Source organism: Neofelis nebulosa, chromosome 18 (assembly GCF_028018385.1).
Source record: "Neofelis nebulosa isolate mNeoNeb1 chromosome 18, mNeoNeb1.pri, whole genome shotgun sequence".
NCBI lineage: Eukaryota > Metazoa > Chordata > Mammalia > Carnivora > Felidae > Neofelis > Neofelis nebulosa.
In genome coordinates, this window is record NC_080799.1 from 27173786 (window position 1) to 27317964 (window position 144179).

The 144179-nt window shown below is 47.0% G+C and overlaps 1 protein-coding gene and 1 long non-coding RNA gene across 2 annotated transcripts; one reads left to right on the top strand and one right to left on the bottom strand.

Moving 5' to 3' along the window:
- Positions 1-6773: 6773 nt before the first annotated feature.
- HS3ST2 (heparan sulfate-glucosamine 3-sulfotransferase 2) lies at positions 6774-100914 on the bottom strand. The gene is made up of 2 exons (XM_058712109.1): positions 100000-100914; positions 6774-8154 (listed from the first exon to the last, which is right to left on the bottom strand). Exons 1-2 carry the CDS (start codon positions 100488-100490, stop codon positions 7536-7538), a joined length of 1110 nt encoding a protein of 369 aa, XP_058568092.1. The 5' UTR covers positions 100491-100914; the 3' UTR covers positions 6774-7535.
- Positions 100295-112931, top strand: LOC131501702 (uncharacterized). The gene is made up of 3 exons (XR_009256856.1): positions 100295-100394; positions 110167-110352; positions 110934-112931. It is a non-coding gene; the product is annotated as an uncharacterized LOC131501702 (long non-coding RNA).
- Positions 112932-144179: the final 31248 nt, after the last annotated feature.

Below are 144179 nucleotides of genomic sequence, written 5' to 3' on the forward strand. Positions count from 1 at the left end.
GTCACGTGACAAAGGCAAAATCACCTTGAGAAAAACCCTCAATCCAACATTGCCACTTTCCCCTCCCATTGCTGCCGTGGATTTCTGTTCATTTACGCAGTGGGTGCCTGAAGAAGTAGTTGGCTTGCATGTCGGGGCCATGGAGTATAAAAAATATAAGTAATCATTGACATGAGAATTGCGATCAGTGAAGCCAAATGCTTACATTGTGATGGGGAAGTAGGGCTGGAGGGGATAGAAGGTCCTTGGCGCCCGGTTGGGGTCACCGTAATATATGCTCATGGAGCAAAATGGCAGACAAAACTGCTCACGCTGTTTAAATCCCCCCCCCCCCCCGCCCCGCGATAATATAATTGAATTTAGGTGAATTAAATGCTTATAATGACGTGACTCCTTTGCATCATCACATGAAATGTAATCTGACTCGTCACAGAGGTGTTAGAAATATGCTCAGCCTGGTGCCCGGAGCTCAGGGTCCGTCCAGATACTGGGCACTGTGTCCAGTGGGTAACAAGACTCCAGGGCCTCTGACTTATTCTCTCAGGTGTTTCCTGGCTAGAGAGGCAGGGAGACGAGAGATGATCCGCTCGTGTGGCAGGGCCGGCTAGTACTGACTCGTTAGTGCTGACTGTGCAGCCTTTGGAGAGAGGAGGCATCACGTCCATAGCTTGAAGTTGCCCAGGGCGAGTGCATTCACACCAGGGAAATAGCAAAGGAGGCAGATCGGCTGTCCCCTCCCTCTATCCCCTCAGACAGCCGGTTTACTAGCTGGGGATGAGGGCAGGGAGAAGGTGGTGCTGGGGGCGTTTGCCTTGAGAAGTCAAGTGGAGGTGATGGGAAGACAAACGTGGAGGTCTCAGATGTGAGAGATACTAGCAGATGGTTTTAGGAGGTTTTGAAGATGGTTGGAAAATATTGGGACTCTATGAGACAGTTTTTTCAAACAGTTGGAGTTTCACTGTAACAGAGACTGTTATTTGCCTCCCAGTACCCACTCTCCTTCTCCTTTAGCATCGAAATCCTGGGTTGTCCAGGAAGGTTGTCCAGGAGGCTACATTTTCAGGCTTCCCTTTCAGCTAGAGGTGATCAATGAGATATAAATCACTGGTAGGATTTCTAGGCAATCTCCTCAGAGTTGACTTGGTTAGGACTAGTGTTTTCTTCTTCCTTTTAACTGGAACACAGATGCGGTAGCTGGTGCACCAGCATCCATCTTGGGCCATGGAAGATAAAAACCATGGACTAAGGATGATGTGGCAGAGAGGAGGAGCCTAAGTCCTTGATAACAAAATGGAGCTGCTGTGCCTGCCTGTCCAGCTCCAGATTTCTTTCTTATTTTAATTTTTTTTAATGTTTATTTTTGAGACAGAGGGAGACAGAGCACAAGTGGGGGAGGAGCAGAGAGAGAGGGAGACACAGAATCTGAAACAGGCTCCGGGCTCTGAGCTGTCAGCACAGAGCCCAATGCAGGGGTTCAACTCACAAACCGTGAGATCATGACCTGACTCGAAGTCAGGGGCTTAACTGACTGAACCTCCCAGGCGCCCCAAGATTTCTTTCAAAGACCTTTCTGAGAGAATACATCCCTAATTTGTTGAAGCAATGGTTGTCAGTATAAGGAAGTCAGAAATAATTTGTAAATGATACATTGATATTTCCATTTCACATTAGGAAAAAGAAATAAAGTTCTAAGTTGTTTTGGCAGCTGAGGTACAAATGTTCCCTCCCTTCCTTCCTCTCTTCCTTCCTTCCTGATAAAAGCAACAGGTCCTACTTATTTATCAGAAAGCCAAGTGTATCAAGCAAGAGCCAAGTTCATTGTCAAGACGTGAGGAGCCCCACTGGGGCACCTATTTATCCATCTGGTTTGGTTCTTCAGATTTCCAGTGCTGGGCTCTGGGAGCTGACTGGTGGTTTCCCTTATCTGGGAAAGGCCTGGGTCTGCATTTCTGCCCTTAGTATCAAGCAGGCAGATGTGAGATTCACTCTGAATTGGTGGAAAAACAGAGTAGCTTTGGAACCGGGGTGTGGTGGAGATGGGTCCAATCCAGTGACCAGAATTTAGCCCGGTGCTGTTATTCCTTGGCCCCACTTGTCCCCACCTAGAAAAACCATGCGCTGGGGGCATTTCAGACTGGCCTAGAACACTCTTCTCCAAAAGACGAATTCTTCCTCACCCTTTAAGGCTTGGCTCCCTTGTCACTTCCCCTGGGAAAGTCCCTGCTCTTTCTCCCTCGTCAGGCAGTGTCAGATTATTACCCTAGGTAGTGATTTTTTTGCTTATGTGTCTTTCCGCCTCATGAGCCTGAGCACTCCAGGAGGGGGCAGATAGGAAGTCCAACACAACCGTGTATCTCCTGTGCCTGGCTGGTCTGCCTAGAGTGTTCAGGAAATTAGGTGGAGTGAACGAAATCCCACTGACGATTCACTTGTTTGTACTTCATCTAGTAGGTTCTTCACCCCAAATTTGAGGAACGGTCCACATTGTGCCATTCTTGTTCCTGGGGGACGTAACATGATCAGACCTGTGGTATCTAATGAGAAAGTTGAACTTTATCCAAGAGGCCATGAGATTTGCCATAAGCAGGAAGGAGCGGGAAGGAGCTCAAAGGAGCTCATGTCCTTTATGGAGTCTTCGCTGATTCCATTCAGTTCCTGCACTGGCTTCAGTTATTGTATTTGTCTTGCTCTCTTGGGCCTCGCTCGTGCGATCTGCTCCAGGGCAGCTTCCGGATAGCAGCAATCAGGGACGTGGCACCCCTGTTTTCTATAGGGAGAAAACAGCACAGGGAGCAGAAAATAGCTTGCGTGAGGTCCCAGAGTAAGAGACCAGTGAGCTAGACCTAGAACTCAGGCTCTCTCTCTCTCTCTCTCTCTTTTTTAAGTTTATTTATTTATTTATTTATTTATTTAAGTAAGCTCAACACCCAAGATGGGGCTCGAACCCACGACCCCAAGAGCAAGCGTCGCACATTCTTCCCGAATGAGCCAGCCAGGTGCCCCGGGCAGCCCATGCTCTTAACCCCCGTACTCAACATCCTGCATTCACTACACTTTGAAATAGTACTTGCTTCACAGAGTTGAAAAGATATGGCAGGCACAACAGCTGCCACAGCAAAAGCATTCAGTCAATGTTGGCTGTCCCTACTCCTTACTCTCCTTTTGCAAGCACTCAGTTGAACAGTTTCGAGTGTTAACAAGCGGGAACGAGGTTACTGGGAAAGAGACAGGCACACACGTGAGCATGCATCCACAGAGACACGTGCATGCACCTACCAGAGAGACCAAATGTGAAGTGTGGCCATCACAAAGCTCCAGGACACCAGGAGAGATCGGGCAGCTCCTCAGAGACAGGGCAGGCAGCCAGCAGAATTGAAAGCGTCTTGAACGTCTCCGTGCTAGTTCCGGGAGCATGCTCGGCCAGGGAATCCCGGGGAATGGGAGCAACGGTGGTCAGGGCCGCCTTGCATGATCGTGCCATCTGTGTCCCTACACAAGGATATTAGGGGGTGGGGGAGGGTGGGGGCCGATATCCTGTCTGCGCTGCATTTGCTGTACATACTGTGCACCTGAAAGGCTGCGTCCACCCCACCCTATTCTCATGTATCTGCCACGGGGAGTAACTTTTCTAACACCCACAAAGATGCCGTATGAGCTGGTAACGGCAATCAGAGCCCAAGAGACCTAAGTGATCCCAGGCAGAAGACAGAGCCTTAGGGAGAGCATCCACACTTGGGGTTAAGCAGCCGTCAAAAAGGCTGGTGTTGAGGGGACAGAGCCCCAGGAGTCCCTTTACTCAAGTGACTATTAAGTGCCTACTGTATGCTGGGCACCACGCTGAAGAAGGTGGACCTGGACTGTGCTTTCAGGGAGCTTACAGGTCCGTGGAGGAGTCCGACGTCAAACACGGAAACTGATCTGTAATGTGAGATAGTGCTTCATGTCCTAACAGAAGGAAGACAGAATGAGAGAGTGGCAGGGGAGAGGGAGGGTAATTCTGCCCAGAAGAGAGAAGGGGATGTTGGGAAGGAGCCCACCGCGATGTCTGGAAGATCAGCCCTTTAAGAGGAATAAGCTGGTGTTGGAGTTCAGGGTAAGATCCAAGTAACAGATAGTAAATGGTCGGAACCAAAGAAAGGCGACCTAGGGAGGACTGAGTTCTACCCAAAGGGTTGTGAGAAAGCGGTACCGCGACCCTGGCACAACTCCAGGGGGCATCATTCATAATACGAGGAAGCTATGAGTAGGAAGGATGTTGCGACTCAAATGGAGGAGGCCTGTCCTGCCTGTGCCCCGCGTTCGTCCCAGGAGACTGAAGGTTTGAGTAGACAAAAGCCAGGCCAAATAGGACAATGGAACTCTGAGCCGCCACTTCTGTAGCAAAATGATCAGGACTTGGTCCACGACGGCCCGCACTCCTACTTTTCTGTCTGGGCTTCCAACTCAGAACCAACCAGAAGAAAATCAAATATCTCTGCAAACCAATTACATCGGCTGCCCCACTTCTAGTTAGCTAGCCTGCCTCCAGCTTCCCCTTGCTGACAGCCTCGAGTCGGGGCAGACCTGGGGCCTTCCCAAAGGGGGACCCCTTGCTCTGCAAGCTCTGTGTCCGTAGGCTCTATTCTCTTTTGGGAGGGTCTTCTTGGATTGCAAGACTCCCTTCATGCTTGAGTGGGAGGCAGATACGGTGCAAATCGTGAGCACTCGCATGGAATGAGCCTGGTGTTCTAGAATCGCCACATACCCTGGACCGTTAGAAGCGCGCGCACACACACACACACACACACACACACACACACGCCCAGAGGCGGCTTTTTGGTCTTAGACTGTACAAACTTCATGTACTTAAACTACTAATTTGGAACTTGTGCAAGTCTGCCCTGGAGCACCCCGGGCAAAAGGGTACATTTGCACTGGATTAAAAATCAGAGTTTGCCGAGCAGATGCATGTACTCCAGATTTCACTCATTTCAACTGGGATTTTTGAGGTACTTGAGCCTCTTTCATTTGCATACAATGATTGATATGCTAATTACAGTAGACTCTGACCTATTCATTAGTACTTAGAGCATACTTACTCCCAGCGGCCTGGGAATGCTTATGACGGAGAGGAATAAGGCTGCACTGGGGCCCACAGAATTCAGAATTTTTGTCCGCTTTGACCAGACTCCCACCCCCAATAGGGATAAAAAAGCCAGACTTACTCTTTCTTGGGTGTTTCCTTTGTGTCCCCAGCGTAAGTCTTTCCCTTTGGATGCAGCTTTGGCCACCATGTGGTGCAGGATCACAGGACACCAAACCCTCGTGGATGGGGAAGGTATAAGGGCAGTTCATTCATGTCCACCTTCTTCTGGTCACTGGAGGTTCAGGGCCCCAGCTTCTGGGTGGTGGCAGCTCTCAGGACTGGCTCCTTGGTACCACTGGGTCTCAATCATTTGATCTCCTTTAAGATGCTTGGGACAGGAAGATGGGCCGAGACTCAGAACTAAGGTCTTAGGCTTTGTGTCCTCCAGCCTTGTAAATCAGACTCTCATTTCCAGGAAACGTGCACCGGGCCTGACAGAACAAAGGCCAAGTGGCTTCTGGAGGTGCAGCGATCCTTCTCGGCTTACCTGTGAGTTAACTCTGCAGCTATCTGGGAATCGTGTCCCAGAAGTATAGTTGTCTGGAGCATTCCTGCCCATGTCCCCAGGCCTCCAACATCCATCCACCCACTCACACTTTCATCCATCCAACATTTGCTGTGTGCTATATGTTGGCAAGATACAACCTTGACCCTCGAGAAGCCATGGTGCACGGTGGGGCATTTCTACAAATAACCCTAATCTAGTGTGATAAAAGCTGTAATTGAGACGTGTGCAAACTACCAAGTGAACACAGAAGAGTGAGCAGATAACTTGGTTGGGGAAGGCTTCACGGATATCAAGCAGGTGACACTTGAGTGAAGTCTTATGGAAGCTTCCATTAGCTGGAGACATGGGGTAGGGATAGAGGTTAGGGAGAGGAAGTATTCCAGGCAAAGGCTTAAGAGAATTAAGAAAGACTTAAGAGAGTTAAGAAAAGGCACAGAGTTCTGAGAGTTGGAACAGAGTGAGAGGGAAGAGAAGGGGATGATGCAGAAACTGTAGTTGGGGTTGTCTTGGGCCCCATGCTGGAGGATTTGAGCTTTATTCTGAGGTCCCAGTACACACCCAAGCAGGGTTGGGAACTCACATGCCAACAGGGGCCAGGCAGAGCATGTCCATCAGTGAGGTGGGCCACGTGGGGATTGAAGCTTGGGGAGCACAGGCTTCATCCAAAGGCGGCAACCGACTGTTGCCAAGTTCCCGTTAAAAAATAAATGGAAATCCCTATTTTTATATGAACACTCCCAAGTTTCAAATGTTGGAGATTGTTCCAAAATATCATGCTGGCCAAGTAAAAACATCTGACATCCCATCAGTCCCTGGGCTTCTAGCTTGGCACTTCAGATCTAAAGCTTAAGCAGAGAGCTGACAGACTTCTGTTTCAGAAAGAGACTGTCTGCACAGGTCTCCACATGATGTTTCTGCAGCAGCCTCTGCCAGCAAGAACCTCCTCTCCCCATTCCCCACCTTCACGCCCTTGCTTCTTGTCCACGTGGTTTGTGCATCCCTCGCTGCCCTCCTGGAGCGTGCCCGCCCCCCGCCCCTCTCCGGGACCCTCCTCAGCACTGACCCCTCATCTTACTTACACAGGAGGAGCCGAATGAATGAGCTGTGCTCCAGGCCTGGCTTACAGAGAAGAGCCCGGCATTAAGGACACGAGAGAGCCATATTTATTTCACATGGACAAGCATGATTTCTTCGCATGCTGAACATGAAAGCTCGCGTGAGGCAAGTACCCGTAACAGCAGAATTAATGTGCTTTTGTCCATGGGGAGCAGGGTGGGTCACAAAGTGGTTTTTCAAAGACAGTTACCCTTCAAGCAGAGTGGAGACCACAGGCTCTGAAATCTCTGGTTTATTTCATCATCAGGGGGTCTGTCTCCTAGGAGTGGCCAGGGAGTGCTTTGGGCTCTGCAATGTCTCGATGAGCGGCTAAGGTCAGGAGGAAGAGGATGGTCTCCTATCCCACCCCCCAGGGAGGCTAGGGAGAGTGAAGCTCAGAGGGGAGGTACATGCCACTCGGAATTAGCAAGCCCACTCCGGGGTGGACAGCGACAGGGGCAGACTGCTGTGTCTGCAGCAACAGAACCATCACCACTTACAGGATCCATCATAATCAGAAGATCTGCTCTTAAAGCAGTTTCCCAAGGCCTCTCGTGGGCGAAGGGAAATGATTCGGAATGGACTGGCCATGCCAGAAGCAGGTCAGCTATGCCTAGACAGACTGGGGAGAGCTAGTGGCAGGGACCCCCCGGTCTCGTGGCCTTAGCTGGGCTTCCCAGTTCCGGGATGATGGAACCCGAGCTGGGAGAGGGGGCTGGAGCGTGGGTTTGCCGGGGGCCGAGGCTCACAGGCGGGACGGGCAAACCCCACGGAGGAGACGAGGAGGAGCCCTCGCATGTCGGTGGCTCACTCCCACCTGAAGTCCTGTCCAACAGTTTCATAAAATTTAATATTATAAGGTCTATAAAATTCCCGCAGCTGGTCTATCACTTCAGGGTCGATCTGTACATGAGTTCTGCCTTTCGATTTGCCCAGGCACCGAGGCAGGAGGCTCGATTCTGTTTTTCTCAAGCAAGGGAAGCCTTTGGTCTTGTTGAAGTAGAAGTGCTTGTCCGTGATGAACCTCTTGATGCCCAGAAAGTCCTGGACCCGGCCCATCTCGCCGGCCGGGTCGGTGATGAGGCGCTCGCCGCTGACGAAGTGGATCTGAGCCAGGGGGAAGTACCGCAGCCAGCTCTCCAGATGCAGCACGTACATGCCAATGCGGATGGCGTTCCATGACACGTCCACCTGGCCCAGCGTGCGGTTGCGGAACGAGAGGCCCTCGAAGGTGGGGATGTCCGGCTTCTTGGAGAGCGTCTGCGTGTAATCCGAGATGGCGCGGGTCACCGGGTTCCGCACGACCACGATCAGCTTGGTGTCTCGGGACATGTTGAAGATGCGTCGGGGGGCCTCCTGGGTGACGAAGTAGCTGGGCGTCTTCTCCAGAGTGATCTGGCTCTCGAGGGTCCGGGGCATCAGGCTCCTGTGGGGCAGAAGCAGCTCAGGGTCAGATCATTTCCCTACACCCTGCTCCCTAGTGGAGCCCCCCCACGCCCCCCGACCTCGGTGACATTGGAGGTCCGCCTGCATTCACCTGGTAAGGAACCCACTTTAAGAACTAGTCTTTCAGCAGGCTTGACGTTTACAATAGTATACCACGGCCTATAATCGCTATGCTCTATTAGATCTCCAGTGAGGGACCCACTTCAACTCATGCTGGTTATTTAAAAAAATCCTTAACAGGTTTGCTTTCAGAGAGGAAACAACCTAAATGTTCATCAGTATGGGTTAAATAAATGATAGAACAGCCAGTTAATAGAATCAGGTGGATCTGTGTGTACAAATAGGGAATGAGTTTCAAGGTACGGTGTTAAATAGGCAAGATATAGCACATTCACCTCAGGAAGGATACACAAGAAACAATAAAAACGGTTGTTTCTGGGGGGAGTCTTGAGGTGGGGGCAGAGTGAGAAGGTCAGGGATAAGTGTTTGTTTTTTTTTTTAAGTAGGCTTCACCCCAGTGGAAAGCCCAGTATAGGGCTTGAACTCATGACCCGGAGATCAAGATCTAACCTGAGATCAAGAGTTGGACACCTGACTGACTGAGTCCCCAGGTGCCCCAAGAATTACTTTTTGTCTAAAAAGCAATTTTTATTTTTTATATTTGTATTTTATGCTACTTGAAAATTTTAATGTCGTTTATTACATATTCAAAAATATATTTAGTAGGAAGCTACTAAATATTATTCCGGTGAAAGATAGTTCTCCATATATATTAAGAAAACCTTTTTGGGGCAAGTCTTGTATGAATAACAAGTGTTTTAGCAATGCCTTCTGATGTCTTTCTGCTGGAACACATCTGAAATACGTCCTCGGCATAAGCCTGAAATAGCACGGAACTCCAGTCCTGTCGTGCCCTCAGCAGGAAGTCAGGTGATGCAACCTCTTGCTCCCTTACTTTTTAATTTCCTGGTTGTGCTTAAGACTTTAAGGGATGATGGTGGGAAGCTCTGAAGTCTCCTTCCCAGATGTGTCTCCTTCAAGCCTTGCTGGAGGGGAACACCCTTGGCTCCCAGTTTCTACTTCTTTCTGAAGGTCGTGTTTTGCACATTAGACCACCCAAAGAATTTTTTAAAAAATGCAGGTATCTGGGACCCGTCTTAGATGAACTAATGAGAAATTTATGGGGTGGGTACTTTTCAAAAGCTCTTCAGATAGTTCCAGTGTGGAGGCAGAGTTGAGAACCACCACATCTTTTCCCCACCGTGACTCACCAACCCCCAAAGCATTCATCATCTTCACCTTCCTCTGGCGCACACATTCCTAGTTCCTGGTCTTCTTCCCAGGTCCCATCATCATCTCCATCCAATAACCCAACTTCACAGTTCTTTAACCCAAGTCTCCATTTTTCTCCTTCCTTTTGGCAGCTCCTCCTCATGGCCATACCTTGGGTCTTGTCATTGGAATTGACCTAGTTCTGAAACAGTTCTCTCTGAAATTCCACTCTAGTACCATGGGATGGGCCAAATGGTGACCCTCTGAAAGACATGTCCACTCAGAACCTCCGAATGTGACCTTATTTTTGGAAAAAGAGTCTTTGCAGATAGAAGTTAGTTAAGGATCTCGAGATGAGGCCATCCTGAATCCGGTGGGCCCTAATCCAAAGAGCAGTAAGTAGCCTTACAAGAGACAAGCAGGGATGAAGAGACAGAGAAGGTAATGTCAAGATGAAGGCAGAGTGCGGAGTGATGTACGTACAAGCTGAGAAATGCCAGGGATTCTGGCAACCACCACAAGCTAGTCGTTTTAAACCACCCCGTCTGTGGTCATGTGTTATGGCAGCCACAGGAAACTAATACAGGCTATACCCTTATTTCTTCCTACCTTTATTTAACACAGTCTCAAACTCACTACGCCTGATCTTGAAATTCACCTGACTCTCTCCGATTTCACGTTCCTCCATGCCTGCTCTGGGCCCATGAATAACTTGCAATCGCGTCACGGTCACGAGCATCCTCCTCCTCGTCCACTTCCTTGTACTGTGTGTTCTCCCATCGCTAGCAATGTGTCCTTCCAACCTTTCATTCTCTCCCATTCTGTCCTGGGGATGACAAACAGCAGCAAAGGAAACCAGTGACCCTGACAACTGGATCCTTGATATGCTTATGAAGTCTAGCTTCAGTTGAACTCTCAAACACTGCTCATTTTTTATATTTACCTCTCAAGTTCGTCAAAGTGCTCTACCTTCTCACCATGAGCTCCCAACTCGACCCCTGTTCCTCTGCATCAACACACAGCTAGTCTCCACCACTTACACATCAGCTCCTTCAACCTTCCTCTCGTCCGCCTTCAGACTGTTATCTGCACCCATCCTGCGCCCCTCCCGCTGGTCTTGGAGGACAAGGTGGCCTCCCCTGTCCACCTGTGCTCCTAGATCCTTGCCCCTGGTGCTTTCCCCGCAAACCTGCACATTACCCCCTGGAACCTTCAAATTCACCGGGTACCTGACGGGCTGACACAACTGGTATCTCGTTTCCAGGATCAAGGTCCATAACGGACCCTTGTGAGTTGGAAGTTTGAGATTTATCAACAGGGAGTAGGCCATTTGTTTTTAACAATAGGATATCGTCATTAGCAAACAATCACAAGTACACATGACTAGAATTCTTTGGCTGGATTTTCTTAGAAACGTGGCTGTATTATATTATGACCTGACCCACACTGTAAATAGGTGTTGCCCTTAAGGACAAGAGCAGATGACATTATATAGATGTGACTGCATTTATTTGTAAAACTTTTTAAAAATATTTATTTTTGAGAGAGAGAGAGCGTGAGGGAAAGAGGGCAGATAGGGAGACACAGAATCTGAAGCAGGCTCCAGACTCTGAGCTGACAGCACAGAGCCTGATGCGGGGCTTGAACTCACGAACCGTGAGATCATGACCTGAGCCCAAGTCGAACGCTTGACTGAGCCACCCAGGTGCCCCGTGATGGTGCATTTAAAGTTAAGGACATTCCAGGGGCACCTGGGTGGCTCATTCAGTTAAATGTCTGACTTCAGCTTACGGTTTGTGAGTTCAAGCCCCGCATCGGGCTCTGTGCTGTCAGCTCAGAGTCTGGAGCCTGCTTCAGATTCTGTGTCTCCCTCTCTCTCTGACCCTCCCCTGCTCTCTCTCTCTCTCTCTCTCTCAAAAATAAATATTAAGGACTTTCCAAACCCTATGGGGGTTATTGATATAAAGGTTTTCTGCAACACCAAAAAGTTGACCTGACAAGCTACTAAACAGATTTCTTTGCATTACCCTTTAAGACACTAAAGGATACCCGAGAGAGGAAGCGCAGGTACGGCATTTCCCAAGCTTATCTAAGGATACTTTTGCCAGGAACACCAGCGAATGTCTCTCTCTGTTACCAGTTTGGGAAATTCTGCCCAATTCCAGTGATCTCCAGAGAACCACATCATTCCCCCAGCTGTCCCCCAAACAGAAGCTCCACCTTGCCAATTCCTCACTGGCATATCGGCTGCAAAACCGAGTTACAAATACTAAGGAGGCACTCACACCAGACTGTAAACGGGATCGCGCAGCCCTGATCACACCACGAGTCGCACGGCTCCTGTGCACTGCCATTTTCTCCATCCCTTACCTGTTTCTCCTGGGGTCGCTAGCGTCGAGTGCGGGGGGCTTGTGTGAGCATAATGTGCAAGAGACTCTACATGCCTCATTGCTCTTTTCACAGGCAGGTGTTGGGGGGGCATCAGACTTTTCCTAGAGGCTCATTTTTCCTCCTCATGTCATTGTTTAAATTTTGCTTACCTGTTTCCGGCCGCTAAAAACAGCTGAACTTTTCTCTCTCAGCTTCGGCCTCCTTTCTTTACCCTGTGGCTCTGCAAAAGTGACTGGAAGAACTAACACTCACAGTCTGGACTCACTCACCTCCCATCTGTTATTTTAACCTGCTCAGCGGCAATTTTCCTACATCTGGCAACAGCCCCCAGATTTCTCTTGGAGGAACTACCCCTCCTGCTTTGGATTAAAATCTTGGCAGGCCCGGGGGTGGGTGCGTGACTGGAGTTAAGACGAGCAGTGCCAATTGTGTCATGAAGACTAAACACGTATCTTTCGGACTGGAAACCGTTGGGCTGAATCCTCCAACCAGGCACGGGAGCCTGGAAGCCTCCTCACCAGCCTCTGCTTCCAAGTCCCTGTGGCCGTCTTCACCCTCACCCCGTCCAAGACCTGGTTCTTCCGCTTTCTTCCGTGCCCTGTGAGTCCCTACATGTCCTTCGGATAAAGGATTACTAGTTGAAGTCAGTGAGAGTTGGTTTCTGGTGCTGGCGCCCTGAGAATGCAAATCTTATCTTTTACAACTCGGCTTCCTCTCTGTGGAGGCCACGCTCCCCCAAACTCCATGAGGGCAGGGAGCCATTCTGGATATTCCCAAGGGTCTAACTCGCACTCCCCCCACTCCCCGTGACCTCCCAGGTCGACCTCACTCCTCCCTTTAACCACCACTGAGGAGCTGCTGGCTCACGGGTCTGTAACTGCTGATCCAACTTGCCCATGCTCCAGACTGGGACGCCTCTGCAGACTGGACACCTCACCTCAACAACGGAACGCCCCATTTTCCTTCCCAAACTCACTTCTCTCTTTTGCCTGTTCTTGCAGATGATGTCACCGTGAATCCACTCACAAAGCAGAAAACCTTCACAGTCATTCTTGACTCCTTCTCGCATCTGATGTTCTTCGTTCCAGAAAGTTCTCAAGTAGGCCCTGCCTCTCCCAGCCCGCTCACACAGCCTCAGGCTCTTGTCATATATTTCTGCCTGACCTCCAGGCTTCCGCTCTCTCTTCCCTTTCAGTCTGTTCCGCATCTTGTGTCCACCAGGGAAATCTCTCTAAAGCAAATCCAATCTTATCAATGACCAACTCTTCTTTTGAATAAAACCCGTATTCCTTGACTTGGTACTTAAGGCCACTGCCTTGCCTTTCTAGAACTAACCTCTTGCCACATCCTGGCAACCCAATGCTCATGTCATGCTGAATACAAGATCCACTCCCCACAGCACGCCATGTGCTTTTGCAACTTGCTGAGTTTTTTGTTTTTAAGACTCTGGATCATCTTTCTTTGTCTCTCTCACTCTAGTGAACACTGACTCATCTCTCCAAGCCCGAACCAAAAGTCACACCCTCTGTGAACCCTTTCTTGTAATTTCATGACATTTGGTGCATCCAGCTGCCAGCACCCTCATCCCATTGTGCAGAACTTAGCAGATATGCATTCACTTATATCACCACATTGTCAGCAACTTGGGCATGTTTCTCATTTGTTTTTGCCTTCCTAGCACAACACCCAGCCAACCACAGGTGCTCAGTAAATGGGTCAAAGATCCAGTGTCAAAGGCAAGTGCCTATTGAGAGGTCATCTTGAGTCCTCCCAAGTTACCAGTGTTAGTTCAGGAAGCACAGCCTTTTCTGGGCATTCTTGGGCAGAGGACAGTTTCAGTAGACAGTCCTGGGAGGGGGGATCACGGTGCCATTTTCAAGATTTTATCAAGGCCACAGGCACTCAGGCACAGAGACTGAGGGAGGTCCAGGCTCTGCTTCAACCTAACCTCCATATCTAAGAAGGTGAAATGAGATGTAAGAAGGAACACATCTCGTGCCCTTTCTGGTTTGCTACCTACAACCCGTCCTTCGCCCCGGACTCCCACGGTGATGGGTGAGAACCCAGCTGTGGTCAGTCTGCAGTGAGGCTAGGGGCGTGGGGGGTAAAGTCATGCTGCCCACTGGGACCCCCTGCAGGGTTTTTGGAGATATTTAAACGGCCAGACCCCACACCAGACTATTTAAATCAGAAACTCTGGAAGTGGCCCTGGACTCCTGCAATTCGAAAGCCCTCCAGAGGATCCCAGTGGCTCACCAGGGCCAAGAACCACTGTTGCTTCAGCCACTTACCTTGAATACAGTTGTTCATGAGTATCAACGGAGGTGCACATTACAGAAAAAAAGTCCCAGGCCCCTCCCCTGTACATTCTGATTCAGTGGGTTCCCCATGATTCTTACCATCAGAAAAGCTTGGGAAGCGCAGCCTTATTAAAATGGGCTCTCACAAGTAATGTGATTATGCTCATTACTCTCTAATATCTGTTTACTTGTATGTTTAGGCCTCTGCCCATCCCCGCCCCTAACCACTATTCTCTTGTAAGTTCTAAGAGAATTGGGTTGATGTCGGTCTTGTTCCCTACTCTCAGCACCAAGAAGACTGGCAGGTGGTAGGGGGTACAGAAAAACAGAAAGTCAGGGCTTTAATCCAGGAAGAGTGAGGAAGAAGCCATTTGTAAGTGCCACTGGAGACGTGGGCCTCTTCCCCATGCAGGCAAAGTCTGTACTCTTACCTACTTCCTGAGGGAAAATCACAGACTTCCTGAGGACCCTACCAAAGAAAAAGAAAAAAACATCTAAATACTCTCTTGGCAGCTTGAGGCTGGAAAGGGTTTTTTTGTTTTTGTTTTTTTGTTTTTTTTTTTACACCTACCCCGTGGGGCAGAGACCACTCCCTGGGCCCCCACTGTCCACACAAGAGACATCCTACACGTGTCCGCACACGGGAGCCTCAGCAGGGCCTCCCTGGGAACTTGGAGTACAAGCACACCTCTGATTATTACCGAGAGGATTCTCTGGAAGATTTCATTTTCTACTAAATCTATGCACTCCATGTATGTGTTCTGGAAGCCTGGCTGCCTGGGGGACTTGGGTGATTTATTAGCTCCTAACTGGGCAACAGGCTCCTTGAAAATCATTGCAGTCTCCAGGGGGATAATTAAGAGTGGAAGAGGAGGAAAAAGGCTTTATTGCAGGAAACTGGTTCTTAAAACAAAACCTGCCAACCCCCCGTGTGCTGAGCCCAGCGCAGGCACGGCACCTGTGGCCGTTTCTCCTCATCTGGTTGAGAAGAGAAATGACCACTTCCTTCCAGGTCCATGGCCCCGAATCCTCACACTTAGGTGACCCTGGGGCAAAACATGAAGTCCCAGCTTGAACTCCATCAACCATTCTTCACTGCTCACAGGATAAAGGCCTTGGCAGGATTTACGTGGCTCTTCTTAATCTGGCCCATGGCCACCTGGGTGGCCAGCGTGGTCTATTCAAGGCTCTCCCCACAAGACTCTATTTCGTGCTAAGGGACCTTTTACACATCGTATCCTTTGGGCGACGTCCCCTGCAGCCTGTTGGGCGAAACTTCAGCTCTCAACTCATCACCTCCACCAGGGAGCCTTCCAGGCCCCCCTTCTTTTCCCCTTCCTGGAAGACTTAGGCATTTGCTACACTTGTGATTTTGTGGTGTATCCACTACGGATACATGATCTGTGTCTATCAGAGCCCTAGAGTGTAAGGTCATGGAAGGCAGGGATCATGACTGTCACGTCTCTACATCGACAGTGCTTATCCTACACCTGGTATGCACTCATGTATTCAAGCATTATTAGGCACCTACTGTATGCAAGAGATACAAAGATAAGCAAGCCTCTATCCTCTGGGAGTTAACATAGCCTTGTGGAAACGGGTGGGGGGAAGGTCCTCATTTCCCAGTGTGAGGGCTCCCTACCTGAACTTGGCTCCCTACGCGGGCTGTGGGGGAGGGGGCGCAGGGAGGAGGGTTTCTTTTCTCTGGCAAGAGGGCCTAATGCCCGAACCCAGTTTTTCCTATAGGCCATCAAGGTTCCAGGCAGTGGGCTTTCCCAGATAACTCCTGGCAGCAGCTGGCATCTCCTGTAAACAGCAGCCTGCCTGGTGTCCCAGTAGTGCGATTACCCCCCAACTGGCAGGGCTGTTCCCCCATAAGAAGAGAAGTTGATGGAGGTGTGGGGGGAGAGTCCCTTCCCTGGAGCATAAACCCAGTCTAGCCAGGCCCTGGCACATCTCTCAGTGTGACGGTCAGAAAACAGTAACCCCACACCTGCCTCTTCTATTGAGACCCTTGCTGTGCAAGTTTCCCCAGTAAAGCCTATTCTTTCTTCCACACCTCGTGCATTGGGGAATTTGTCCTCGGTCCTGCCATATGACAGACCAGAAAAGGACCCTCCTTATGTGATACACAGAGATGTTCACGGGGCAGTGGGCTACTCTAGGGGCTGGTTGTGACTATGGGATTTGGAGTCAAAGAGCCCTGAGTTCGAGTCCTGTCCCTTGCTACCCACAGAAATGGGGGTACAGCTTATTTCTCCGAGCATATAATGTGCTCCAGGCTCATCCACGCTGTGACAGGCGGCAGGGTTTCTTTCCTTTTATATGGTTGAGGGGAATAAGTCTGACACGGAAAGATAAATACCATATGATTCCCTATGTAGAACTTAGAGAACCAGAGAGTAGAATGGTGGATGCCAGGGGAGGAGGGAGGGTGCAAGGGGGAGACGTTAGTGAAAGGGTACACACTTCCAGTTAGAAGAAGAATTAAGTCCTGGGGATCTAATTACAGCATGGTGACTCCAGCTAACAATACTCTATTGTATACTTGAAATTTGCCAAGAGAGTAGATCTTAAGTCTCAGTGCACAGACACACACATGTGTGCACACGCTGGGCAACCACATGAGGTGATGGATGTGTTAATTAACTTGATTGTGGTAATCATTTCACAATGTACACATGTATGAAATCCTCACATTCTGTATCTTTTTTAAAAAAATAAGGCAACAAGGGGCGCCTGGGTGGCTCAGTAAGTTAAGCCTCTGACTTTGGCTCAGGTCATGATCTCACAGTTCATGAGTTCGAGACCCACAGTGGGCTCTGTGCTGACAGCTCGGAGCTTGGAGTCTGCTTCAGATTCTGTGTCTCCTTCTCTCTCTGCCCCTTCCTCACTCACACTCTTTCTCTCAAAAATAAACATTAAAATACAAAAGAAGGCAACACACATTGGCTGTCCATATGGTCTGCTTATGACTTTTTCCTTCAGATTCACATGTTGAAGCCCTAACCCCAGCCCCCAATGTGATGGTCTCTGGAGTGGGGCCTGTGGGAGGTAAGGAGGTCATGAGAGTGGAGTTCTCACAAATGGGCTTAGTGCTGTTATGAGGAGAGAAAAAAGAAAGAGGATCTCTTCCCACTCCCATAATATGTAAGGATCCAGCAAGAAGGCGGCCGTCTGCAAACCAGAAAGAGAACTCTCACCAGGAACCAAATTGGCTGGCATTCTGATCTTGGACTTCTAGCCTCCATAATGAAGAGAAATAAACAAATGCCTGTTGCTGAAGCCCCCCTACCCCTCCACGGTAGTGTTGTCACAGCAGCCCAAGCTGACAGAGACGCGGTCACTGACGCCCTGGACATAAGCTAGCGCCTGCTGCACAGTGGCCAGGGGGCCCAAGCGGTTCTCGGCTCTACGGGAAAACTGCCTCTCTCCGTCTATACGTGAACTCCAAGAGGCCGCCACCCTCACTATTCCTGCTTGCGGGCAGAGGAAACTGGGGCACCGAGAACCAACGTCATCGCCAAAGCAACAGCAAGTTGCAGAATCTGGATTCAAGTGTGACTCTAACACTAGAAGAAAACGTGAGAACATAAAATTAATCTTGGCACGAGGACAGCCTTTCTAAGCATGAGACAAAAATCATGAAGGAAGAAGCTGAGAAGTTAGACCTCGTGAAAAATGCAAGTCTCCGGGATGGGGGGGAAAACCCACCACAAATAAAATAGAAGGACAAGGACCCCCCCTGGAAAAATATTTGCAGCATGCGAGACAGGGAAACGATGGGATGACTTCATCTATATTGTTTCAAAGTTCTGGCAAATCAATCAGAAAAGGAGAACTAGCGGGTGGAAGAAAGGCCCACAGGTCACAAGAAGAGTTAATAGTAAAAGAGCTTGAATTAAAATAAATACATGAAAAGATACTCTCCATCTCTCGCAATGTTAAATGCAAATTAAAACCATGATGAGGGGTACCTGGGTAGCTCAGTCGGTTGAGCCTCTGACTTTGGCTCAGGTCATGATCTCATAGCTGGTGGGTTCGAGCCCCGCATCGGGCTCCGTGCTGACAGCTCAGACCCTGGAGCCTGCTTCTGATTCTGTGTCTCCCTCTCTCTCTGCCCCTCCCCCCCTCATGCTAGGTCTCTCTCTCTCTCTCTCAAAAATAAACATTAAAAATTTTTCAAGGGGTGCCTGGGTGGCGCAGTCGGTTAAGCGTCCGACTTCAGCCAGGTCACGATCTCGCGGTCCGTGAGTTCGAGCCCCGCGTCAGGCTCTGGGCTGACGGCTCAGAGCCTGGAGCCTGTTTCCGATTCTGTGTCTCCCTCTCTCTCTGCCCCTCCCCCGTTCATGCTCTGTCTCTCTCTGTCCCAAAAATAAATAAAAAAAACGTTGAAAAAAAATTTAAAAAAAAAAAAAAAATTTTTTTCAAAAAACCATGATGAGATATTACTCACTTTTAACACTGGAAAAATATATTTTTTAAAAATGATAACCGTTACTGCTGGCAACGTGTTGAACTAACAAGTACTCTCCAATATCCATAGGAGTGTTGATGGGTGTGGTCTTCAGGAGAGCAAGTAGAGATTGCCTTGCCAAATGCAAAACTCACCGTTTATTTTATTTTTTTAGGCTTATTTGAGAGCGAGCATGCACGCACACGAGCAGGGTAGAGGGAGAGAGAATCCCAAGCAGGTTCCGAGCTGTCAACGCAGAGCCTGATGCAGCACTCGAACCCTGAGCCGAAATCAAGAGTCGGATGATTAACAGACTGAGCCACCCAGGTGCCCTAAAATGCACCCTCCAATCCAGCAATTCCACTTCTGGAAACTTACTTTACAGGCTGGTGAAGGCCTGTGGGCATGGATGTTTGCTGCAGCATCTGGGGCAGAGATGGGGAGACCCGACCAAAGACTCCTGCTCCTCCCCCCAGAGCAGAGCTGTTTCTAGAGGGCAGCTGCCCAGCCAAGGACCACATTTCCCAGCACCCAATGCATCTGCGAGGGGCGCTGTACCTGGTTCCTGCCGCAGACAGTGAGTAGAAACGCAGTGTGCGACCTTTAGCCAGGCTCTGTGCTGTGCTCACAAGGTAGATGCATCCCTCTCACTGTCCCTTCTGTCCACTAGCTGAGTGCGGGCAACTCCTGAGGTCCCAGAAGAGGGATGGGCTGTAGTGCAGAATGGGACCTTACTTCCACCTTTCCCTTTCTGCTGCTCAGTGGGTTTTTCTTTGCCATAACCATGTGTTCTTTGTAGTTAAAAAAAAACCCAAAAACAACTAGCTAATTAAAAATGACGTTAAAAAGTCTCCATTGATACCATTTAGGAAGAAGATGGCCTGGATGGTAGTGGTTTCATGCGGCAGGCGGTGGGGGGGGGGGGGGGGGAGGAAGGAAGCATGTTTGGAGGAGCCGAGGTGTGGGTGGGAAGCAAGGCTGTGGGAGGCCCAGAATGCTCAGCTCCGCTCTCAAGAGGGAGGAAGTGTGGCCTGGGTGTTGGATGAATGGTTTTTGCTGCTGCGCGTATAGCTCGGTAAGTTTCCAGGCAACTGGACCTCAATTTCTCGGGGACCATGTGTGGCCAGCCTGGCCTGACCGTGGGGACACTATCGGGCGCCTTCTGGGGGTAACTCCGGATCCCCACCTTCTTTCTCAGTCTGGGCTTGGCTCCTTCCCTACACTTAAGCCCACCTTCCCTTCTCCTTGGGGGTGGGTCCCTTCAATCAGTGCTTTTCACACTTTGATGTGCATCCTCTGAGCCACCCGGGGGTCTTGCTGGAATGCACGTTCCGATCGGGGAAGGCTAGGGAGGGGGCCTGAGATTCTGCATTGCTGACCGGCTCTGCACTGAGGCTGACCTGCTGGTCCGTGGACCACAGTGTGGGTAGCAAGGTCTTACAGGAGTCGTGGTGACACTGGCACAGAGGGCATCTCAGTGAACCTGTAGTCAGTGGAATCAGCTAATTCTTTTTCTATTGATTTAGTTCTTTAATTTAAAAATTAAAAAAAATATATTTAATTTTGAGAAACAGAGTGAGAGAGCAGTGAAGGGTGGAGAGAGAGGGGGACAGAGGATCTGAAGCAGCTCCACAGGGACAGCACAGAGCCTGATGCAGGGCTCGAACTTACGAAACACAAGATCACCACCTGAGCCGAAGGCAGACGCTTAACCGACCAAGCCACCCAGGCGCCCCTACTTATTTAGTTTTTATTGAGATATAACCGGCATGTAACATTGTATCAGCTTCAAACGTGCAACGTGACTCGCCACAGGTATACGTTGCAAAACGATCGCCGCAATGAGTCCACTTAACATCCATCACTAACACACTGACAAAAATTTTCCCCTGATGAGACCTTCTATGGTCTGATCTCTTAGCCAGCTCTCAGATATACAGTATTAACTGCAGTCACGTGCTGTAGCGTCCCAGTCTTTTTGATTTTTGAAAAGCTAATCATCTATCCCTTCACCACCACCCCCCCCACCGCCACAGTCCTACGTATCTCCTCCTCTCCCCAAAGGTCTTGAAATAAAGCTCCACTTCGTCTCCTCACACTCGCCCCCAACTTGTCCCATCTGCCACCCACCCTGTGACCCCATGAGGCAGTGCTGAGTCCACCCCCAAGAGGCAATCCCAATTTTGTCCTGGTCTTGTCACATTCCTCTGTGGCATTGGAGGCGCCCACTCCCTATTTCGTGAGAAACGTGGTTTTTTTCTTGGCTTCAGGAACACTCTTTTGGTCTCCTCCATACGTATTTCAGTTCTTTTCCCTCGGCTTACCATTTGCCTCCTCGTGTCTCAGTTGATGACTCCACGGACCACCAGGTGCCCAGGGCACCCCCACATCTGATCCAGTCTCCTCTGACACCGGCCCCAGGCGGCTCAGAACCACACAGCTTGCTCATCCAAGGTCACAGCTGCAGGGAGCAGATCTGCCCTTCTCTCGAGCGAGGCGCTAGCTTCCAGTACCCCTTCTGAGCCAGCCCGCTCTCCTGTGACCCCGGCATCCAGGAAGCGGGACAGTACCTGGGGGCTATGCCAAGCGGTGCCAAGGCTACCAGTGATGGTACCGAGTGGTGACTTAGGGGATCCTCACTCCCCTCGGTCTCTCAAAGACAATCTACGTGAAAAGACACGGGGAGGGGAGCACCGCTCGAGGGCGTCTGAAACCGGCACGGCAACTCCGCTACGAGTGCCCCTGACCGCCCGACACAAAGGGGACCTCGGCACAGCCGGCCGTTCTGCCCCACTCCTCTGGCCCGGCCACTCGCCTGCTCTGCACAGCGGCTGCTTCCGACCTTTCCCGCTCCGTGCCAACCACCAAAGCCTGCCCTTTCCTGCCCCTCTCTGCAGACGAGCTTGCACATGCTCCGCAGGGAACTAAAGAAGCCGTTAGGATGGCTTCGCTCTCCTGCTGCCAAACGCATGAGGTTTTCCACAGTGACCAGCCCCAGGTTGAGGCTGGAAGTGGTCTGCCCCAGGGGCTTTCTGCTGCCCCTGTCCCCACCTCCACCTCCCAGTGTCCCCTGCCTGCGGTGTCCATGGAGCCTCCACCCTGCTCCACCTGTGCCCGGATCCATTTTAAGGACCTTTCAGCCCCTACCAGCTCTGAACGCTTCCCAGGCATCTGCAAACTCCCAACCAATGATTGGATGAGTCAGTGAGGTTTGTTTTTGTTTTGTTTTGTTTTAACACCACGCTTTATAATCTACCACTCCAGCGTCCCGGGGCTCCTAAGTTTGGCAGGGAGAGTTGCCAGCCTGCCCCACTTCCTGCGGCGTAACATTGCCCCCTCGTGGGAGGTGAGCCAAAGGCAGCTGTTGGAGTGAACCCCCTGCTGCCTCTCGGCAAGTCCCTGTTGCTCCTCTGGGAGGAATCAGCCCCGGACAGGAGTCCTTTCCATTTTGTCTCCCACACGTGCAAGTGTCTCAGAATACATTAAGCTCCATGGCTGCAGAGGGTGAGCTGGGGCCGGCTTTCTGATCATGAGGGGGGCAAGGAAAGAAAGCAGTGGGCAGAGCGGCTGGCAATCAGCTGCTCAAACATCATCCAGACCCCTGATGTGCCCAACGCCACATGTATGATTACTGAGTCACCAGTACTTCTGCAGGGTCCAAGACCTGCCCAAACCGTACCAACCCGGATTCTTGTCCAGGCTGGGGTGCTCAATGGTTCAGCCCTGCTTTTCAGATCTGGAAAGCACTCAGGATGCCCCACACGAGGCACGGGCAGGCACTCCTAAAGCCCCAATCCTACCTCTTCCTCCCCTCAGCGTCCGCCCAGGACACTTTCCCCTGGTCTTCCCATGGCTCAGTCCTTTTCATTCTCCCGTCTCTGTTCAAATGTCTCCACTCCCTAAACCCCATGGTTTCTTTCCCGCAGAGCTCTAAGCAGAATCTGTAATCATCTTGCTTATCTGTTTGTATATCTAATGCCTTTTTCCCCAGCTGGCCTGCAAACCCCACTGGTAAAGGGTGGTGTCGTCCTTGGTGACTGTGGTATCTTTGGTCCTTGTCACCGTGCCATCCCATCACAGGCAGCCAGAAGAGAAGGACTCATGCTGATCGAATGGAGAACATGGGTAGGAATCAAAGCCCAAATCAAGAAGACCTAAACTCCTTAAGGAAATCTCAAGGATTTCTGTTCTAAAGAGCAGCTGGAGCTCTTGGGAAAAGGTTTCCCAAAGTGTAGTCACTTCTCACCTGTGGTGTGCAAGGGATTCGTGGGCGGAGCTTACATTTTTTTTACAGGTACGTGTTTACTTTAATGTATGTTAGAAAACTGGAGGTAGGACATCACCTTTAGTTTGCAGATTTCACTGCTGAGGATGAGGCTTAAATATGAGCCTTATATGAGGATGAGGCGGAAAATGTGAACTGATCTAAAGACGAATGTTAAGTACGTGACAGTACAGATGGCACATGAACATGAAAAAAAGCTCATCTTTCAATGACTAGAGTTTGGGAACCTCTGGCTCAATGCAATGTTGGCAGGGCCAAAGGGAATCCAAGCCAGGGTAATGTGGAGAGACACTCAGTCGACAAATAATTATGGAGCACCTACTGTTTGCTAGCCACGTGCCATTGTGCTGAGGCACAGCTCTAAGTAAAACAGGTGAAGCATGAAGCCTCTGGTCTGGTGGAAGAGATACGGAGAAATAAATACAGAATTACTACACGGGGTGAAGGAAAAAGAATTGAGTGGCTAGACATCTGAGCAGAAGGTCAAGAGGTGAGCATAGGCTTGGATGAAAAGACACAGGATGGGAGGGAAAGACAACAGGTTAAGAAAAACTGGGTATGGGTGAGGTAAGATTGTCCTGCAGAGAAGCTAAAAATGCTTTAGTAAATGACACTTGGTAGCAGTCAAGAGCAGACCTAATGGGGGCGCCTGGGTGGCTCAGTTGGTTACGTGTCTGACCACAGATTTCGACTCAGGTCATGATCTCACAGGTTCGTGAGTTCCAGCCCCGCATCGGGTTCCTCGTGCTGACAGTGTGGAGCCTGCTTAGGATTCTCTCTCTCTGCCCCTCCTGTGCACACACTCTATCTTTTTCTCTCTCTCAAAATAAATAAACAAACTAAAAAAAGAGGCTGGGGGGAGCAGACCTAGTGACACAGAAAATAAAAATCAGAGCACACTTGAGCTTGATCTTCTCAAGGAAGGGTCCACAGGATTGAACTGATGCGGGAGAAGGCAACATGGAAGACAGAGTTGTCATAAGCAACACCCAGTCTGTGATGTTACTGAAGAGGAAACCTGAAACAAACTGGACAGAGCAACAGGCTGAGACTTCATTAAAGAGACATTTCTGGAGATAAAAGATGGCTATCCGGGCAGATCAAAAGCCCAGTTTAGGGGCGCCTGGGTGGCGCAGTCGGTTAAGCGTCCGACTTCAGCCAGGTCATGATCTCGCGGTCCGTGAGTTCGAGCCCCGCGTCAGGCTCTGGGCTGATGGCTCGGAGCCTGGAGCCTGTTTCCGATTCTGTGTCTCCCTCTCTCTCTGCCCCTCCCCCGTTCATGCTCTGTCTCTCTCTGTCCCAAAAATAAATAAAAAACGTTGAAAAAAAAAAAAAATTTTAAAAAGCCCAGTTTAGTCTTAACGAGATAAAACCCACATCTAGGAAAGCACCCATCCACCCATCATCTATCTGTACAAACACACATCAGGCTAAACATTTTAAGTTACACAAAACTGCAAAAGTTCTTGAAGTATTATAGGTACCCAAAATGGATAAAGCAAACAAAATGGGTTTTTTACAAATTCAAGCCAGACGAGGACTTTGCAGCAGCACTAAATGCTAGCAAAACACAGATTATCATCCAGAGAGTTTTTCAGGGGGGGGAAAAATTGTGACTCTCAGTACTTGGCCAATTTGCTTGTGAAGGCAAAAGAAAAGCATTACAAGATGTGCAACAGCTTGAAAAGCATTCCACCTCGCTCTCCAGAAAGTTCCTTGAAAGGAAAGCAATGACCTAAGTGGTGGCGAGAAAGAATTTGAGACTCGGGAGGTAGGGCATAAAAGGGCAACGACTGGGATCAAACAAGTGCGAATCCCAGATAACCAATAAATTTAGCTCCTGATATCATGGTTTTCCTTTAAAAAACATAAACAATAATTTATACCTCCATAAAGTTAAAAATCAGTAGTCTGACAAATCAAATCTAATATCCCAGATTAAATTAACCAAGAAGTTGGTGACACAGGAAGGAGTGGGGGGAGCAGAATGGAAGGATATGAGGCTTTTCCCCAAAGGGCACTGCCTAGTCACGTGCTGTATGAGAGCAGAGTAAAACGAACAAGTAAAAACAGGACATGGGCCTTCCAAAACATCGGAAAATAAAAAAGCAATGCAAATGCAGCTCACATAACAAAAGAGATGGGAAAGGAAAGCCAGGGGGAAAAAAAACCAGCCCAAACTGTAGAGCAAGATGACAGAAGTGTTCAAGTAGGAACACTTGCGTTACTATTAGAAATCACTGAAAACAGGCTAAACGCCACGATTTTGTGAAATGACAACACTAAAGATTTCTCATTCTAAAATAAAACCTAGTCGTATTCGTGTTTCAAGACCACCCCAGGACACAAAGACAGAAACGTTTTCTATGAAAATGGGAGAGGTTCAGATACATCAGGGAAATGCCAGTCTAAAGAGAGCCAGAGTCATGAAATTAGGACCAGGAAAAGCAGAATCCAAGCCAAAGACGTTAAATGAGACAAAGTGTGTCATTTAATGTCAGTAATGGGCCCAAGTCCTAGTAGGACTGCTGTAGAACACGGTGAAGCAAGCACAGTGTTCATCTCCACTCCCTCTCGGGTCACCACTAAATTGATAACGAATGGATAAAAAATATAAAGTCCACATATTCAGGGAAGGGTGAGGACTGGGTGGCAGACAATGAATAGACATATTTTTGAAAAAAAATTTCTTAACATTCATTCATTTTTTTTTTTTTTTTTTTTTTTAGAGAGGTGGGGGGTGTGCAGAGAGAGAGGGAGACGCAGAATCTGAAGCAGGCTCCAGGCTCTGAGCTGTCAGCACAGAGCCGGGTGTGGGGCTCGAACTCACGAACCGTGAGATCATGACCTGAGCTGAACAAAGTCAGACACTTAACTGACTGAGGCACCCAGGCCCCGAGACATATTTTTGGAAGAAGGGAGGCTGAGCGTGAGGGGTATTGGAAGAGACAGCCAAAATGTAAGGCTGTGACGTGGGGAGGGTGTCACTAATGAGAAGAAAGTGGATTCTTGCCACGGAATTTTCTGGATTTGGAGGCACCAAGAGCCTAGTGGGGTGAGAGGCACAGGCAAACATACAGTCGGTGTTAGAGGCGGTGTTAGAAGCAGCAGCCACATTGCAGACCTCTTCCCCGGCCCTGCAGGCAGGCCACTGCCCTGCTCCTGCTCTCGGAGGGGGGAAGATTATGCTTGGGAACCAGGAGCCAGCAGCCCCAGACGCTGGCACGGTGGAAGGGGGCGGGACGCTGGCCAGAACGTGGGCAGGCAGGCCCATCTACCCCAGGCTGACAAGCGGAAGCTCCCTGACCAGTAGAGATTTCGAGTAGTATCTACCAAAGCATAATTTATTAAAAGAAAAGCTGTCACGTCCCATTGAGATCCATTATCATTACATTTAATACAAAATCATAATTCAGCGCAGAAATAGGTCAGAAGAAAAAATGATCATCTCAACAGATTCCAGAAAGGCGCTTAGTAAATTCAACATCCATTGCTAATCAAGAAAAAGATAATCTTCAGAAACCAGGAAGGCTGCCTCTTTAACATGAAAAAAGGACATCCACTAGCATATTGAAGGATGAAATCATACCAACATTGAGAGCCACGGGGCAGGTATGGCTCTAAGTACCTTCACATGTATTATCTCATTTAAACCTCACCACAGTATCACCAGGTAGGTATTTGTACTAATCTTATTATTCATGTAAAGAAATTTGGCACAGAGAAGTAACCTGCCCAAAGACCCAAGGCACTGACTGGGGAAGCCAGGATATAAACCCAGGCATTTGAATCTAGTGACTCTGTGCTGGTGACCCACAGACTGTGAGTCTCATTAAAGTTGAGCAAGAGAAAGATGCCTGCTAACACAATTAATATTTAATATTGTTCTATAATTTATAGACAGTTCAATTAAAACGTTAATAAATGGAGAGATGGGAAGTCATAACGTTAGAAAGACATCCATTCTTCTCAAATTAATCTATAAATCAAATGTAATAGCAATCTAAATCCCAAGGGGATTTAAAAAATTGGATTTGACATTACAATTACCAAGTTTCTTTTGGATGAATAAATTAAAGATAAGAGCTAATGCATTGTGCTGGAAGGAAAAATCATGGGCAGGAAACTCAATGCCATACAGTATATATTATGAAGCTGTACTAATTAAAACAGTGTGGTTCTGGCTTGTGAATAGGCAAATGGATGAACAGAATCCGAAATCAGAAATAAGAACGCAGTAAAGGTGGCATTTCAAGTCAGCTGGGAAATTACGGTTCATGGGAACACTGTGGGGGCAATCAGCGAATCGTCTGGGAAAAAACAGAATCAGGTTTCTTCATTTACACCTACACCAGGGTGAATTCAGGATCAATGAAGTAATTCAAAGGGAAAAAGAAAACAATGCTGTAAGGGATGAAAATATCAGTAATATGTAGGGGCGCCTGGGTGGCTGAGTCGATTAAGTGTCCGACTCCTGGTTTTGGCTCAGGTCATGATCTCATGGTTCACAAGATCAAGCCCTGCCATCAGGCTCTATGCTGGCAGCAGAGAGCCTGCTTGGGATTCTTTCTCTCCCCCCCTCTCTCTCTGCCCCTCCTCTGCTCATCCTCTCTCTGTCAAAATAAATAAATAAACATTAAAAAAATCAGTAAATATGTGTATATTGAGAACTGGGAAGGCTTTATACCCATAATACTAAAGGAAGAAAGCAAACAGAAAGACTTTAATATGACCACATAAAAATTTTAAAGTTTTGGGAGACAAAAAAAAGTCACCATAAGGGGAAATAAAATGCAAAGGAATAAATGTGTTCTGTATAGAACAGATAAATATTTAATACCTTTAATAAATAGAGTTTTATAAATCAGTAAGGAAAACACCCTACTAGAAAACGGAGCAACAGGCACAATTCCTGAAAGAAGACATAAAATTGGAGAAATATTAAAATTCATCAGGTATCAAAGAAATCCAAATTCAATCCAAAGAAGATAGCATTTTGACCTATCACTAAATTAAGAATTATTTAGTGTTAGCCACAGTGAGCAGAAATATGCATCTTGTACAATGCTAGGATTGCAAATAAGTTTAAATTTTATGGAAGGCACTCTTTAGAATTTATCTGATCAAAATGTTAAGATATTTACAGGCAGATATGTATTTTAAGGATGTGCAACATGGTATCATCTGTTTACAGTGGTAAAATGTAAAACTGGAAACACCCTAAATGTTATGCAATATTACGCTGGTTGAAATGATGGTATACGCGTTTAATGAAATGCTACGCTGTGATTATATATAATGTTTCAGAAAATAAGACATGGGGAAAAGACATGGAGCTGGCTTTAAAGTGGTAGGTAAGACAAAGAAGTTAGAAAATAATACATACACATGATAGCTGTCTCCCTGTGTGTGTGCACGCGTGCATACTGGGATATTAAAAGGAAGGGCACAGTTATTACCCCATGATATTCTGGTATTCTCTACTCCCAACTAAATGTAAAAATACATGACCTGCCGTTTGGGATGACTTTTCCTGAAAGATGTGCAGAACAAGCCTGTTCTTTGATATTCATAGAAAACCCATCCCCACTTTGCTCCCAAAGCATTTACGAAACTTAAATAAGAAAATGCAGTATAGAGCAAGAGTCCAATTCAGCCAAATAACTTATAACAGTAACTTCAAAATGAAAATAAGGAGTAGATGGATGGACTATACTGGATGACACAGAAGAATATCAGGGTGGGCCTCCAGGAAGGGAAACTGAAGGGCTAAGGGCTGGGAGGTAACTCATTTTCCATTACATATCTTTTTTGTATCCTTTGACTTTTTTAATTTAATTTTTTTTTTTTTTTGGCGGGGTGGCGGGGGGTAGAGAGAGAGAGGGAGACATAGAATCCGAAGCAGGCTCCAGGCTCTGAGCTGTCAGCACAGAGCTCGATGTGGGGCTCGAACTCACGAACCATGAGATCATGACCTGAGCTGAAGTCGGACGCTTAACTGACTGAGCCACCCAGTCGCCCCTGACGTTTTTTGTCAAATGCATTTTTTTTCCCAATGAAGAGTGCAGAAGAGGAAAAATACAGGCTTTGGAGCCAGGCATGTCTAAGTCTGAATCTCCGTTTTGCCACTCACTCGTGTACAGCTCTGGGCAAGTCACTAACCTCTCTCTGAGCCTCAGCTTTCCCATTAAAGGGGGAGAAAATAAAACTTGGTCGCAGGATTGTGCAAAGGATTGGAGATGATGCATGGCAATGTGCCAGTGTGTTGGGCTGGTGCATAGTAGGTGCTTGCTAGTTGTAGTTATTAAGGTGAATCTCGTACCTGCCCGAGACTGTAGGGAGAGCCGGAGAAGAATCTAATTATCCATGCTGGAACAAAGCCAGGATACCTGAGTCTTGCAAAACATGCTGTTGAATGTTCAATCAAGATATATAAGTACACACAGCCGTGGAACATACCCAGTGCCTTCCCCCAGGATTTGGGAAGTAAAATGCATTTTACCATGGTACATCTGCTCGTTTTTTAAAATTCCACAACTAATTAACCAGAATCCTCATCAGCAATCTCCTTGTGGATTAACGAAACATGTCAGCAAACCCTGGCCCTTTTCTGTTAAACACAGGCGATTTCTTCTACCCACTAGCGCCGCCAGCAAGATGCCGAATGCCTGGGGATTTGAACAGAAAACAAAATCCAACTTTTACTAAACTCACTGGAAGACATGTCTCGTGCCATAGGTCATTGTGATAGCTCCTTAAAATTAGGAAGGCACAATAACTTAGCAATTAAATCCCCAGACTCTGGAGTCTGATTGAGATGACTTCTAACTGATCACCTCTTAACTGAGAAGTCACTGACGCTGAAGTTACTTGACGCTCTGTAAGCCTCAGTTTTCTCATCTGTGAAATGGGGCCAATTATGGTACTTCCCTCATAGGATTATTCTAATAATTAAAGGTAAAGATGGCTAGGAATTAAATGTATACCATTAATTAAATCAATGGTGCTGGGCAAGGCTTCAAAAACATGTTAAAACAGAAATATGTGCTTTTGCATTAGAAGATCCAGAGGCAGGGTAGTGTCCTCATGAATGCAATGGAGAGAAAGATGTATGACGTATCTACAAAAAGATGTACGTAGCTTTTCGACACAAGATGTATGTAGCTGTGCTCTCTTTAAGGAACTCTGTAAATAAATATCTCCAAGACAAAAAGGAAAGAAAACTGTTTAAAGGTATGATTCCACTATAAGAAAGCCATTTCCTGAAACTAATGTAATACTGTGTGTCACTATACTTCAATAAAAAACAAAAACACAAACATTTCAATGGTTTCAAGGGGGAAAAATAAGGCTATGCTCCTTTAAGAATAAAACCCCAAAGTCTGGCTATTATTGTGATTATCTAATGGGATCGCTCATATATCAACATTTTCAAGGGATGGGATGTCATATAGATGTGATTAATTATTATTTAACTCTACACACTTATTAGAAAAGTAATTTACTGATTAGTCAGGAGGTCAAAGGAGAGATGTCAGAAGCTTTTTTTTCCTTTCTGATTATATAAGACTGTCTCCAGGGAGACATAGGTTTTTCCTTATAATACTAAGAATCTTGAAATGGAAGAAGGTAGGCACTATTTAACTGTTATATCTTCAAACCAAACCTAAAAATAGTCATTGCTCCAAAGGCAGCTCTTAAGTCTGATTTATTTTTACTTACTTTTATTTTATTATTTTTTTAATGTTTATTTATTTTTGAGAGAGACATAGAATATGAGCGAGGGGAGGGTCAGAGAGTGAGGGAGACACAGATTCCGAAGCAGGCTCCAGGCTCCGAGCTGTCAGCACAGAGCCTGATACAGGGCTCGAACTCACAGACTGTGACATCATGACCTGAGCCGAAGTCCGACGCTTAACTGACTTAGCCACCCAGGAGCTCCATGTTTTATTTTTATTTTTAAAGAAATATTTTTGTCAAAAGTCCATCATTACCCAACTGGGAGCCTTTCCCGTACAGTCAGGAATGAGACAAGGATGTCCACTCTCACAAATTCATTTCAACATAGTGCTGAAGTCCTAGCCACAGAAATAAGGCAACAAAAAGAAATAAAAGGTATCCAAATTGGTAAGAAAAAGTAAAATTTTTACTATTTGCAGATGACATGAAACTATATAGAGAAAACCCGAAGGACTCCACCAAAAAACTGCTAGAACTGATAAAGGAATTGAGTGAAGTCGCAGGATACAAAATCTGTCTACAGAAATCTGTTGCATTTCTACACACCAATAATGAAGCAGCAGAAAGAGAAATTCACAATCCCATTTACAACTGCACCAAAAATAATAAGATAGCTAGGGATAAACCTAACCAAAGAGATGAAGACCTGTACTCTGAGACACTCCATGCTCATGAATGGAAGAACAAATACTGTTAAAATGTCTATAGTACTCAAAGCAATCTACATATTTAACACAGTCCCTATCAAAATACCAACGGCATTTTTCACATAACGAGAAATTTCTATGGAACCACAAAAGACCCTGAATAGCCAAAGCAGTCTTGAAAAAGAAAAGCAGAGCTGGAGGCATCACAATTCCACACTTGAAGGAACACCACAAAATTGTAGTAATCGGAGGCATATGGGTGGCTCAGTTGAGCGTATGACTCTTGATTTGGGCTCAGGTCATGGTGCCAGGGTCATGGGATTTGAGCCCCGTGTTGGGCTCCACGCTGAGCATGGAGCCTGTTGGGATTCTCTCTCTCTCCCTCCCCACCCCCCTCACTTGTACTGTCTGTCTGTCTGACTGTCTCTGTCTCTCTCTCTCTCTCAAAACCAAAATTTTAATTTAAAAAAACCTGTAGTAATTAAAACAGTATGGTGCTGGCACAAAAATAGACACATAGATCAACTAGAAAAGCCAGAAATTAACCCACATTTATATGGTCAATTAATCTTTGACAAAGCAGGAAAGACTAATGGAAAAAGACAGTCTCTTCAACAAATGAAGTTGGGAAAACTGGATAACTATATGTGAAAACATGAAACTGGACCACTTTCTTACACCATACACAAAAACAAATTCAAAATGGATGAAAGACCTAAATGTGAGACCTGAAATCCATAAAAACCCTAGGAAAGAGCACAGGCAGTAATTTCTCTGATATTGGCCATCACAAAATTTTTCTAGCTTTGCCTCCTGAGGCAAGGGATTAATAAAAGCAAAAATAAACTATTGGGGCTACATCAAAATAAAATCTGCACAGCAAAGCAAACAATCAACAAAACTAAAAGGCAACCTACAGAATGGGAGAAGATACTTGCAAATGACGTATCTGACAAAGGGTTAGTATCCAAAAAATAAAAAGAACTGATGCAACACCCAAAAGACTATCCAATTAAAAATGGGCACAAGATATGAACAGACATTTCTCCAAAGAAGATGTACAAATGGCCAACAGGCACATGAAAAGACGCTCGCCATCACTCATCAGCAGGGAAATGTAAATCAAACCACACTGAGATATCACCTCACACCTGTCAGAATGCCTACAACCAAAAACACAAGAAACAAGTGTTGGTGAGTATATGGAGAAAGATGTACTCTCATGCCCTGATGGTGGGAATGCAAACTGGTGCAGCCACTCTAAAAAACAGTATGGAGGTTTCTCAAAAAGTTAAAAATAGAACTACCCTATGATCCAGCAATCGCACTACTGGGTTATCTACCCCCAAAATACAAAACCACCAGTTCAAAGGGATATATGGATCCCTATGATTATAGCAGCACTATTTACAATAACCATTTAATGGAAGCAGCCCAAGTGTCCGTCAATAGATGAACAGATAAAGAAGATGTGACGTGTGTATATGTACAATATATATAACATATAATATATAATAATATTAATATATGTATTACATGGAATATTGACCAAAAAGGAATAAAATCTTGCCATTTGCAGCAACATGGTCGGAGCTGGAATATAATGCTATGAGAAATAAGAGAAAGAAACACCATATGGTTTCATTCATATGTGGAACTTAAGAAACAAAAGAAATGAGCCAAGGAAAAAAGAGAAAGACAAATCAAGAAACAGACTCTTAACTATAGAGAACAAAGTGACGGTTATCAGAGGGGGAGGTGGGTGGGCAATGGGTGAAACAGGTGATGTGGCTTAAAGAGTGCACCTTTCATGATGAGCACCGGGTGATGTATGAGGTATTAAATCAGTATGTTATACACTTGAAACTAACACTGTATGTTAACCACACTGGAATTAAAATAACTTAATTTTAAAAAAGTCCACTATTCCCCAGGAAAGGATCATAGGCAATTCCCCAAATCCCAGGTCTTATCCCACCTCCTAGTTATGGCAAAAATAAAAACAAAAACCCGTCAAATGTGTAAAGCAAGACCCCAAGGAAAATGTTTCAGTGTAGTATACACTCAGGCCTGAGTGGCGGTCCAGTGTCCCCCACTTAGAAGTGAAGGCACACGGAGCAAGTCAGGATGGCTGACTCAGTCTCCACACATATGAAATGGAGAAAGTAATGTATTTCTGAGATGGACGGATAATTTTATGTGTCAGTTTGACTGGGGTATGGGAGGCTCAGCTAGCTGGTTAAACATTATTTCTGGAGGTGTCTGTGAGGGTGCTTCTGGAAGAGATTAGCATTTGAATGCAGAGGAAATTCTGAGTAGAGATCCACCCTCACCGACGTGGGCAGGCATCATCCTATCTGGAATAAAAAGGCAAAGGAAGGGTCAGTTGGCTCTCTGTTCACGAGCTGGGATGTCCAGCTTCTCTTGCCTTTGGACACCGGGGCCCCTGGTTCTCAGGCCTTCAGACTCAGACCGAATTTACCACCTGCTTCCCCGGTTCTCCAGTTTGCAGGCAGCAGATTGTGGGACTTCTCAGCCTCCATAACGGTGTGAGCCAATTCCCATAATAAATCTCCTCTTATATATAATCTATATATATCCTATTGGTTGTTTCTCTGGAGAACCCTGACAAATACAATTTCTTACAGGGCTTCTGTGAGGATTAAATAAAATGTATATAAAATGTTAGCGCAGTGCCCTGCATCTGAACAATGTAATAATGCTCCGCTCAGCCTCCCTTTCTACTTGTTATCATTGCCACTATGTTTGATTTTGGTTGTAAATTTATCCAAATTTTTAAGTCAGAAGCTTTCATTGTTCTCTGTGCTTCCTTCTTTGGTTTATTTTCAGAAATGTGTGTGTAATGTGTGTGTGTGTGTGTGTGTGTCCAGGTTTTTTTTGTATTTTTGTATTTGTGTTTTTTTGTATTTGTATTTTGCGGTTGGTTTCATCTTTGTATATTGTTTTTGTATGGTATTTAAGGTTGGCACATCTATGTGTGCCTAGGGCATAAAGGAAGATGGGTTGATCTTGATTTTCATGATGCAATGGTTATAGTTTCATCAATTTCTTCCTTCAGTAGTCATTGAGAAGTTAACTTGTTGGTGCTGTGCGCTGTCCTTGGTACTGAGAGCAAAATTTTTGCCTTAATTACAGGGCTCATAGTCTAGCTAAAGAACAATGAGAAATGCCGAAGGCGAACACACACTGAACGTGTGATGAAGGCAAGTGAGGAGGCGACGTGTGACTCTACTCCAGGGAGTGCAAGGGTGAGAAGACTTCTCATAGAGAAAATGTTGAACTTGAAAAGTTAAGAATTTGCCCAATGGGCAAGGGAAGGGAAAGCATTAGGTGCAAGCATGGGATGTGAGTAAGCATGTGACTTTCTGGGGAAACAGAGCTCAGGGTGGCAAGCGTGAAAGGTGAGTATGATCCAGTGGGGTGGAAAATTCAGGTAGGGGCCAAACAGAGGGGTGCTTTTCATGGCATCCTTTAGAGTCTGACCTTATGTGGTAGTTAATGGGTAGCAATTTTCAGAGTGACGTCATGACTTTACCACAATCAGATCCATACTTGAGAATGGAGCCCCTAAAGTGCCTACGGGGGCCAGACGAGAAGACATACATAAGAAGCCCACTGAGTTGGTTCTTGGTGAACTGGGGAGCCTATGTCCTACCTTAATAAGGCAGCGACTTCTGAGCTCTGGGAATTGCTGCTATGCAGGCTTGAATATGGAAATGTGAGTTTTTACGTGAATATCTCAATATTTAAACGCTGACATCAAATGACCACCATGTAGACCAAGAAATTCATGCGTCTAGTGTGATTACAGCTCAAGACCTCCAAAATGCAACCGTTGATGGCAATGTAGAAGGGGCAGATGTTGGAGGGAAGGAGACAGGTTTGCAAGCTTTTTTAATACAGTAGGAATGACTAAGGTTTTAAGCTACCATGTGGTCGGAGAGGGAGCATTAGCGCTAGTCTTTGGTGACTCTCCGGCTTCTGACTCAAATGGCTAAGGGAGGGAAGTGGTACTCACCAAGTTAGGGAATATGAGAAGATGAGGAGCAAGAGGAGGAGGTCATCAGTTCTGGTTTTGATGACCGAGTTTGGGACACTGAGGAGATAATTTACCGTAGGTGCTGGGAAGTCCAAGCCAAGATGGCAGGAGAGACCTGGAAGGCTGGATCTAGGGGGTTCAGCCTGGAGGATGAGTCTGAGGTGGTGGGTATGGAGGCATTCCTCTGGTAACAGACTATGAGTGGTAAGAGAAGGCTGGTGAACACAAAAGCTTAACTGGCTGGCAAAGGATGGAGACCCAGGCAGAAGACTTTGAAGAGCAGGTTGAGAAAAGGTGAGAATTAGAAACGTGTGATTACTGGTTGCCCCCTAAAACCTAATACCCCCCTTTCCCACAGTACTAAAGCCTTGACTTTCAGCTGGGCATATGCGCACCAAGGGAGAGACTACATTTCACAGCCTCCCTCATACCTGAGTGTGGCCAATGTGTTTAAATCAATCAGATGTGAGCAGATGTGATGTGTGCAACATCCACATGTGCCCACACCCCATCCCTAGGTCCACGCCTCCACCCTGCTTCCTAGTGAGCCACCCTGGACTGTGGAGGTAAGAACAACACTCCAGGGATAGCAGAGCAACAAGATAGAAGAGGTGTGGGCCCTTGGTTGATGTGGAACAGATTCTCATCAAGCTGGCCCTGGACTGTTCCCCACATTATTAAGTAACAGATACATAAACTTCTGTCTTCATCAAGCCAGTATTAATTTGGTGAGGTCTATATCTTAACCAACTCTCTGGTGAAATGAAAGCCAAGGGATAATATAGTTTCCAGAAGGAGCAAATAATCAGTGGTGTCTAATGCTGTAAATAAGCCAAAGAATTTCTTGAAAAGTAGCCCCTGGTGTTTATGAGATCATGAGATCACGGGTGGTCTTAGCAAGAAATGAGTTTAAGAGCATTGGTTAGCTGGCCAGCTTTGAATAAGAAAGAAGACCGGGGGTGCCTGGGTGGCTCAGTAAGTTGAGCTTTGGCTCCGGTCATGATCTCGTGGTTTGTGAGTTCTAGCCCCGTGTCGGGCTCTGTGCTGACAGCTTGGAGTCTGGAGCCTGCTTGGGATTCTATGTCTCCCTCTCTCTGCCCCTCCCCCACCTGCACTCTGTCTCCCTTTCAAAAATAAATAAACATTAAAAAAATTAAAAGCATAAAGACAGGTGCGCCTGGGTGGCTCAGTTGGTTGAGCGTCCGACTTTGGCTCAGGTAATGATCTCACAGTTAGTGGGTTTGAGCCCTGCACAGGGTTCACTGCTGTCAGCACAAAGCCAGCTTTGAATCCTCTGTCCTCTTCTCTCTCTGCCCCTCCCCCACTCATTCTCTCTCTCTCTCTCTCTCTCTCTCTCTCTGTCTCTCTGTCTCTCTCTCAAAAATAAACATTTTTTAAAAAAGAAAGAAGACCAGTGATGGGTTTAGGCATTATCTAGGTTCAATTTCCCCCCAGAAACCATCACTGAGACAAAGATTTGAATGCAAGAAGGGCAATACTGAATGCAAGGGAAGGTGATATTGGGAGGTACCAGAGAACAGGAAAAGGAGGTAAACACCAAAAAGACAACGAAAGGCATGTTATCAAGTCAGTTACCACCGTGGGCAACTGGAGTGTGATCCTGCTGGGAACTCTGAGAGACCGTGTGGAATATACCCCAGAGTTGTCCCGACGGAATAACAAGAAAGCTGGAGTATATATCCACCGAGTCTCCACCGAGTGCTGTCTCCAGGGGCTGAGGACTCACCAGCATTCTGACTGCCCTTCCCAGGCCAAATCACTGACCGTGTCTGCTCTAGGTGCGTGCAAACGGGTGAATGGGTAGGTGGGAGATGGGAGGATTCGAGGGAGCACTTGTGCTGAAGGATACGGCGCAAGCCTTAAAGCAAAAGGAAAGTTCTGAAATGACCGCTGGGGGGTGGGTGTGGGAGGCCACAAGGCGTGCGCCAAACAACGCTCGGAAATGCCAGGGGCTCTGATGAACTCTGACTCAGAATGCAAAAGTGGAATCAATTATCACAGTAGCAGCTTTTGAAAGGTTACGAACCAGCAAAGAAGACTGGGACAAATGTCTCCTTGAGTTCTTGAGTTTGTTTTTAAAAAAATCTATGAAGACAGAAGCCTCTTTCTGGATGGTGTGAACGTACCTGCATCAGGCCCAAGGGTGCCCAGCGTGGGAAGGAGTGGGGGGTGGGGGGGGAAATCCAGTCTCCATCTGGTTCATCATGCTCTCTCTTGTGCAGCTGGGCTCACCAGGAGGGGTGCCTCCAGCCATTTCGCAGGAGGCTGGTAGTAGCCTTGGGCTAAATACAAAGGATCCCATCCACCAAGGTCTGGGCCAAATGTGGACCTCCAAAGTGGGTCATCTAGGGCCCATGTCCAATGGAGTGATGCGAGCACCCCCCTCCCCGACAGCACCCCTCCCCAAGTCGTACTTCCCAAGAAAGGCTTTCTGCCTATTAGTATCAGAGAGAGAAACGAAAAGCTATATTTCAGTTTGTTTATTGCTCTAAAGCATCTGTTACTTTGCTATGTTTTGCAGGGAAACTTGGCATTTCATATTCATAAACAGGCTGCTTTGGGTTTAATTGTGCAGCTAACTTGGGCCATAAAGCGGGATCTGTGGTGGCCTGGAAAGGTTTCTGAGGGAGCAGCAAATGAGCCTCCCAGGCTACCTTGCCTAGAAGATAATCTACGCGTTAACAGCACCCCTGAAAAAGATGCACATTCAGCTCTCAGTCTTGGGGTGCAAGGGAGCCTGAGCCCGACGTGAGCCATGAGAAAGGCCGATTTCTCATGACCTGACCCTTGTAGAGAGCTCAGCTGGGTCAGGGAGAGTCTGCAGATATCTCTGACCTCAGCCTTCTGGCACCTGGGTGACCGGTGTCTGTGTGTCAGACCCTCGTGTTGTACCCAAGACCTCATTTGTTCCTGACAACCACGGTAAGGGAGCTGATGCTTCTCCAGGGAAAGGTCCCCACTTTATCCCCAGCAGAGGAGCACCTCTGGTAAAAATCCAGGACAAAGTGGAATCCACAGGGACATACAGTGAGACCACACCAGCAGGAAGTGAGATGTGAGGGCAAGAGCCCCAAGTTCAAATGCTCTGTTCTTCCTGGGGTTTTCTTGGCTTCTGTCAATTCCCTCTCTGGGGCCTGTGGGTTAGTTGGCCTTTGGGGGATTCCCCTGCATTGGAGGCTTCAGGGAATGAGGCGAGAAGACTTTCCTCTTCCAAGCCACCTCCCGCAAAACGTTAAGTGACAGGGGCAGGAACGGGGTCGGGTGGTGGTGGTATGTTGTGTGAGAGCGAGAAGCAAGATGGTTCAGATCTGAAGATGTATCTGGAAACAAGGAATGACGGTCAAAGTAGATGTCTAGGTGGGACTGGACGCTGCCTAACTTACACGGGGGAGAAAGCTGACAGCAGATACATTTTCTCTGTTTTACAGACGGAAGAACAGAGAACCAAGGTCATCCAGCCTGGAAGTGGCAGAGGTTTGAACCGTCTCTATCAGACCCAGAGCCTGCCCTGGAGGGTAATACTGCAGGGCCTGTCCCTGGGGTCTAGGGAGAAGACCCTGGATATGGATCTCCCTCCGTTATGGAGCCTGTGCCCAGGGTTAGAGATTCCGGCCAAAACTTGTATCCTCTTGAATGAAGCTTCTGCTTTTCCTTCGATGTTGGCAGGAGCCCCAATTTGGAGTCAAATGGATCTGGGTGAAGCTTATGGATCTGAAGCTCAGCTTAACTACTTACTAGTGTGGTCTTAGGCACATGACTTAACTTCTCTGTTCCTCGGGTTTCTAATCTCTTTTTTTTTTTTTTTAATTTTTTTAACGTTTATTTATTTTTGAGACAAAGAGAGACAGAGCATGAATGGGGCAGGGTCAGAGAGAGGGAGACACAGAATCTGAAATAGGCTCCAGGCTCTGAGCTGTCAGCACAGAGCCCGACGTGGGGCTCGAACTCACGGACCGCGAGATCATGACCTGAGCCGAAGTCGGCCGCTTAACCGACCGAGCCACCCAGGCGCCCCTCGGGTTTCTAATCTCTAAAACAGAGCTAAGAATAGTAATACTCCATAGGGTTGTTGCAAGGATTAGATGAGATAATACAACAAGATAAATCAGATCACGTGAAGTCCCTAGAATGGTCCTTGACACAGAATAAGCACTTTGTGTTAGATGTCAGAAGTAATATTTATATGGTGACATTTGGGTCAAGTATGGCTCAGCTTTTCTTTTTCTTTCTTTCTTTTTTATATAATGTATTGTCAAGTTAGCTAACATACAGTATACAGTGTGCTCTTGGTTTCAGGAGTAGATTCCCATGATTCACCACTTCCCTACAATATCCAGTGTTCATCCCAACAAGTGCCCTCCTCATTGCCCATCACCCACTTTCCCCTCCCCCCCACCCCCCCATCAACCCTCAGTTTGTTCTCTGTATTTAAGAATCTCTTATGGTTTGCCTCCCTCTCTGTTTATAACTATTTTTTGCCTTCCCTTCCCCACGGTCTTCTGTTAAGTTTCTCAAATTCCACATAGGAGTGAAAACATATGGTATCTTTCTCTGACTGACTTATTCCACTTAGCATAATGCCCTCCAGTTCCATCCACATTGTTGCAAATGGCAAGATTTCATTCTTTTTCATTGCCAAGTAGCATTTCATTGTATTTCTTGACCCTGTATTTCTCCTTCTTCCTCGGTTTCTGTGACTTGCCTAGAAATGGAGCCCTTACCCCACCTGGGGCAGGACCCACCTATTCTGGTTTTTAGGTGCCAGTCTGGAACCCTCTGGCTTTTCTCTACTGGACCTAGAAAAGTGTGAGGCTGGTCTAGGCCCTCTTGGTGGCTGGCTAGCTGGGTGCCCCAACTTCTCCCATAGGCCGGCCCCAAAGTCCGGATTAAGGGTGATGATGGGTAGTTGTAGAATGCCTAATTTTGGTCTTGGGTTCAAGATGCATTCTTCAGTCTAGCTTAAGCAGAACGCAAATAAAAATTACATTTTCATTTCTATTTGACTCTATTTTTTTTTTTAATTTACTTTCGAACCAGGAAGTGAGGAGGGGTGTGATTAATCACTAACCTCAAATCTCAACAGAAGGGAAGTACAACCATCACCCATTATTTCATCCTCAGCCAAAAACAACAACAGAAACCCGGTGAGGTAGTTATTCCAGCCTCTGCAGTGACTTTCTAAGACAGCTCACTTCCTTTTTTTATCGATAGTGGTCATGCCTTGAACTTCCCACCCACATTGCCCGGCATGGTGGGCCTTCACATAACAAACTTCTATCAAAGAACTCTTGTTCGAGCAAAACTCCTATTCCTTCAACTCTTGCCCATTGGACCAGTTGTTTTGGTGTGTGTGTGTGTGTGTGTGTGTGTGTGTGTGTGTGTCCTCTGGCCTCTCTGTTTACCTGGCTCACCCTTAAGGGTGTGAAACCCTGTGAGCTGCTAGGCTGGTGCTCAGGACAGCACTTTCCTGACACAATGAGGCTGAGAAATGTTCGCTGACCTTCTTTACTGTCATTTCCTTTCATCACAAATGGTCACTGTGTCCGGGAGCTGGCATCTGTTTGCAGTTTACGGTATCCTGCGAGCACTACACGGCGATCCAAATTGGCCCCGAATGCGGCATATGGTTAGCAGGGATGTTGCTATGGTCTGGGAATCTGAACGCAGCTCAGTTCACCTGCCTCGCTGATCCCTGAGACTCTCTGGAAATCCCACATATGCTGGTTTTTTTGAAAGTGAAGTCAGAAATAAAGATGTTCACATGGAATTTCTCAATTATAAAATTTTGGCCAGTGTTCTTAAGCAACCTCAACAGCCACAGAAAAATACAATAAGGACCGAGTCAGACGTGTCCCCTACCTAATGCTGCAGCTTCCTGCCTGCCAGCTTGCAACCTGTGTGCCTGGGCCGCTGGCATTTTCTTCCTGTCTTTTACCAGATGTCTGTTAAGGACCAGTGAAATGCCAATAACTGGAGAAGACGTGGGAAGCAGAGAAGCTAGCAAAGGACCCCACAGTTCTCGCCATTGCAGATCTTGCAAAGAACCAGATTAAGCGAAGAACCCAGGGCGTAAGTCTCTGAGAGGCTATGAAGTGTCTTCTCCAGCTTCCCAAGGTCACTGGAAACCCCCCTGTCCTCATTTTGGTGAGAAGTTAGGATTTTGCCATAGAAGTCACCTACCCCCACGTAAATCTTTGTTCCTACTCCAGTCAAAAATAGCTCTACTTTCGGGGCGCCTGGGTGGCTCAGTCGGTTAAGCATCCGACTTCGGCTCAGGTCATGATCTCGCGGTCTGTGGGTTCGAGCCCCGCGTCGGGCTCTGTGCTGACAGCTCAGAGCCTGGAGCCTGCTTCCGATTCTGTGTCTCCCTCTCTCTCTGACCCTCCCCCATTCATGCTCTGTCTCTCTCGGTCTCAAAAATAAACATTAAAAAAAAATTTAAAAAAAATAGCTCTACTTTATCTCAAGTCATTACCTTTGCTTCTTGCCACTCTCATACGGCTGGACATGCATTCTGGTACATTCTTTAGCACATGGAGGGGGCTGGTGACCGAGGGGAGACGGGGAAACAGAGGAAGGGAGTAGAGATAGTGCAAGAGGCAGGACCCAAGATCAGCCCTTCAAACTTGCAGTGTTCACATGGGTTCCAACGTGCCTCATCCTGACAGCACGGACGTCCGCACTTCCTGCCGAGAGGCAGAGTGACCTCCCAGGTCTCCCTGTTCATCAGTCAGGGACGGAAGGGAACCAGCACTGCGCCAAGCCCCTGTTAATGTCACAGAATGGTCAGGGGCATGCACACTGACCCCTCCCAACAGTCCCACAAGGTACGTGCTATTAATATTGCTATTCTGCAGATCAGCAAAGTGAGTGGAGATGAGGTGAGTTCTCTCCCAAGACCACAGAATTCACAGATGGCAGAGCCGGGATTTGAACTGAGGTCCGTCCCTTGGCTGCAAGGGACAGAGAAGCCACTCACACTAGCGCAAACAGCAACGGAATGTATTGCCACCGTACTCTGATGGCCAGTGATTCATCCGGTCTCAGATCCATCTCAGCCAGGGGCCCAAGTACGTCATCAAGGGTGTCTCCGTCATCGGCTTTGCCATCCCTGGTGTTCCGGCTGCACGTGACAAACCACGCCCCGGTACAACTGGCCAAGATGTGCGATGGCACACACAGCTTGAGATCCCACAGGGAAAGGGACTTATTCCTATCAGAATCCACTCTCTTAGGGAAGTTTTGACTGGCCCGGGGTGAGTCACATGCCATCCCCTGAACAAATTTCAGTGGCCAAGGAATAAGGTTCCCTGACTGGCCGGCCCGGGTCACATGCCCACCTCAGCAGCTGGGGGGCAGCCTTATATGCTCATCGGCCAGGACCGCACAGCACAATGTAGGTTCTCCAAAGGAACGTCCAAGTCTGGTACCAGCCAGAGAAGGAAACGGATGCTGAGCAGGCAAAACCAATGAATCTTGTCTACGCTTCCTGTGTCAAAGCTCTTCCCACATCTTTATTAGGAAGAAAACAAATCAGGATAAGAGACTTAGCAGATCTGAGCCTTCCCTCATTCGCCTGCTTACTCTCTAGTATGTAGGTTGGGAGAAGGTCCTGAACTCGTCCCACGGGCTGGGCTCTATGCTGTCCAGAGCTCTGTGGGGCTGCGGGGGTTCCCCGTTCTCTCTCGCCCTGGCTCACCCCGTCCACTGCTGCCAGTCACGGGCTCCCTCCCGGGCCAGTGGCCCTGAGCCCGGCCCATGGTGCTTGGCCGCAGAAAATCCTCACACTCTGGTGGCAGAAGGGGAGAGTGGCTGCCTCACCCACTCGGGGAGCCCAGGAAAGATTTCAGACTCAAACATGTTTGCAGGGAGAATACAGCAGCCGAGCCGGTACCTCCAGATTAATTTACACTCCAGCGGCCCCCAGAGACGGTGACAGACTGATGGATGGTAATGCCTGCTGGGTGTGCAGCCGCATTAATGTCGCCACAGACTCAGCTCATTACCCCCGGGTTCCGCCCCTTCCTCCGCACACCTTGGACACGGTTACTCTCTCGTAAAATGGGACCGGCTCGCTAGGGCCATGTGCATTCAGTGGCAGACCCCTGGGGTGGGTACCCACTGGCCTACCAACACGGCAGAGGGTGCTTACCCCCCGTGCCTCCGTCCACCATCCATCCCTCCAAGGACATATTCCACAAGCGGAGCTCCATTACCTTTGACCCCGGGGAGCTAAGGGCTGAGAAGACAGGAACGCTCCTGACATCATGGTCCCGGCCTATAGGGCGCTGGGCCTTGAAGGCTCCCAAGGTGGTCTACAAGACGCCGAGACTCGGCAGAATATGCCGGAATCCTGAGAGATCATCCGAGTGGTATGCACTCGGAAAGCAGAGACTGAGTCTGGGGCTGTCTGGACACAGACGCTGGGTTGGTAATGACATAGTACTAATGTTGCATGTGTAGCCAGAGCCCAGACGATCTGCGCAGACAGTCTTGACACTGGCTAGTGAAGGCAGGTGCTCAGCTTGTGGAGACGGAGTACAAAATGGTTGATTTAATTTCTCACTTGCCCCCACCCCCCAGGTTGTTGTAGAGATATACAGATAGGGCTTTGCGCAAATGTCAGGAGACCGTCTGTACCCTTCCCCTTCTGTGAATTCATCTCCAAACACTTGCCCTCTCCCTCCCTCTCTTCATTCCAGCCTCGCAGGTTCTTCCGCAATTGAACACCAGGCACACTCCTACCCCAGGGCCTTTGCATGTGATGTTCTCTGTACATGGGAAGCTCTCCCGTCAGAGCTCCACGCCTCCCCTTCTTCAAGTCTGTACTCAAATACGCCTTCTTGCGGAAGGCACCCCACACCACTCTATTTAGAAGTGCGGCCCCCTCCCCCTGCACTCCTTTTATCGTCATTTCTTGTTTTGTTTTTCTCTGTATCACTTAACACCTTCTAATTACTGTGTAATTGACTTGTTTCTGGTATTTGAGTCCTGTTATGCCACCGCTTAATATCCTTCATCGGTTCCCACAACTCATGGGTCTCCCACAGGGTGGGGTGATCCGGGTGGTCCTGTGCTCAGCATCAATTCACACTGAGTCACAGACCAAAAGGCTGTTTATTCCCTTTCCAACCTCTGCTGCTTAGTCAGGGATGAAGTCTCAGTTTGGTGTCAGCGTCTCTGACACCTATTCTCCTGCACTTTTAGCAAAGGGAGAGCACGTCTCAGGCTCCAAGCCTGCAGCAGGCAACACTGTCCATCAGAATTCAATAATATTTTGTTTTTGTTATATCGACTTTTTTGACAAAAGCTACTAGTTTTCCACTCACCACAGCAATAAAGAGTTTACTACTTGCTGAATAATTCACATACAAAACCCAAATGCCTGACACACAGAGAAAGATCAACAAGGGATGAGGCACCTGGGTGGCTCAGTCGGCTAAGCCTCTGACTCTTGATTTCGGCTCAGGTCATGAGCTCACAGATTGTGGGACTGAGCCCCATATTGGGTTCAGCACCGAGTGTGGGGCTTGCTTGGGATTCTCTCTCTGCCTCTCTCTCCACCCCTCCCCCACTTATGCTCACTCACACGCTCGCTCAAAAATAAAGAAGCATTAAAAAAAAAAAAGAAGAGTCAACAAGGGGTTCCACAAATGACAGAAGTTTAAGACAGCGTCACGTATACAACCAATTCTAAATACTTTCACACAGGTACTTGCTTTGATCCCTCAGATGCTCCCCTTCACAGACCCTTGATCCTGGAAACGCAAGGGTATTTAAGGTTCCCCGGGACTCTGCGGTTTCACACACCCCCACCCAGAAGGGGCGTCCCACCACTGTCCTCCAAGTGAACTCCTGCTCCTGCTTCAGAGCTCAGCCACACCTCCTCCGAGAAGCCGCCCGCTATCCCTCTGTGCACGACAGGGGCTGTCCTTCCCCTCACTCCCCCGCCCGCCCCGTGCACCCTGTTCACACCTACACCACTGCACTGATTAGCACTTCCCTGAGGGCAGAGGCGTCCTGTTCCTCTTCCTGCCTGCCACGCCCAGCACAGTGCCTGGAACACACCAGGCGCTACCTAAACACCATCTCACAGACACTTAGTCGGACAAGCTGACTGCCTGGCACTTTGGGGTTGCAGACAGACGTGGGGTGCAATCCATCCAAGCTGATACTGGCTTGCACCATCCGCCGGGTAAGTCGTGACCATGGGACACCCTCAGATCTTCAGATCCTCTCCCCCATGCAAGTGAGAATCTCTCCTGCTGGCACAAAGGGACAGGCGTCCCCTCTATGCTGTCACCTGGCCAACCACGAGTGTCAGAGGGGACCTCCATCTCCCTGCCCACTTCCGGCCATGGGGAAAGGCTTCAGCTTGACCCACTCCTGGTCCCTCTCCACCCTCCTATCACTCCTCATATTGATTTAACTAGCTGGCAAGTTCGAGAGAAGCAGCCAAGTACACGGTGGTCAGCAACCATCCCTGAGCCCTGCTAGAACCAGCTGCCCCCCAACAAGGGCACCGTCCACCCTTCTAGGCCATCAGTGCCCAAGACGACCAGGTGGATGGGTCTAACTCAGCAGGATGATTAGCAGGCTGTCCTGACCATGTTCTCCAGCCCCCTTCATCAATAACAGGGCCGACATCTTGATCACCTGCTTTCTGACCCTTGACTCCACTGGTTTTGAACTTGGGAAGGGAGGAGAGGAACCCAGTTTATGTACTGCCCTCCTCCCCGCCCCAACCTTCAACAGGTGTGAAGTCTCGGAAGTGTACGGAGGCCAGAGGTCACAAGTGCAGGCAGAGGACCTGGGCCTGAGTTTCCCCCAGGGGAATCGGCAGTCAGCACCCAACTGGGGGTGCTGCTGGAAGACGAAGTGCCCCAGCCAAAGCTCCAGAGTCCTGGACCTTTTCAAGGGAGATGAGCTGTGTGAGAACCGCACCATGGCAAGTGTCTACCCTTTCTGGGCTCACTCACCCCCACTTCCGGCTTTCGTCTTTCCTAGCTGCCCCGCCAACCTCTCATGGCAACTTCAATCGCCCAACCTTGGCGTCCTGGTGTAGGGATCAAGGGCGCCCGAGAGAGAGAGACAGGCTACGGCTTCATCATCCTCTCTGCTTACTGCTGGCTGAGCCAACACAAGTGACTCCGTCTCCCCGTGTCTCAGTTCCGCTTTCTTTTCTTTTCTTTCTTTTTCTTTCCTTCTTTCCTTCTTTTTCTTTCTTTCTTCCTTCCTTCCTTCCCTTCCTTTCTTTCCTTCCTTCTTTCCTTCCTTCCTTTCTCTCGCTCTCTCTTTTTAATGTTTATTTATTTGAGGGCGGAAGAGAGAGAGAGAGGGAGAGAAAATCCCAAGCAGGCTCCACGCTGACTGCACAGAGCCCAACACGGGGCTCGATCCCACGAACCATGAGATCATGATCTGAGCTGAAATCAAGAGTCAGACATTCAACTGACTGAGCCACCCAGGTGCCCCTCAGTTTCCCTTTCTTTAAAATCTCACCACCAATAACATGAACCCCACAGGGGACGTGCTCAGCACAGTGCCTGGCACACTGCAAACACCATCCATGTCGGCTACTGTTGTGACTGTCCCAATAGGGCACGTTTCTGCAGCCCTGGCCTCCCAGCGCCCCATGTTGTGATTTGGTATTGACATCCACACTCCGGGCTACAGTCCCGCATTGCCTCACCCCACCCTAGGGGAGTCACACAGAAGGAAACAGCCCAGGTTGCCTCCCCATAGGGTAAAAGGATAGGCAAGTCCCAGACCGTCCAGATACCTACAAAGTGCTTGGGGAGTAAACCCTGGAGAGTCTCTTCTGAGGACCCCCCTTTGGTGCCTGGTTTAGGGGTATACAGAATGCAAAGATCCAAGGAGAACCCGGAGATCTGTTGCTGGTCAGGCTGGTTCAGCCTCCTGAGCTTGCAGGTACAATGGGTCCCGCTGTTTGTCCTGATTGTCACAGGCTCTGGCCCCGACAGCTGCCGGTGCCAGCTCTCAGCAATGATGTTCACAGTAAATAATGCCTTTTCCCAGACAGCATATGGCCTTGGCAGAGTTTGGCATTCAAGAGGCACAGACTCCCGGCCGGACAGGCTCACCACCTGAGCTATTCTGGCAAAGTCAGGCCACGCCGGGACGCATGGGCTGGGGGGCTTGAACAGGGATCTCTGGGAACTAGGCTTGCGCAGAGGACAGCCTGGTACAGCTGCCCAGAACCTGGAGATGGGGTGCCGGGGAAGAATACTCACCTTCGGGGTTTTCTACTGAATGGAAATGGAGGGAACAGTTTTCCAGCTTGGCTTACAGTTGAAGTGGGGTCAACTGTTTGCACAACTGACTACAGTTACTCCTCTTCCTGTAGTGACCTCTTTTGGGAGAACCTTCTCACAGTGCCCCCAAAAGTCGGCCACATTGACTTCCTCCAGCCAACAGGTCGGTAGCAAGTGTGACACATGCTACCGTCACGTCAAAAGCGCCCGTGCATCGGGGCTCCCGGAACCCCACGGCCACCGTGGGGGCAGGCCCAGGCTGACCTGCTGGAGGATGGCAGGCCGTCTGGGGACGGGGCCCCCACCATCTCAGGTGTCCTGGGCCAAGCCCCACACACTAGCCAGCCCCGGTCAGCCGAGTGATTGGCCACAGCTGCTGAGCCTGGCCTAGACCAGAAGAACCGCCCAGGGGAGCTCAGGCCAAAGCACCAACCTGCATAGTTGCCAAGCTCCATCAACAGCCTTTGCTTTAAGGTTTGAAGTGGCACAACGAAAGCACATGGGTTTTATGTGGTCAGAGACTGCCAGAGGGGAGCCAGACTCAGACCTGTATCTGTTCAGAACATCCCCGATTAGTTCTGTATAAAGTCTGGGACAAAGGGAGCGATCGGGTATTCAAAACTACCTGCACCAGGAACAAAATGCCATGTCCTATTGTTTCCTCGCTTCCAGTCTAAGGTATCTATCTGTTCCCCAAGAAGTTTTAGTTGGCGGTAAGTAGAAGTCAAGGGAAAATGGTCCAAGGAGGTTGACATTAAAACGAAGTAAGACTTAATGGACATTTAAGTGTCTACTATGTGCCAGGCTCTGAACTTGGGGTTTTAAACACTCCATTCTCCATGTCATTTGCATCCACCACCCCATTTGATAACCCACGGCATGGAGGCTTCCACAGGTTCGAAAGCCCAGGCCCGCCTGGGGATGTGGCATTGTTTTCCCTCAGGATGGAGGAGCCAGGGTATGAAATCTCCACTAACTCACAGTTCTGCACTTTTTTTTTTTTTTAGATGTTTTTATTTATTTTTGAGAGACAGAGCACGAGTAGGGGAGGGGCAGAAAGAGAGAGGGAGACACAGAATCAGAAGCAGGCTCCAGGCTCCAAGTTATCAGCACAGAGCCCAAAGCGGGGCTCGAACTCGTGAACAAGATCATGACCTGAGCTGAAGTCAGATGTTTAAGTGACAGGGCCACCCAGGTGCCCCTCTTTTTTTTTTTTTTTTTTTTTTAATATTTATTTATTTTGCGAGAGAGAAAGAGTGTGAGTGCGTGCAGGGGAGGGGCAGAAAGGGAAAGGGAGAGAGAATCCCAAGCAGTTTCCATGCTGTCATCGCAGAGCCTGATGCAGGGCTCAAACCCAGGACCATGAGATCACGAGCTCAGCCGAAATCAAGAGTCAGATGCTTAGCCGAATGAACCACCCGGTGCCCCACAGTTCAGCATTTTCATGACAGCACAGGATTCCCGTTCTGGTGGACACCGGTTCCCCACTACTCATGTACCACGTCCTTTTCTGAGCACTTTCCGTGAATAATAAACATAACCCTTAACTCTAACCCAACAGTCTGGGAACTACTGTGGTCATCACTTTATACGTGAAGAAACTGAGGTGCGGAGGGGTTAAGAAATTTGTGTGTGGTCACAAATGATGACGAGCGGTCAAGCCAGGATTTGACATGGGACCGTCTGCCTTGAGAGCCCAGTTTAACTGGATTGTTCAACAGTAGTGACTCGAAGTCTAGAAGTCATTACATGAATAGCTCCTTCTCATCTGCCTCTTAGAAACCAACGCTAGGGTAATCCCTATCATAATAACACCAGCATTCTTCACAGAGCTAGAACAAACAATCCTCAAATTTGTATGGAACCAGAAAACACTCTGAAGGCGCAAAGCAATCTTGAAAAAGAAAACCAAAGCAGGAGGCATCACAATCCGGACTTCAAGCTGTACTACAAAGCTGTAATCATCAAGACAATATGGTACTGGCACAAGAATAGACACTCAGATCAATGGAACAGAATAGAGAACCCAGAAATGGACCCACAATCAGATGGCCAACTAATCTTTGACAAAGCAGGAAAGAATATCCAATGGAATAAAGACAGTCTCTTCAGCAAGTGGGGCTGGGAAAACTGGACGGCGACATGCAGAAGAATGAACCTGGACCACTTTCTTACACCAGACACAAAAATAAACTCAAAATGGATGAAAGACCTAAATGCAAGACAGGAAGCCATCAAAATCCTAGAAGAGAAAGCAGGCAAAAACCTCTTTGACCTCAGATGCAGCAACTTCTTACTCAACATGTCTCTGGAGGCAAGGGAAACAAAAGCAAAAATGAACTATTGGGACCTCATCAAAATAAAAAGCTTCTGCACAGCGAAGGGAACAATCAGCAAAACCAAAAGGCAACCGGGGGAATGGAGAAGATATTTGCAAACGACATAGCAGATAAAGGGTTAGTATCCAAAATCTATAGAGAACTTACCAAACTCAACACCCAAAAACCAAATAATCCGGTGAAGAAATGGGCAAAAGACACGAATAGACATTTTTCCAAAGAAGACATCCAAATGGCTAACAGACACATGAAAAAATGCTCAATATCGCTCATCATCAGGGAAATTACAAATCAAAACCACAATGAGATACCACCTCACACCAGTCAGAATGGCTCACATTAAGAACTCAGGCAACAACGGATGTTGGTGAGGATGCGGAGAAAGAGGATCTCTTTTGCATTGTTGGTGGGAACGCAAACTGGTGTAGCCACTCTGGAAAACAGTATGGAGGTGCCTCAAAAATTTAAAAATAGAAGTACCCTACGAACCAGCAATGGCACTACTAGGTATTTATCCAAGGGATATAGGTGTGCTGTTTTGAAGGGGCACATGCACCCCCATGTTTATAACAGCATATCAACAGCAGCCAAAGTATGGAAAGAGCCCAAATGTCCATCGATGGATGAATGGATCAAGAAGATGTGGTATATATATACAATGGAGTATTGCTTGGCAATCAAAAAGAAAGAAATGTTGCCATTTGGAACTATGTGAATGGAACTAGAGGGCATTATGCTAAGTGAAATTAGAGAAAGACAAATATCATAGGACTTCACTCCTATGAGGAATTTAAGATACAAAACAGATGAACACAAGGGAGGGGAAGCAAAAAGAATACAAAAACAGGGAGGGGGACAAAACATAAGAGACTCTTAAATACAGAGAACGAACTGAGGGTTGCTAGAAGGACTGTGGGTGGGGGTCTGGGCTAAATGGGTAAGGGGCATTAAGGAATCTACTCCTGAAATCATTGTTGCACTAGATGCTAACTAACCTGGATGTAAATTAAAAAAAAAGAAAAAAAAGAAACCAACACTAGGGCCCCAGGTAGAGAAATGGAATGCCTAAAAAGTCCGTGTTTGGAATTCTGTGAGATGAGATGCAGGAGAATCTTGTGTCTGGGGTCCAGAGGTGCCCCCTCCTCCACTCTCAGTGGAGCAGCCCACCATCCGGTGGTGGTGCCAGAACGGCAAGGAAAGACACCCGCCAGGCCAGACACCAGCAAGGGTCAGTGGGACGGGCTGGCTGGCCTGCTGGCTGCACACCTCACCTAAAGACAAAAGCATTTCTCTCTACCTGCTTGTTAGAAAGCAAAGATGTGGGTCCACCATTGCCCAATTTTCCCATTTTTCAAGAAATTTACTGATACCATGTGCTATTTTTAAGTCAGCACCCAGCGGGGAAAAAAATTTTTTTCCTCAAAATACCATGTGAGCCAAACAAAACTTGTCTGGGCCAAATATTGCCCAAGAGCAGCATTTGCTACATTTGGTATAGAAGATAAAACTCAGGGTAAATGACAATAAAAATCAGAATGAGTTTAAGGGGGAACCTATCTCCTGGAAAATAAGTCTGGAATAATCATCTTTAGGGTCGATATGAGAAGTGAAGGGTGGATTATTAAATAGTCTCTCACTTGGGTTTATCTCCGGGGCTGCCATTTGACATCCTAATACTCAGTTGACAAATCGCAAAGCTGTCCCACTTCTGTGTAGAGAGCAGATTTACAAGCCAAGTTCTGAAATTTTCGTCTCGGAGCGTCTGCTGTGTCGCTGGTTCTTTGGGTACCTACGGTATACAGATCTCATTCCCATCAACAACAAACAGACTGTCTGGGGAAGCACAAGGCACCATCTGTAACCGTTCCACTGGCACCCAGTGAAATGTCTGCGTGCCCGGTCAGTTCCCCACAGGGCTCTTCCAGGCCTGTGTGCACCTCCCAGGCGAGCCTCCCCTGGCCCTGGAAATGAATTCTGGTCCCCGCAAAACATCACAGTCGGGAGCCACACAGGTTTCTAGCCAGTGAAGTGTTTCCAACGGCGGCTGCTCTCAGTGTAGGAGCCTCACGAGCTTTCCCGGAACTCGGCTTCCAAATTCCAGGCCCCTGAGGTGGGCTGGGGGTGGGGAAGGATACTGGACCAGGCTCCTTCATTCATCAAATATTTACTGAGCATCTACATATGCCAGGCCCATGTTCCAGAGACCAGAAGGAGACTGAAAAGAAGAGATGAAAATCCCTGCCTTCGTGGGGATTATGTTGTTTTGGGGAGCTGGACAATAAACAAGTGAATAAAAACCAAATGTCCATCATTTAGAGGATTCCAAATGCTAAGGAGAATAAATAAAGCGGGAACAGGAAGGTTCAAGTTTACAAAGGCCATTCAAGGAAGGCTTTGCTCAGAAGGGGTGTCTGGGCAGAGACTCGAAGGGAGGGAGGGAGCGGGGCATGAGGCTCTCTGAGGAGCGGGCAGTGCAGGCAGAGGTGCAAACACAGGTGCCCGGTCCCCAGTCCCCGAGGTGGAGGTGGGTCATGCTCCGAGTGGAAAGGAAGCCAGTGTTCCCGGCACAGAAGGGGCAAGGCAGAGAGTACTGGGAGAGCAGATCAGAGACAAAGTGGAAGAAGCGGGGGTGCAGGACCTGGGAGGTCATCGAAGGACTTGGATGTTTACTCTGAAGGAAATGAGCAGCAGAGGAGTGACCTGATGTGACTTACGTCTTAGCAGCTCCCACAGGCTGCAGTGCAGGGGGTGGATGGGCTAGAAAGGGGCAGCAGCAAGAATCAGGAGGCTGTTCAGCGTCCTTCACAAAAGAGATGATGGTGGTGTGTCTGAGAAGCAGTCAGATTGTGGGGACATCCTAGTCCCCAAAGCCTCAGTTACTCCACCCACCACAGCCTATGGGGCATTCCTGGTGGGATTTGGGGGTGGGGGGGGGGGAGGCGGGGCATGGATTCCCTGAAATTGTCAGCAAAATGTTGTTTGTGTCTGATACGCATCTGGGAGGGTCAGCATAGGCAGTGCATCCCAGGGACTGTAAACTGTGCTCTACAGTCAAATGGCCTGAGTCCAGATCATCCTCTATAACCCTGGGCAAGCTTTGAAACCTCTAAGCTTGAGGATCCTCACCTGTAAACACAAGGATATGAATAACTGTACCCACCTTGTGAGTTTAACGCGAGAATTTAAGGCTGTGTTTGTAAAACACTTCATAGTAAGTGCTCAATATACATCAGCTATTTTTTTAATCCAATTTTCTGAAGGCATTGGTGACCCAAATAAGGCTGAGATGCCAAGACCTTAGATCTCAGCTGGACCACAGGTGATGTGAAAGGGTTCCTTCTGCTCCCCCGGCTCAAATTAAAAGCAGGCTGAAGATCTGGGGGGTATGGTCCAGGCCTGCTCTATAATGTTAAACCAGGAAACTGAGTCTTGGGTGGGTTTAAGTAGTTTGCAAAAACCTACCCAAGATCACAGAGCTTTTAGAAACTGGCAGAGCTGGCTTCGAACCCACAGCTGTCGAATGCTAAAGCCCCATCGTTCACAAGGCCACACCGCCTCCCGAATGTGGTAGAGGACTCCTCAAAGGTTTGTCCAGCAGGGCTGGCGAGGCGGCCTCTAACAGACGGCAAAGGCAGCACCAGCCCTGCCTTGGAGGGCTAGTTTTCCAGAGACCCCTTCTCTGGCTTCACTGGGCCTCCTTCTGTTCTTCGAACAACATAAATCCCAGCTGCAGCTCTCACTGTGTAATACCTGTCAGGAAAATGCTAATTTCATTGCAGGTCCCACTGCTGCTCAGATGATCACAAACAGGTCCATCAAAAATCCTCAAGGGACAGCATTTCCAAGTGATTCCCCCTGTAGGCTCTACCGGTGGAGCCTCTTAAAACTGCTGCTTCATTAATGGGCCATCTTCATACTTGTTAATGTCTAATTACTGACACTAATGGGCCCATGTATTTTAAAAATGAAATTATGGGTTTTATTCAATTAGGAATTGCTGAATAAATCTGGCAGGGGACACAAAGGACTGGTAGTTAAAGAGACACCCCCAGCTCGGGAGACCCCAGGATGCTGTGGCAGCACAATTAACTCCCAAAAGAAACAAACCAATGCCGGGAATTGTTAAGACGGGGCACGGTTGTGGACGAATTCATCTTTAGATGAACGGCAGTCCTGGGGAGGGCCCAGGCTCAGAAATGGCTCTGAAACTTAACTGCTGCTGACTTTAAAATATTTCCTGACTTTGCATTCTCTGGCTGATTTACATGGAAATAACACACCGGCTAAGTAAAAAGGGAAAACAGGGAAGATCCTGCTAAACCCACCAAGCAGAGATAAACACTATTAACAGTGTGGTGTATATTCCTCCAGACTTTTTATGTTTCTATTTGAGTGATTCTGCGCATATCGAGACTTTTCGGAGAGTAAAGAGAATCGCACTCAATGAATGCGGTGTTCCAAAACTTTTTACAACTTGTTAATACACACTGGATGATATTCCATATTAACAGTTTGCATTCATGTATGTACCTCATTTATGTCAACAGTTGCACCATATTCTGTAATAGTCTCCTACGTTAGATATTTGGCTGTTTGCATTTATTTTTTTAACAATTATTTTTGAGAGAGCGAGAGAGAGCAAGAGAGAGCGAGCGAACACAAGTGGGGGAGGGGCAGAGAGAGAGAAGGAGACACAGAATCCAAAGCAGGCTCCAGCCTCCGAGCTGCCAGCACAGTGCCCGATGCAGGGCTCGAACCCACAAACCACGAGATCATGACCTGGGCCGAAGTCAGATGCTTAACTGACTGAGCCACCCAGGCATCCCTGCATTTTTAAATATTCAAACAAAACTAAAACATGTTCGAGGTGAAAATCTATTCTTCCTTTCCTTGAAACGGTTTTTCTAAAAAGCAGAATTTCTGGGTGTGACTAAGTCTAATCAGGCTTCTCAACAAACCACCACCTTCCCTTCTAGAATAGTTACACCAATTGGTATCCAAAATAGCACTAGAAGAGGAAAGTTTTCACATTTCCCAACTTCACAGGTCAAACAATGCTACCAAAATTTGGCTTTTTTCTCAGGACTACTGAATGGGGCATTTTTCCTTCCTTTGTAAATTGTCCGTTTGTATTTCTGCCTTTGCACACTCTGTGCTCTGTCCTCTATTACCCGGGCTGCCTTCTGCTGTACGTTTATGAATTTTTCTTAGCGTAAAAATGTCTTTACACTTTCACGTAGTCCAATTTCTTAGCTGTCTCCTTTATGTTTTCTGTCTTGGGTGTCGTGCTTTGAAATTTTTTACCATTCGGTGACTATAAAGTGGTTTTATCTTTAAAATCTAAATCTGTGATGACGTTTAGGCGTGCTGATACACGTGAAGGAAGATTTCTTTTCCGAATGGCTAGCCAGTTGTCCCAGCACCGTCTGTTGGATAAATCTTTTCCATTGATCTAAATGTCACCTTATCATATATTAAATTCAAATTTTTATGGATTTTGTCTATTCCACTGATCTTTCATAACCATACTACTCTTTTAATTATTACAAATGTAGATTTTAATATAATAATCTTACTCCCTGTGTTTACCATCTTCTCCAGTGCTCACACGGATCTCCAGATGAACCTTCAAAGTCAAGGTTTTTCAAAAAACAGAAAAAAGAAGTCAAGGTTTTTTCTTTTCATGGAGTTTCCATTTCACTGAATAAAAGGAACTGCAGAAGAATTGACATCCAGGTATGTGCCAGACTACTCACTTACTCAGACCTTCTGTTTACAGTATCTAGTAAAGTTCTATGGTTTTCTTCATACAGATTCATTGTGTGTATTTAAGTGTTTAACATTTTTGTTTCTGTTATAAACAACCTTCCCGCAACACACACACACACCATATTATTGAACTGGCTACTGCGTATGTGCGTGTGTGTTTCCCCGTTTGCCGAACTTTGCTAAGCTCTCTTATTCCTTCTAACAGACTGTCAGTTAGTTCTGTTTGGCTTTGTGCACACACAATACCATCATCTGCTATTTCTTGGAGAAAAAAAATGACTCCTTTTCAGGATTTGTGTCTATTTTCTCTTTTTTCTTTTCTTATTGCATTGGTGATATCTTCTGCAACGACAGTAGGTAAATACACTTATTCTAGTGCCGATCTGGGCTTTCAACGTGACGCAGGGAGTCAATCAGATAAATAAAAAAGAGCATTCTCCAGTCCTAATTCAGTATTTTGTGACCACTGACTTCCAGCGATGCCTAACTTAAAAGCCATCCAAATTCAGCTTTTTTCTTTCTTTTCACCTGCTGTAGTGCCTTGATGCCGTTGGCAGGCATCCTGATGACAAGCTAGTCTTAGTGCTCTTGGAAGAAATACTATGTGGCTATGCCATGGTCCCCTTTTATTCTCTAGATACGTATTTCTTTTTGCTAATTTAGCCGAATACTATTTGCTCCTGCATCAGTCAGGTTTTCTGCGTCTGTATTCAGCATCTGGTATCAGGGCAATCTGGCTACTCGCTAGTAAAATAAACAGGGAAATATGTTTTTCATACATATGTCTGGAACAGCATAACGAATCCAGTTCCCTGAGGATCTGACTGAACTCATACATCAAATATTTTTGGTCTAGCAGCTTTGTGGGGGGGGGGGTCATTATTTGCAAATATGTACACATCAGTATATTTTCAGTTTTTCTATATCTTTTTGAGTCAGTTTTTTCCCCAGAGGACCATCTGCTTAAATGAGGTTTTTCCTAATAAGTGCGATAAGTATGTTTTAAATCTGTTTTGCCTTTCTAACATTGTGCACGTGAGGGTTTTTTCTCCCTTGGTTTACCTATCCAGAGACCTATTCTGCCTTTAAAAAAAAGGAGTACTTGGGGATATCAGCCATAGGGTCCTGAGGGCCATGCTTCTGGAAGAAGTAGTGAGTGGGTGATTTGTATGCCCGCAGTCACTACGAAAGGTGACTTTTCCAGGCTGTCACCTCCCTCTCGGTGAGCAGCCCCTCACCCACAGGACTGCCCCCCTGTGGCCACGTTTGGACTGCAGAGCCTTCCCCTCACTGATCTGGGCTGGACCAGGGGCAGACACGTGGTTCAGGCTACAGCAGCCAAACAATCTCTCCTGGGAACGTGGAACTGAGCATCAGAGATGCCGGCGCACGTCTGTCATTTGCTCAAACAGGTAACTACTGCCTTGGCCCCTGGCTGCAGTGCTTTGTGAGGTGCCGCCATATTTCCTATACTTAGTTCCATGAAATATCCCTATAATTCTCTAATAAATCCCATTTTCTGCTTTACCTTGAATAAGGGCCTTCCCCTTGTGCACTCCTTAGATAAGACCCTCATAGAGCTTAGCAAAGCCTTGCTCTTTTAGGTTTTCTGGCCTTAGCCCAGAAGCCCAAAGCCCTCCACATATGGACCCCCCAATAATGGCACGTGCCCCGGGTTCTGCCTCTCTGCCTGTGCCCTGCCTTGATCTCCCCATGTGACCCCTCATGATGTGCCGCGTACTTCCTCCACGACCCGTGCGTCATTAATGTCTCTATTCCAATTTCTCTTGTGGTCTCTTGTTGAACCTCCTCACCATCTGGCGCCCTGTGCTCCACTTGACAAACGTTAATTTCGCAAAGTCCTAACACGTGGTCACACGAGCTCCATGATTAGGGGCCTTCAGATGAAGCGAGGAACCTGCGAAACTCAACACAGGAAGGAACACTGGAGCCTGGTCACGGGTGCCAGGAGTTATGATGAGTCAAGAGGGTGGTGGCCATTTGCCACTGAACTTCTTGCATGGCCTAGAAAACTATGGGTCGTGCTAAAAAACTAACCACAACCTGAAACAAAAAGGGGAGAGAATTTTCGCCACAAAATGGGAAGATGCATACCCAGTGGGACCCAGGGGTTCAGATGATGCCCTCGGAGCTTGGGCTCTCTCTGCTCTTCTCAGATCTGACTCCCTCATTGTTTTACCCACGTGGCAGGACCAGACATCCTACTGGCCCAACAACCCCAGCGAAGAATGCGGGCATCCTGATGACTCTGTCAGGACTGTCCTGAGGCAGACACTACTGATGGCTTGTGCCGAGAACCAGTCGCCACTCCCGGGGCGGGGAATGGACGTTCTCAGACGTGTGAGACCTGGAGGTGGGTGTGAGGGCAGAGGTGCAAAAAGCTGGGCGGTGGTGCACAGACTGAGATTTCAGTTGGAGGGGTAGGTGGTGGAAATAATCATAGAAGTCTCAACCACATGCCTTCATCTCGAGGGTCACAAGGTTGCTTTTTATTTTATCCCAGGTGGAGTTGTTTCCTGTCAAGTTCAAGTTCACAGGACGAGGCAGACTGGGCCCAGGAATTCTTAGGACACACTGGCACTGGCAGGTATTGATTGTCACTTTTGCCCCATTGCATCTTAAAGGCAGCACGGGACGGCAAAATCGTTATCTGCTTTCTCTGCTTTTAGCGGGTTCATGGGGAAAGTAATAAAGTCTAACTAAATAGGGATACCATAAATTCAAAAGCGAACACTGTCATTTTAGCCATGGCCATTTAAGAAACGTAACTCAAGTTTCCCTTGGCATCTACTATCTTCCAAGCTGTCCTAGGTACCAGAGACACCTGCAGTGAATGGAGCAGTCCTGGGTCCCGCTCTCACAGGCTGCCTTCCGTGTTCCCATAGGACACGTTCCAAAGCTTTCTCTCCAGCCCATCCTCCTTTTCTCTTGGCTGTCAGCCCTGCTCAACTTCTCTGGAAAAGTGAGAGCCACCAACCACGCCTTGCTACCCCCTGAGCCTGGGAACGTCACAGACGTGGAGAAAGCTGGTTCTCCGGCCGGCCTCCTGCGAACAGGCTCTGATCCACAAGGACAGCAGCGGGGGCCGCAGAAGGTGTCTGAGTGTTCCCAGTCTAAATGATCCAGCAGCCCGGGGTGGGTAAGCTCAAGCACTACAGGAACCAGGCAGGTAATGGAAACGGAGAAGATGGGAAAAGTTGAAGACAATCGATGCCAAGGGCCGGGATTGCAGGAGTAACAGGTGGCTGGTTAGTTTGCCTTTAAAACACCGTGGGAGGCCAATCAAACCACTTCAACAGATCCACGGGCTCCAGCCAGCGCCACGGTCTGCCAGCTTGCAACCTGTACGGCTGCTTCTCTTCAAAGAAATGGAGGAGAAGCCTGCCTTGCGAATGAGACACCCACACCAGCTGCCTTTAGATCCTGAAACAAGAATGCCTAATTGGCCCGTGAGTCCATTCATTCATGCATTTATTCTACAAATGCTTACTGAGCACCTAGGGAACGCAGGGTGCTGTGCTAGGCATGAAAAACGATGGTGGTAAAGGAAACCCCGCTGTCACAACGCTCCTGTTGCTGAGGTGGGGGTGGACGAGGATTGGAAATCTAACAGGTAAGTGAAATGTGTTAAAAAGAAAATAAACAGCACAGGAGAGGCTACTCTGGACAGAAAAGGTCTCTCTGATGGGATATACTGGGCTCGGCTGTGAAGACAACCGGGAAGCAGGGCACTCCAGGGAACAAGGGTGGCTGAGGCGGGGAAGCAGTTCAGCGGGTTCAGGAAACACAGGAGGCCAGCAGCGAGAGCGCAGTGGGCAAGTGGGCGCAGGAGGCGAGGCTCAGAGACTGGCGGTGGCCAAGGTCTGAGAGGCCGAGGTAAGAGGTTTGTATCTCATTACTTGGAAGCTCCACTGACTCGAGAAGGAGGCTCCCTCCCCACCTCTGGATTAAAATTTGATTAGCAGTCAGAGGCCTGCTGAGAGTGTCCGCCTCTGAGAGACGACTAAGGCTGGTCCTGGGACTGTGGCTCCTCTGACACCCAGTCACCTCACACCCCCGCCCCCCCCCACAGACACTTGGGGCACAGCCCGGCCCAGGGTGTCTCTGAAACAAGAACCACCTGCCCAGCAGGTACAGATGTCCACGCAGTTTGCACCAGCAGTGGACTGGGCTCGGCTCTGTTCAGCCGCTGCAGGATGCAAGCAGAGACAAGGTAGAGACTGCTGCCCACGGGCCTGGAGCCCCTGATGGACCCCCAGAGTGGGCTGGGGCCCTGGAGGCCAAAACAGTAGCTTCCACATCCAAAGCCCGGGACGAGACTGGCTGTCTCAGCCATTCCCTCCACAAAAATTCACTGAGAACCCTACAATGTGCCAGAAGTGGGTCCACGCAGTAGGGACGGCCCCAGTGAGCAAACAAGTCAATTCCTACCAAGAGGGGGAGAGACGCCCTTCCCCCAAAGCAAACTGTATCTCACAAAGCGGTCACTGCTCTGAAGGAAAGTAAAGCACAAGTGGGATGGGGAATTCCGATGCGTACGGAAGGGTGGTTGCAATTTCAAATAGAGCGGTCAGGGAGAGTCGCACACTGAAGCAGATTTGAGTGAAACAGGGGAGCAAGGCCCGTGGCTATCCTGGGGGAGAGGAGTCCGGCGAAGGGCGATTTTGAGGCTGGGTGTGCCTGACACGCTTGGGGAGGAGCGACGTGCTGGACATCGGCGGTGGGGTGGGGGGTCCGGCGGACCTGGGGGTGCGCAGCATCAGAACTCCGGCTCTGCAGCCCCCTTGTCCCAACTCACTACCTGTCAGGCCCCAGGTACTGCTGGAGATTAAGATTTCAGGTTTACTTCAGCTACAAAGCCGCAGGTTATAGATTGCTGGAAACTTCCGTCAAGACGGGCAGTGGGAATTCTGAAGGCAGACGTGGACACTTCGTCTATGAGGCCTGCTCTGGCTCAAGACTAAGACAGGAGGGTGAGCATGTTGGAGTCCTGATGTAAAAGCCCAGAAAGGAGATCAGCAAAGTCTGGCAGCTGCTACACCAAAAATGAGAATGAGTGGTAGAGTTTTCATTCAATTATATTCGCAACAAATAATTACAGAGCAGGTACTAAATTCAGTCGCCTAGCCCTCTGCAAATGTGTCTCCAGTATCTCTTCCAAAATGATGAGAGGTGGTTTGCTTTGTTTGCAGACAGGAACAAGACCCATGAGTGGTGCCAAACACCTCGTACCTGTCTCTGTTGTGAGGGCCCGGCTCTTTCCAGAGCTTGGTGCCGGGAACATCTGATGGGGAAAAGTGGGAGAGGAGACAGGATCCGAAAACAAGAACAGAGTGGTTTCATCCTACTCCCAACCGGCAAGACTTTGGGCTTTCTGTATTATACTGATGTAGCACTCTGCAATCCATGTGGTGAATTCATGATCATCATCCCACAGAAGGCCAGCGAAGAGAGCCATTTCCCTCCTTTTACAACACAGGAACAGGCTCAGAGGGGTAAAGGGACCTGTCTGAGATCACACAGTACAAAGCAGGGACTTGGACCCAGGCTGACAGGACGTTTCATGCTCTTTCTTGTCGGGTTTCCTTGCTAAATTGACTACCTCCCCAGAATAGCTTGCTCCTCAAATAGAAAAAACCGGTTCTAAAATAGGTCTTCCTAGAATTATATTCATAATAACACAGTAATCTAATTATCCCGTACTTCATGATTCGAGAATGTAAAACACCTTGGTCGTTTCAGCAGCTGAATTTTCTGGTTCAAAGACAAGGGCCGTCCACACCACAAATGTGTTTATGCAGATCTGCCTCCACAGTCCCTGAGCCGCTCAAGGGGGCCAAGCTGGGTGTGGTCCTCTCACCCCTGGTGTCTCGCGCCCGCTCGGCGCCTTGGAGACGTCAGGGAAGGTCTGCAAAACGAATGAATGAGCAGCAACACAAAAGCCATCCTACTTGATGGTCCCTTACAGCTCTCCTTCAGCTCCCCTCCGATGCACCGAGTGGCTTATTAATTATGGATGGAAACGGAGGCTCTGAAACAGGAGCTGATGTGGGTATAATCACACCCTGTGTTTGCATGATCATAAGTAGATTATTAAAAATGGATAAGGCAGCCATAATTGGGCTCCAGCCTACCAGAAATCTTAGAGGAAGCAGACGGAGCATTTGGGCATTTTCTGTGCTTTAATCTAAACCAGCAGAAAAAAACAAATTGATTGGAAGATTGTCTTTCACGTTCCATTACTGATGTGCGGGCTATCATTAGCAAAGGGATCACTGCAAAAGCTTTCCCCAGCATGGAGTCAGAGATGGGGGGATTTTATTTAGAGAGAGTCAAACTTTGTTCTGTTTGTCAGGCTCTTCTGAGAGTTTGGGCATTTGGCCAAAGTTGTAAGTGAATTTTTCCCCAAACACATTTCCCTTTCATTTTGAAATGGGTCCGGAAAGGAAATGATATTAACGCGTTTTCCACTGTTTATGCTTTAAAATCATCTCGAATACTCATCAAGAGGCTTTGCTGGGAATAAGAAGGGGGTGCTTTCTTAAAGAGAAATCATCCAGCATAACGTACGTGCAGAAAGATGCAGGCTATTTTCTCATGTAAAAATTATGACCATGGAAACCCATGGTTAACAAGTAAATACATGTAAATAACCAAGGAAGACCATTTAAGTTTATTTACTTACTTTTGAGAGAGAGAGAGAGAGAGAGAGAGAGAGAGAGAGAGACTGCGCGCGCGCACACCCAGGGGAGGGGCAGAAAGAGAGGGAGAGACAGAATCCCAAGCAGGCTCCATGCCTGATGCAGGCCTTGAACTCATGAACCATGAGATCATGACCTGAGACGAAACCAAGATTCCGATGCTCAACTGACTGAGCCACCCAGGAGCCCCAAGGAAGACCATTTACTGAGTGCTTATACCATATTATGAGGCATATATTACCACCTCCACTTTACAGAAGAGAAAACAAAGGTTTGAGGTCAAGTGACAAAGCCAAAACCGAACCCAGCCCTGTCTGAATCCACATTGCATGGTCATCCACAGTTGTTGTACAAATGGGAGTCATTAAAATTAATACTATTTTGTCACTATACTTAGCATTAGGAAATACCACATAAAGTCATGGGTGTGAGACCAAACAGAATCTTTTTTTTAAAAACACACAGGTGTTATTTAGCCTTACGTTCCTCACTTATAAAAAGGGGGTGATAGTAATATATATCTGGGGGGTTGTTGTAAGGATTAAATGACATAGCATATATAAAACACCCAGGGAAGCACCTCATATATTATGTTATATATTAGTATCGAATAAAGGGTTATTGAAATTACGTAGCAACTGTTGACATGTTTTTATTCTAACAATTGAATGATACCCTCAGGCATCCGATCTAAGGGGTGGAAAAGCCTACAGAAATTACTCAGCCCTTCTCCCTCCTATAAAGGCCCAGAGGAGAGACATGACATGCCCAAGGCAGAGAAAAATCCAGATTGCTGCTTCCTGGGGTCCTCTGAAGTTACTACCAGCTTGATGATCTATCGGCTACCACATGGAAGCAGACATGAGCCCCTCCTGTTCTTCCAGGGGCTACCCCACTGGTCCCAGAATGGACTTACCCCCATTCTCTACCACCAGAAATGCTAAGAGGTAAGGGATGGGGAAAGCATGGTTTCTTAGTGAGGGTGTATGTTTGGGGGCTAAGCACGGGGGCAGGGGAGAAGAATCATCCTATGTTAGCAATAAGGTTTCTACTTCTGAGAAATGACACGAGGACTTACATATTTAAACGTGCAAAAGCAAGCTAAAGAAACCACATCAGGCCTGGTAGCTCAGGAAAAGGAACTGCAGCTTGCCAAAAGAACCACTGACTAACAAGACCGTAAGAGGCCTGCTATTTGATACTAGCCTCTAAGGCACCTTTATGCAGTTAGCAAAAGATGCCCCATCTGATACTTCCATCTGTCAGAAAACTAAAAGTTATACAAATCTATACTATCTATGATATGACTTGGGCTCCAGGGGATGTGGCATGGTTGTATTGTGCACAACATGCCCAACCATACAGAGCAGCCCTGTTGGGTAAGTTCACAGCCTGCTACTCTGTGGAAACAGAAGTTTTACAGAATTAAGTAGAGAAGTCTTCTGTAATGGACATCTACTGTCCATACCACTACCATTCATTCATCCTTCTTACAGTAACAGTACCCAAACATTTCTTTTCAGGATTTGGATGTGGCAGATTTCAGTCCCTGCTTGCGAAGTGGGCATATAACCCATGCCTAAACTGGGCAGGAAATCCCACCCACTATGTGATGAGAGTGGTTCGAAGAGGAGCACATGACCTAATCAGAGTCAATGAGTCTACAAGCAGATTCTTCCTGAAAATGCTGAGAGAACAGAGAATGTTCCTTCTGTTTTTGGAACTGTAAAGATATGAAGGCTGAAGCTATAGTGGGCATCTTGCCATCATAGGAAGCCTGAGAATCCTGAGAATGGAGGGGAAGGAAGGAGAGACAGACAGACAGACAGACAGACACTTGATGCACTGTTTCGAATACCCCTGAACCCAGCCATCCCTGAAGCCACTATAACTCTCAAACACTTCAGTTACATGAGACAATAAATTCTCTTTTGCTTAAGCCAGTCTGGGTTTGTTTTTATGCCACTCCCACACAAGAGTCCCAAGCTTTGCAAAAACCCTCACCGTGAGGGCTCTGGACACCTGGGGTGTTGGAACCATGCCATGGTGCCCTTGTCAAATGTGGAGAAGTCCCAATCCAGTTCTGGGACTGTCTGTGGCCTTCTCTTCCTTCTCTGTTCCCCAGGATGCTCAATCCCTGAACTTGCAAAATCGTCCAGCTCAGGATCCAGGGTGGGGGTGTGGTTACTAGAAGAGTCCACTCACCTCCACGTGAGAGGAAATGCCAGACCTGGATAGAAGTCTCTTCAACTAAAAATACTGAAAAAACATGAAGCCTATGAGAAGTGAGTCATAAAATGGGCAGGAAAAACATGCTTTTGAAAATGATTTTCTGCAGGAAACAGAAGCAAATTCCAATAGCATTTACTTCGTACTTGTCATAAAATTAAAGAAAATGCAGACATCGTGAATCAAACACATAGATGAGATTTTAAAAAGAGATGAAAATCATTATGGTTTTGAGGCAGAAAGAAATTAAACTATTTAACAATGCATTTGGTCCAGTGATAGCTAAATTAGCAATGCAGAAAAGCAATTCGCTGGCAAAAAGGCCAAGCCTGAGAAAGTGACCCGGGATTCAGAAGTGAAAATGGTGAGGGACGGGAGATCCCTAAAGACAAGCCATGTGACATCACACACACAAAATGTGCATCGATGAACAAAATACCAAAACAAATGTAGCAGGAGCAATGTTTGATACAAGAAAAAAGTTTCCTGAAATAAAGATAAACCAAATCTATGCTTCAAAACGAATGCAAATCCTATCAGGAAAAAAAAAAATTCATAAAGAGACACTAAAACCCAGACGCATATCCTGGTTAAAGTTCTAACTTCGAGGAAAAGAACTCAACAGATTCTCAGGACAAGAGCCTACCTACAGAGGAAAAAAGTCAGATGTCACCTCTGTGGCATCAGACAGAAGGCAATGTCTAGTTTTGAGGGTCCTGGAAGCCGCTGGCAAGCCCAGCACTCTCCACACACAGCCAGGCTGCCGTCCCCATGTGCAGTAACAGGACAGTTTCGGCTACAGAAGGCTCAGAACGCTCAATACTTACATTCTATACCACTGAACTAATCCTCCAGCCAATCATCAACTGACTCAAAATACAATGCTGAGACCACGTGTGTCTGTGCTTATACACGAAAAGCTGGATGAAATGGATGTTTTTCTAATAAAAGGTAAATCACCAAAATCGTCTCCAGCAGAGTCACCCTGCTTAGACCAATAAGCCTGCCAGGCTTCTTGCTCCACAGACAGCCGGCCCCAGCGGATGCCCAGTCTCCACGGATTTTATCTGCTTTGTCTGCCAGTGCTGGGGACATGCCTTCCATGGAGCTTTTCTGTGCATGGCAGGCTTCCAGGCTTGCAGGAAGCCCAACCACCATGCCCGCTTCTGGATTACAAATCTTGGCCTGCCCGTGGCCCCGTCCCCTCCTCTCAGGATGGGGAGAGTGACGCTGCCTACATGCACCTTCACACCAACCTCAGGGCCACCAGTCCAGCAGGGATTCCTTACAGTTTCTACCAAACAGGTGACGCTACTCGCAGAACAGGATCCAAAACCAATGCAAGACTTTCCTCCTGTTGACTATTCTCATGGGAATGTGTGTGTGTGTGTGTGTGTGTGTGTGTGTGTGTGTGTGTGTGTGTGTCTGTGGGCTGGGGCGGGGTGGGGGGAGGCGGAAACTGGGGGAGGGGGAAAACATCAGTGCCTGTTTTCTCCAACAGTCCGGGATTCTCTTTTACCCATTCACGGCCTCCTGAAATAGCAGCAGTAGAAATTTTTTTCCAAATCCCTTCTCTTCTCTATGGAAGAATTTATTGAGAGTCCAAACCACATGGACATAAAGAAGCTAGACAGAAATGAGTAAATGCTATACGAGACATTGGATGATTCAGGCCATGTGAAGTCTGGGAACAGGCAAAATTAACCTTAGGTAACAGAAGACAGAATAGTGATTACCTCTGAGGGGGTAGTGATTGCCTGGAGAGGGGCACAAAGGGACTTTCTGAGCTGATGGAATGTTCTAGATCTTGATGTGAGTCGTGGTTACACTGGTGCATACAGATGTAAAAACTGATCAAGCCATACCCTTGGGTTTGGTGCGGTTTACCGTATGCAAATTATACCTCAATTTGAAAAAAACATCCTTCCAAGTGGGTGGAAAAGGTAAGCTAATATAAAATGGAATTGCTTGTTCGGTAGGTAAAGAAAAAAAAAAAAGCTTCTATAATTTCTTTTGTGCAGATTAGTCAGAACCTGATCCTTTTCTCAGTTTGGGAACCAAACTACATAAAAAGATCCTAGGGGATGTGAGGATTTTATAAAGGACCAAAAGGAACCAATTTTCATCTTTGCTGAGAAAGTACAGAATGAATTAGACTCCTCAGAGACACCAGTCACCATTGAATGGACGGAGTCGTCTGGGATGGAGGGGCCAGCCTGAAATGACGGGAGAAAAAACAAGCAGGAACAACCAGATGGAGAAAAGTCTTCAGACAAACTGAACGTGACAGAGAAGGGAAGGGGCAGGTCTCGCGAGGCAGAGAGTCATTAAGGGCTTTGGGAGGCAAGGAAGAAGGGGACGTGCAGCTTGAGGGATGAATCTTTGGGGCCCAAGGTGGTACCTTCCTTCCCTCGGGGTATCTGGGGACTAGTAAGAATCTAAGCTGGTGTGCTTGGCCACCCTTTGCTGAAGGAAATGACCAGGGACCAGTGCCAGCAAGGAGATTATGAAGTTTAGCTAAGGGGCACCATTTACGAGCTTGCGTCCTAAAACGCGGTGCCCTTATTTGCCATCCTATCTGCCACTTATTACCAACAATGCTGCATTAAAAACCTCCGCCCAAACTCAGGTTTCAAATGCTGGTCACTTATTTTTGCTCAGCTATCTATAGATAGGCGGGAAGTTTGGTGATCTAGCCCTGGGCTTCTCAACCTCAGCACTGCTGATGTTTGGGACCAGGAAATTCTTTGTCGGGGGCGGCGGCGGGGGTGGGGGGCACTGTCCTGCGCATGGTAGCAGTCTAGCAGTATCCCTGACCACAGAGGCCTACTAGACTCCCACAGAGCACCCTCCTCCTAGTCTCCGGACACTGTCAAATATCCCCCCGTGAGCTACCATCACCTTCAGGTGAGAACCGCTGCTCCAGGCTGAGCTTGCGCGGGGCTCACCTGTGCTTGGGTCTAAGCTTCCAGTCGGGTCCAGGCCTGTGCCACATGTCTCCCATCCTTCTAGGACCTGTTGGCTACCTGGGGCATGTTCTTGCAATGAGTGCAGAAGCACAAGGGAGCAAGCCCCGTGACCCAAGCACATTTCAAGTCTTTGTTCACGTGACATCAACACTAACATCCCTTTGGGCAAAGTGTGTCACATGACCAAGGCCAACCCTGCTGGAGTAAGGAAGCATACTATGCCATGATGGAGGGAAGAGGCGTGTGAATATTTACGGAACGGCAATCCAAACGATCCCAGGCATCAACACCATCGCTGGCGTAAAATTCTATCAGTCTAGGAAGTTCTTTATGTTTTTTTTTTTTTCAACTTTTTTTTTTTTTTTTTTTAATTTTTGGGACAGAGAGAGACAGAGCATGAACGGAGGAGGGGCAGAGAGAGAGGGAGACACAGAATCGGAAACAGGCTCCGGGCTCCGAGCCATCGGCCCAGAGCCTGACGTGGGGCTCGAACTCACGGACCGCGAGATCGTGACCTGGCTGAAGTCGGACGCTCAACCGACTGCGCCACCCAGGCGCCCCCCCCTCATCCTTATTCTTAAATCCATATACAACAGCTGTGCCACTCCAAAGAGGGGACGCACAGAGAACAAAACGACTAACTTGGAACCTGAAGACTTGAGTTCTAGTCCTTGCTTTGCTGTTTACTACCTGTTTGACCTTGGGCCTGTCCCTTGACTCCATTACAACTTTGGTTTCCTCATCTACACAATGGGGCTATGTTCGTTTCTACCCAATAGTTAATGTAAGGGTTAAATGACGTAATGCATATAAAATGCACGTGGCTGACGGTTTGCAAGATGACCCCATCAATTCCTTGCCTCCCTGCACATACATGTCACTTCTCCCAGAAGAGACAGGCTCTGCTTCCCCTGCCCTTGAATCTAGACTGGCCTCAGTGACTGGCTTGCTTAAGACACAGCAAAAGTGATGTTCTGGGACTTCTGAGGCTCAGTCATAAGAAGTCTTGCAACTTCTGCATGGACTTCTTGTAATGCTTGCTCTTGAGATGCTCCTTCTCAGATCCCAGGTGCCATGCTGCCAGGAGTCCAAGCCACGTGGAGAGGCCATAGGCCATCACTCTGGTTGACAGTCCCAGCTGACTGCTGGGCACCAACTGCCAGCCACGTGAGAGGGCCACCTTGGATGTTCCTCTCTGCAGAACCTTCAGATGATCGCGGCACCAGCTGACACACGACTGCAACTGCATGCGAGATGCTGGGCCCTGTCTGCCCCATAGAACAAGGAGCCGTGATAATAAGCTGCTGATTTAAGCGACTGGGGGGAGGGGGAGTGGGCGGGGTTGTTTGTTACACAGCACAGACAGCCGCAACAGTGTCATGCGGTAGTAAGGTATTATAGGGTTACAGCACTGTATGCAGCTAGGGGGAGCATCGCACCCATTCAACCCTACCACAGTTATCACACTGAACAACTGTGCTTTATGCCACTCAGTAGACACGGTTTCTTTTTCTGATAATACAGCATCCCAGTTCTGCTTTGGAGGAACCACCCTATCCCTGCATGTGGTTTGGGAAGGGGTTCCCATACAGAGTTGCCGGTTTTAGTAAATTAAAATACAGGATATCCAGTCAAGCTTGAACTTCTGATAAAGAATAAATAATTATTTAGTGTAAGTACAGCCCTTGTGATATTTGGGACTTCCTTATGCTAAAGATCTTTTTTTATCTGAAATTCAGATTTAACTGGGGATCCTGAATTTTATTTTACGGGGGCAACCCTACTCCTGTATGCAGCCCCAGAAGTGGAAATGACCCACACTAAGATGACAGTGCATTGCAATGTCATAGCATGGTTATCACGTCAGTATGGCTATATTACTTAATCTGGGGCAATGAGAGAGGGACTCCCAGGATTTGTGTGAGAGTTATTTGAGGGGACCCTGTCCCTCTTGTTGAACTGAGTGCTGTGATGATGTGAAGCTTAGAACCTGAGGATGGAGATAACCCAGAGGGAGCAGATCCGAAAGAAGGCCCTGGATCAAGCCTTTCCTGAAGCTGCCCCCAGGCAGAAACATTAAGAGCCAGTGCACACCATTTAGCACACTCCCTTTCCACTTCTGTGGTGACCTAGGGAGCGCATATCCAGAAGCGGCCTTCACGAGCTGGGTCCCTGCATGACCATGAGACGCAGACATCCCCTGCTCATACTGAACGACAATAGCATGAGTGAGAAACCAGCCTTTGCCATGCTAAGCCACTGACACACTGGGGCTGTATGTTACCTACAGCACAGCCTTGCCTACTCAGTGCGTGTACGTGGAGTTAGCACGAGAACTTGACAATAAAACGGGTGCCTTCCCACAGACAGAAGATGGGCCACAGCACGTCCATGTGGCAACATCTTAGTAAAAGGCTTTTTCCTCCTTCATTTATACCAGTGGTCTCTGGGTGAGCTGGCTGATCTTAAAGACATGGAGGAGGACTGAACTATTTTATTATTTTTTTAAAAATTGTTTTAATGTTTATTTATCTGAGAGAGAGAGAGCGCGAGGGGAGAGGGGCGGAAGAGGGAGACACAGAATCGGAAGCAGGCTCCAGGCTCCAAGCTGTCAGCACAGAGCCTGATGCAGGGCTCTAACTCAATGATCCACAAGATCATGACCTGAGCCGAAGTCAGATGCTCAACCGACTGAGCCACCCAGGTGCCCCAGGACTGGACTGTTTTAAAGAGGTAAGTGTAGGTCTTCAATGAATGAGAACCAGGGAGAGAAAGTCTCCACTAAATCCACTATTTCAGGCACACAGCACACTTCACGGCCCTTGGGGCATTTAAGCACACCATGCTGAAGTTCACTCCCATTTCCTAGGTGAGAAAAACAAAGCACAGAGAGACAAAAACACCTGCCTGAATCACATGGTTTCATTGCCCAAATCTGCTGGATTTAAAATGTTTCAACATGTGAAAGCTTTTACAGATTCTCAGGGTGAATGCAAGATTTGAGAAAGCAGCTGGATAATTTTATAGCGCGTACAACCTGCTGCTAGGATGAATGCAATCAATCTAAAGGCCTCAGAAAATCACCGCCGTCCACGGGAGAGTGTCAGGGTTTCTTCACTCTGCGGCAGGCGTGGGGATAATCACCCAGCCCCGCGTCAACTTCTGGTCTCGCTAACAGACAGCGGAGAACAAAAGAGAGGGAGAAATCCACCTGAATATACAGAGCACTTCTCTCCCAGACCAGCAGGGAGGAAGGCAAGTGAGAAGTGACAGAATCCCCAGGACTGAATGCAGGGACACAGGGCTGGGGAGTGAGGTGATGAAGGCGTGTGGAGGCGTGCGGACTCCCCAACCGCTCAGAAGCAACCCTGAGACTTAAAAAAATAAATAAATAAATAAATAAATAAATAAATAAATAAATAACCAAAACAACCTGCTGTGTAGAAGTTCTGTTTCAGCTGGCACCTAAAGCCACCATCTTTTCCTCCAATCTATGGTGAACATCAGGGTTCGTTTCTGCTCACAGATTCTTTATTTTAGAAAGAGAGAGAGAGAGGGAGGGAGCATGCGTGAGTAGGAGAGAGGGGCAGAGGGAGAGCGAGAATCTTAAGCAGGCTCCATGCTCAGCTGAGACCTTGACACGGGGCTTGATCTCACGATCCTGGGATCATGACCAGAGTCGAAATCAAGAGTCAGATTCTCAACCGACTGAGCCACCCAGGCGCCCCAACAAATTCTTGATGGGACACCTATAATGTGCTGAGGCCCGCAGAAAACATAATCAAGAAGAGGATGCTTTAATTATTTACTGAGTATCCAGCACAGGCTCTGTACTGGGAAAAACATTTCATACTTCCTCACTTGAGTCCCTGTAACAACACTCAGGTCTTTTCATCCTTGTTTTCCAAATGGGGAAACTGAGGCTCAGACAGAGGATGTGACCTTGGCCAAGGTCACATGGTCCATGGAAGAGGCCCACCTGGCCCCCAGATCCATTGTCTTTCAACTCCATCTTGCTGCCGCCGTGTAACAAAGAATAATCGACAAATGCTGCATTTAAAGGGCTTATCAAGAGAGTGGAGGGGAAGACGCATATTCAAATAAGAATTACAGGATTCCAGAAAACACACGAGGCCGGCCTGATCAGGCAAGAATTCAAGGAGAAAATGAGACTCCCAACTGAACAAATGTTCATTTCTTCCTTCTTTTTTTTTAAACACTGTGTGTTGAGAGTTAATCACAGTCCTTGCTCTTTGGCTTTCTCATCACTGCTGGTCTGTGCGTGTCCCCTTTCTTACCTATTTATTAATAATGTATTCACCTCCATTCTCCTTCTCCTCTGCCATGGGCAATCCATCCTCATAGATTTAATGTGTATCTTTTTGCTTGAGTATGTTCTTGCAAAATGTATATTGTTTTGCATGTGGGTCTTTAAAAATTTACATAAGCGGTATTGTGCTGGAAATCTTGTTCCTTCTCCTGCATTTGTCAACTTGGCACTATGCTCTGCAGTGTTGCTTTGTGTCCATCTAATCCGCTGAGTCTGCGTGTGGCATAGGACTCCTCCATGTTGTGTGCCCCCAACTGTGCCCACCCACTTTCCCAGGCCGGACACTGAGGTGGTGGCCGCCTCCCCACCACCATGACCACACCGCAGTGTCTTTGCGTCTTTTGCGGAGTTCTCTGAGAGTGTCTTTAGGCCATCTGCCCAGGAATGGAACTCTGGAATTTGACAGGTTTTATGTGGCAGTAAGGTCAGACCGCTCCTCAGAGCTACACCTGTCTGCCTTCCTATCAGCAGGGTGGAGAGTCCTCATATCCCCATGTCCACATCAACACGTGGTGGTATTTTAATTTTTGCTAGTCTAACAGGTGTGAAATGATACCTCAAATTGTTTTAATTTTCATATCTCCAATTATAAATGAGTTCAAATCATGCATGCAGATTTTTTTTTTAACTACCTACTATGTTCTTGGTACTGTGGGTGATACTAAACACATATGTGACACTGTCCCAGGTCTTGCTAAGCTTATGTGAGGATACAGAGTAAGGCCAAGCATATAACAAGGGAGGTCATAAAGGGGGTAGGATGGGGTGCCTGGGTGGCTCAGTTGGTTAAGTGTCCACCTCTTGGTTTTGGCTCAGGTCATAATCTCATGGTTCATGGGTTCCCTCCTTTCTCTCTCTTTCTCTCTCAAAATAAATAAATAAACTTTAAAAAAAAAAGGTGGGGGGGACAGAAAGGGTTTTAAGTGAGATGCACTGAGGACACCACTGTCCAAAGCCAAAAATAATATATTAGCAGGTGTTGACCAGTCCTCTTGGCCCAATGCAGCAACCACTAAAGGGTCCACATATCTGTTCATCTTCAAGTGGCGTCAGACCAGAAGGATCTTTCCTTAATGAAAAGGAAACTCCATTTCAAAAGACTGGGACTTTACCAAAAGTTGAATTTGCTTTAACACAAAAGCCTTCTCTTCATGGTCCTGCTATGCTGCTTATTGAAAGCAAATGTAACCATGATTAAAGAGGCATCATGAGGCCCCAAAAGCAAAGTAACCGGGGTTGATGTGAACTTTCCTATCAATAGAAGTGCTAGATAAAATATTACAATAACAAGTGCATAGAGGAGTTTACAGAAAAGGGAAATCCCTTGGGGCGCCTGGGTGGCTCAGTCGGTTAAGCGGCCGACTTCGGCTCAGGTCACGATCTCGCGGTCCGTGAGTTTGAGCCCCGCGTCGGGCTCTGGGCCGATGGCTCAGAGCCTGGAGCCTGCTTCCGAATCTGTGTCTCCCTCTCTCTCTGCCCCTCCCCCGTTCATGCTCTGTCTCTCTCTGTCTCAAAAATAAATAAAACGTTAAAAAAAAAAATTTAAGAAAAGGGAAATCCCTGAATGCCAAAGCTGAAGAGAACGTGGATGGTGAGAGTGTGCCACAGTGGCCCAGAGACATAACAGACCACAGACAGGCTTTAGATGAGGAGCTGTTATGTCCAAAGGAGGCCCTGCATGTGTGACCCTAAGCTCACGTGAGACTGTTACCTAGAACTGACATCCCTGCACGGAGCCGGGAAGCTACTAAGGGCTGCCATCATCGTGATAGAAGACTAGAGAAGTCTTCTCGCTGGTCCATGAGAACCACCTGGGACTTTGCCTTTACTCAGGGCCCTGGGGAGAAAACCCAAGTCTCAAGAAACTGAAACCCTGAACTTGTGTGTAGGACATGAGTCCCAAAGCAAGAAATTAGCACAAGAGTCTGTCCTGGTGCCGAAGCAGCAGATGCGAAGTCACTCAGTAGAAACATTTCCACACCCAGGACACATGGTACTCACGGGGCAAAAACAACCCAGCTACGAATGAGCTCGCAATTTAAAAATAACAAAACACGCCAGGAAATGATCCTTCATATTGGAGAGTAAGAAATATGACAAAAGGGAATGTATCTTCCCAAGAGCTGAAGATAATAAAGCAATTTAAAAGCAACTATAAAATAGATATTTTTTTAAGTTTATTTATTTGGAGAAAGAGAGAGAGAGAGTACACAACACGTGAGTAGGTAAGAGAGGAAGAGAGACAGAATCCGAAGCAGGTGCAGAGCCCCACTCCGGGCTTGAACTCACAAGCTGCAAGATCACGTCCTAAGCTGAAACCAAGAGTCAGACACTTAACCAACCGAGCCACCCACGTGCCACATAAAATAAATATATTTTTTTGATTGAGGTGATAACTCAATTAAAAGCAAATAGGAAGCTTTTAAAAAGTGCAAAACAGGACAAAAAAATAAATCTTTAATATAGTTGAAGAGACTAAAAGGAAAAAAAAAGAACACAAATGAAAAAATAGGGGGGAAAAACCCAGGCAAATCTAAGTTTTGGCAAAAGCTCTGGCCTTCCCATGTTGAATCCCTTTCTGGTTAAAAACAGATACTCTCAAACAAATGAAAACTACAAGGGAAATTGTCTATAGTTCAACACTGATGCTTTAAAAAATAATTGCTGTGCAGGAGGTCTGTCTTAGCTGGACCTAAAGTCACCATCTTTTGCTCCAATCTACAGTGAATATATGAGTTCATTTCTGTTCACAAATTGTTGTTGTTGTTTTTGATTTTAGAGAGAGAGGGAGAGGGAAAAACAGCGTGAGCAGGGGAGAGGGGCAGAGGGAGAATAGAGAAAGAGAGGCTTAAGCAGGCTCCACGCTCGGTGCAGAGCCTGACACGGGGCTCGATCCCATGACCCTGGGACCATGCCTAAAGGAGGAAAGACTAAAGGAAGGAAAACAGGAGAATGTGAAATGCGAGGAAAATTTCATTAGAGGTGCAACATGTGTCTAACAGGAGGCCCTCCAAGGAGAGAGGAGAGAATGTGGAAGCAAAACTACTCCTAGAGAGATGATGGCTGAGAATTTCCCAGAACTGACAAAAAGACATTAGCCCTCAGATTCAGGAAGCAAAACGTGTTTTGATCAAAATCAAGTAAAACATAATCCATACTAAGATACACTGTAGGGAAACTACAGACCATCAACGAAATAGCAAAAAGCAACCAGAGATAATAGACATGTTGCCTACAAAAGAATGATGAGGTTCACAGCAAATTTCGCAATGATAGTTAGAAATTTCCGAAGATGCTAGAATTATACCTTCCAGGATTGGAGGCAGAATAACCATCGACCTAGAATTCTGTACTGCTAACAATTCATCAAGGGTGAAGGCAAAATAAAGACATTTTCGGAGGGAGAAAAAAGATATTGACAGAGATTTTACCAATGACAAGTGACTACAGGGCATACTTCAGTAGAAAGCAATTCAACTCAGAAGGAGGAAGTGGAGAAAGAAGTGATTTGAGCAAAGTAATTAGGAGAGCCTGGATAAATCTACAGAGAGATTTACTGTCTTTTAAAAAGAAAGTCATGGGGCACCTGGGTGGCTCAGTCAGTTGGGTGACTGACTCTTGATTTCGGCTCAGGTCATGGTCTCCTGGTTCATGGGACCGAGCCCCTCGTCAGGCTCCACTCTGACTGAGTGGAGTCTGCTTTGGATTCTGTCTCTCTCCCTCTCTCTCTCTCTCTCTCTCTCTGCTCCTCCCCAACTTGCATGGGTGTGCACACTCTCTTTCAAGGTAAACAAATAACCTTTAAAAAAGTATTTATTTATTTATTTATTTATTTATTTATTTATTTATTTATTTATTTATTTATTTTAGTGTTTATTTGTTTCTGAGAGAGAGCGCGAGCAAGGGAGGGGCAGAGAGAGAGGGAGACAGAGAATCTGAAGCAGGCTCCAGGCTCTGGGCTGTCAGCACCAACGTAGGGCTTGAACCCACGAGCCGTGAGATCATGACCTGAGCTAAAGTCACACGACTGAGCCACCCAGGTTGTCCCTAAAAAAACGATTTTAAAAAGGCAGTAATGATAACAGGATCTGGGCTGTAAGTGAAGTCCTACACAGTACCTGGGGGCAAGAGCAGTTAGTACGCCTTGTTTCCTGTATTATTCGGGAAGAAGGTACAATCCTGAGACAGTCTGGATGGTTCTGGTAAAACATTAGGATGATCCCTAGAAGAACATGGGTAGAAGAAAGAACTTCCAGAGTCATTGAAGAGGACGCGTCAGGGAGGCTTTTGAGCTGCCTTACGGCTTGGAGCAGAAGCCTCTGGAGAATTCGGTCATCTGCCGTGGAACCACTGACGTGTTCCGATAGCGTGAGGCAAGTCACAGAGAAACCGCTCACTACGTCAGTCACTGTCCCTCGCATGCAGCCGGCTGGCAGTGCGGCTGTCCCCCCACCCCCACCACCCCAGTGCAGCAGGCTGCTCACTTTCACCTCCTGTATGCACCCTGGCACCATCAAAGAATCTCTATTCTGTGAGCTTCTTTGCGTAACTGCAAAGTAGGCGGCATCTCTGAAATAATGAAGTTTCTCTGCCAAGCAAAGACTAACGCAGACGGGGCTGGAGGTGACCTCCCTGACACACGTACAAAGGAAATGACGTGGCATGAATGCCACTTAAGGAGTCTTGGGGAAATCTCGTGCTCTTTGACACAAGGCCACTCACTCTCCTTGGGCAAAGTTACCCACGGAATCTCTGATTCCATCTGCTTTTGCTTACCTTTCTCAGTCAGGCACCCATCGCCATCAAGACCAAAAGTCAGAATCGATTCAATGTCAAAGACGACACGTGCACTGCACAATTTCAGGTCTGTGCAAGCCAAAAACACGGGAGGCACCGGCAACGGGGCTTCCTTTGGAGTAAACTTGAAGGCTATTCTTTGTCTTATTTTGTACAACTCTGGGGCTTCCCCCCCAACCCGAAAATGACCGTTTACATAAAAAGCTGCAGTAAAAAGATCTCTTTGCAAAGATCACACTCCTATTGCGTGCATTTGAAGGCAATCAATTTCCATTACAAGAAGATGAATCCACTGCAAAATATTGCGTGTACATATTTATAAATTTGAGGGGGATGGGAATATAGCTTTCAGCACATTGTCAGAGAAATTTATGAGCAAAATGGGGCTAGAAGCATTGAAGGCATGGATTCTAACTAGCAGGAGGGCCAGGTAGGGGGCATATCAGACCTTTGGGTAAAAGGGGGCAAAACTGTACCATCCAGAAGAAAAGAGCATTTAATACACGGCCACCATGGAAAGAAAATTCCACACAACTCGCAGAAGTTACCTGTACAGCAGCTTTCGTGCCAAAAAGAAAACAACGTGAGAAGTGCAGCTCTAAGGTGCAATTTCACGTATCAAATGTGATTGATGGACCATTCAAAATCACCACTGTTCTAAAGCCACAGGTAGAAGGGAACACTGTTGTGCTCCTCCTTCACAACTTACACTTTTGTTCTTTTCAAGAGCTCCTTCCAGACTTCCTGAGAAGCTTTTCACTCCTTCGTGCATTCCCAGCCGTGAGTCAAACGGGCGGGTGCCGTGTGCTTTCTGTGGGTGCCTGTGAGCCGTGCTCAGCCCCGCCTGGCCCGGCAGGTACAAACGCTCATTCATTCATTCATTCATTCGACAGACAGTCATTGAGGTTATTAGGTGCCGGGCACTTTGCTAGGTACAGAGGAGAGCCAGGGACACGGCCGTGCCTCGTTTCCACAGCAGCGAATAGGTGTGTGAGAACATCTCACGTAGGGGGGAGGGCATTCTACAAGGGCGCTGTGGGGAGGCACCATGCTCGTCAGTTTGGGGCGCAGATGGGGCAACAGCGTCAGAAGTGGGGGGTTGGGGGGCTCGCGGTGGGCAGCTAAGGGGAGCACAGGGCTGGACTGGGCAGTCCTGGGATGGTGCCGTGAAACCAGAAGTTCAGCATCGCCGTACCCGTTGAGGCCCACAGTAATGACACCAAGGCAGGATTTCCTAGGAACAAACAGCACCCCAGACTCCTCCTCCGGCCACAAATGGCACCAGGGCATGCTCCAGCCCACACTGAACCGCCCACCCTACCACCTGCAGCAGCGAGGAAGAAGGGACTTTTGGGGGGCTGCCCGCCTCCACACACCCTTGTCCTCTGAACAAATTGCCTCCTCTCTCAATCACATTCTCGCCCTTGTTTATGACCCCTGCCCTTTCATAAATGCAGCTCCAGGAGCTTCCGCGGCTGGATTTCAGCAGCTGTGGACACCTAATCGATAGCTTTTCATAACGATTTTCTCCCCAGCGAGGACTCTGGCCCAGACGACTCAGCTACAACACACCTGGATTGCACCACACAGGGATGTCAAAGCAGCCAAAGAGGCAATTTACCGGTTATGACTTTTAAAGGCTCATTCTGGGGCTGCTGTCAGAGAGAGAGGCCTCCACCAACTGTCAAAAATGCCTCTAGAATCCAATGTTGGGGATGTCGCATCTGAAGGGTGGTGCCTGGTGGGTTTGCTGGGGACACATTCCAAGGGAATCTAAAACAGATCATTCAAAATCCCGGGCCGGGGACACTGCATTCCAGAGTCCCAACTGTGTGATGAATTTCCGCTCGAAGAGCTCCTAGAACTGGAAGGGGCTTTCAGTTCATCTGCCCCAAACTGAGTTATTCACATATGACCTCCACAATTCTGGCCATATTCTTGCTCTAATGCTCACTTTTATTTCTCTTTAAAATCCACTCACTTTTTTTTTTAACTTACATAAATCTATGGCTTTAGTTTTTTTCCAAAACTTTGCTAGAACCGTAAATGGAAAAACAGTATCTCTTGCCACCAACAGGAGGTGACAGTAAAACCAGACACAGAGGGAGAAAAGATTTAGTTCTACCTAGGTGGTGTTTCGCTGTTGGAAAGGTGTTACAGGCCCATGTACATGAACCCAAGATCTCCTCTCTGATATAATCAGAGGAAGGAATGAAAATTGAAAAGAAAAATCACGATAGCACTATGTTTTGGTGTCTGTAACGTGAGTGTGTGTCACCCCAAGTCACTTGGAGTATCACCCCAGACCACCTGGTTTAGGGACATGTTTACCTCTCAGGAAACACGAGCCTGTCAAACTCTGTAATTCTATGAAAGAAGACACAGACACCAAGAACACTCAAGTCATTCACCCGAGGTCAAAGGCAAGTCCATGAACTCACTGAACCTAGAACGTGGGTTTCTTATTCTTTGGATGCCACTATTGAACTGATTCCCTTCCCTCATGGTGCAGGACCCCTGAGCACCACTTAAGATGATTCCTTAGAAGTTCTCAGGTTCCCCAGCAGGGCTGGGCTCTGATCACCATACTGCCAACCAGCTATGCATAATCAGCCTCTCCTCCTTCCCTGTAAGCCCTGCCTCTCCATCCATCCTGCTTTCAGGAACTACTACCTACATAAGCTCCCTGCTGATCCAAACTCAGACACATGGGAAGGTCAAGAGTGCCAATGCCTCATGCACTCCAAATAAGGTGCTAGTGTGTGTTGTGCTGCATAGAAACACTGGATAGAAGAGGACAACTCCAGGGGCGCCCGGGTAGCTCAGTCGGTTGAGCATCCGACTTCAGCTCAGGTCATGACCTCACGGTACATAGGTTCAAGCCCTGCATCAGGCTCTGCGCTGACAGCTCAGAGCCTGGTGCCTGCTTCAGATTCTGTGTCTCCCTCTTACCGCCCTTCCCCTGCTCATGCTCTGTCTCTCAAAAAATAAAAGAAAATGTTTAAAAAAAAATGTGTTAGAGGGGCGCCTGGGTGGCGCAGTCGGTTAAGCGTCCGACTTCAGCCAGGTCACGATCTTGCGGTCTGTGAGTTCGAGCCCCGCGTCGGGCTCTGGGCTGATGGCTCGGAGCCTGTTTCTGATTCTGTGTCTCCCTCTCTCTCTGACCCTCCCCCGCTCATGCTCTGTCTCTCTCTGTCCCAAAAATAAATAAAAAACGTTGAAAAAAAAAAATTAAAAAAAAAAAAAAAGTATTAGAGGGCAACTCCTATCCCACTCAGTGAGGGCATTCTTTCCTGGAGAGAGAGAGAGAGAGAGAGAGAGAGAAAGAGAGAAAGAGAGAGAGAGAGAGAGAGAGAGAGAGAGAGAACGCACTGAAAACCCAGGGACACGACAGAAAGAGGCAAGACATAAGCAAGAAAGAAAGAGGCAAGACATAAGCAAGACAGCTAGATTGAAAATTTGTACCCCGGTGAGAAACACCGCAAAGAAATCCAGTAGTTCTAGGGGGTAAAAGACGATTTTTTTTTAAGTTTAATTAATTTATTTTGAGGGACAGAGACAGCACAAGTGGGCGAGGGGCAGAGAGAGAGAGACAATTCTAAGCTAAGCAGGCTCCATGCTGCCAGCACAGAGCCTGACATGGGGCTCAAACTCACAAAACTGCGAGATCAGGACTTGAGCTGAAACCCAGAGTTTTGCTTAACTGACAGCTGCCCAGGTGCCTCCTAAAAAACAATTATAATGCTAGTTCCAAGTGAAAAGGACTTCTTGCACCTTCAGCTCCCCCACCCCACCTTCCTGGTTCTTTTTGCTAATGACAGAGGAGATATCTTTGTTGGCACTGGGACCTGGGGACGCGGTTAACTCACGTGCCAGGAGTTCCAAGGATTTTGTTTTGTTTTTTACACAAGAGGTATCTAAGATGAGACCACGATAGCCAAGGCATGGATACAACCTAAGTGTCCATCGACAGGTGAATGGACAAGGAAGATGTGGTATGTATACCCAGAGGAATATTATTCGGCCACATAAAGGAGGGAAGTGGGTCACCTGTCTACCGCCACAAAGAGAAAGATCATCAGATATACGGATGGATAAGGCAGTTCAAGAATTCAGTATGAGGAAGAAGAGTACATCTTATCAAAGCAGTAGAGCTGCTGTAAGAAGAAAAGTAATGTTAGAAAATTGCCAGCTGCATTCTAAACGGGACTCAAGGAAACATTACATCCCTGCGACGGTGGGGAGGGAATAATCTAGAGTCAAGAACGTCTGCAAACAATAACCAATAATGACGGGAAACTGGAGCTGGAAGCCCAGGTTCCACATTTCAAGCTACATTATCAGTGAATAGGACAACTCAGGAGAAATGGCAGTTCAGAGGCAAAGGAAAAAAGGGATAGAAGAGGTAAGACCCAAAGAGAACAAATCTGTAAAAGTGAATAAGAATTTAACAGGGAATCCCGATGAATAGAAATGCTATTGATCAGAAGTGCTAGTAAGTGCCGAGGCAAAGTCAGGAACCACACTCGAACACATCCAGATTCAATGTTTTAATTTAAACAATAGAGGGGCGTCTGGGTGGCTCAGTCAGTTAAGTGTCCAACTTCAGCTCAGGTCATGATCTCATGGCTCATGAGTTTGAGCCCTGTGTTGGGCTCTGCACTGACAGTGTGGAGCCTGTTTTAGATCTTCTGTCTCCCTCTCTCTCTGCCCCTCCCCTCCTCGCTCTCTCGCTCTCTCTCAAAAATAAACAAGTAAACATTCAAAAAATAAATAAACAATAGGGAAAATTGTATAAGCATCCAGGCAGGGGGGAAAATGAAATAGTGTGTCTGCAAAGGGAAAAAAGCAAATCCAGCTGACATAAAACTTCTCTGCCACACACACAGACATGTACACACCCTAAGACAACAGGACCGTGTCTTCAGAGCTGTTTTTGAAAAGATTTTGTCCTAAAAATTTTAATTCAGCCAAAGTATTGCTCGTGCATGAGAAAGGCAGGAAGATAGTCTCTAAATCTGCAAAGGGCTCAAATTAAAACACTTACCAAAAAAAGATTTTTTTTTTTTTACCTTATAAGAGTTTGTCATCTGTTTGAGAGAGAAATAAAAATGAACAACTAAAGAAAGGTATTAATTACAGAGAAAGGAAGCGGAAGCTCAGAACCAGTAAACGCAGACTTCTGCTATTACTATGGTTTAGAAGCTGAAATACGACATCAAACGTAGTATTTGAAACACGACACATTACAGGAGACGATTTAATAACAATTACTTAGCAGCAAAGTCAGCAACAGCAGCTACCACTGTCCAACCTCTGTGGCCCCAGGGGATGACTTTCCTTTAGCTCTCGGCTGAGACTGTTGCCTTTAGCTGTCACGCCTTATCTAACTCTGCTGGGACCTACGTTTCTCGAGCATGTCCCCGACTTACCAGCAGATAGAGTTTGGGGACAAAGTTACTGCCATCCGCCCAGGACACCACGCTGAAAATTAGCTTGAGAATAGTTTTCAAGATCATGTTATGAAAATGTCTTTTAGATACACTGAGTGCCTTATGAGGACTAAATATTCAATTTTATCTACTTTTTTTCACAACATCATAAAGATGCTTAAGCCCTTTGGGGATTTTTGAAAATCCTGTGGTTACATGCTCTTTCTTATTCCTAATTATGCCTCTTTGTGTTTTCTTTGTCTATTTTATCAATCTTTCAAAGAATCAGTCCTTGGGTTTGTTTTTTTTTTTTTAAATCTACGTTACTGTTTTCCTAGATTCATTTTCTGTTTTTATCTTTCCGAATCATTCCTTCCTTGTCTCCTTGTTTGATTTATCATTCGGCTAACTTTTGGGGTGGAATCTTTAGTTCATCTTCTCCATTTCATACAGAAGTGAGGCAACTGCAGCACCCAACTTTGGGTACACCTGACTGGTTTCAACAAATATTATTACATGCATTATCATTACTTTCCACATACTGTACACCCGCAGTTTTGAGAGTCTTCATTTCCCTGAGCAATTGAGAGGTGTGATTTTAACTCCCAAGGTTAGGCTATTTATGATTTTATAAGACATGGCAATACAAACATATTATTCAGTAATATGGAGGAACACAGAAGTCTCAGAGTCAGAGGAATCAAAATCAGGTGCCTCCATTGCACAGGAATCAGAACGTCGGGGGTCAGGCAGTGGGCTGCGGTTTTTGTGAGAAGCCTTATGATATTATTTAACTGTTCAGACGATGTAGACATCATTTTGACAAATATAAAAATCACAAAAGCAAGTGGAGTAAAATACTGGGCAACCATAACCGTGGACCGTATTGGCAAGGGGAGGGTGGGAGTCAAGACCCCCTTTATTACTCTCTGCTAAGGCTTTGGTCACATATAAGGGCAACTATTAAGAGCACATAAATAGCTTGTATAACTTCCACCTCAGCAGAAGGAAAAAAGGGGAATAAAGAAAGCTCCATGGGACGCCTGGGGAGGCTCAGTCGGTTAAGCATCCGACTCTCGGTTTCAGCTCAGGTCATGATCTCACGGTTTAGGAGATCAAGCCCCACATTGGGCTCTGAGCTGACAGTGCGGAGCCTGCTTGGGATTCTCTTTCTCTCCCTCTCTCTCTGCTCCTCCTCCACTTGTGCTCATGCTCTCTCTCTCTCAAAATAAATAAAGATTAAAAAAATAAAGAGAAGAAAGAAAACTTCACTGATCCAATATCAGAATTGGGAAAGAAGGAAAAAAAGGAAATAAAGTGAACAAAATAAATGACAGAAAAAGTCCAAGCATGTTGATAATCAGAACACACATAAACATGTAAATCCTCTTACTGAAAGATGATTATCAGACTACAGACAAATACAAAAGCCAGCCAAGTTCTATTCACCCAGAAACACATCTGAAGTAAGATGGCACTGAAAGTATGAAGGGAACCCAGAATAAGCATCCTGAATCCCTAACCATCTCTTTTAAAAAGAAAAAGAGGGGCGCCTGGGTGGCGCAGTCGGTTAAGCGTCCGGCTTCAGCCAGGTCACGATCTCGCGGTCCGTGAGTTCGAGCCCCGCGTCAGGCTCTGGGCTGATGGCTCAGAGCCTGGAGCCTGTTTCCGATTCTGTGTCTCCCTCTCTCTGTCCCTCCCCCGTTCATGCTCTGTCTCTCTCTGCCCCAAAAATAAATAAACGTTGAAAAAAAAAAAAAAAAAAATTTAAAAAGAAAAAGAAAAATCTCCAAAAGTAGAAACAGTCAGCCAAAATTTTCAGAAATATGTTTTTCACCTTGCTCCTTTTTCTACTTGAACAGCACATCTTGACAACTTCCCGTACGGGCATGTATTTTTCTTTATCTGCTATGTTGAATTCCACCATGTGGCTGTATCTTTATTTGCGTGTTTTCTTACTTCCTTACTTTATAGACGGCTTATCATCAGAAAAGTGCAAGGATTTGTATGCTGGGGACACTGATGACTGTAACAGAGGTCAGACATCTTCATAGGCAGTATCATCATCACTTTTGAAATAGGCTAACAGGATTTACCAAAGCTGAGTGTGGAAGAGCCCAAATAGACCGGTAGCCGTGGGAAAGTGGTGAAGTCAAGAAATGTAAAGCTACGTTTCCCTCAGGGGCTGGCACCAAGTGAGGGATGCTGGAGGGGTGGGTACCTCGAACGTGCCGTGCGCATGCCCTGTGCTCCACTGTGGTTTATGCACAATCCCTCCCCACTCCGCCCTCCCCATCACTGTGTTCATTTACTTCCTGGTCACGCCCCACCTGTGACCTCCCTCTCTAGCTATTCCGGCTCCTGAGTTATTGCAGCCACTTCAATTACCAATTCAATTACCACCCACAGGCTGGCAATGCTCACACTTTTTTGCTCCAGCCCAGGTAGCTTCAGTACAGCCACCCAAGTAGCGTCTTAGTCACTTAAGGAAAAGAAACCCATTCAAACCAAGCCCAGCAGAAAGTGGGGTTTGGGGAAGGATGAGGGGAGCCTTGTGGCTTTCATGGCTGCTCTCTGTTGTATGCACGGTCTCTGTGTCCAATTTCAGACGCCATGGGAAAAGAAAACACGACCGGGTGACCACCTTTAGCAGTGTGGGGCTCTGGGAAGCATGGGTTCTTTATCAACTACCGGAAAGAGAGAAATGTGGGCACATCCAGTCCAGGGTGCTCTTTCCCAGCCAGATCCAGAGACGCTCTGGCTCGAGAGGGTGCATTTGAGAGCTTTTTGTCCCTGCTGGCTTGGCTGGGGTAGAGGGTAGGGTGAGCAAGGGGAAGCTTCTAGCTCAGTCCTTAGGTTGTCTGGTAGTCAGGAGGTCAGACATGCTGTCAGTACCTTGTAAATTGTTTTGTTTGAGGGGGAATCCTCGGATTCTTCTTCCAAATGGGGTTTGTGACCCATTTTTCCCCATGCTGCATCCCCCCCCAACTGTCCCTGGGACCCCAGCCAGGTCTGCTATCCACCAGCAGGCACTCAGATTATGAGACGCACTTCCCACTGCCGCTTGCCACAGTCCTGACCTCAGACCCTCAGGGCAAAGCCTGGCTGGACTGGTCTGTGTTGGCCACGGCGGCCCCAGACCTCAACGGATGCTTCCCAACCTTGGCTTCAGATCCTAGCACCATTTGGGGATGGTGGGGGTGGGGGGATGGTGCTGGGATGGGTAGGACTTGAAAGGCCACCCACATCCCTTCAGTCATAGTCAAGATGGAAGTGAAGGAGGCTGGTGAACTCCAAACCCGTGGGAACAGGATTGCTTTCTGGTAACCGGGATTTGGCGTACAGGATGCCCATCAGCGGTGGAGCTCTACAATCCTGGGTGTTTTTTTTTTTTTTAAATAAAGTTTTGCTTTATCTTTGAAAAGTATTACACAGTTAAACAGACTTTTTACTGGTGTTCGGCTCTATGAATTTTAACACGTGTATAGAGTCACGTGACTACCGCCACAATCAGGATACAGAACAGTCCCATCACACACCCCCACCCCCCAAAAAAAATCCCCTTATCTGCTTCTTTATAATCAAACCCTCCCCCTGCCCTAAACCCTGGCAACTACTGATTTGTTCTCTATCACTGCAGTTTTGTCTGTTTGAGAGTGTCATATAAATGGAATCATACAGTACCTAACCTTTCTTTCACTGGGCATAATGCCTTTGACATTCATCCAAATCACAGTTTTTTAAAGGAACCACAGATAAAGGTTTTACATAGGTCGTTTTAACTGGAATTGTAAGGAAAGTTTGGGTTAGCCCTCGGGTAATGCAGTAGGAAGAAGGTATTGGAACTTACCAAACCTAGAGTCCAGATAAAATTATACAAAACCCATCCGGGGAGGTGGGGAGGGGGGGACAAAAAATCTAAAAATACTGCAGAGCTGAATCTTTTCCTCCAGTTCTTCACGTCTCCATTCGCTTTTCCCATGATGCCCCATCAATTTGCAATTAAAATTGGAATCACAGCTTTTTAAACCACCCAGACTTCGTAATGTCAGCCAGTCCCTCCCAAGCTGTTGATGGACCATGACAAGCAAGTATGATAAAATAATACAGCGCCATCAAAGCAAGAGGGATCTAAGTGGGTCGGCCAGCATGTCCCAATGTGTGCAATATGTACCACCAGCTGAAAGAGAAAGATGTAGGCGGCCCACGGACACGACTTGAAATGCCACCTAATCACATCATTAGAAAATAATGATCTTTCCTTTCCTTTCTATTCAAATCTTCTGATTACACCAGGGAGAGAGTCTTGGTTAGGTGCTAAAATGTTGTTAACACCTCTCTAAGGGGCTTCTTCCTCTCTCTCATCCTCAGAAAGCGGGAGGCTGCCTGATGCCGTGTGCCTAAGGCCGTTCGTGGCACAGGCAACCGTCTGGGCTGGAACTGAATTGTGTTGTTTGGTTTTTACCACATTTGTGTTTATGACAATTTTCTGTGCCAGGCAAGTAGGGATTCTCATGTCGGCTGGTGATAGGAAGTTTCACGTTTCAGTAAATACGTTAAAGCACAAGTTATGAGTGGACTTTAAGGTCATGTGAAGTAAATTAAAATATCTGTAGACACATCCAAAAATAAACCGTGAAGATGGTACCCAAATGCCTGAAGGTTGGGAGGAGATGTGTGGTCAGATTTCAGATGGGGCTCTGAGGACCCGAAGGCTGAGGGGACTCGTGGACAGGACTGCCCCACGGGCATGACAAAGCCCGCTCTCCCACCTCCAGCTCGTGCCTCCGGGCTCTCAGTACTGACCGTACACCCATCCCAATGGATGTCCCTTCTCATCAAGGCTTTGCTTGGCTTTAAAGGGAGTCGTGCCCGGTTCTGACACACATGGTTCTCCTGAGGGGTGGCTGCCTTCTGGGCTCCATCATGATCTCTGGCCCCAGGCTCCTCTGCACCCCCATCCCCGTGTTCGTCTGTTGTTCTGAAGGTGCCAACTACTGATCAAGGCTGAACAAAAATTCTTCATCTCCACCCCTGGCCATCCCTTAGCCTCTCCCTATTAGCAAGATTCACTCTCCCGGTTGGACTTCTGTCTACACCACACCACCGAATCAGAGAGGCGGTCACCTTCTGTGCAAGCAAGGTCATCTCTAGAGCACGGACCTCTGAGCTTCCCTACCCCATCCAGTCACGAAAGCCAGAAGAAGCGCGCAGAAGGACGGAGAGCCCCAAACTGTTGTAAATGGCACTGTGCGCTGGGGGGCAGTGACCCAGCTGCACAGAGCGGTCCGGGACAGGGATGGTGTCACAAACTCAACATCCTCCAGGGACTCGGATGACAACGAGTGCTGGGGATTGCGGGCTCCCTCCCTGGGGGCCAGTTCTAGAAGCACATGGGTTTCTCCAACCATGGGTCATCCTGGTTCTAGATTCTTCTCCTCCCTCTTGGTCCAACTGATAAGATCCCAGCTTTCCTCACCTTGACAAAGGTCCATGTTAGGCCTCTTGTCTTCCAGGCATGCCCATCAGTTTACCTCCTCCAGGCAGAATCCAGGAAGGGGGATCACAAGACTAATAAAAACTAATGCGTACTTACAACATGGAATCACTACAACAATCCGGGAAGGACGAACACACACAACAGCCACATCTTGCATAGGAGGAAGCAAAGCTTAGGAAGGCGGCAACTTACCCCTCAGCTAATATGTGCCAGAGGCAAGACTGGAAAAGCAGTAGTGCCTGTCTCCACGACCCAACCCATCAAAGTCAAGATAGGACAGTTACAGGTAACATCCAGCCCACAGACATGTTCACTTTGGTCCACAGCTGTTCTATAGAAGTTGTGAATCAGTAAGTCACAATTATAAATTGAGATTCGCTTTTTTTAAAAAGTGCCATATTTCAAGCTTTGTTCTAAAAAAGGGAAAACCTAGAAGATCTGGCAATACGGAGATGGCAAAAAAAAAAAAAAAATCTGTTGGGATTAACGAGTGGTTATCCCCTCCAAATGGGACAAACGCCCTCTCTAACTGGGACTTGCCCTTATTGCCCCTTCTCTTTCTTTACTGCCCCACAGCCAACTTCATTCACTCACGCGTGTGCCTACAGAGTCCCTGGAGGATGCTGAGTTTGGGACGCCACCCCTATCCCAACCAGCTCCTCCGCAAGATACAAGGTCTGGGCAGCTCGGTCACTGTTCCTGTTCATAGGGCCATATTCAGACCAGCTCTGAGCTCACCATGCTTTCACACACTTCCCGGCCATCAGCCACCCGGATCGGGTAGAGGTGCTCAAGGGTTCATGTCTGGGAGACGACCTTGCTGGCACACTCGTCATTTGAACAATGTCCAAATTCGAGTGCCTGTGAAAATGGCTTTGACTTAAGTACCTCCTAGAGCCATTTGTGCCCATCCCCGCTTCTTCATCCTCGGCAGGAAAGAACAACCGAATTCAGTCAAGCCCTTCCCCTCCCGGAGAAATGACAGACAGACAGCGATATGGACACGTTGCCCAAGGATTTCTGGTTAATGGAGAGGTCTGTGCTACAGAAAATACCAGAACAGGGGCCTACAGTAGGGATTTTGCCACCACAGAGCTTTGCAGTGACTTAACTCATTTTTCACGGAATTAATAATTCAGATCCCCCACTGCTTCAGCCAGAAGTGGCCATAAACTGCAGAGAGTTTAACCAACCACTTCTGAAAATGGGGATTGATCCTGGGAAATGCTGGCTCCGCTTTAAGCCATCTCGCTTGAGCAAAATGAAAGCCGTTAGGTGATTTCATATCTTCATTAAAACCATCAAAGCAGAAACACTTGCAAAGAGGCTGCCAGTGCAGAGCACGTCTCCCCACGCTCCGGCAGCTTTGGGCAAGTTGGAGAGATTCAGATCCCGATTACCCTGCGGGCAGGTGTTACGGTGTTCGGTTCGATGTGAAGGGCCCCACACACGTAAGTCCCCTAGATCTAGCAATGCCATCGAGGAAGCTGCCTTGCCGTGCACGTTGATGAGGCTGGAATGAGAGTGACAAACTGGGTGACACGCATACCTTTTCTGGGTTGGAGCAAAGCTAATTCAACCTTCAAAGGATCTCAAGCGGTTACTTAAGAACGCTGCAGGTGTCAAAAGGGCCTCAAGGACCCGCAGAGAGAGGGAGAAGGACTGTGCCATCCCCCACCTCACTACAGCAGAACATGACTTTCCGGTCTTTGGACAGTTCAAGGACACCTGCAGATAGACGTGTGGTCAGTCAAGCCAGGGGCTGTACTAGGAAGCATGTTAGGGTCAAACCCCAGCATGTCACTTGTCAGGGCCTGAAAGAGAGCAAGCCCTTAGTGGGTGTCGTCAATAGGAGCAGCAGCACCACCCTGTTGACTTCTCACCCTCACACCTTGCCACCGCGAAATCCCTCAGCAAATTCTGCAAATGTACCTTCAGGATGTAGCCAGCGTCTGAAACAGATGTCTTTGAGTAGGTGACATTTGAGCTGGAACCTGCATGGTGAGAAGCAGCCAGATCTAGGATACAGCAAATGCCAACACCCTACAGCTTAGGCATCAGCTCCCCCAAATGTCTCTCTAACCCACGCTGCGTGAGGCCCCCTCCTCCGTGATCCCACAGTGCTGGGAGCACCCTCTCTCTCTGTGTCTGCAAGTCTTGCTACTGGACGTGTGTGCCCTTCAGCTCTTTAAAGGGGATCCTACTTCTCGTCTGCACTTTTCCAGGGCTCGGCAGAGCAGCTGGCATATAGTAGATGGCCAATAAAGGTGTGTGGGACTGAGATCAGAAGTGCAGTCGTGGAATGAATGGATTCAGAAACAACATTCCTTCGGCCACTCCCTTTGAAAATCCTCTCTGCCCACTGAGACCCAAATAACATATTGCCTCCTCCAGGAAGCCTTCCAAAATTCTCCCAAGTGGATCTCATTTCCTTTCTGTACTGCTAGAGCTCTGCCTGGATGTCTATTATGGTACCTCTCAGCATCTGATTTTCCATGAGCATCTCAAAATCGGATCACACTGTGAACAGCCCCGTGACAAGACCTGTGTCCTATTTACCTCTAGGCCCTCAGCACCTGGTTCCATACAGATATGATGAAAAAGAATTAATAACTAATAATGACAGGTAACACTTGTTGGACACCTTCCACATGCCAGAAATCTGAGTACTTGTGCATGTTATCAGTCATTCGATCCTCAAGGCAAGCTTGTGGGGTTAAGGCACAGGGCTCGTCCCAGTGTGCTAATGGAACTGAGACACAGAGAAGCCGCTGGCTGCTGGACACAAACCTGGCAGGTGGTGCAAGTGAGGAGATTCCAACCCATTCATTCTGATTCCAGAGCCAAGCTTTTTTTCCTTTTTTTTTTTTTAATGTTTATTTAATTTTGAGAGAGCGAGTGGGGAGGGGCAGAGAGAGGGAGACACAGAATCTGAAGCGGTCTCCAGGCTCTGAGCTGTCAGCACAGGGCCCGATGCAGGACTAGAACTCATGGACCGCGAGATCATGACCCGAGCTGAAGACGCTTAACCCACTGAGCCCCCTGGGCGCCTCCCAGAGCCAAGCTTTTAATCACTGCACTGAAGCTGCCTGCCCTGGTGCTTTCTGTCTCCTTACCCCCATTTTGAGGTCATCTCGCCCATGCCTTTTGAATCTGGGCTGTCCTCCTCCTTCCAATAAGATGCGTCTGTCCATCCCTCCCCCTCACCCCACAAGGAGCCCCACTCTCCCAAGAGCCATCGTGGCAATGCCCTGCTCACCTCTCCCCAGCCTCAGGGTGGGTGCGGGTCTCCTTCGCCCAGCCATGAGCACCGAGACCAGGACGTGCCCTGAGTTTGCAGGAAGGTGCCTCTTCATCAGCACTGATGGCTATCGACCCAACTGAAGGCAAGCTCAGGGTGCCCCGCTGTCACAGACACCCTCTATACCGCTGCTGGGTATTGTTACATACAGGGACAATAAGTCCCAGGGACAATTTTCCCCTGTGGAGCTCCCTCTACGGAGCTGAGAAAGCAAAAGTGACACCTTGCCCTAGGTTGAAGCCTCACGTCATGCATCACAGAGTAAAAGAAAAGGGACTTTGCATCCTGAAATTTTAAAAAGACACCCTGTCTTGCATGAGCATCATAATTAAAAAAAAAAAAAAAGGCTTGAGACCCATTCCCATAAACTGCCATAGATTGCTGAGTCTCTAGTGGAAACAACTTGACATCTGATTTTTGCAACACTGACGCCTGCAGATATGGATGCAATGACCTATGTAGATCTGATCATTTTTCCACCCATGGGAATAATGAAGAAACCAATGGCAACTTGGGGGGGGGTCCTTTAAATACCTGCTACACCTTTTATTCTGGGAACGCTGTTCTCCTGAAGTCTAGACTCCCTTGTAAATATTGCTTGTTGAAATAGTTCTCTGAAGCCTCTTGTTTGTCCTGAGTCTTCCATTGGCTTGTCTCTTCCAATCATTAACACATCAAAGCAATCTGAAAGCTAGAAACCTCTCAGGATTTACTTAAGGTGGATTTTCTGCAAATTCTAGCAGGGTTTCCCCAGATGTCGGATGTGTGGCACATCTCCATAATCTGGGGGTACTCTACCGACCTACCCAAGATCACTGGGTAGTTATTAATTATTTATTAAATATCACTGAATATTTCTCACAGTGAGAAAATCTGTGTCTTTTCCATTTCGTTTCCATTTCTTCTATCCTCTCTCCTACATCGAGGAGAAAGAAAAGTCTCATGCTGCAATTAATATTTCTCTAGCTGTTCTTTTTTTTTTTTTAATGTTTTTATTTATTTTTGAGACAGAGACAGAGCATGAGCAGGGGAGGGGCAGAGAGATGGGGAGACACAGAATCTGAAGCGGGCTCCAGGCTCTGAGCTGTCAATACAGAGCCCGACGAGGGGCTCAAACTCACGGAGTGTGAGATCAAGACCTGAGCCGAAGTCAGACACTTAACCGGCTGAGCCACCCAGGTGCCCCTCTCTAGCTGTTCTTAGTGGTATCTCCAGTACTCTTTTAAACTTAATTTTTTTTAATGTCTTATTTATTCTTGAGAGAGAGAGACAGAGCAGCAGCAGGTGAGCGGCAGAGCGAGAGAGGTACACAGAATCTGAAGCAGGCTCCAGGGTCTGAGCTGTCAGCACAGAGCCCCATGCGGGGCTTGAACTCATAGACTGCGAGATCATGACCTGAGCCGAAGTCAGACACTTAACCGACTGAGCCACCCAGGTGCCCCTCCAGTACCCACTTTTAAACAAAGACTGATTAGGCTGCAGGATTGGAACGGTCCAGCCACCTTAGGAAGCAAAACTTCAATTGCACTCTTTTGTTTGCAGTCTATGTATTTTTACGATTCCTTTCTAATGATGGCAAAGTGGGGCTGGTTTTCCACATAGGGCAGTTTTCAAATGAAGTCGTTTTAAGAAAATATATGTGTTCCCACTCTATTTGCATATTGTGCATTAGGCGGACAAATGAGCAGCACACATCTAGGACACACAACAGTGGATGCCTGTGGTAACCCTGGGAAGGGTTACCACATGGCACACAAACAAGGGTGAGAAAGAGGGGAATACTTCTCATGGGACAGCCTTGATCACTTTTCAAGTTTGCATTATGTGAACATATTCTCTATTCCAAAATATACGCACTGGAGAAAAAAAAATAAGCCCGGCTCTTTATGAAAAAATTCTAATCTTTTAAGTGTGGAAACTTAAACAAAATATTAAGAAAATAAGAGCAGAGGCCGTGCCACAATTTGGCAAATGTCACGAAGGGGGTTCGAGAATGCCTGGAGCCTGGAAATCGCCACCCTCAGAGAATGAGGGAGCGATGCTACCCCTCAGAAGTGGCAAGGAGGGGTCCCTGGCCTCCACCCCGAGCGGACACTCATGGGAGCTGGTGGCCATGGGCGCAGAGCCTTTGATTCCAAAGCTCGGGAGGACACTCCCCCAGGGGACTTGCACCCAGGAGACCACGTGATGCTCAAGCCCCAGATAACCCAACCAGTACCATTGGCCCACACGCCTTGAAGAACCTGCTCGGTAATGACCCCTCGCCCCTCTCCCTCTGCTGTTATCCTGCTGAGAAAGCCCCCCCATGAATGCAGGACTGAGCCAACAGGCCAGCTGCGTAGCCTGACAGGCAGCAATTACCTCTGAAATGCTAAGTTATTTCCACTCACTGGTGGCTTTTACCCACCTCGTCAAGCTGCCCATGGACTACAAAGCGCTGCAGCCCATTAGGAGAACAAAGTGGCAGCAAGAGCTGGCCTACAGCAGCCTGGCACTGAGCCTGGCAAATGGTAGGCGTTTGACAAATAAATGGATTAACCCGCCCGGGGTTAGCTCTGGAGGAGACATTGAATCCCATAGGTTTAGAACAGCTGTGACCTTTCAGCCCCTCTGGCCTGACTCACAGGCTGTGGGCTTGTCTACCCGCTCCCCCTGCTGCCGAGCCCTCTGCGCATAGACGGCCTCCCCTCCGAGTCCTCCTCCGGGGGACCCCGATCAATGGGGAGCTGTGTGCTTCCACCCCCGCCCCGCCCCCTCCGTCACTCAGTCATTCAGGGCTGATTCATGGAGGTCTGACCAAAGGGAAAGAAGTTGTCCTATAACCCTGCATGCCAGATGCACGGAACATTAGCAGGCATGCAGGTAATTGCACCTGTGGGACACTGCCTTTGCCCTGAGCCTGTTAGGGACTCTCAGGACGTGCCTCCAAATATCTGGGTGGTCCAGCAGCCCACGAAGAACGTGCCCACCACATCATCTTATTAACTCCCTGTGGGAATCAGTCTGCACTTTCTCTCACTTTGGGATGGGTGCTTTCAGGGAGATGGCATGGGTAACATAGATCCAAGATGGATGCGGCTCCTTGGCCAATCAGAAGAGGCCCCTGACGGCTGTAGAAACAGCAATCTGGGGCTCCCTCCAGGATCTGGCATTTGCCACCTAGTCTCAGGCTCTTCAGAAGGTCTAGTGGGTCCCCACGGCAGAAGGCACCTCTGGGGGAAAGAGTTTCCATCGAACATGGAAACATGATACCTCATTGAATCTAAGACCCCATCAATCGTCAAATATCCTCATTCAGAGATGTTAAAATGTGGGGGGAAAGTGTGCTCTTACAACCTTTGATAAATGGTATTTTCACATTTTCGCATCCCAAACAGCCTTAACAGGGGCGCCTGAGTGGCTCAGTCAGGCCATCCAACAGGGGCTCAGTCAGCCTTAACAGGGGCGCCTGAGTCAGTGCTCAGTCAGTTGAGCATCCAATTCTTGATTTTGGCTCAGGTCATGATCTCACATCGTGGGATCGAGCCCTGCATCAGGCTCTGTGCAGACAGCGCGGAGCCTACTTGGGATCCTCTCTCTCTCCCCCTTCCCCACTTGTGCTCTATCTCTCGCGCTCTCAAAATAAATAAGTAAAAACTAAACAAAACCCCAAAGCAGGCTTAACAATGTGTGACAGCTGGAAAGCACCAGGGCTGTTAGAGTCTCTTCCCCCCTAAATAGCCACATACCAGAGACCGTGGAGACAGCCCGCTCCAGGGCGAGCTCTCCCACCGTCCCTGTAAGCTCCAGGGGCAAGCGAAGCCAGCTCTTCAAAACCTGTCTTTGAGCAATGACGGTTCTGCCTGCCCATCCCGAATGTTCCTTGGTGCCTGACAACTGTAGGCGCACTAGAACTAACCATTACATCTCCAGTGTGCTGCAAGGCTGACAGCCAGCACACCATGGACGCTGGATTTATGGACTCAAGGGTTTCATTTAACCAGCGCATATGACATCCTCCTGGACCGAGGCAGGAAAACTCCTTTGAAGACATGTGTCTGCACAGACACTGCAATTGTGGGTGCAAGGGCACATCTGTGGAGTGTGCAAGTGCATACATCTGCGCACACCTGACAAGTGTGGAACGGTCCGTGTCAGGTATTGCTTAGGGTTCCTTTTTATATGTTTATTTATTGATTTTCACAGAGACAGCACTAGCTGGGGAGGGACAGAGAGAGAAGGAGAGAGAGAGAATCCCAAGCAGTCTGCACGCCTGCCAGCGCACAGCCCGATGCGGGACTCGAACTCACAAAGCCGTGAGACCATGACCTGAAGGTGCTGCTCAGTTTGTTGCAGGCAGCAGAGTCTTCTGCACTAACCACTCCCCTCACCTTCTGTTTGCTCTGCTGTTAGAATTTGATTTCTTGATTGAAATGACCTGGAACCAGTGACAGACCTTATTCTCTGCTTTTGATTCTCTTTCTTCCCCGGACCGTCACCTCTGGGGCAAATGTCTACTCTGACTTACACCATCCCAACAACACCATGGATGCTGAACAAACAAATAACCCGAGTTGTGAAGTCTAAAGTTTACCCAACAGGCTTATCTATCATAATGTTGTCACCTGAGCACAGAGTCAATTATCATGTGTTAACCTGCTCTTGTTGGCATTTCAGTGCATTTAGAGAAGATCCGCTTCCTCCTCACCCCCCACCCTCAGCCCCCTGCCGTCCCTGAAAACTAGCGAAATCAAGAACACTTAGGACAAAACTCAGCTTCCTCTAAGACCCTAACAACTACCAGACAACACACAGTTTTTATCGCTTTACGAAAGATGAACACCTGGACTGTTCTGCCTTACACCCAACCCTTGCTAAATCATAGCATCCCAAATACAATCTTCGATTTTCACATGGTCCGTCTTGAGTTTCACAAGACCGGAAAGCAGGTCAGACTTTAAATGGGTCAGAAATCAGTCCCATTTAAAAAAAAAATTTTTTTAACGTTTATTTTTTGAGATAGAGAGAGACAGAGCATGAAGGGGGGAGGGGCAGAGAGAGAGGGAGACACAGAATCGGAAGCAGGCTCCAGGCTCTGAGCCATCAGCCCAGAGCCCGACGTGGGGCTCGAACTCACGGACCACGAGATTGTGACCTGAGCCGAAGTCGGACGCTTAACCGACTGTGCCACCCAGGCGCCCCATCAGTTCCATTTTAAAGGTGAGCAAATGGACACCCAGACGTGTGAAGTGACTTTTTACCAATGCGGAAGGAAGGAAGGAAGGAAGGAAGGAAGGAAGGAAGGAAGGAAGGAAGGAAGGAAGGAAGGAAGGAAGGAAAGGAGAGAGAGAAGGAAGACTGTAAAATAAGAAAGCAAACTGAAGCAGAGCTGACACTAGAATTAAGACCGGGACCCTACCTAGTCTATTCTGGGACTGCTTTTCTAGCAACTAATTAACTCCTCAGCCCAATCTGGTAATAGCAGCAGGGGCAGAAACCAAGTTTTCACACTAGTGTGACGGTGATCCCAGAAGCACTGGTAGTGAGGAGCTGCAGCCACCGCAGCAACAGCAGAAACATGGCTGCCGTACCTTTATGTGCCATAGACTCTTCCGGGACACCTTCCCACACAACAGCCTTCTGTGACGACTGCTACGGGCCCCATCCCATGAGGAAGGCGAGACACAGGATGATCACGGTCTTTCAACCAACCGCACAGCATCTGGAGACCATCTCTGGTTCCCTCATCAGCCTGCTGTCATTTCTGCCTACCTGTCCCCTGTCCAAGCATGCAGCCGGCCTCGCCCCATAGGCCCAGCTGTCACCTCGGGGAGGAAATTGGGAGAGGGGAGCCAGGCCAGACATGCAGGTGATGGAACTCAGAAACCTCTAAGGGGAGGGATCCCACCGCAGAGGGCTGGGCTCTCCCAGGCTGGTTCCCAAGAGGGGCTCAGGCTGGAGGCAAGGAGGACACAGACTCTGCCTCCTGGTCTCCCTGGCTGTATCACTCCGCCTTCAGGCACTGTTTGACCCCTCCTGGCTTATCTCCACAGGAAGAAGGCTCTCTCCTTTGCATTGAGAGTGAAGTTGGATTTTTCCCCTGTCTCTCTACATGGAGGCCTCGGGACCCAGAAGTTGTCCCGAGGAGCTTAACTGTGGGCAGATTATAATGTGATCCATGGCCTGTAACTCTGCCACTCTGAACTCCGCCTTTGGAAAATATGGTCTGCCACTCTGGGTGCAAGGGCTCTTTGGCCATGTCTACCCAGGGGTCACCGGCTCCATAGTGGCAAGCTATGCAGAGCAGTGGTTAAAGCACTTAGCTGGCAATGCGCAGGCACACACACAGCCACACACACACGAGCATGTGTGTCTCCATGGGCTACTACATGCCAGTGACTTCTGGCTCATCAGCCTGCTTTGTGACCCCATTTCAGACTTTTGGGGGGCTGCAGTTTTCACATGTGTGAAATGACAAGGGCAACAGGCAGAAAGAGGAGCATCATATCACCTGCTGTCCTAACTCCCAGAATGCAGGAATAAAGTGAGAACGTGGATTTTAAAAGGATCCCGGGAATCCTGGACATTTCTGCAACTGATGCATAACTCTTGAGGGATGATAAAGGATAAAGCACTTTCAGAGAAACGTTCTGGAAAGTATGCAAACAGCATCCAAATGGGACGGCGTCACCTTACGTAGAAATGGCAATCCACAACCAAACCCTGGACTCCCAGGGTGTGGGTCTGCAAAGGACAGATGCACAAACCACATAGCCCTTTCCTGAGCTGTAGGCTCCCAGCCCTCCCCTGGGGGTGTAGTGGGAATGGGGCAGACCTCCAGGCTAACCTTTCCCAGAAATACAAAGGGTGAAAGGGAGGGTAACTCAGACCCTGGGAAGCCGGGTGGAGGAGAGAGAGAAGTAGAGCTGTCAGTGTGCTTGATGTTAAATAAAACCTACCAAGGCTCAGTTGAGAATTTTAGCAGAATCCAAATGTGCTATAAAAAAAAAAAAAAAAAAGGCACGGCTCCCATCTCTAAGGTTCACAGCTAAGCTGGCTTAGAATCACACATGCCAAGGTTAAAAATAAAAGGCAGCCACCCCTGAATGACACGGGCTCTGGGAAGGAAGCCGGAGGTAAGTTGCTTGCCCATGGGCCAGGGAGAGGGGAGTGTAAACACTGGGTGCAGGGTTATCATTGTTTACTGGAGGACACAATATCTAAAAGCCAGATGCTCAGAATTTTGCTATTTTGCACTTAAAAGGCACTTCGTACTGGCCAAGGGTTTCGTAATGATCTTCAGATTTTCCATCGAGGAAACCCTGCTGGGCATGAGTGTGTGGCCATGGCTGACCCACACAGGGCTCTGCTGCTCCATGAATTTGCCTCCCTCGCCCTGAGGTCTGGCTCTGACGCTGTCCTTGTACACCTCAAACACCCAAATGGGATGCCTGTGGGTCACAGTTTGGAAAGCACCAGACCTCCCATACTGTGTTGCCCTATTCCATTAAGCCAACATAATGGTGCCAGGGGTCACCAACAGGCCAGGTATCCCCTGCTGGGCTCCACTGGAGTCACAGTGTGTGTCTGCCTCCTAAGGGGGGGTGTGTGTCCCATCCCCTGCCCCCACAACCACGACCACTGCAGGCCAGGGCTATTGGCCCTGTTGCCCCCTTGCAAATCCAGAGCCCCTCAGTATGAGCCTAGTTGGCTCCCCTAACAAAGTTTTCATTTGTCCAGGATGCTTATGGCTGCTACTTCCTAAAGGGTTTACTTTTAGAAACATTTGTTAAAAATTAGCTCTAGTTCCTGTAATAGCTCCCATGTTATTCCTCCCCAATTCCAATACTATGCAGACATTTCTAGAAGGTCTTCAAGGGTCAGATGAATGATGGGAATTCTGTGATCCATGTGTTGCGGGGAACCCATACCTGATACCACTCCCAGGGATGCCCTGACTCGGCCCACGTTTGGGCCAGTCCTACACCTCAGCACCATTCAGGGATTGGGAGGCAGACGGGCACTGAACAGTAGAGGCTGTCACCTTCCAGAAGCTTCAGGCTATCCCCAGACATCACCAACCTAGATGACTCTCAGCCCTGCCAGTGTAGTGGAGCAGACAGTCTATGACTGGCTGTCCCTAGGACCCTGGCCAGCCCTTATCTGAGGTGCCCACCAGTATCCCAAATTCCACATCCTGGCTGTGGGTTTAGAAGCACCACCCAGTGCAGGTGTCTTTTTTACACTTTGAAGGTACTTTAGAAAGGCCTTAGGAGGCACACCAGGACGAGGCTGTTTTCCTGACCACTGGGATGGGTGAAAAAATCGAGGCTCAAAGCATTTCAGGAATTTGCTCAAGCTAAGTGACAGAGCATGACTCAAATCCAGAGTTCCTTTCCACTACCCTAAGGCCACTCATTCAGAGTCAGAACGACCGGGGAGTGGTGGGCGCAGGGTGGGGGCGTCTCAGTCCGGGTAAAAAATGACCCTCCAGAAGGGACCCCCCCACCTCATCCCCACTCATCAGAGGATGCCCTCTCCGTGTGCCTGAACTACCGGGGACCTCATCCAAGCGCAGAGCCCTGCCGCAAGGGGGCCCTATTCTGACTTTCCCTTCTCAGGGTCCTTCAGACGCCGGGAAAGATGAACGAAGGTCAGGAGAGGGCCTTGTTCTGAAGCGGCACGTGTCCCGGCCCGCCCCTTCCCCGGGCATCCCGCTCCACCCCAAAGGCTGGACACGGAGCTAGCTCACCAGCTCGCCCTGAGGTTTGGCTAGACATCCCCCTTCCCTTCCGGCGACTCCAGAAACAACCACCCTTTGCAGTTCGACAAAGCGCGTGCCCGTCTACACCATCCCCGGGAAGTTCTTGGTGAATCCTGCTAGAGTCCCCCCACGTGTCAGCTTGAACCACACAACGAGCCGGATTAGAGGGAGAGGAGACGCTGGAGATGGCCCTAAGGATGGACCCGACTGGGGCCCCGGCGCGCGGAGCGGGGCGCCCCCTCCTTACCTGTACCAGTCCAGCCCGCGGCCGTAGTTCCTGTCGAAGAAGTGGGGCTCGGTGCCCAAGGCCCGCACGTCCGGGTGCACGCGGATGAACTCCAGCACAGCCCGCGTGCCCCCCTTCTTCACGCCCACGATGAGGGCTTGGGGCAGCCGCTTGGTGCCTAGCCTGGCCGAGCCCGAGTGGTTGGCAGCCGGGAGGCGAGGGGCGGGAGCGGCAGCGGCAGCGGCGGGCGAGCTGGGAGCGCCGGGCGCGCTGGGCGTGGGCCCCGGGGGATCGCAGGGGCGGGACTTCGGGAGAAGTTTCTGGCCGCCCGCGCCGGGGCCACGCAGGCAGCGAGGCGCGCCAAGGAGGCGGCTCTGGCCCAGGTCGTCGCAGCAGCACAGGAGACTGTAGCACAGGTAAGTGCAGGAGAGCGAAAGCGTGAAGGCGAAGAGCAGCCTGCGCGCCCTCCGCGGCTGAGCTGGCCCCGCGCGGCCCAGGACCCTATAGGCCATGGCTCCATGGGCCCGCGCCGGGGGTCATGGTTTCCGGGGGGCGCCGGCGGCGGAGCTGTCGTGGCCCTGCGGCCGCCTAGAGGGCTGGCGCCGCGCTGCCCGGGCCCCGCGTGTCGGGCGTGGGGGGCGCCGTCTTCTCCGGGCACTGCCGGCCGGGGCGCGCACCATGCCCGGGGATCCCGGGGACGGCGGCTCCTCGGGGGACAGGCGGCTGCGCGTCCCACATCTCCCCGTCCCGGACCACGGGGCTCCGGGCGGCGCTCCTCGGCTCTCACGTGCGCCGGCTTCGGAGCGCGCCCAGTGCCCGAAGCCCCATTCCTGGTCCCCGGAGCGCGGCGCCCCACGCTCGGCGGCTGCGCGGCCGCGCGGGCTGGCGGGCGGACCGGACGGTGGCGCTGGCGCGGGCCCCGCTCCGGCTCCTCGAGAAATGCCGAGCCGCGCGCGCTGCCGGCTCTATTTAAGGAGTCGCCTGACGTCAGCCGCGCGGGTCCCCCGAGCTCGCGCCCCGCCCTGGGACCTGGCCCGCCCCCTGCGCCCCACTCTCCTGCCCCTCCCAGGTACGCGCCACCCGGGCCCTCCCGGTTCAGGCCGCTCCCTGTGCAGCCCTGGCCGGCTTGGGGTGGCGAGGCATTTACTCCTCCAGGAGGCCGAACGCCCCCAGCACCCCCAGGGGTGGGAACCCCGGCCCAGGTTGCGCCAACATTCAGCTTCAGACCCCGGCGCAGACCCAAGCACTCTACACGGATGCACGGTCCCACCACACTGACACACACACGCACGCACGCACATACACAGGTACACACGTACCCTGACCAGGACACACCCCCTCACCCCACAAGGGCGTGGAAACACCAACACGGACCCTCCCCTGTCCCCCTCACCCCCGTCTCACCAGACACACACAGCCTGGAATCAGACATCGTGCCGTGTGCGCACACACGCGCGGGACTGGGACACACGCTCTAGACGGGGATGGGTGGAGAAGCAGGGCGTGAGTGAGATTCCGTGACTATTCGCGGAGCTCCTTGGCCCCCCGCGCGCTGACTCATATCCAGGCGGCTCGCTCTGTCTCACACCCATGAAGCATGCGCCCCCACCCCACTGTCACTCCACAGCTCCCGGGACGCGGCGGGCGAGGGAACCCCAAAGGAGCGGACTCCGCGCGGGGCCGGTTCCTCTCTTAGCGGCCGCCCCCTAGCGGCGAACTGCTCCCCGGGGAGCTGTTGGGGGTCCCACAGCGTCCCTGAGGTCCAGGATGCGGTGGACTTCATGCCGTGGCATGAGGAGGAAACGCAAGGGAGGACTTTTCCAGGAGCATTTCCTCTTCGAATGATTTCCCGGCAATTGCCCGCAGGACAGTTTTCAGCGACCATGCACAGAACAGGCATGGGTGACCAACCCCAGTGCTGCCCTGAGTGACCACACTAGTGGATCAGAACCGTACATCAGAACAGACCTAAATCACCGTGGCCAAGAACGCTAAGTTGTCACCCCACAGGAATGCCAAATCACTGTGCCCAGGTGTTCACCAAGTGCTACCCACACACCATTCACTGAGCGACCACCATCACCTCCACTGCCTGCCCCCCACAAACTAAACATCCTTCTTCAGAGAATAATCTAATCAGGTTCTGTGGACTTTAGCCCTAGCCAGGGAATATTTTGTCCCCAAACGGGCCCATCCCTAGAAACCTTAGGCCAGTCCCTCTACTACAGACCATAACTACCAACTTTGTTTCGAGCCCTCCCAGTGTTAACTCCTTTAATATGGACCACAACCCGATGAGTTTGTTACCATTATCCCCACATCACCTCACTTCCTTAATTCTAATAGTAGCGAACATTTACTGAGTGCTTGTTTGGTGCCAGTAATGTGCAGATCAGTTGACATGCACTACCTCCCTTGTCTTTGGAGATAGATACTATTATAATTCCTAATTTACAGACTGAGAGTAAGGCTTAAGGAACACACAATCAGTAATCAACAGGGCCGCGGGGTAAACTGACTCAGGATTTGGGCTCCTAATGACAGCGCTTTGCAATTCCCTATCTTCCTTTGATCATTCCTCCCAGAATTCCATCCCAGGCTCCTCTCCCAGCTGTGAACTAACATGTCTATATTACTTCTAAAGCCTGACACCTGGGACCAAATGAGGACTTCCAGCTGTAGGTTGAAAAGTTCACGGAGATGCTCACCTCCCTTCTGTAAACTGTCTCTAGTAATGCCACCTGTGACTCCATTATCTTTTTCTTGTAGCTCTATCACACTGCTGACATCTCAAGCTCGCAGCTGAGTAACATCTCTAAGTGTTTCTTACAGGCGCTGCTGATTAAGGCATATCTACCCCATACTGTGCTTGTACAGTGGGCTTTTTTGGACCCAACATGTTAGGTCCTTACACTTCTGACCTGATTAAATTTTATCTTGTCTCATCAGCTCACTGCTCTAGTTTTTAACAAATGTCTAGTTGAATCTTGAATCACAATGCAGCTTTCATTTATTCAAAAAGGACGCATAGAAAAGTTGAATTCTGGCAGCCTTACTCTTTGGCAAATGGGTTGATCTTTCTGAGCCTCAGTTTTCTCAGCTGTAAAGTGGGGAGTCAGGGTTAACTATGAAAACCTTGGTTTTCTGATGTTGTGTAGTTCTGTGGCTCCCTTATTCAAGGTATGAACCACTCTGTTGGCATTATGTCATCTCCGTGTTTGATTGCAACTTAATTAATTCTTCACTCAGGTCTTTAATAATATCAAAACAAATATGTTGGAAGTAGCTCTAATATAGACCTTCAAAAGTTTTTCACATTGTGAACCCGTTATTTATTTCTTGCACCTTATTGTTAAAATCACAAGGTTAAACGTGGATTAATCTGCTCTGACAAGAACTTTTTCTTAGGAAAAAAAGTGAATGTAGTTACTTCTCATAATTCTCTACTTGGCTCAATTTAAAAATTATTTTTATCTTTGAATTCATAAGCTGTGAAATGCCTGGGTATTCCAACCCATCAGAGCCAGGCAAATTTGCCTCTTCAAATTTCCAACCACAGTAGTGACCGTGATTTGCATAGAATTTTTCAGGAGTGAGACAGCAGATGTGCCTGCTCATCACCCCCCACCCCTATCTTTTTTCCAGAAGTACTGTGATTCTCTTTTAAGGGCATGGCGGCGGGTGGGGGTGGGGGGGGCAGGTATGCACAGACTAGGACTGGAATCCTTCAAAATCTGACACAGTCCTAAGATCTGGCTACTTTTCCCCATCTTGTCTGTTCCTCTTTGGACCTTGTTTATTTTCTTCACTTTTAACTGCCTTTTTACTCCCTTTTATTTATAAACCAGGAAGGGCTACTGAGTCGCAAGCAACAGAAGCTGACTGTGGCTAATATAAGGAAGAAGAGGGATTTGGAACGGCGGTGGTGGGGTGGGGGGTGGACTGGGTGCATAAACAGAATAGCAACAGAATGAACCTCAGGACGGACATCCTTCTCTTCCTGTCCTGAGTCTTCGTTTGCTCTTTTGTATCTGAATTCTCTTGAATCTTCCTTCCCACCCTTACACCCTACATTTAAGACCTTGAATTGGAAATTAACAAAACAAGGAAATTTTCTTTCCCTTAAGTCTTTGGACCCAATCAAGCCTTATTATTCAGTTTTATTTCAGTGTAAGTTTCCTTCCCCCCTCCCCCCCCCAGGGCTGAGTTTTGTGAAATGTGAGAAAATGTTCCAAAGAGGGTGGTTCCTAAGAGAGAGAGGACTGTGAAATGGACTCACGAGGTCTGCAGGCTGTGTGAGGGGCAGAGTTCACATCTGAGCAGGAGGGTGTGCATGAACGCTCTCCATTTAGGAATGGATTGAAAGTGAGGATAAAGAGAAGGTTTTCTACGTGCCCCATCCTCTGGCTAAAGTCAGAGGGCGGAAGTTCAAGGGGCCAGATGCTGCCTATAGAAGGGAACCAATCTGGAAGGCCAGCAGTCGCGGTTGATTGCAAGTACTGCTCTGTAAGATTCCAAATCTTTTGTCATCTCCATGTCGGTTTACTTCTGCTGTTGGCAATAATAATCATTGTAATAATGTGCACCACGTATTGAGCGTTTATTCAGCACCAGGCACTGGGCTAAGCATTTGGATACAGTACCTAATTTAACCCTTGCAATAACCCGGTAAGATAGGGATTACTACTATCCCTACAGAAACCATCTCAAGGAGGTTTTCTGTGTTCTCCCAGATGATACAGGCTGGAGAAGGAGGAAACCAGTGCAAAAAAGCACGATGGGCTGGCTAATGATCAGCTTCAGCCACAACCCTCCCTTGGGTCAGAACTGTTACCTGCCCCCACCTCCCATCCTGCCTTATGTAACCCACACAATCTGCCTTACGTAACCCACACAATCTTCTGCTCACCTTATCTTTTTTTTTTTTTTTTTAATTTTTTTTTTTCAACGTTTTTTATTTTTATTTTTGGATAGAGAGAGACAGAGCATGAACGGGGGAGGGGCAGAGAGAGAGAGGGAGACACAGAATCGGAAACAGGCTCCAGGCTCCGAGCCATCAGCCCAGAGCCTGACGCGGGGCTCGAACTCACGGACCGCGAGATCGTGACCTGGCTGAAGTCGGACGCTTAACCGACTGCGCCACCCAGGCGCCCCTCTGCTCACCTTATCTTACCATCTTGCCTTCCTAATGCAACTGTCCCTTGGGGCAGGGACTCAACAGCTGGTTACAAATCAGCATGGTACTGAGAATCTGGCCTGCATATTCATGTTGGGACCCCCTTGGATTCTTGATCTCCTTTCTCCTCCTTGATGGACCATGGACCAATACATATTACCCTGTTAGGGCTTCCAAGAAAGAAACTTATATTTCACTTCAAAATTTATCCACAGTGGGTTGTATGGACTATTGGGGGAGATACTAACCTGTTCACTTATGCAGTAATGGGGTATGGCTGACCCGGAATACCTGGGTTATACTCCCTCTCATCTCCTTGTTTTTAACCAAATGGAAGCAGATGAGAATGTCACCATTGTGGCCCCCAATGTACCCATTTTTTAAAAATGTTTATTTACTTTTGAGAGAGAGAGAGAGAGAGAGACAGAGGCACAAGCAGGGAAGGGGCAGAGAGAGGAGACACAGAATCTGAAGGAGGCTCTGAGCTGTCAGCACAGAGCCTGACGCAGGGCTTGAACTCATGGACCATGAGATCATGGCCCCTAAGCTGAAGTCAGACACTCAACCAACTGAGCCACCCAGGTGCCCCCCAATGTATCTATTTCTGAAATATAGATCTTAGTGGTATAGGAAGAGTACCTAGCTACAGAGAACAACTTAGGGAGATACAATTGTTGGCTTGTATTGAGTTTTGTGTTTCCCTTCAACATTATTATTATAGATTATATTATCCTGGATGTAGAAACAAATGAAAATACTGAGAAAAAAAAAAGGTCCCCCAAATCATGATACTTAGAAGTAACTATCACTAATGCTTTTTTACATCCTTCCTATTAAAAATGTATCTGTTTGTTTATGGGTCAGCCCATATCTACTGTTTTATAAAATGCTTTTTTACTTGACAATATTATGAATCTATTTAAAAAAATTTTTTTAAGGTTTATTTATTTTTGAGAGAGGGAGAGACAGAGTGAAAGCTGGGGAGAGGCAGAGAGAGAGGGGGACACAGAATCTGAAGCAGGCTCCAGGCTCCGAGCTGTCAGCACAGAGCCCAACACGGGGCTCGAACTCAAGAACCGTGAGATCATGACATGAGCTGAAGCTGGACACTCAACCGACTGAGCCACCCAGGCGTCCCTTGTGAATCTGTTTTATATCATTAAATACAGACCTATGAAGGTCTAGTACTTTCAGAAAGAGAAAATAGTAGGGCATCTGGGTGGCTCAGTCAGTTAAGCATTTGACTCTTGTTTTCGGCTCAGGTCATGGTCTCAGGGTTCATGGGTTCGAGCCCCACATCAGGCTGTATGCTGCTGGTGTGGAGCCTGCTTGGGATTCTCTCTCTCTCCCTCTCTGTCTGCATCTCCCCTGCTCACACTTATTCTCTCTCTCTTTCTCCCTTTCTCAAAATAATAAAAATAAGCTTAAAAAAGAGAAAATAGCTTTCTCTCTAAGAATGGTGTAAATTTGCAGCTACTGTGAATGGAGAGAACCTAACACACATGTGAACTAGTTCAGCATGTAAGTAAGCAGAGTGAAAGGGAAAGACTGAGTCCCGGTAATAGTGCTTGACTCCCTAGATCCAGCTTTGCCTGAAGCTGTCTCTTCAAGAGATAGTAAAGCATCGTGGTTAGGAGTTCAGTGACTGGAAGCAGGCTGCCTGAGTTCAAATTCTGGCTCTGCTAGTATGACTAAAAAAAGATTATAGATGTAATGCACTTAGAATAGAACCTGGCTAACAGCCCTCAATAAACATCAGCCATTATTATACTGCAAACTTTTCAATTACATGCATCCATAAATTCTTTTTTGCTTACTTATTTTGATTGATAGGAGTATGTACTTTTCAACTAGGTCTGCATCTTTCAACCTACTTGAAAATTTTATTGACAGTACAATAAAGTCAACCTCTGTTCTCAGCAATCCCCTAACACTCCTCCTGCTTTGGATCCTGAGCTTATCTACCTGATACTTTAGATGCTTCTAGGAAAGTAACCACCTATCAACCCTGGATCTAGTTCACGGCAAGTGTTCAGTAAATGAGTATTAAATAAATAGGTAACCACCCCCGAAGACCCCTCTGTCTGGAGGACAACAATCTTAGCATGAAGATAGAGCATAACTTACCTTAAAAGACTGAATTTTCTGTTCATTGATCACCCCCTTCATGCCCTCTCTGCACAGATAAACATGATACGTAGTCACTTTGCACTTACGCTGTCAACTCCCTTGACCTCTCACTGCTGTATTTTCTGGTTAAAGTCAACCTCCTTCCCACTCAGTGCCCGGTGCCTGCACCCACACAGCTGAGCACAGCAAACGCACAAGCATGGTGACTAATCTCACTTAGAATTCATCATTCCGGATCTCAAGTGGACCCTTCACATTTCCTGGCAATCATGCTCCATTTCCCGCGTCCATTCATTCTTCACTCTCCTATGTAACAATTTGGTTCCTTCTCTCCTCTTCTTGAACCTCAGACATCTCCTCCCCATCCTGATCAATCTGATAGCCTCGCTTCCTCTGTACTTCATGGATAAATAGAAGCAACTGGAAGAGAACTCTTACCATCACCTCTACCCACCTGCCTGTAGCTATGTTCACATGCTTTCTCTTGTTAATGTTCATGGTCTATGTTTTTCTTGATAAGGCCAGCCCCTCCATTTGTGTACTAGATCTCGCCCACTCAAGGACATGGCCCCAGCAAGCCTTCCCTTTTTCTCCCCCATGATCAGTGTCCCCTCTCCACTGGGTCCTTCTCATCAGCATATCAATGAATTGATATCTCTTCCACCTTAGAAAAGAGAAAAGCAATACTGTTTTGACCTCACTTCTCAGCCCAACTGGCACACCATCCCTGTCAATAGCTCAGCTCCTCAAGAGTGCTCTACTCCCTGGTTCCCAAATCTTTCCACCCACTCACCATTGAGCCCATCCCAGTCAGGCTTATGCTTCCTCCTCTCCTCTGAGACAGATATTCTTGAGGTCACTAGTGACATCCATAGTGCGAAACTCAAGACACCTCTTCATCTTAGTGGGACCTGGCCCATGCACAGCATGTGACACAGCGGATGCCCTTTGCTTCCTGAAATTTTGTTCACCAGGATTTGAAGGTGTTGCATTTTTCTGGTGTTTTTCTCACTTTTCTGCTTCTCTTAAGCTTCCTTTGATGGCTTCTTTTTACCTCCAGGACCGCTCACTTGGGACTATCCCAGAGATTGGTCCTTGAACATCATCTCTTTCCTGTGAACACTCCCTCCCTCAGCGACACCTTGGGTCTCCTGGTGTCTACACCCCTTGTATACTGCTGCATCTCAAATTCATAGCTCCTTCCCCCGGAGTGTCTGCCGATGCGTCTCCAACCAAACGTGTCCCAAACTGAACTCTTCCTAGTTCCCTAAAACCTGCTTTCACCATAATTTTGGTCATCCAAGTAAATGGCAATTCTGTTCCATTTGCTCAAGCCAAGAATAACCAAGTTAGCCTTGACCTCTCTTTCTCGCATCCCCTGCGTCTGATCTGTGAGCAAATCCTTGTTGTCTCCCTGCTCAAAATGCATACTGAACTTGACTGCCTCTCACCACCTCCACAGCTGTCATCCTAGCTGGCTTCTAACGTGCTCGTGAAGCGTGGAGGTTGAAGTGGGCACCCCTGTGGCCTCGGCAGCACAGATCTCCCGGGTGTAGCAGACCCTCCACCTCATGGACACCTTTGGGGCCTGGAGGATCCTGCAGTATTAGTGGGAGTGTGACCTCCTGGCTTGTTGCCAGGTGGGTGTGGCTGTGGTCCCTGGGGCAGCAGTGACAGTCACGGATCCTCCAGAACCCAAAGTGATGGAGCAGTCATGGGCTCTGCTAACATTTTCCCTTTTGCTTCCACAGCCTGGGGCTGGCTCCTGCAGTTACTAATTTCTGAGTAACCCCACCCTCCCCTTCTTGCTCCATCCACCTTCTGTCACTTTTAGAACCAATCTCCCGGGGCGCCTGGGTGGCGCCGTCGGTTAAGCGTCCGACTTCAGCCAGGTCACGATCTCGCGGTCCGTGAGTTCGAGCCCCGCGTCAGGCTCTGGGCTGATGGCTCGGAGCCTGGAGCCTGTTTCCTATTCTGTGTCTCCCTCTCTCTCTGCCCCTCCCCCGTTCATGCTATGTCTCTCTCTGTCCCAAAAATAAATTAAAAAAAAAAAAAAAAAACGTTGAAAAAAAAAAAAAAAAAAAGAACCAATCTCCCATATTGAATAATTTCTGTCTGAAATACCTAGGATGTTTGTTTTCCCGATGAGACACTGATCAATATAGTCTCCACCAGGCCTTCCTAAAACATTCTCAACAGTGAGGGTCACCCTTCTGTTTAAAGCTGTCTGTGGCTTCTCAGCTCATTCAGACGGTGGACCCACCCCAGGGGCTAAAGAATTGTCAAGATGGTAAGAATTGTTTGGAGACAATAAGCCTGAAAGAAAACTGCCAACTACCCAGATCATTCCCCTCCCTCCTGCCCCCCTCACCCCACTATTCTCCAGCAACAAGGAATCTCATTTTGGCCTCATTCCAAAATGAGAACTAATAGGAGGACTCTGGCAGGGGACCCAGGAATAAATACCCCATAAGTGGGTGGTTTTAACTTCTCCCCTTGGTTCATACCAGCACACCTCTCTTCTCTACTCCGTTTGAGATCTCCCTGCCTGGAGCTCATCTTAGTCAAGCTTTCTATAAAACAAGTGACTGCAGGGTGGACAGTACGGGTTCGCAGTGGTATGCCTGGCAAGTGGTACCCAGGGGCCGGCTGCTCAGCCCCTGCACCTGTCCCCTGCCCTCTGAGGCCCCCGATGCCTCCAAGTACTGAGCTTTTGACAATTCCCTTTGACAGTTGTTCCTCTCGTCAGTGTTCAGTTCAACTTTCTCAGCTCTGCTGTGTCAAGCAGTGCTTCTGGTTTTTTCTTGTCATTTCTCATTAGCTGTTGTGTCCTCTTACTTTCTTTGTCCTTGAGGATTAACACCTGTATTTCATTCCCTCAGATGCCATGGTATACAATCTGTGTGATGGGGCGTTCTGAAAGAACCTTGAACTTCTCCAACACAAAGCACTCAGGTGGTGGCTCTCAAGCTAATCTCTGTGTGCCAACGAGTCTGCTCTTCCAGGTTTGAGCCCTCAGCTCTGACAGCTCTCAAATATGGACACTGCAGGCAGCAAGCAGCAGGCAAGTAAACAGTTGGAGAAGGTCAGCTGGTGGGTAGGTGGAAAACCTAATTAATTTGTACCATTCAAGTAGTACAGGAATCACCCCTTTTGTAGGAACGTACAAGGGTGCGGCCAAAGATAAGGGACCCTTTGGCCACCCCCCAGCAATTTTTCTCCTCTCCCCCAAAGTTCATAATGTTAGCATAGTTTGTGAGGTACACTTTCGGTCTTTCTTCTGTGCTTTCGTGAAAACTAGGAAAACCCAGCAGAGTTTAATAGGGGTTTGGAGTGGAGAGGGCATGTACGATGAAGACATTCTGCACCTTGCTTTTTTTTTTTTTTTTTTTTTTTTTTTTTTTTTTCCCACTCAACATGGAAATGCCTGTAGATTTAACTCGGTCCCTGCCAAGTATTTCATCAAATACGTGATGTCTCAGCTTATTTATGATTTATATTGTTTATATATCATGGTTGATTTAGCCATTTCCCTGTTAATAGGAGTTTAGGTTTGTATCCATTGTGATTAAACTTGGCTGCCTATAACCAAGAAACCCAAAGTAGCAGCAGTTTGAATAGGATATTAATTTGTCTCATTTAAAGGAAGTCCAGAAGGAGGCAGTCTGAATCATCAGCATGGCGGCTCCATGAAGTTAACAGCCACCTGGGCTCTTGGTAACCTTGGATGTGTCCCACCTTCCTGTGGTTGAAGTTGGGTGCTGCGGTCCCCATAATCATCACATCTCCATCCCAGCAACTGCATGGAAGAAGGGGAAGAGATTTCTGAGAAATCCCACATGAATGTTGCGCACCTTTCGTTGGCTGGAACTCAATCACACGGCTACCTCTGGCAGCAAGGGGTAGCTGTGGATGGATGGAAATGTTACTAGGTTCTGTTGGTTTGAGAGAGAAGGTGGATATTTGGCAGGCCGTCAGCAGTGTCTGCTTCAAGTCGTTTCCAGTCTGTTCGTACAACGATGCTTCAACGAACACCTTTGAACACAGGGATCACAGTCAAATATCCCCAACCAACTAGAATAGCTTCCAGAGCTGCAAGGGGATCTGGGAGCTAACCTCTGTCTGGAATTAACTCATTAACTCTTGATCACAGAACAGTATGGGGCAGAGGGGAGAAGGTTAAAGTGGCCTGGGCAGTGGGAGTCAAGGGCGTTTGCAGGACTTGAGGTGGGGGCTGTCTCCCAACCAAAAGAGAAGTATTTCAGTATCTTAGCAACTGGTAGAGTCCTGGCTACACTTGCCCTTAGTATGTGTACGTGCTGGTGTTTCTCTGAGTAGATACACTAGGTCGTAGGGTGTGTGTGTGTTTCGCATTTTAATAGATGCTCCCAAATTGTTTATGCTAATCCATACCCTCCCAGCAATTCCCCTCAACCTCATCACCTCTACATATTAAGATATTATATTTTAAAAATAATTTTGCCAGTTCGTATGGAAGAAAAATGATATCTAGTTATTGTTTTTATATGCGTTCCCCTGATTATCACTGTGGGTAAGATTCTTTTTTGTTTCTTGGCCATTTCAATTCCTTGTCTATAAACTGACTATTCACAGAGCTTGCCAATTTTGCTGGAATTTATTTTTGTATGTAATCTGACGTAGCGCTCTAATATTTTCCAATTAGATAAGCAAATGTCTGAAATCAATTACTAAATAGTCCCCTCTTCTCTTGCAGGTATAAAATACTATATTTCCCATCTGTGGATTCTCTCTTTGGTTCCATCGATCTATTTGTCAATATTTGCAAACAATATTGTCTTAATATGCATTAATTTTGTAATAATTTTAAGGCTTTTCCAAAATAATATTCAAGCAAGAATCAAAGAATAGGCAGAATGCTTTTGGAAAATAAAAATAAGAATAATACACATTTGACCCTTGAACAATATGGGGTTGGGGGTGCCAATCCCCCACGCAGTCGAAAATGCACGTATAACTTTTGACTCCCCAAAAGCTTAACAACTAATAGCCTAGTGATGACTGGAATCCTTATTGATAACATAGTTAACACATATTTGGTACATTATATGTGTTCTGTACTGTATTCTTAAAGTAAGCTAGAGAAAAGAAAATGCCATTAAGAAAATCATAAGGAAGAGAAAATATGTTCACAGTACTGGACTGTATTCATCAGGAAAAAAATCCACCTGTCAGTAGACGTGCATTGTTCAAAGCTGTGTTATTTTAAGGGTCAACTGTACTTTTTGCAAGATCTTAAAGTAAATGATAAAGTTACAGTATTAAAACAGTGTGGTGTTAGCTCAAGACAGGACAGACAGAATGATCAGTGGGGTGAAAGAGAAAGCTCACACCCGGGCCCTCGTGTTTGGTATGCCATCTGGCTGTTGAAATTAAGGCAGTTTCTTTGCCAAAAGAAATTCCAGATGGGGCAAAGTATTTAATGTTGGAAATTAGGCCATAAAATAATTACAAGAACAATTTGCAATAAAAAACTTAATAAACCTAAAAGTAGTGGAAGAGACCATGGAGGGTAAGACTAGTAAATTTGGCTGCATGGCTACATACATAATTTACACTTGTATACCTAAAAGTCTCAAATAAAATTAAAAACAAAGAAAAATACTGTATCAAGAAAAGTATTGGCAATGTATGTGACATACAAGTTTAATACACTCCTATATAAAGAGTCTTAAAAAATCAATAAGAAAAAATGACCACCACAATGGAAAAGTGGTCAAAGCACATGAATAGCCACTTCAGAAAAGAAGAAATACAAATGACTAATATACAAAAGGAATTAATGAACATTAAAGAAGTGAAAAATAACAAATGATAAAATGATATTAACTAGAACTTACTACCAACCAAGATGGCCAATACTTTTTTGAATTATTGAATTTTTGGATTATTGAAACTTTAGAAAGTGTTCATACCTTTTAACTCAGAGTAGGAATTTATCCCAAGAAAACACATTATGGATACTTACAAAGGTTTGCGTGTAAGGTGATTAGTTCACCAGAGCATTTTTTTTATAAGAAATTAGAAGCTCTCTTAAAACTGCATCCCGTTGGTTTTCGCTTAAATTATAGTCCCTTCTCTCTCAATGCCAATCCCATATCTCCACCCCAATTCAAAGTATACTAGGAAGAGGTAGGAGGTCATAGAATAGAGAAGGAACAAGGTTGGCATCTCCCATGTGTCTGAACTTGGCCCCTTAATGATCTAGCCTCTTGGCTCTCAGCCTGGCTACACATGAGAATCACCTTGCTTATTATATTCAGCCCCACCGATTGGTTCTGGGTGAGGTCTAGGCCTAGTATTATTTTTAAAGCTCCCTAGGTGATTCTAGTGTGCAGCCAGGGTCAAGAACCATTGCTAACCAGCACTCCCTTTAAGTTGATTAATTACATAGGCTATTGACCAAAGCTGGAACTAACAGCCTCCAGAAGCCCCAGGGAAGCCAAACCATTGCTTGAGCCCGGCCGATCGCGAGTGGGCAGCGGCCAACCTCATGCCCCAAGAGACTGGCCTCCTTGGCCTTGCTACAGCCCGGCCAGCCAAGTGTCTGTTAGATTTAATACCAAAGAGGTCACGGGTGACCTTGACAAACACACTTACCGGCGCGGGATTCTTGACTGTTCTATGACAAACTGCCATAACAAAGCTACACACCAGTTCGTGTTTCCATTTTTAGCCTCTTTATTACCTCCATCTGTTGGTGGAGACGCGGCGGCAAACACACGGAGTGTGAGCTGCAGTGTTATCTGGTATCGTATGAATAAGGACCGCCAGACTCCTACGGTCTCCCACTTAGGGTGGGGGCTAATGCTTCCTCTGTGGGTGACTCCTTCTGTCCTTTCCCCTCCACCTCTATGACATGTTTGCAGTTCACACTCCATTTCACACAAACAACTTCCTAACACTTCCTTGCTTATACAGTGATGGCTTGAGGCTTAGCTACAGACCTTGGAAATGCTTATTTTCATCAGTGACTGCCTCTTCCCTCATCCCTCCCCCAGCCTCCCACCCTAACCCCTGTCTAATGATATTGGGAGCTCTAAGGACCATCACTCATTTCAGATCATTTATTAACATATAAAGGAGGTGATGCATTGATGTCTAGAATCCGCCCCCTCCCACTTCTAAGTATGAGTCAATAAAAGGGAAGGGTTTGGAAAGATGTGGATTGCATTTATTGGGGTTCTCTAATTTTCTGTGCCCTTTCCACTGTGCTTGGGTTCCTTAGAGAGAGAGAGAGAGAGAGAGAGAGAGAGAGAGAGAGCAGGGAATTGGGCACATTCCAGGACAGTGTGTTTTGACTTTGTCATTTACATGGCATCTTCATAATTTCTGCCCTACCTGTCCATGCACCAATAGGATTACTTCTATAAAATTTCTTTATGTCACCCCTCCTTTATTCTTAGATATTTTTTTTAAAAAATTTTTTAACGTTTTATTTATTTTTGAGACAGAGAGAGACAGAGCATGAACGGGGGAGGGGCAGAGAGAGAGGGAGACACAGAATCGGAAACAGGCTCCAGGCTCCGAGCCATCAGCCCAGAGCCCGATGCGGGGCTCGAACTCACGGACCGCGAGATCGTGACCTGAGCTGAAGACGCTTAACCGACTGAGCCACCCAGGCGCCCCATATTCTTAGATATTTTTTAAGTGAGCCTGACTAGTGTTTCCTAGTATGGATGTATCCGTTTCTTTAGTCATTCACCCGCTGAAGGACATTTGGGTTGTTTTCCAATTTTGCCCATTACAAATAGAGCTGCTGGGAACATGCATGTATGGATTTTTATGTGGACATACCTTTTCATTTCTCTGGGATAAGTAAATGCCCAAGAGCTGAACTGTTGGATCAAATGGTGATTGCCTGTTTACTTTCTAAGAAACTGCCAAATTGTTTTCCAGACTAGCCATACTGTCTTATGCTATGTGAGCCGTCCAGTTTCTCTGCATCCTCACCAGCATCGGGTGTTGTTGCTGTTTTTTATTTTAGCCATTCTGATAAGTGCCTAGTGATCCCTTATTGTGGTTTTAACTACGTCTCCCTGATACTTAATCATGTTGAACATCTTTTCATGGGCTCATTTTGCATCTTTATATCCTAATGAGGGAAAGGCTTTTCATGTCTTGCGCCCACTTTCTGATTTTTTTTGTCTGTTTTTTTACTACTGACTCTTGAGAGTTCCTTATATAATCTAAATACTAGTCTTTTGCTGGATATGTGGTTTGCACATCTTTTCTCCCAATCTGCAGCTTTTCTTTCCATTTTTTTCCACAGTTTCTTTGTGGCACAGGAGTTTTTAATTCAATGACGTCAAAATTATCAATCTTTCCTTTTACAGAGTTGGCTTTGGTGTCATGTCTAAGAACCCTGTGGCCCTAGATCCAGAATGTTTTCTCTTGGGTTTTTTTTTCCTACAAGTTTTGTAGGTTTACATTTTATATTTATTTGGATGATCCATTTTTAGTAAGTTTTTATATAAAATATGAGATTTAGGCCAGGGTTCAGATGTTCCCCAGACTTTGTATGTAAATACTAATATAAATATGTTATTATGAAAATGAGTTACATCCTATCTTACATCCTGTTCTGTAGCCTAATTTTCTCACAGAGCCCTATACTGTGGACATCTTCACACACCCACTAAATGTATCCATTTTAATCTGTGTGATAGTTTCTAAAGGCCGTATAATAAGTCACTGCGCTGATGTATCATGCTTTATTAAGGCAGGCATATTTTAAAACCTTCTTACACTGTTCTAATACCCATTTAATGGAATTCTTTCTAGCTTAAAGCAGGCAGCATCAGTATCTGTTGCTTGAAGCTAAAAACTCACACAAGCATATAAGCGGCTTTCCAAGAGGTTATTTAAGCAAACGTCACGTGTCAAATATGTCAGGGAACGTGCTACAGCCACGAAAAGAGTTCTTTCCTTGAATCCTTTGGGCCTCAGTGTTTGAGTGAATCAGAGAATCTTGAGCTTCAGGCTTACCCTCATCTTTGCGTGTGTTAAAATACTCCCCAACCCATGGTGGTCATGCCCTTTATGTTTCTATTTCAGTGTGTATTTGAAGATTTATGAAGATTTTTTTTTAAAAGGACCTGAGTCACTGCCAATGTTGAGGTTGGGGCTTTAGAGGTCATCCATCTAGCTCAGTGGTTCTTCCCCGGGAGCGCTTACCAGCATCATCAGGGGGGCCTTTTCAATTTGTACCTGCTCAGCCCTTGCCTGACCTTTCTAGATTATACTCTTCTGGGATGGCACTTGGACCCGTGTGGTTGGGGAAGCCTCTCAGGTGATTGTCTCCCACACTCGGACTGCAGCACCCCTGCTGTGATCCAGTCTCACTCCCTTTCAAGTATTCCAAAGTAGGGATTTCTTCTTAAAAATTCTCTTGGGGCACATGCGTGGCTCAGTCAGTTGAGCAACTCAGGTGATGATCTCGCGGTTCATGGGTTCAAGACCCACGTCAGGCTCTGTGCTGACAGCTCAGAGCCTGGAGCCTGCTTCAGATTCTGTGTCTCCCTCTCTCTCTGCCCCTGCCCCGCTCACACTCTTTGTCTCTCAAAAAACGAGTAAACCTTGGGGCACCTGGGTGGCTCAGTCGGTTGAGCGCTGACTTCGGCTCAGGTCATGATCTCACAGTACATGAGTTCGGGCCCCACGTCGGGCTCTGGGCTGGCAGCTCAGCACCTGGAGCCTGCCTCAGATTCTGTGTCTCCCTCTCTCTCTACCCCTCCCCTGCTCGCACTCTGTGTGTGTGTCTCTCTCTCAAAAATAAAATAAACATCAAAACATTAAAAAAAAAAAAAGAATGAGTAAACCTTAAAAAAAATTTTTTTAATAAAAATTCTCTTGATTACCACCAGAGCTCACGTAGAGGTCAGTCCTGAAGCAGCCCATTCAGCCATTCAAATTCTTTGACCACAGAAAGTTTTCTCTACTAGGTATGAGTTTATTTGCCTTAGAACTGTCCACAGGTTATTGTTTCATGATAAAGCCATGGTTCTTGCCCTTAACTACCCCTTTAACCCATTTTGGGGAGATGTAAGAAAATGTGCTTCCCCGGGTCCCACCCCCAGAGAGTCTGCTATACTGGTGTGGGGTGCGGCTGTGTTAGTACCCGTAAAGCTCCCCAGGCGATTTGAATGCAAAGGCAAAGTTGAGCACCAGTGGATGGAAGGGACGAGGGGGTCACAAATGGAAATGCCTACAGTGGTCAAGCAGGTAATGAAGTGGGACTGTAGTGAGCTAGAGAGCTCTAGATTCATCCAGAAGGGACCTCAGCTACTCAGCTCCAGGCAACTGTTGCCGTGCAGGAAGGTGGGCCCAGTGTTGTAAAATGTAGGAATTTTTTTTTTTTTTTTTAAAGAAAGGCTGGGATTCCAAATCTTTATGTGAAATCCTAGGATTCTTAAACATGAGCAAGTGATATGAAAAGAAAAGCACCAGGAGGCCAGATCCAGCCAGGGGGCTTGGGCCTCTGCTCTGAAACATTCCAGCACAGGAATTCCTTCTGAGGTTTCTCAAGCTTGGCACAATCAACATTTGGGGCTGGATAATTCTTTGTTCTCAGGGCTGGCTGGCACATTGGTAGGATATTTACAAACACCCCCGGTCTCTACCTCTCTACCTACTAGATGACAGTAGCAACCCCGCCTCCTCCCATTGGTGACACCCAACATCTCTCTCTCCTGGGCAGCAGAATTGCCCCTGAGAACCACTCTTCTGAACCGATGCTGGTTGATTGCTTCCCGTGATGAGGAACTCACTCCGGAAGCCACCCATCTATTGTTTGACAGGTCTAAGATAAGGAAGTTGTTTATTTTTCTCAGTGGAACTTAGCGTTGCCATAAGTTCCATCCATGGGTTATAGATAGTTCCATTTTCCGGTGCCACACAGAAGCAGGCCTTCCAAATTTTCAACCTGACTCCTGTGTTCCCCTGCCGAGTCTTCTGTCCTTCCCGCTAAGTTCCTGGATTTGTTTCACAAGGCACATTTTCCAGACACTTTGCCCTCTGCCAAATGCCCTCCAGGTTTTTGATATCCCTTGTAAATGTGGTGCCCAGCCAAACACAACATTCCAGGTGCAGGCTAACCAGCAAGGCGAGCATAGGAACTATTTCCTGCCTTGCTCCGAACACTGTGCTTCTATTAATGCATCTTGGGATCACATTAGTTGTTTTTTTGGCGACCACATCCCACTGTTGACTCAGGCTGAGCTTGTGGTCAATTAAAACCCACAACTCTTGGTCATGCTGCTCTTAGGCCAGTTTTACTCCATCCTGTGCTACTGCATTTGTGTGTGTGTGTGTGTGTGTGCATACACACACACACACACACACACACACACACGCATGCATGTACGCTTGCAAGATGCACTTTAACCTAGTTTTACTATATTGCATTTACTGTTGTTAAATTTCACCTCCTTGGTTTCAGTGTATCATTCTAGTATACTAAATATTTTGAATCCATATTCATCATTCCACAAAAGAGCTGTTATGCCCCATTTTCTGTCATTCACAAGTTATTAAGCTTGTCCAGGGCAGTCTGGGCAAGAATATTGTGGAAACTCCTGAGACAGCTTTCCTCCCAGATGACATGGGCTCAGTAAGATTTCAGTATCCCATCCCTCAGTTGCACATTCCTGCCATTTAGCCACAGGATACCAGGTGAAAACTTAACCCGTTAAAATTGAGATATGATATTATTCAGCCTTTAAAAGAAAAACAATTCTGACACATGCAGCAACACGGACGAGCCTGGAAGACATTATGCTAGGTAAAAGAAGCCGGTCACAAAAAGACCAATATTATGGGATTCCTCTTACGATCAGAGAGCAGTCAAAGTCACAGAGACGGGAAGTAGAACAGTGATTGCCAGGGACGGGGACAAGAGGGGACCCTCAAGTTAGTGTTTCATGGGTACGGTTTCAGTTCGGGAAGATGAAAAAGTCCTGGACGTGGAGAGTGAATGTACTTAGTGCCACTGAAATATACACCAAAATGATTAAAGTTGTAAATTTTATGTTCTATATATTTCACCCCAACACAAAAAGAACAAGATATGTTATATAGTAGGGGCACCTGGGTGGCTCAGTTGGTTGAACGTCTGACTTTGGCTCAGGTCATGATCTCACAGTTGCTGAGTTTGAACCCTGTGTCGGGCTCTGTGCTGGCAGCTCAGAGCCTGGAGCCTGCTTTGGATTCTGTGTGTCCCTCTCTCTCTGTGCCTCCCCCCACTCATGCTCTCTCTCTCTCTCTCTCTCTCTCTCTCTCTCTCTCTGTGCCTCCCCTGCTCATGTTCTCTCTCTCTCTCCAAAATAAATAAACATTAAAAAAATATTTTTAAAAAATGAGGTATGCAACCTGCCCAGAGTTTCCTGCACCTGAGGAATACTTCGTGGGCTTCCAGAAGACAAGGTAAGTAAGGTCTTACAAGCTGTTTGGAGTATTTAATAGGAAGCATGAGGGGCACCTGGGTGGCTCAGTCGGTTAAGCAGCCGACTTTGGCTCGGGTCATGATCTCACAGTCTGTGAGTTCGAGCCCCGTGTCGGGCTCTGTGCTGACAGCTCAGAGCCTGGAGCCTGTTTCAGATTCTGTGTCTCCCTCTCTCTGACCCTCCCCCATTCATGCTTTGTCTCTCTCTGTCTCAAAAATAAATAAACATTAAAAAAAATTAAAAAAAAATAATAATAGGAAACATGAAAATCCGAAGTATGACACATGTTGTACTTGTTGGCAGCAGGGGAGAAATGGCCCTTATGTTCCCCAAACTGTCCCACCTCTGGTGGAGGAGATCCTTGGAGACAATAAACCATTAGTTCATGGTCATCGGAAGACATGCCCCCCAACCCCGACCTCCCTGGTGAAGGAACTCACTTGTACACATACACACACAAAACATACACAACTAAGCACCTGGGTGTTCACCTGCTCATGGCCCTTCCAGTGAGGTCATGGATGAGAAGACAGTCCTCCAACCACCTGACAGGGCTCCCTTCATTAGACGGCACTGGGAACCGGGGGGTGGGGGGGGATGTGCCTAAAGCTTGGATGCATAACCTGGTGGCCAAGGCTGGTGCGGTACAAAAAGACCCATGAAACGAAGCGAGGGGCTGGTGTTGACAATTGCATCGGGTCTGAGGACCCAACCTCATTTAATGACGCAAGGTTTTCTTTGCATACGTCTGTTGCTCTTTAAATTTCATTTTTAACGATTCCTTATTTTAAACCTGAAGACAATTTTCTTTGTTGGAAACAAAGTAAGACCTGAGTTCTACCTCTAATCTGTCATCTGTTGGCACGATCCCGTCATTTATCTCCTTGCTTCAGAAGTGCCCCCAAATCAATTTTTCTCATCCTTAACATTTTTGCAAACCTTAGCTCTTTTTCCCCACCAGCCTCCCTGAAACCGTTCTTATCCATGCTTAACAACTTTTGTATTCATCTTTGGTTTTGTGCCTGTCTTTCCATTTTTATGAACTGATCTTAAAATGATCAGGACTTGCCAGCGAATTCCCTGGGAGAATACACTAGTTTCTTTAGGGCCTCGCTCTTCCCACCTTCCCCCCCCCCATAGGAATTATATAGAAACTTATTAAATATTCTTTTATATGAATTACACATACTCTGGTTTGCATTTTTGGCCATGGGACTCTGGCCTATGAAAATGTCTAGATCGAACAGATAAGCCATAGGGTACAGTAACATATTTGGGCTTCGTGGCAGCCCTATGTGCTAGGCAGGCCAGATATTAATATCCTCACCTCCCAGCTAGGAAAGGTGAATCTCGGGGAGGTCACCTCAGGTTACACATGCAAAACCACACAACAACAGTATTGATGGGGCACCTACCATGGACTGGGCACTGTTCTAGACTGTGGGGATCCAGGGGCAAACAAAACAAAACAATGGTCTCATGGAACTTGCATTATAGTGGGGAAGAACAAACAGTAAACAAGTAAATATAGAGAGTATGCCAGGTGTGATAAGAAGAGAAAGGATGTTGATTTATATCAGATCAAGGGAGTGCTCTCTTTGGCAGCACATATACTATATCAGATCAAGGCATATATTTGAAGGATGTGAAGGAAATGAGGAAGCCATGTGGATAAGTGGGGAGAGACAGTTTCAGACAGTAGAAGAGCCAGTGCAAAGGCCCTGAGGTGGGAATGTGTTTGGAGTCTTGGGCAATAGCAAGGAGGCTAATGTGTTTGGAACAAACTAAGCGAGAGAGAGCGTGGCAAGATATAACATCCGAGGGTTCTAAGTCATGTAGGATTATATGGGTTATTGTAAGATCTTTGGTTTTTATTCCGAGGCATACGGAAAGCCACTGGACTTCCTAGAGAGTTGGATGTGGGGTGTTAGCAAGAAAGAGGAGTCAGTGATAATTCAACAATTGAAAGTTTGGAGGTGCCATTAATTGGAATGGGAAGGATTGTGGAGGAAAGAAGTGGGCGTGGGGAGCAAGAGCCAGTGTGGACGTATCAGGTATCGGGATAAGGAAAATAAAGGAGAAGCAAGTAGGGTTGGGGGCAGAGGAGGTTGAGGATGTAGAGGCATCTAGTGATCACAGGATAGGGGTTCCAGAAGGTCCATGGAAAGGTTTGAGAGAATGCTGTAGGAGGTGTGGAGAAGTATGGGGCTGAGAACATGACTCCAGACTCGCATACTGATCAGACTTGCTTCCTTGGCCATAGCATTTAGAGGTCTGAGTCTCTCACACTGAACAGGCTCAACACTAGTCCACTGATCTTCAGCCTCAAATGTGTGCCCTTGCCATTGTTTCTCACTTCAGTAAGTGGCAACCATCTTGCCAGTATTCACACCTGAAACCTGGAACCTTCTTCCGTCCTCCCTTTCTCCACCCTTTCCCCAGTGCAATCTGTCGGGAAGCCCTCTTCTGTCACCCTCCTGTAAGAGATCCTAAATCCAACTACTTCTCTTCCCCACTGTCATGTGCCAGTCCAGGACTTCATCATTTCTTGCCCAGGGTATGAAAACTCTCCTCATTCATGTCTCCTTCCCACCTTGGCCTGCTAATCTGTTCTTCACACAGTAGGCTGGAGATTAATCTTTTTTAAAAAACATCCATCAAATCACACCACTTCTTTGCTTAAAACTCTTAGGGGAAAAAAAAGTTCAGCTCCTCCTTCAAGTTCCAAAGTTCTGCATCTTTTCATTTGGAGATCTTTGCAATACTGTTCCCTCTGCCGGGATCTCTGACATGCTTAACTGTTGTCTTCATACCTGAACACCAACTTGGATGCACAGTGACTTAGTCTTCTTTCCTCCAAGTTATATAGGCACCATTGGGTCTATCATGGCATTTATTGCTGAAGCAGAAAGGTCTGAGCCACCCACATCCTTTTTTTTTTTTTCAACTTTTTTTTTTTTATTTATTTTTGGGACAGAGAGAGACAGAGCATGAACGGGGGAGGGGCAGAGAGAGAGGGAGACACAGAATCGGAAGCAGGCTCCAGGCTCCGAGCCATCAGCCCAGAGCCCGACGCGGGGCTCGAACTCACGGACCGCGAGATCGTGACCTGGCTGAAGTCGGACGCTCAACTGACTGTGCCACCCAGGCGCCCCCCCACATCCTTTTTTAAAAAATATTTTGTGGGGCACCTGGGTGGCTCAGTTGGTTAAGTGTCTGATTTTGGCTCAGGTACTGATCTCACAGTTTGTGAGTCTGAGTCCCACATCAGGCTCTGTGCTGACAGCTCAGAGCCTGGAGCCTACTTCAAATTATGTGTCTCCCTCTCTCTCTGCCCCACCCCCTCGTGCTCTGCCTCTCCATCTCTCTCTCTCAAAAGTAAATAAACATATAAAAAAAATTAAAATAGGGTGGAGCACCATGGAGACCCTGAGCTTGTCTCATCCTTGAAACACAGCTAGATCAGCACCAGACCATTTTGAACATTCTAGAAAGTTGATCTGAGATTTAACACTACATCTGCATAACTTGAGCCATAGAACTCAGCAGGAAGACAGTGCAGAGAGATGAGCTGGGGAATAGAAAAGCTGCAGCAAGTAGGGAGCTCTTTTTGCAAAGAGAGGACAGAGAGAAAGAAGGACTGTGTGGCACATCGGGAGCGCAAGAAAAGCACTCCTGTTAAAGTAGCTAGAGAGAGAGAAAAAAAAGAGTGAAAACAGGGGGACTGAACAAGAAATCTGTTTCCCAAAACCATTGACAGGAAGAAAGGAGAGAGTTTCAATACCACCAGGATTCTATAAACAGTGGAGTGCAGAGTGAAATTTCAGAGCTCAATGCCTGATGGTTCTCTGGTGAGGAAGCAGGCCAACTCCCCAGGAGCAGGCAGTGGGGTATGAGGGGTCTATGTGCCACATGGGGAGAAGTAGTTCCCCTGCTTGGAGTGCATTTGGTAGAGGCCATATGGCCCCCCCCCCCCACAGGCAAAGTTCCCAGGGGACCCTGGAGAACAGCCATGTTTGCGGGTATTGGGACAGTGACACCAGAGTGCAGTGAAACCTGACGTTGGCTGTGTGTTGGGATTTGCCACAATCTCTGAACCTCTGCTGCTGCACGATCACATGAAAGTTTTCTGGGGCAAGCCAGCACCCAGCCATTCTCAGTGAGACCGTCCTCCAGAAAGTTGGCCCAGGTCCAACCCACTGGGGTCTCTGGTATGGGGTTTTGAAACACAATCCCATCTGAGATAAAACTCTAGAGGCAGGTGCAGCCTGGCAGGTGGGCAGCTTGGACACAAGGTAGAGGCAGGGAGTGGACAGAGTCCTGAGACAAAGGAAGGGTGCTTGATTGTGGGTCGGTTAGTGCACGAATTTCCTGCGTCAGAGACTAGGGAGCTGGATAAAACCATTTCCACCTAGCTAAGAAACGCCACATAGTGGAGAACAAAGGCATTACACCAAGCCCCACCCAACTGCCCCTCCAAGAACATCCCCTAGAAGACCAGCACAAGTCACTCCACCCATTTAGTGTAAGGACTATAGAGGGTGCTTCATAGTTTCAGTTCTAGGGGAAACTGGATATAGCTTCATTAGGGTTTCATTCTGTTTGCTGGTTCACTTATTTATGTTTTTTGCTTCTGTTTTTGCTTAAATTGTTTTCTTTTTTTCCCTTTCTTTTCTTCCTCATTCTTGGATACAGAAAGAGGAAAACTTATTTTTGTTTTTATATATTTTTTACTTTATTTTGTATTTTAAAAGTTTTTATTCTATTTCATTTTATTCTATCTTATTATATATTTTTTTAATTTTTAAATTTTTTCTTACTTTTTTTCCCCCTTCTCTTTCCATTTTTTTCTCTATTCTATCAAGATTCCTTCAACAAGCAGACCAAAATACACCTAGGACATAGCTTCCTTTACTTGATTTTTTTGTTTTGTTTTTAACTTTTTAATATTAATTTTTTATTTTATTAATTTTTTCTTCCTCCAAAATGACAAAATGAAGGAATTAACCCCAAAAGAAAGAACAGGAAAAAATGACAGCCAGGGGCTTAATCAACACAGTATAAGCAAGATATCTGAAATAGAATATGAAACCATGATAATAAGAATACTATCTGGGGTTAAAAAAAGAATAGAATCCCTTTCTGTGCAGATAAGAGAGGTAAAATCTAGTCAGGACAGAATTAAAAATGCTAAAACCGAGATGCAATCTCAAGAATGCCACAACAGCAAGGATGGATGAAGCAGAGTAGTGAATCAGCGATTTAGAAGATAAAATATGGAGACTAATGAAGCAGAAAAAAAGGGACACAAAGGCAAAGATCACAATACAAGACTTAGAGAACTCAGTGACTTATTAAAAAGGAATAACATCCAAGTCATAGGATTCCCAGAAGATGAAGAGAGAGAAAAAAGGGGCAGAAGGTTTATGTGAGAAAATTATAGCAGAAAACTTTTCTCATCTGGGGAAGGACACAGACATGAAAATCCAGGAAACACAGAGAACACCCATTAGACTCAACAAAAAATGACCGACCATCACCAAGGCATATTACAGTCAAATTCACAAAATACACAGACAAGGAAAGAATTATGAAAGCAGCAAGGGAAAAAAGTCCTTTAAAATTTTTTTAATGTTTTTTTTTTTTAATTTATTTTTGAGACAGGGAGAGACAGAGCATGAACAGGGGAGGGTCAGAGAGAGGGAGACACAGAATCTGAAACAGGCTCCAGGTTCCAAGCTGTCAGCACAGAGCCTGACGCGGGGCTTGAACTCATGGACTGCGAGATCATGACCTGAGCCGAAGTCGGCCGCTCAACCGACTGAGCCACCCAGGCGCCCCAAGTCCTTTAGCTATAAGGGAAGACAGACCAGGTTCACAGCAGATCTATCCACAGAAACTTAGCATGTTAGAAAGGAGTGGCAGGATATATTCAACATGCTGAATCAGAAAAACATGCAGCCATAATTCTTTATCCAGCAAGACTGTCACTCAAAATAGAAGGAGAGATAAAAAGTGTCCCAGACAAACAAAAACTAAAGGAGTTCATGACCACTAAACCAGCCCTGCAAGAAACTTTAAGGGGGACTCTTTGAGTGGAGAAAAGACAAAACAAAATAAAAAAGACCAAAAGCAACAAAGACTAAAAAGGACCAAAGAACATCACCAGACACATCAACTCAAAAGGCAACATAATGGCGTCAAATTCATGTCTTTCAGTACTCACTCTAAATGTCAATGGACTAAACGTTCCAATCAAAAGACATAGGGTATCAAATGGATAAGAAAACAAGACCCATCTATATGCTGCTCACAAGAGACTCATTTTAGACCTAAAGACACCTGCAGATTGAAAGTAAGGGGATGGAGAACCATCTATCATGCTAATGGTCATCAAAAGAAAGCTGGAGTAGCCATAATTGTATCAAACAAACTAGATTTTAAAATAAAGACTGTAACAAGAGTTTAAGAAAGGCATTATATTGTAATTAAAGGGGCTATCCACCCAGAAGATCTAACAATTGTAAACATTTATGCTCCCAACATGAGATACCCAAATATATAAATCAATTAATCACAAACATAAAGAAACTCATTGACAATAATACCGTAAGAGTAGGGGACCTCAACACCCCACTTCAAACAATGGAAAGATTATCTAAGCAGAAAATCAACAAGGAAACAATGGTTTTGAATGACACAGTGAACCAGATGGACTTAACAGATCTGTTCAGAACATTTTATCCTAAAGCAGTAGAATACACATTCTTCTCGAGTGCACATGGAACATTCTTCAGAATAGATCACATACTGGGTCACAAATCAGCCCTCAACAAGTACAAAAAGATTGAGATCATACCTTGCATATTTTCAGACTACAATGCCATGAAACTCGAAACCAACCAGAAGAAAAAAATCGGAAAGATCATGAATACTTGGAGATTAAAGAACATCCTACTAAAGAATGAATGGGTTAACCAAGAAATTAAGAGGAAATTAAAAAGTACATGGAAGCCAATGAAGATGAAAACACGACAGCCCAAAACCTCTGGGATGCAGCAAAGGCAGTCACAAGAGGGAACTATATAGCAATCCAGGCCTTCCTAAAGAGAGAATAAAGGTCTCAAATACACAACATAACCTTATACCTAAAAGAGCTGCAAAAAGAACAGCAAATAAAGCCCCAAAACAGCAGAAGGGAAATAGTAAACATTAGAGCAGAAATCAATGACAATGAAATAAAAAACAAAAACAAAAAAACAGTAGAACCAATCAATGAAACCAGGAACTGTTTCTTTCAAAAAATTAACAAAATTGATAAACTCCTTTCCAGATTAATCAAAAAGAAAAGGTAAAGAACCCAAATAAATAAAATCACAAATTAAAGAGGAGAGATCACAACCAACACTGCAGAAATACAAACAATAAGAGAATATTATGAGCAATTATATGCCAACAAACTGGGCAGTCTGGAAGAAATGGGCAAATTCCTAGAAACATATAAAGTACCAAAACTGAAACAGGAAGAAATAGAAAATTTGAACAGACCCATAACCAGTAAAGAAATTGAATCAGTAATCAAAAATCTCCCAACAAACAAGAATCTAGGGCTGATGGCTTTCCAGGGGAATTCTACCAAACATTTAAAGAAGAGTTAACACCTATTCTTTTGAAACTGTTCCAAAAAAATACAAATGGAAGGAAAACTTCCAAACTCAGCCTGCGAGGCCTGCATTACCTTGATTCCAAAACCAGACAAAGACCCACTAAAAAGGGTAACTACAGACCAATTTCCCTGATGAACACGGATGCAAAAATTCCCAATAAGATACTAGCAAACCAGATCTAACATTAGATTAAAAGAATTATTCCCGGGGTGCCTAGGTGGCTCAGTCAGTTAAGCGTCCGACTTTGACTCAGGTCATGATCTCATGGTTTGTGAGTTCGAGCCCCGCGTCGGGCTCTGTGCTGACAGTTCGGAGCCTAGAGCCTGCTTCGGATTCTGTGTCTCCCTCTCTCTCTGCCCCTCCCCTGCTCATGCTCTGTCTCTCTCTGTCTCAAAAATAAATAAAACATTTAAAAAATTTTAAAAGAATTATTCCCCATGATCAACTGGGATTTATTCCTGGGATGCAGGACTGGTTTAACATCTGCAAATCAATCAGTGTGATACATCACATTAATAAAAGAAAGGATAAGAACCACATGATCCACTCAATAGATGCTGAAAAAGCATCTGACAGAATACAGCACCCTTTCTTGATAAAAACCCTCAAGAAAGGAGTAGAAGGATCATACCTCAAGATCATAAAAGCCATATATGAAAGACCCACTGCTAATATCATCTTCAATGGGGAAAAAGTGAAAGCTTTCCCCTAAGTCAGGAACATGACAAGGATGTTCATTCTCATCACTGTTATTCAACATAGTGTTGGAAGTCCTAGCTTCAGCAATCAGACAACACAAAGAAATAAAAGGCATCCAAAGTGGCAAGGGGGAAGACAAACTTTCACTCTTCACAGACAACATGATACTCTATGTGGAAAACCCAAGAGACTCAAACAAACAAAAAACCAGAAACCAAAACAACAACAACAACAACAAAAAACCCTGCTAGAACTGATACACAAATTCAGCAAAGTTGCAGGATATAAAATCAATGTACAGAAATTGGTTGCATTTCTAACACCAATAATGAAGCAGCAGAAAGAGAAATCAAGGAATCGATCCCATTTACAATTGCATCAAAACCCATAAAATACCTGGGAATAAACCTAACCAAAAAGGTGAAAATTCTATACACTGAAAACTATAGAAAGCCTATAAAAGAAACTGCAGGCAAAAAAATGGAAAAATATTCCATGCTCATGGATTGGAAGAACAAATATGGTTAAAATGTCTATACTACCCAAAGCAATCTACATGTTCAATGCAATCCCTATCAAAATAACAACAGCATTCTTCACAGAGCTAGAAGAAAAATTCTAAAATTTGTATGGTACCAGAAGAGACCCCAAACAGCCAAAGCAATGCTGAAAAAGAAAACCAAAGCTGGAGGCATCACAATTCTGGACTTCAAATTATATTACAAAGCTGTAATCATCAAGATAGTATGGTTCTGGCACAAAAACAGACACATCAATCAATGGAACAGAATAGAGAACCCAGAAATGGACCCACAAACATATGGCCAACTAATCTTTGACAAAGTAGGAGACAACATCCAACGGAAAAAAGACAGGCACTTCAGCAAATGGTGCTGGGAAAACTGAACAGCGACATGCAGAAGAATGAACCTGGACCACTTTCTTACACCACACACAAAAATAAACTCACAATGGATGAAAGACCTAAACATAAGATAGGAAGTCATCAAAATCCTGGAGGAGAAAACAGGCAACAACCTCTTTGACCTCGGCTGCAGCAACTTCTTACTCAACACATCTCTGGAGGCAAGGGAAACCAAAGCAGAAATGAACTACTGAGACTTCATCAAGATAAAAAGCTTCTGCACAGCGAGGGAAACAATCAGCAAAACTAAAAGGCAGCCGACAAAATGGGAGAGGATATTTACAAATGACATATCAGATAAAGGGTTAGTATCCAAAATCTATAAAGAACTTATCAAACTCAACAATCCCCAACAAACAAATAATCCATTGAGGAAATGGGCAAAAGACATGAAGAGACACTTTTCTAAATAAGACATCCAGATGGCTAACAGACATGTGAAAAAAATGCTCAACATCACCCATCGTAAGGAAACACAAATCAAAATCACAATAAGATACCACCTCACACTTGTCAGAATGGTTAAAATTAACAATTCAGGCAACAACGGATGTTGGCGAGGATGCAAGAAAGGGGAACCCTTTTGCACTGTTGGTGGGAATGAAGACTGGTGCAGCCACTCTGGAAAACAGTATGGATGTTCCTCAAAAAAATAAAAAATAGAACTACCCTACGACCCAGCAATTGCACTACTAGGTATTTATCCAAAGGATACAGGAATGGTGTTTCAAAGGGGCACATGCAGCCCAATATTTATAGCAGCACTATCAACAATAGCCAAAGAATGGAAAGGGCCCAAATATCCATCAATGGATGAATGGATAAAGAAGATGTGGTATATATACACAATGGAATACTACTCGGTGATGAAAAAGAATGAAATCTTGCCATTTGCAGCAACATGGATGGGACTAGGGTGTATTATGCTAAGCAAAATAAGTCAGTTAGAGATAGAAAAATATCATATGATTTCACTCATATGTCGAATTTAAGATACAACACAGATGAACATAAGGAAGGGAAGCAAAAATACTCTGAAAACAGGGGCGCCTGGGTGGCTCAGTCGGTTAAGTGTTCGACTTCAGCTCAGGTTATGATCTCACGCTCCATGAGTTTGAGCCCCTCATTGGGCTCTGTGCTGACATCTCAGAGCCTGGACCCTGCTTCAGATTCTGTGTCTCCCTCTCTCTCTGCCCCTTTCCTGCTTGCACTCCGTCTCTCTCTCTTTCTCAAAAATAAACATTAAATAAAATTTTTTAATAATAATATAAAAACAGAGAGGGAGACAAACCATAAGAGACTCTTAAATACAGAGAACAAACTGAGGGTTGCTGGTGGGGTGTTGGCTGATGGGATGGGCTAAATGGGGGATGGGCATTAAGGAAGACACTTGTTGGGATGAGGCCTGGGTCTTATATGTAAGTGATGAACCACTAAATTCTATTCCTGAAACTGTGATTACACTACATGTTAACCAACTTGGATTTAAATTCTAAAATTTAAAATATATTGTTTTTCCTTTTGTGTTTGTGTTTGTTTTTGAAGATAATTATTTTCCTGGTTGGATGCTTGCAGCCTAATTTCTTTACCTTCAAAACATAAGAGACATTTTTAGATTGTCTCTAGTGGCATGTCTTCTTCCATTAATGTTATTTTTTTTCCTGAAAAACTAATGAATTTTTTCACTTAAGAACAGGAAGTTTTTGCTTATTATGTCTTTCATAATTCTAAACCTGCTGTACAGCTGTTTCCCCGCCCTCTTTTATATTTTACTTCTGCTAGCTATGCTTTTTCCAATGCTGAAGAAGAACACATAAATCTCATGAATGAAGATCCTTGGCCAGACCAATGGTTGCCCCCAACAATCACGGGACACCTTTTAAGTATCTGGCTCGACTTCCCTTATAGGGTTGTTGTGACCGAAACATGAAAATGTCCAATTGTGGGGCACCTGGCTGGCTCAGTGGGAAGAGCATGTGACTCTTGATCTCAGGGTCATGGGTTCGAGCCCCACTTTGGGTGTAAAGATTACTAAAAATAAATAAACTTTCAAAAAAAAAGTCCATTCGAAGATACACACAGCCCCATCCTCAAGGAGCAGAGGAGCCAAAGGGATATAGTCTGGAAACAGCAAATAAGATTAGAGGTAATATTCTGGCCTTGATGTCTTTGTCAGGTTCTAAGCAGAATAGATCAAAGTTTGTCTTTATTTCCACAGCCCAAAAAAAAAAAAAAAAAAGAGGCCTCAGGCCAAAAAATGTCACTGCTAATTCAATTTTCTTTTTCTAATGTGTATGTCACTCAGCACCTTTTGATTTTGTGGCCATCCGCCTGCTGCTGTATTTTCTAATCCTGTTAGAACTGAACTTCATGGCCAGTTGCTTTGGTCTCCTAGAGGCACACGTGAGACCCTATGGATTGCCTCACCACCTAGCAGGGATTTCAGTTATGAAGTTTGGGATTACAGGTGTCCTATAAGCTTAGCAGGGAAAAACGGCCATTCATTAAAGCCTCTTCCAAAGGTTTTACCTGCTTTTTCCCTTTCCCGCCTTTTTTTTTCTGAATAAAACAAGGAACTTGGGGGTGGGAGAAATGATATGTCAAGTGTTTCTTAACTGCAAAAGTTAATTCCACAGGGCAAAATCAGGGTTCATTCTACAATGCCCAAAATTCAGGCAGAGTCATGGTTGAAATAGTACAGAGCCTTTTAAGGTTGGTAAAAAAATCATTAAACATATAAAGCTTCCAGAATCTGTAATCCAAGTCTATAAACAGATTTCCATACACTGATGTGGAGAAAATACAATTATCATTCATCACGGGTCTGTTATTGTCAGAGGATCTGAGCTGAGGCCAGGCCGGCAGCTGAACTCACGCGTTTTCCACCACACCCCAAATGAAGCCCAAACTGACAGGGACATGAGACAGACCCTGAATAATTCAGGTCTCCAATCACCCCCTGAGCTCCCTCTCTGTGCGTATCATTCTCCATAGATCTGGGTGGTTTTGTGCACATCTACGGGTTTGGATCAGGAAATTACCTCTATTGATTTTGTCGGAGTGTGTGATATAAATTTACACTCTGTCTCCCTGCCCCCAAGCTAAATGCCAGCAAGAGTCCCCTTCCAACAGCCAAGAACACTGGCCATTCAGCTGGCCCTGTGGTTTGAGAGCTTGTGCGGGATAAGCCATGCTCTGAAGATATTTTTAGTGTGGTCATTTTAATTTTTAGATTTTTACTCGTGGATTGTTTCAAACATACAGTATTTAAAAAAAAAAAAAAAAAAAAAAAAACAGACGTCTATGTACCCAGAGCCCAAACTGTACAGTTTGTTCACATTTTCCCAGATTTGCCCCCAAATATGTACGCATTATTTGCACACAGAACATCACAGGTAAAACAAAAGACATCCCCCCTCCCAAAGGTACATGCTCCACCCAGGTCTCCCAGCCTCTCTCCTCAGATGGAAACAAATCTTGAAGCTCCTGTGTATCCTTCCCATGAATGTTTCATTGTTTCCACTGCATATAGATGTATCTTTAAATTTATATCAGAGAGGGGCGCCTGGGTAGCTCAAGTCAGTTGAGCATATGACTTGGTTCAGGTCATGACCACATGGTTCACGAGTTCAAGCCCCGCATTGGGATCTGTGCTGACAGCTCAGAGCCTGGAGCCTGCTTCGGATTCTGTGTCTCCCTCTCTCTCTGCCCCTCCCCTGCTCACTTCTGTCTTTCTCTCTCTCTCAAATATAAATAAAAACATTTTTAAAAAATTATACCAGAGAAATTAACACTGTGCTCTCCTTATCTTCAACCTTACGATTTTGAGATTTCTCAGCATTGAAAAATATAGATTTAAGTTAGTTTAATTGCAAGATAGGATTTCACTAAGTAGATAAATACAACTTTTTCTTTTTTTTCACTATACTTTAGGCTATTTTCCATTATCACTATTGCCAACAACTCTACAATGAATGCTCATCTCGATCTCCTTGTGGACAAATGGGTTTCTTTATGGCAGAGTCTGTTCAATTCTTCTTCTTTTTTTTTTTTTAACCATGACCTCCAGAAAGCATACACTGACACAGCCACCAACACAGACACAGTTTTTACAAAACCAAGGTAACACACTTAGATATTTTCTGTTTCTTTTGCATTTGCTTTGAAGCTGTTAGAAACCTTTTGATGCCATGACACCCTAATGGGTGGCAGCCAGGCCAGGGCATGTGCCCAGAGACATCTGAGTCTGGGGGCTGCAGGTACTAATTTGTCTAGCTGCTGACAAGTTTCCCCAGACCTGCCAGAAACCATGCTGGAGGTTCCCGCCGCCTCGTACCCACGCAGATGCTGGTCCTTGTCGGACTTTTCCAAAAATTTTTGCCATACTGATAGGTGTACCAGAATCTCATTTTGCTTCAAATTGCATTTCCCCCATTACTTAAGATCTTTTAAAAATAAAAATTAAATAGAGACACCTGGGTGGCTCAGTGGGTTAAGCAGCTGACTTCAGCTCGAGTCGTGATCTTGTGGCATGTGGGTTCGAGCCCCGCATGAGGCTCTGTGCTGGCAGTTCAGAGCCTGGAGCCTGCTTCTGGTTCTGTGTCTCCCTCTCTCTCTGCCCCTCCCCTGCTTGCTCTCTCTCTCTCTCTCTCTCTCTCTCTCTCTCTCTCTCTCTCTCTCAAATAGTAAACATTAAAAAAATTTTTTTTAAATAAATAAAAATTAAATAAAAAGAAGTGTAATCATTTCCCAAGGGAGTGAGAAGCTTTGACTGCTTTTCTGCCCTTCTGTTTCTTTTGTTTTAATTAAAAAAAAAAATTATAACATTTATTTTTGAGAGACAGAGACAGAGTGTGGGCAGGGGAGAGGGCAAAGAGAGAGGGAGACACAGAATCCGAAGCAGACTCTAGGCTCTGAGCTATCAGCACAGAGCCCGATGCAGGGCTCAAACTTGAGAACTGTGAGATCATGACCTGAGCCAAAGTCCAATGCTTAACTTTGACTGAGCCACCTAGGCGCCCCTGCCCTTCTGTTGCAATTTTCTGGCACCAGCAAGGAAGTGGTCTGCAGGAATTGAATCTTTGGCATTTACTTGGAGATTTTTAATAAATATTCTACAAGTGCTTAACAAGAATATATTTTAATTTTGAGGTTCTATATCCTAAACACGTTTGTGAGACCAAGTTTATTAATTGTGATGTTCAAAACTTCAATATCCTTATTTTTCATTTCCTTTGCACATCAGTGTCTACAAAATGTTGATTAAAATCCCCTTCCATGACTGTAGATTTATCAAATTCTTCTTGTCATTCTGTCATACTTGCTTTATTTTGAAGCTGTGTTGTTAGCTGAACATAGCTTCCAGTGTTTGTATTTTACTGGTGAGTTTTCCCTTTAATAATTACATAGTGGTCATTTTTATCCCTAATTATGCTTTGTTATCTTTAATAATGTTTTATCTGATGCTACTAATTGATACACCAGCCTTCTTTTGGTCCCCTTTCACCTAGGATATCTTTTTCAATCCCATTACCTACAAAATTACTTTTTGTACTTAAAATTATTTTTAAGGCATCTCTAATAAATAGCATATAGATACCTTTTTTGTCCGGTGCAAGAATCCCCATGTGTTACCTGATGACAACTGTCCACCTACATCTATTGTGATTGCACATGTGGATTTACTTGGTCCATTTTATTTTGTGAATTTGTTTGGTATCATATAGTACGTATTTCCTACTTTTGTGTTGAAGGGGCTAGGTATTCTTTCCTCTCTACTGTTTTGGAAGTTATGCGTTCTACTTCTATTCTTCTAGTAGTTTCCCTTAAGTTTTAAATCTGCATACTTTCATCCCTGTAGGTGACTGCTATTTCTGCTCTGCTCCAGAACACATGCAGACCTTGGGAGAATTAGCTCTCATTGCTTTCTTTCATTGCATTCATCTTTGTTAACTGGTCATTTTGTTTCCACCTCCCCCAATATTAGTTACTATTTTTTAAGAGAAATGCTTGCTTAATTAGGGGTAGATGGAGGCAGTGCTGTTTGCTAAATAATGCCTCTGGCAGCCTACCCCTTCATTCTGTGGTCAAATATCCTTTTACCAGAATACATCCCTGGAGCATTAAACTCCCTCCACCTTTCCTGCCTAGAGATGGCTTTTTATGACCTTCATGGCCAATGTTTAAACTAAGTATAGAATTCTAGATTGATAGTTTTATTTTGCAGGAGTTTGAAGGGACTCTTCCATTGTTCTGGGCTTCTCTTGTGGCCATTGGTCTGTGTTTCCTTTGCAGATAATTTCAATGCCTTAATATTCTCTTTGTCTTCATGGATCCCTATGTGCCCATACCCTGTGCAGAACTCAGTGTGCATTCTGAAAATTGTTATTGAATATTGCCTAGTTCCCATTCCCTGTATTCTTTGCTACCAGAACTCTGCTCACATCTATTCTCCATGTCTTTTATCCTTCTTGTCCATCTCTTCTTCTGTGGGCTTTATTCTGGATGATGTCCTCAGCTCTTTTACTTCAGTATTCTCTTTTCCAGCGTTTAATCTGCTACCACATTTATTGAGGTTTTATTTTCTGTGCCCACATTTTTAATTGGCATTCTATTTGCTTCTCTTTTCAAAGCTGCTGGTTATCATTTTCGTGTTATTTTGTACTGTCGGGACGATTTCTATTTTTTATCTCTTTAAAAATCTTAAACAGACCCACAGTGTCTTTCAGATTGCTGTTCTGTTGTCTAAAGTTCCTGAGGTCACTAATTTTACTGCTTGTGGTGGCTGCTGACTCTTCCTCATGGTTGACCATTTCTTCCTGTGGCTTGTAGTTTTTGTTTTGTTTTTTTTTTTTTTTAATGATAGCTAAATCCCAGTGGGGACTGTTCATACAATGGGAGTCCTATGGAACCTAGGGTTATGGTAATAGTACACAGAGTACTTTTGTTTTTGTGTATGCAGGGAACCCTGGGGGTTTCACTAGTCTAGAACAAGTTTTGAATGTGAACTCGTAACTTTAGAAATCTGACACTTACTAGTAGTGTAAACTTGATTTTCAACATCACCATGAAGTACAGACTTAGCATCTTAGTTTCTCATGAGCAAGTTGGTTTTGTTACCAACCCAGAGCCCAAGTTGCTTCCCTGGGCTGATGGGCACAGTTTTTCTAAATCCCTTTCACTCCAGCTTTAGTTTACTTAGACCTCAATTCTCAATACCTCCCACCCTCCTGGTAGGGACAGTGGATAGAGCAGCCCAAACTGATAGGTAAGGGTTTAGCTTTCAGTGATCAGTGATGCTGACTCACCATAGCACAGGCCACTGTCTTCACAATCCCCAAGCCAATTCTCTCTCTGCTGGTCACAGGTATACATTTCAAACTTCAAATTCAGATATGCAATAAATACGCCCTTTTCTTCCAGCTTAACTTGATTATCCCACTGTCTGCTGTCTATCGCTCTGCTCTGTGGATAAGATCAACTTTGGTCCTTCCTTGGGTCACTCACATCCATGTGTTTTGCACCCAAAGACTGGCTGTGTTTGGTCCTCAGTCATCTGTCTACACAGGTTGCCAATGATGCATCCATTGTCCCTTTCTGCATGGCTTCTTTTCATCCAGTCCCTTTCTTTGTAATGCTCGCAAAGAGTCTTCTGTGAGGCTTCCTGTGGTCCCACCTACCTGGAAGCATCACAAAGCTCTTCTTCTCTGAGGTTTGTGATCTGTCCCAGCGGTGCTGCTGGAGGGTGAGGCTCATTCTCTCCTGACCAGGGACTCAAAGCGTGCGGTCCCATTCTCTTTCCTTCCCTCCATCTCTCTCCCCTTCTCTGCCCCCATCCCACTCTGCTCATTCTCTCCCTCCTCCTCCAGTCTAGCAGATCCTAATTCTAGTAGAATAAATCTTGCCATTTCTTCAAGCCAGCACACTCTGTCAGTGTTTTTGGATCCTTTTTCCCTGAAGCTGTAAGCTTTAGGAGGAAAAGGCCAAAAGGAAACCTTCTTTTCTGATTTCCACTCCACTAGAGATGCCCCATGAGGAAAGGGTCTCAGAGGCTGCCTCCTCCTTCAATACAGGGAAGGAAATAGGAATATAGAGAAGAAGGGAAATGTGTGGGAAGAGAAAAAAAATTAATACTTCTAAATATTTCCCTAGGGTTGTAGTTAAAATTTTTTTGGTTGGGGAGTCTGACATACCTGATTTCAAATCCTGGTCACACCACTGCTAGTCATGTGATTTGGGGCTAGTTTCCTAACACCTTCTGACATGTACTTCCTCATTTTCACTGGGGGATAGTAAGATTACTTACCCCGTAGATTCATTGTGAGCAATAAATGAGATAGTGGATGTAAAGCATTTATTTCACTACCTGCACATGGCAATTTAATTAATAACTGGCAGTTTTCTTACGAACACATAGTCGTCGTTAGGATTCACTTTCTGCTTAGAGCTAGGTCATCTGGGATGAGTTACTGAGGCTCAGTTCCCTCGTGTGCTGTGAGTTTCAAGGGCACCATTTTGAAGGACAGTGAGAGTCCTCATGAGCCCAGAGCCACCAGGTCCCCTCTAGGTACCCGGCTCCTGGTGGTGACTGCTGAGGCCTCATACTTGCATTTTTATGAGGTCAGCTGGAGCCCCCCTGCCTGCACTTCCAAGATGACAGTGCTCCTCTCCAGGGGCCACTTGCAGCCAACAGCTGACTGACGTGGGTGGGGGGACAAAAGCCAGGAAAGTACTGACTCTGTGGAGAACTCACTCTCCAGAGCTCTTTCCAGGCCTGAAGGGAGGCACCAAAATCCACCATATCCTTGTCTAGCTTCTTATCCTGCTTCATCCTGCCGCTGTTGCTTTTTTTTTTTTTTAACAAGTTTTTCCTGAGAAGAGTCTCACCATTTGCCAAAGAAGGTCCTTCTCAGCTTCTGCCTCTAGGGACCCCACCTGAGACAGAGTCCAAATTCACAGTAAGGCTGAGAGCACAGATATTTCTAACACCAAGGATGAAAGTTTTCTCCATTGTACTGCCTTCTTTAAATTAAGTTATTTTACAGATACATACACGAATACCTGATATGACCCCAGAAATTATGCAAAAAGCATAAAATAAGTAAAAAAAAAAAACCCGGGTTTTGTAATGATATCAATAGTTACTATTTATTGGCAATCTATCATATACTAAGAAACTTTATATATTATATCTAATATATAAATTAGATACTGTACTAATCAGAACAATAGTACCAACTTTTGTCATAAGGCAACTAAGATCCAGAAAGGTCAAATGACTTGTCCAAGGTCATGCAACTAAGAAGTGGTGAAGCAGAGTTCACACAGAGGCCCCTCCACAATGCACACTCTTGACTGCGTGTTTTATTGCCCAGAATTTCAGCTGTCTGTTTAGACGTCTGCATCCTCCCCCAAAACATACACTAGACGTGAGTTAATGGCAAGACATGGTTTTTTCATTTTAATATCCCAGACCTAGAGAAATGTTTGACATCATAGGCACCCAGAGGTGCTTGTGGAATGATTAAATGGGAATGGATGGGCAGGACTTGGGGATGATCTGTTTCCAGAATTGATGCCATACCCCCTCTTACCTGCAGGGCTCCAGTTCACTTCTGGTAAGAGACCCAATCTAGCTTTTAGTGATTTGTTTTCATTTAATTCCACACTTGCTATGGGCCTGTTTCTGGGGCCTGTTGTCCATTCTCAGCCAAGAGTCAAGCTTGGCTGAGGCCGATACAGCACGTGAGTGGAGCCCGGTGTCCTGGATGCTGAGAACCATTAAGGACAAAAGCAACTGGGGGCGACACAGCAGCCAGCTAAAGGCAGATAAGATCACTCAGACTTCCGGGCACACCCGGTATCTAGATGGAGATTGCGTGCCCAGGTACGGGAATTTATCAGGAAATGTCAAGAGAGGTCTGTGAGGCAAGCAGATGGCTTTCCGGAAGGTTAGAAAAGACAGCATCTGACACAAGCTCCTGTTAGATGATTTGCCAGCCCTTTATTGCTGAGAACCACCCATATGGATTGCTCAAAGCCACAGCTCTGTGTCTGTCCTGCATGACATTTTTCCTGGCCATTGGCAATTGGGCCGAGGGCAGACACTTAACCCAAGTTGGGCCAATCAGATTCTGTCCCCTAAAACATTTAACTGAGGGACCCAGAGTACAGGAGCTGGAAATTGTGTCAGGCCATGGCAGAGGTGTAGAGGAATGGCTGATAAACTCCCGTCACCGGCTTTATCATCCTGGGGCCATCCTGGTGCCCACAGTTCCTTGAGTTTCTTGTGCATTTTCTCCTTGGATTCTGAGAACCCTCTATATCCTTCCAACAAATTTCTCCTTTCACTTAAACTAGCAAGATTAGGTTTCTGTTACTTGCACTGAAAAGAGCCTTAACTAAAACACTGCCAGATAAAGGTGGAGGAGAGACTCAGTGCAGCTGCCTTTTATCTGTATTTACCATTTCTTTGGTGTATTTCCCCTCGATTCTTGAGAAGGAAATAGAGGAGGCTTCTGACACTTACAGTCTAGAGGGAGAGGCAGACATACACAAATCGTTTCAACACGATGTGGTAAGTGCTCTAATAGGTATGATAAGAGAGTGTCGTGGGAGCAGGAAGGAGGAACCGTCTAACTCCGCTTGGGGCTGCGGGTGGGAAGGCTTCGTGCAGAGCAGTCTCTAAGGATGAGTGGGAGTTCTGATATACTGATATATTTTCAGGAGCGTCGGAAGAGTGTTAACAGCTTTTATATTTCTTAAAAGGATAAGAGATGAAAGAGGAAATGGAGTAAGGTGTAATTTGCTTCTGTCTTTAAGAGGTGTTTTAGTCGAGATAGTCTAGGTTTTGCGGGGGTAACATTAACTCTGGAGTCGCAGTGGCTTTAATGCGGTGAGTTCTGTTTCCTTCTCAGGGTGCATGTGCAGCAAGGTCACTGGAGGCCTGCTCTCTGCGGAGTCAGTGAGGGTCTCAGGATGGTGGAGGCTCTGACATCTTTTTGCTGCACCATCTGGAACTGAGGCCTCATTGGTCACCACAACAGAATCATCATGACAGATGCTTTGGCCCGGAAGTGACACAGGCCACTTCCACTTTGGCCCAGTGTCACGGGGGTGGGTGTGCATCATCGTCCAGTGTGCCCCGGAGAACAAGTCAGTACTCGAAGTCTCCCCCCACAGCACAAGACCACCTTCTCACCCCTGGACCTGAGTCTTGGTACCGCCCTTCCCACCCCTGGATCTGAGTCCTGGTCCCGCCCTTCTCACCCCCGGACCCGAGTCCTGGTCCCGCCCTTCTCACCCCCGGACCCGAGTCCTGGTCCCGCCCTTCTCACCCCCGGACCCGAGTCCTGGTCCCGCCCTTCTCACCCCTGGACCCGAGTCCTGGTCCCGCCCTTCTCACCCCCGGACCCGAGTCCTGGTCCCGCCCTTCTCACCCCCGGACCCGAGTCCTGGTCCCGCCCTTCTCACCCCCGGACCCGAGTCCTGGTCCCGCCCTTCTCACCCCCGGACCCGAGTCCTGGTCCCGCCCTTCTCACCCCTGGACCCGAGTCCTGGTCCCGCCCTTCTCACCCCTGGACCCGAGTCCTGGTCCCGCCCTTCTCACCCCCGGACCCGAGTCCTGGTCCCGCCCTTCTCACCCCCGGACCCGAGTCCTGGTCCCGCCCTTCTCACCCCCGGACCCGAGTCCTGGTCCCGCCCTTCTCACCCCCGGACCCGAGTCCTGGTCCCGCCCTTCTCAACCCTGGACCCGAGTCCTGGTCCCGCCCTTCTCACCCCTGGACCCGAGTCCTGGTCCCGCCCTTCTCACCCCTGGACCCGAGTCCTGGTCCCGCCCTTCTCACCCCTGGACCCGAGTCCTGGTCCCGCCCTTCTCACCCCTGGACCCGAGTCCTGGTCCCGCCCTTCTCACCCCTGGACCCGAGTCCTGGTCCCGCCCTTCTCACCCCTGGACCCGAGTCCTGGTCCCGCCCTTCTCACCCCTGGACCCGAGTCCTGGTCCCGCCCTTCTCACCCCTGGACCCGAGTCCTGGTCCCGCCCTTCTCACCCCTGGACCCGAGTCCTGGTCCCGCCTTTCTCACCCCTGGACCCGAGTCCTGGTCCCGCCCTTCTCACCCCTGGATCTGAGTCCTGGTCCCGCCCTTTTCACTCCTGGATCCGAGTCCTGGTCCTGCCCTTCTCACCCCTGGATCTCAGTCTTGGTCCCAGTGCCCGAGCCTCCATCTTAAATCATTTGCCCCAAATCACACTTGGTCCTCTCTTGCTCCCTCACTAACACCCCTGCCACATGCTAGAAACCGCACAGATTTCTTGCTAGTAAGTAGCAAGGACAGAGGTCAGCGTGGCTTTAAGACTCTCAGGAAACCCTATTGACTTTGAAGCCCACCGGCATTATGAAGCAGTGCTGTGGGCTTCCTCACAATTTATTTGTGCCACACTTTCAGGGAACGGTTAGACGGGCAGCCCCCCTCTCTCCTTCGCACGTTTCCGCACCTCCCTCTTGGGTTCTCTCAGCTCCCATCTCCTCAAGCCACATTCCATGACGACTCCGAGGATGTTATGAGAAGCATAAGAAATAAGCCTTCCAATGTCGGAAACCAAGTCCCCCATCTTCCTTCTCAAAACCTGCCCACAGCCCTCCTCACCTAAGTTAAAGGCAACTCCACCCTGTGACTCGTTCACAGCAACCTTGACTGTTCTCCTCCTGCATCTCACAGCCAGTTCGTCACAGAACCCACTGGCGCTACCTCCAGGAAACACCCTGAGCCCAACTACTCACCTTTATTCCTACTGCCCTGCTCGCGTGGAGCCACTGTCCCCTTAGGGTTTTTCCACTAGATTCTTCACTGACCTCACTGCCTCTGTTCTTGCTTAACTACAGTCTGCTCTCAACACAGCAGCCATCAGACCCTAATAAAAGCCATGTCAGCCCACGTCATGGACTTCTATGTCCTTCAGAGGAAGAGCCAAAGTACTTCCAATGGCCTACAAGGTCCTGCCTGCTCTTCCCATGCTGTTCCCTCTCTGACCCCATCTCCTCCGTACTGTTTTCTCTCTGTTCTGCTAGAATGTGAGCTCCTTGCGGACAGGTTCCTTCTCAGTTTGGTTCACTTGACATCCTATAAGCGTGTGTTCACTCGATGCTTTTCTTGGCACATAATAAGTGCTCAATAAGTACTGGTGGAATACATTAATGAAATGTGGTTTCAGAGACATTTGCTCTCGGTAATTCCACGTGGTGAACTTTTCTTATCCCTCTACAATCTTGGGGTGTGAAATCCTTGCTTATAAGCACCAGAAAAGTGGCAGATACACCACAGCACTTCTAATGCTCAACACTAAGGGTACATTTCTAGGTCATCCCCAAGGGATGAGACAAATTACATAAAATACTACAGACGTAAGAGGGGGAAGGTGCAAGGAAGCTCGCCTCAAAGAATGCAGGTCAACACAGGCTGATCCTATACCTGGGTAAGAAAATGCCAAGTGTTAGAAAGTTCTAGCAAGAACCTCAGTGAGCCAGAGCAGCGGAAGGTATACCTCTGCCATGGGCTGAGTTCATAAGGCTCACACAAATTCCTCCTTTTTCTGTGTCCACCTTTATAGCCAGTCCCACTGGAAACCGAGTCCCGCAGCTTGGCCATTTTGCTCCAGATGCTGCCACCAGCCTGCATCCTTGAATATTACTAGGTTCTTGTGGAGAAACGCAATGTGGCAGTCTTGGGTGGTGCAAAGAGCTTCAGGTCAGACAAACCTGAATTGAGACCCTGAATCTCGGTCCCTTCATCTTCCGAAAGTGGGAGATGATAGCCACCCATCTACTGTAGAGTTATTAAGAGGATTGAAGGACAATGATGGTTAAGACTCTGCCTCGGTACTCATGGCATGGAGTCAGTACTCAATCAGTGCCTGATACCATTTTATGTTCCGATCACTGATAAGGACACTCCCATGTCCTATAGGCCCCTCAACATTGATTGTCCAGTCTATCACCTATTGTCCAATGACACCACTGACCCCGTTCTGCCCCCTAATAGTCATGGCTGAGTCTGTCTACCAAGGAATCTGTGTATTCCCAGGGCTTAGCTCAAAGTAAAAAGTGGCTTCCACCACTGGAAAAGGAAGATTGCCTTAGGAGTCTTGGGTAGAGAAATTGGTTTTAGTTAAAAATCCTATTAGTGTGAACTAGGAATTTATCCGAAGGATACAAAAATGCTGATTCCAAGGGGCACATGCACCCCAATGTTTATAGCAGCACTATCAACAATAGCCAAAGTATGGAAAGAGCCCAAATGTCCATCAACTGATGAATGCAAGGAGAAGTGGTACATATATATACATATTGGAATACTACTCAGGGATGAAAAAGAATGAAATCTTGCCATTTTCAACAAGGTGGATGGAACTGGAGGGCAATATGCTAAGAGAAATAAGTCAGAGAAAGACAGATATCATATGATTTCACTTATATATGGAATTTGAGAAACTCAAAAGATGAACATAGGGGAAGGAAAGAAAAAATAAGATAAAAACAGAGAGGGTGACAAACCATAAGAGACTCTTAAATAAAAAGAACAAACTGAGGGTTTCTGGAGGAGGTGGTGCGGGGTGGGGTGGGGGAGATGGGTTAAATGGGAGACGGATATTAAGGAGGGCACTTTTCTGGATGAGCACTGGGTGTCATATGTAAAAGACGAACTACTGGGTTCTACTCCTGAAGCCAAGATTACACTGCATGTTAACTAACTTGAAAATTAAAAAAAAAAAATCTATCAGTATGAATCTGCTGGGGACCCAAATCTTATCCTACATGACTAGAATTCAATTATGCTTGACCAAAATATCATGAATGTAGAGAAAGCCCATGGATCAGCTGCCAAACTTAACAAGTAAGTCCTCTGAAGATCAACTACTTCGCTAGAAAAGAGGTTGGAGAATGATATGTAATGTTGAAGGTGGAAAAGGACCTTCTAAGTGTGGTAACAAAGACAGAAACTATAAAATAAAGGACTGATAAATTTCACCAAAGAAAAACTTCTTAATGTGTTTCAAAACTAGTGTGAATCATTTACACAGAGCTCTGACAAAAGAGAAAAGATCAACTGTTCCATTAGAAAAA

What these genes read in the sequence shown, in the direction of transcription:
- HS3ST2 (XM_058712109.1), bottom strand. Translation starts at nt 100,490, where the DNA reads ATGGCCTATAGGGTCCTGGGCCGCGCGGGGCCAGCTCAGCCGCGGAGG. An exon ending in CGCGGGCTGGACTGGTACAG is followed by an intron (nt 8,155 to 99,999) that starts GTAAGGAGGGGG and finishes TCTGCCCCACAG; the next exon opens with GAGCCTGATGCCCCGGACCC.